The 123,910-nt window shown below is 47.0% G+C and overlaps 2 protein-coding genes across 11 annotated transcripts; one reads left to right on the top strand and one right to left on the bottom strand.

Annotated features, from left to right (window-relative positions):
• Positions 1-11,144: 11,144 nt before the first annotated feature.
• PPFIA4 (PTPRF interacting protein alpha 4) lies at positions 11,145-122,466 on the bottom strand. 10 transcript variants are annotated; one of them, XR_004229336.1, is made up of 31 exons: positions 122,306-122,465; positions 102,955-103,591; positions 99,685-99,786; positions 99,390-99,554; positions 99,001-99,075; positions 98,695-98,781; positions 97,910-98,101; positions 97,651-97,797; positions 96,590-96,724; positions 90,659-90,742; positions 89,940-90,071; positions 89,732-89,794; positions 88,475-88,566; positions 87,149-87,269; positions 86,030-86,238; positions 85,059-85,299; positions 84,313-84,348; positions 83,817-83,950; positions 83,440-83,603; positions 81,830-81,923; positions 81,329-81,410; positions 80,739-80,939; positions 79,191-79,253; positions 78,581-78,607; positions 77,375-77,550; positions 70,798-70,895; positions 70,343-70,518; positions 68,345-68,413; positions 63,403-63,577; positions 63,007-63,121; positions 60,204-62,563 (listed from the first exon to the last, which is right to left on the bottom strand). XR_004229336.1 is itself a non-coding variant. In XM_031937159.1 (30 exons), exons 2-30 carry the CDS (start codon positions 103,186-103,188, stop codon positions 62,514-62,516), a joined length of 3,624 nt encoding a protein of 1,207 aa, XP_031793019.1. In that variant the 5' UTR covers positions 103,189-103,591; positions 122,306-122,466; the 3' UTR covers positions 60,204-62,513. The 10 variants fall into 10 exon arrangements, 5 of the variants coding, with proteins under 5 accessions (XP_031793022.1, XP_031793019.1, XP_031793020.1 ...); XR_004229341.1 differs by having other exon boundaries at positions 85,242-85,299; XR_004229338.1 differs by lacking the exon at positions 122,306-122,465 and adding an exon at positions 121,060-121,507.
• Positions 50,221-53,183, top strand: MYOG (myogenin). Its single transcript, XM_003767599.3, has 3 exons — positions 50,221-51,546; positions 52,508-52,589; positions 53,062-53,183. The coding sequence occupies exons 1-3, from the start codon at positions 50,992-50,994 to the stop codon at positions 53,181-53,183; spliced, it is 759 nt and encodes a 252-aa protein (XP_003767647.2). The 5' UTR covers positions 50,221-50,991.
• Positions 122,467-123,910: the final 1,444 nt, after the last annotated feature.

Genomic DNA, 123,910 nt, shown 5'->3' with positions numbered 1-123,910 from the left:
TTAGCCATTATGCCCTTTCTGGATCTGGATAGAAACTCTTGAATAATTTCTCTATTACATTTCCCCTGCCCCACTCAAGCAAACAGAACCTTCACAGAAACAATAAGTTGTAGTTTCCTCTAGTAAGCAGATTCCCTTCTCCTCTCCACTCAAACCTACTGCCTGAAAAACCACTCATTTCAGTTTGTATGGTACATGCAGGTGATTTTCAAGTTGTCCACTTTTGATGAAAATAGACTAAAACTCCTGCCTGTCCCCTTCATCGCCATCACCAGCCACCCATTGTCAGAATGGACGAGCCCTGCTGAGAAAGAATTGGATAAATTCCATTTGGTGAACATTCCACAAGAAGGATTTTTCTGTACTCCTTTGAAACTGAGACACTTATCAGGCAAGAGAACATCCTAAAACCTGAGTTTCAACTGGGTAAGTGAAAAGCACAGCAGGAGAGTGGATAGGGGCAGGTGTAACAACTTTGTAGTTGTCCCAGTTTCCCATCTGAACTCAACTTCTTTCCCACCCTCTTCCTAAGGACTGAGTCACTCTCATCAGGGTTCCCTGCCTATGGAGCCCCCTCTCTGCTATGCATTTCTTTTCCACTATCCACTCTCCATCCTCCTTTTCCTCACTTGCCCTCTTCATTCTCCAATTCAATTCTTCCTTCTCTTTCCCCCACCCCTTTTCTCTCCCTTTCAATCTCCTGTTTAATTCCATAATGAAATGCTTTCAGAGTTTGGTCCTATTCTCCCTTTATTTTTTTTCTCCTAAAAGTCCCATTCTGGGTTTGTTTGTTCCCCCCACACACCTTCCATTAGATGCAGCAGACATCATAATTCAACCTGTCCAAAATCAGGTTCATTATCTTTTCCCCTAAACCCCACCATCTTCCTCTTTGTCTTATTACCATAGAGGACAATACTCACAGTTCTGGCAACCTAGAAGTCATCATGGACTCATCACTATTCCTCATCCTCCATAGCCACACTTGCCAAGGCCTGTTGAACCTTTGCAACATCTCTTCTGTCCTCTGACTCCAGTCTATCCCAGTCCCTCACCACCTCATACTGTCACTTGCCTCAAGTCTCTCTGCATTCCAATCCATTCTCTATTCAGCCACTAAAAAGTGATTTTGCTAAAAATAGAGGTCTGGCCATATCATCTTCCCCTACACACACATACACACACACACACACACACACACACACACACACCCCAAATTCCAATGGCTCCTTATTATCTCAAGAAACATACAAAATGTTCTGGTATTCAAAGCCCATCATAGCCTCCTACACCTTTTCGGTCTTCTTACACTTTCCTCTCTAAACATCCTTTTTGATTCAGTGATACTGGCCTCCTTGTTGCACTATAAACAAGACTTCCATCTCTTCTGCTCTGGGCATTTCCTGTGGTTGTCCTCCATGCCTGGGACAATCTCTCTCCTCATCTCTGCCTACTGCCTTCACTAACTTCCTTTAAATCTCAACTAAAACCCCTCTACAGGAAACTTATCAACCTCTCTTAATTCTAATGCCTTCCCTCTTATTTCTTTTTTTATCCTGAACATAGCATATTTATCTGCTTTGTTTTATCTCCCCCATTAGATTGTCTTTGAAGACAGGTATTGTCTTTTGCCTCCTTGAATTCTCAATGAAGCAAACAGTTGGCACTTAATAAATATTTATTATGAATTCAGTAATATTTCTGGACTTCACTGGACATGGTTAGTATGTAATGTTTGATTCTTTGTGACCCCATTTGGTGTTTTCTTGGCAAAATAATGGATAGGCTGCCATTTCCTTCTCCAGTTCATTTATATATGAGGAAAATGAGGCAAACAGGGTTAAGTGACTTGCTCGCACAGCTAGTAAGTGTCTGAAGCCAGATGTGAACTCACAAAGATGAATCTTGCCTTCCAAGCCAATGCTCTGTGCACTGTGGAGCTACCTAGCTGCCTGTTTTCTGTCCAGTGTGTCTGAAGCCTGGGATTACTGAAAGAGAGCTCCTCTGGATTCTCCATCCCCAGTAGGTCCTCAGAGTAGAACTGAGCTTCTTCACTTAGAGAAGAAAGGGAACAAATGACTTTTCTTCCCTCACTCCAGCCTGGTGACCAGCCTAAGGATTCTCAAGGAAACCATTCAGAGAAAGGAGGACAAAGGGAGGCAGAAAAGCCATTGACAGTCTTTGAAGCCAGCAACAGCTTTGCAAAGAGAGTGCCTTTGAGGTTTTTTTGATTTCTCATCTCTCTCATCGCTCAATTGGAGCTTATCTGAGGCCTTGGAACATTTTTAGCACGCTAGAGATGCACTATCTTCTATGTCTTCTCCTACCGTACTGAAAGCTCCAAGAGTTTAAACAGAAACGTCTTATCTAAATTTTGTGTCACTCTTGGTAAGTAGTACAATGTTATGCATACAGTAAAAAACAAAAAAAAAAATTGGAATACATTTTTTAATGAATGAGTAGGCATGCAGGTGAAGAAAGCTGACTATTCTCATAAATTCAGAAGACGTATTTGACAATCAAGCAAAATGGCTTAAGAAACCCCCTGCTGTGCCTCCTTTCCACACACCTTTGGCTGTATCAGTTTCTCCTTTGTCTCTTTCAAAATTTTCCCTGTGATCCTCAAGCTAATGAAGTCTTTGGGACTTAGATCTTATCAGCCCATTTTCCATTCCCTTTTCCTCCCATAGGAAAAAACTCTTTCCAGGAGTGGAAAGAATTTATTTTGTACTTTGGCTTAAATGTTTTTCTTTGCTATGAAAATTCATTTTCAAGGGAGAAAGTAGATATTTCCAGAAATGATTATGATGTAAAAATAAGGCACCAATAAAACTTTATTTAAAAAAAGAATAAAAAAAATTTCCATTAACCTTGGAGATCACCAGATAATGGGATTATAAATCTAGAGTTTGTTTGCTCATTCATATTCTACTCTTTGTGACCCCATTTAGGGTTTTCTTGGCAAAGATACTGGAGTGGTTTGCCATTTCCTCCTTCAGTTCATTTTACAGATGAGAAAACTGAGGTAAACAGGGTCACCTAATCCAGATTTGACCTCAGGAACAGGAGTCTTCCTTATTTCAGACATGGCACACTATACTGCACCAACTTAGAAGCCAACTAGTCTAATCTCCTTGTTGTGCAGCAGACAGGTCATACAAATAAGATAAATCAGAAGCAAAATTTAAACCCAGGTCCTTTACCTCCAGTCAATGTTCTTTTCTTATCTAGTCCAGTTTCCTTATCTTCTGTCAGAGACCCAGAAGAGTTAAATGACTTACCAGGGATCCAATCAGGTTCATTTATTCCATAACCCATATTCTTTGCCTTCCACCACCATTTTCCGAGCAATGGGATTGGCAGGGAGATTCTAGAGAAAGGAGCACTATGAGATAACGAGAGGCAGATCAGAATGGACTTAGTCTTTTCCCATTCTAGGATGCACTAAAGCTTACCAGGGTCCTGTAGCTGGTCCTTCTTTATTATTTAGCCTACTGTGTTTACCCTTATGATAGCCAGGAAGTCCTTCTTTGTGGCTAACCATAGTCTTTGACATGAACATTGACTGTCTGATGGATTTGTTCCCTATTCGGTTGAGGGTAGGGGTGGGTCAGGAAGTGGGGACAAGCTAGTTATGATTCTGATCTCAAGAAGGGGGCTGAGCTGAGCTGTATCCTGGACCTCTTCCCATCAGGCACTCAAGGAGACCACTCTACTCTGGGTATATTCTGGGTACTTTAGGAAATAAGGAAAGCTTATACAAACACACATGTATATTGCACATCTCATTTTTCTCCGTTTCTTCTGTCATAAATTGAAGAATTTGGATTCACTCATCTCCAACATCCTTTCCAGCTCTCACATATATTGTGGGACTTTAGGTGATTCTATAAATACTTGTGTATATCTGTGTTTTTAAATTACCTTTGTGATTTTCATTCTTTTAGAAGGCTCTCAGTAAGAAACACTCTTTTAATGAAGATCCAATCTTTCACTGCACCTTATTCAATAATATTAAAGCATTGCCTGGAGTACTTAAAAGTTAAGTGACTTGTCCAGGATCAACTAGCCAGTATGTATCAAGACTTTAACTCAGATCTTCTGGAGTACTAGACCTGTTTCACTGTGATAGCCACTGTGACAAACTGCCTATCAGCTTACTAATTACTGCTGAATATCAATGTTGGAAGATAATTATAATGTTGAATTAGGTTGGTCTGAGAAAGCTTCCTAAAGGAAGCAAGTCATCAGCAAACTTCGTTTACCCATTCACTCACTCTCTCTGCACACATTGCTGGAGTAGCTATGCTAGGAATGGGGGAAATGTGTTATTCATATGATCTTTGCCCACCAGCCTGGGACTAGATCTACCTCTGTACTTCCTTGTGCCCATTTGTCTGATTTTCCTCAATGTTCTGGATCTGAATGTTTTGGCCTACACTTTTGTTCTGGAAGGAAAGAAGGAAAAGAACAGAAAGGGGTAAGGATGATTGCTGATGAATAAGAAGAGAAAATATGAAGAAATATGGGTGGGGACAAATAGTACTCTTTGGAGAGAATTTTTTTTTAGATGAATGGTTTAAAAAACACATTTTTCCCCTTACTGGCTAAGGAACCCATAGGAACAAATATAGATCTAAAAGGCAAACAGTAGTAGCTTGATGGAGGAAAGAGGGGAAAGAGGAAGAGCATTATCTTGAGATGGGTAGGATGGAAGAATAGAATAGAATTACATAAACTTGGGAAGGCTCCCTGAAGAAGCTAACCTTGAACAGCATTCTTTGGGGAATGCCTACTTTTAGGAGGCAAAAAGAGGCATAAGGACTATCAAAGGAGATTGAGAAGGCATTGTCAGAGACATAGGAAAACCTCAAACCAAAACCAAGAAGTATAATGCAGTATCAACAGAAGGAAATTAAAGGAAGAGAATGTTTGAAGAAAAGATGATGGTGCGATCCTTTGTTACAGAGAGATCGAAAACAGAACTCAGAACTACAAAAGTATCACTGGGCTTGGGGAATAGGAAGTTCTTGGCGACCTTGGAAAGAGTACCTTCACTAGACTTGTAGGTAAAGAAGCTGGGTTGCAAGAAGCTAAGAGGGAGAGAGTAAATAGTAAAAAAAAAAACAGAGCTAGCAAGTATAGACAATTCTTTCTAGAAGGTTGGAAGTTAGGACAAGGAAAGGAAAAGCACAGCAGCTTGAGAGGGTACCACTGAAGATTTAAGGATTCCAGAGTTCAGAAAAGGGATATTTAAGCTCTCGTGTCTGAAAGTTCTTCAGAAGAAATAGGTCCAAGAGAGATGGGATACTCATAAAGAATAAAACATCCAGGGACGAAGAGGAGGGAAGATTGCTCAGGGGGTTCTTACCCTTTTTTGTCATGGACCCTGTGAGCAATCTGGTGAGGTCTAAGGATCTCTAATGTTTTTAAATGCATAAAACTACAAAGGAAATCAATCATACTGAAATGAAGTTACTAAAATATTTTTAAAAGAATTTTTTTAAAGAGCTCCTTGTCTTACGAGATTTATATGGAAACATAAGGAATTTATCAGTCAATTTAGATTTTTGAAGGATATATACATTATCTTCTCTCCTTTTAATATGCTGATATCTTTTGATCTGGTTATTTCTCAAGATTTCATGTCATGTACCAATTTGAAAATCATGCTATTCACACCTTCATCCAAGTCATTGATTCAAATTTTGAATAGCATAGGGGAAAAGATAGAGGTACTTCATTACCCATTAGGCTGATATTAATCCACGAAGTAACATTCTTTAGTCTCAATCATCTACCCAATTCTGAATTGACCTATTCTTACCTAGCCCATAGTTCTCCATATTTTCATTACTGTGTTTTGGAAGATCATCAAATGACTGACTAGAATTTAGATTTACTCTGTCTATGGTATTCCTTTAATCTATCTGAAAGTCAATGAGCTTATTATGGCATAACTTACTCATTTTTTCTTTCAATGCTTTATTTATTCCTTTTTTATACCAATGCTATTTCCCAATATACACTATCTGAACCCTCCTTTGTAATAAATAAAATAGTGGGGCAGTTAGGTGGCACGGTGGATAGAGCACCAGCCCTGAAGTCAGGAGGACCTGAATTCAAATGTGGCCTCAGATACTTAATACTTCCTGGCTGTGTGACTCTGGACAAGTCAGATAACCCCAACTGCCTCAGCAAAGAAAAAAACAAATAAATAAATGAAAATAGTTAAGCAAAATCCACCAACACAGAGATCATGTTTGATAGTATATATAATATTCGGTAACCATAGTCCCTCTATCTCTTTGCTTAGAAAATAGCAATAATCACCTTGATTTTGTTGAGTCCATGACAGTTCTTAGCAGTTTTAAATAACTATTTCAAAAATTTTGCCAGAAAATGAAGTCCATCTCATCAGCTCCAGTTACAGGATTTATCTACTTTCTTCTTTTGAAAATTGGGTCATTAGCCGTTCACAGTTTTTCATGGGTCAATGAAAGTGACTCATTAATTACTTCTGATAAATATTTCACTTTCCCAGAATATAGTTTATGCCCAGTGACTTGAAATCATTGAGGACAATGAGATCATCTCACCATTCTTTAAATTTAGTTTGAGTTTCAAGCCTTTAAAAATTTTTTGTTCTGTCCTTTCCAATATGAAAACTATTTTCCTTGACAGAAAACAAAGTAAAATTTGTCTTGTTTATTTAGTCTTAAATTTAAGAAGTATCGCTTCTTCTTTGTATTTCATTATCATTGTCCCATCCATCTGGAACAGTGGTTTGACCCCTTCTTTGAACTTCCTCTTAATACCAACATAGCTTTTATAAAAGATATTTTTCATGTTGAATTTATCATCTTATCAACTATACACTTTCTGAATATTAAGGTCCTGACATGTTTTTAATAAAACTGCTATTTTTCAGCAATATCACAACTAGGTCTGTATTCCAATGAGATCATAAAAAAGAAATAATGACCTATGTGTACAAAAATATTTATAACACCTTTTTGTGGTGGCAAAGAATTGGAAATTGTGAGGGTGTCCATCAATTGATAGCTGAACAAACTGTGATAAATTAATGTAATGGAATACTACTGTTCTATAAGAAATGATGAGCAGGCTGATTTCAGAAAAAGCTGAAAAGACTTATATGAAATGATAATGAATGAGGCAAACAGAACCAGGACAACATTGTATACAGCAACAGCAACATTGTGTGATGGTCAACAATGATAGACTTAAGAGTTTCTTGGCAAGGCAATGAAGACAATTCCAAGGGACTCATGATGGAAAATGCTGGCCACATCCAGAAAAAGAACTATGGAATCTGAAAGTACATTAAGCAGACTATTTTCACTTTTTTGTGGTTTTTTCTTCTTGTTTTTTCCCTTTCATTTTGAGTCTTCTTTCACCACACAACTATGTTTTTTTTAATAATTTTTTATTGACAGAACCCATGCCAGGGTAATTTTTTACAACATTATCCCTTGCACTCACTTCTGTTCTGATTTTTCCCCTCCCTCCCTCTACCTCCTCCCCCAGATGGCAAGCAGTCCTATACATGTTAAATATGTCACAGTATAGCCTAGATACAATATATGTGTGCAGAACCGAACAGTTCTCTTGTTACACAGGGAGAAGTGGATTCAGAAGGTAGAAATAACCCGGGAAGAAAAACAAAAATGCACAGTTTACATTCATTTCCCAGTGTTCTTTCTTTGGGTGTAGCTGCTTCTGTCCATCATTGATCAATTGAAACTGAGTTAGATCTTCTCTTTGTCAAAGAAATCCACTTCCATCAGAATACATCTTCATACAGTATCGTTGTTGAAGTATATAATGATCTCCTGGTTCTGCTCATTTCACTCAGCATCAGTTCATGTAAGTCTCGCCAATCCTCTCTGTATTTGTCCTGCTGGTCATTTCTTACAGAACAATAATATTCCATAACATTCATATACCACAATTTACCCAACCGTTCTCCGAAACTGATGGTCATCCATTCATTTTCCAGTTTCTGGCCACCACAAAGAGGGCTGCCACAAACATTTTGGCACATACAGGTCCCTTTCTCTTCTTTAGTATCTCTTTGGGGTATAAGCCCAGTAGAGACACTGCTGGATCAAAGGGTATGCACAGTTTGATAACTTTGGGGGCATAATTCCAGATTGCTCTCCAGAATGGTTGGATTCATGGAACTATGTTTAATAGGATTGATTGTACATGTTAAAAAAAAAAACTAAGCCAGATTGATCACTTAATTACTCCATCCCAAATAGCCTAATTTATAAGATGCTTCACCTAGAAGAGAACTAGTGGTAAAAATAATTAGCATGAGAACATGTCTTTATGGTCTATTTGAGCTCAACCTGTGATGAAGCCTTCTGAGCTCATAGTGGTCCGATGAGCCACAGTCAGACACACTATACATTGACCCTGACATAGTGATGTTACTTTCATCTTTTTCTAATACAAAGGACAACAACCTAGCACCATGAGAACATGAATGTAACACCACTCTCAGGAGGTTTACTGTGAGGTAAGAGACAATTGTGCTTCTTCCTTAGTCAATAAGAACTAAACAATAATTTGGGACCATTGGAAAAAATCCTAGTCACCCTGCCGCTCTGGAGAGGCAACAAAAGAAAGACAAGATTTGGAGCTTATGCTTATTAGAAGGGGTGCAACCTTAGGCTATGAAGGCATAGAGGACATTTGTGAAATTTTCAGAAATTTCAAAATTGAAATTGAAAATACATTAGAGAAAGAAACATTGATGTAAAAAAAATCACTGAAAATTTAAGAGTTTTGTAGACACCAAGTAATAGAATGATAGAATTAGGGAAAATTTTCTGGAAATGTGAGTTTTTATTTGGGTTAAACATAAGTAGCTATAAGGGATCAAACAAATCCTCCTTGCCTAAGGAACGTTCCCACACCTCCCCTTCATACCCAGGAATGTACAGCAAACTTTCTAAGAATGCATTATAGTCATAACATCACAGTGATTTTTTCTTACCACCAACCACTCCCTTCTAGGCTCCAGAACATAAGATTGGAAATATCCATTCTTCACTACACCACACAGAAGAATCCGAAATACGTACCATGCCCTACCCTGCTCCATTCCCTAGAAATAGAACCTTCACCCCAGCTTCAATCCTAGCCAGTCCTTCTCACCCCAGCACTAAATCCTGGCTTTAAGCCCAGTTTCCAACAGGATGGAAAACAAAGCAAAAGAAAATTATCCTTAATCTCAACCACAGCTCCAATTTTATTTAATAAATAATAATTAAGCACCTATCTTTTCCAGGGAGCATTGAATTAGGTGCTGAGGTAGGTACAAATTTTTAATAAAACAAGATTCTTTGCCTCATATGGTCTACTGTGTTATAAGCTCCAAATGGCATATGGCTTGTTCCATTCTTTCTCTTTCAGTTACCATTCTGCATCAAATTATAGTAGAAAGAACTCAGAACTTGGAGTCAAAGGCTTGGTTTTGAGGCACAGATTGGTCACTTGCTCTAGTAAAATCAAGTCAGGAAGTCAGGAAGACCTGAGTTCAAATTCAGTCTCAGTATGATCTTGGGCAAGAGTCAAGAAGAGATACAGTCACTATCCACAAGTGTTTGAAAGATAGTCATGTGGAAAATTAGACTTTTTTTCCCTTTGGTCCCCAAAACAAGAATTTACACTATTACCAGGATGAATTTCTACCTAAAAGGTAGGGCTTATTCAGTATTAGAAACACTATAAACATAATTGACCATATCAATAACAAAAACAAAGGACAGAATTAGGAGCTGTTGGGTAAGACTATGCAGAAGGATTGAGATTTTTTTTTAAATTCCTAACAAAATTATATAAAACAGAATACAGAATTTACACATTAGATGATCCTCAGGGACAATGTAGTATAATTCACATTTTAAGAAAAGAATCCCCCCTCTAAAACATATAGTGAGGGTATACCCTCTCCTCGTGACAGTCCATTCAACTTTTAGAGAGTTCTGCTTATTAAGATTGGGCAGCTAGGCGACACAGTGAAGGCCAGGCCTGGAGTCAAGAATACTTGAGCTCAAATGTGGCTTCAGACACTCACTAGCTTTAGACACTACCCTGGCCACATCATAATCAGTGGTGCCCAGAATTGAACATAACGTTCCCTCCAAGTCAGCAACGAACTGTTCATGCACAGAGAAGTGTTCTCTTCTGTTGACAGAGTATCCTGATCATTGTCTTGCCTTCGGGCCACCACTTTTGCTGAATACAAATGCTGAGCGTGAAAAAGATGTGTCTATGATGGATCCCCCACTCTGTGCCAAACACAGTTCTCACTCTCACATCCTGCCTGCTTCTTCTCCTTACAGAGATCTAATCTATTAAATGACAGGGCTGGCTGCAAGGTTACATCCTTGACGTTTTGTTGCACCTGGGTAATTGGAAGTGTTGATGATGAGAAGATCATGAGACACAAAGACTTCAGTAGTAAGTAATCTTTGCTGTTGTTGGGTACAACCCCATTCCTTCCAAGGACTTCTTCATGTCTGATAGTGTGTGCCTACTCTGGCCTTAAAGTCACCCATAATTACAAGCTTATCCTCTTTCTGCATATTGATGATGGGACTCTCCAGGTCTTCATAGAATTTTTAATTTTATCAGAGATTGTCATAGTGGGAGCATATGTATCGGTGATGGTAGGACACTTTCCTGCAAGTCCCAGTCATGTTGCCATGGGCATGTCATTCACTCCTTTTCAGAGACATATAATTTTATTGATCAGATTAGGTCTGATTGCAAAACCTATGTCGGCTTTGCAGTACTCCTTATCACAACAGCAGTCACCCTAGAAAAAATGTGTATCCAGCGCCAACCTCAGTAAGCCAGCCTTCATTTGCCAGCCTACAAGCCAAGACCAAAGTAGAAGGAGAGTTGAGACACAAATTTTTATTCACAGATAATTGTGCACTCAATGCAGCCTCTGGGGCTGAGTAAACAGACTGTGGATCAATTTTCTGCCACTTGTGCTAATTTTGGCCTGACAATCAATACCAAGAAAACAGAGATCCATCATCAGCCAGCACTGCACCATTCATAAGTGGAACCAATGGTCACAATAAATGGATAAATTGTAAATGCTATGGATAAATTCACTTACCTTGACATATACTTTTCAGGGATATCCATACAAATGATGAGGTTAATGAGCTCATTGCCAGAGCTAGGTCAGCAGTTGAGAGGCTCTGAAAGAAAGTGTGGGAGAGAAGAGGTATTAGGCTGCCTCCCAAACTGAAGGTCTACAGAGCTGTTTGCTGACCTTGTAAATGCATGCCCATAAAACCTGGACAGTACATCAGCAACATGCCAGGAAAGTGAAATCATTTCCATTTCGATTGTCTTAGGAGAATTCTGAATATTATCTGGCAAGATAAGGTGGTGAATATTAAGGTCCTCTCTTAAACTGAACTGCCAAGTTTTCAAACTCTACTTTAGAGTGAAACTCCAATGGACCGGCCATGTAGCCTGAATGCCAAAAGCATACTTACCTCGAAGATTATTTTATAGAGAATTTGAACAAGGCAAGCACTTACATAACAGTCAGAAGATGTACAAGGACACTTTCAGGCGCTGGATACACATTTTTCTAGAGTGAATGCTGTTGTGATAAGGAGTACTATAAAAATGACATAGGTTTTGCAATCAGACCTAATCTGGTCTCTGAAGAACTTTAGTATCACTTGTGAGACATAGGAGACATCCTATGGCACAAGACTGCCAGCATGGCCTGTCCACATCAAAGAAGGTCCTTTGCTCTATGAGCAAAGCAGAATCACAGTAGCATGAAAGAAATCTGAGTTGCACAAGTCCAATTACACCTCCATCTAACAGACTACATATGCCCAACCTCTGATACAGCCTTCCTAACTCGTATTGGACTGATCAGCCACAGTTGAACACACTGTATCCTAACCTCAACATTGTGATGTCATTGGTCCCTTCAAAAAGGAAGGACAAACATCTATTATCTATCCTAGTAGTTTACAAAGTGGGGGTCATGAGTCCCTACATGCTGAATCTGGTCATGGACTGACCCCATTGGTCATCAGAGGGTAGGAAGCTGGATCACATCCCAGCCTCCCTTGGATCAGTCAATCTTGGAATTTGTCTTGAACACAGTCTCACCTACCTTTATCCCCCAATAGTGTCTCAATCTTCTCCTTCCCTCCACTATGCAAATTCCCAGCTTCTTCCCTTTCTATACAAGGAGTTTGACCCCCAAGGCAGTTATAGCTAGGGCTATTATACTGGAGCCAACTCAAACTAGCTAACCTAGAAAGAGATTGTTCATTTTTCAGTTTGAGTATTTTATACCTCAAAAAGCTACAAATCCGAGCTTGATTTGTTGTCTTCTTTCTTGACCAACTAGTCTTAAAAAGGCAATAGAGAAAATGTCAATAACATAGATTAAACTTAAAAGTATTTTTTATTTTAAATGTTTTATTTTTCCAATTACATATAAAAACAATTTTTAACATTCATTCCTAAAAAATTTGAGTTCAAACTTTTCTCCCCTCACTGAAAAGGCAAGTGATTTGATATGGGTTATATGTTATTTTTCTTTTCAGGAAACTGATTGTTGAATATTTATCAACATATCCTATTTACAATATGATTGCTCAACCCAAGCAACTGAGCATGGGGCAATGTCTTACACACCATGTCCATTTCTTCAGATCATCTTATGGCTACAGCAGCTTCCACCTATTCTGTGAGGATCTCCCTTCCTTAAACTAGATCTTCAGGTTGAAGAAGAGTATCCATGGAGTACCTTGCTATTTATTTTGCCTTCATAACAGCTCTCGAATATGCTTTCTTCTCTCCAAATAGCCTGATCTATGTCCTTATCATCTTATGCCTGGACCATTTCAATAGCCTGCTGGTGGGTCTGCCTGCCTCAAGTCTTTCCCTACCCCTTCAGAAGTCCATGAAATTTTTCTAAATCTCAGGTATAACCATTTCACTCCTCTATTTAATAAATTCCAATGGCTTCCTATCACAGATCAAAAATAGAATTCTGGTCTTCAAAACCCTTCATAACTTCTCCAGCCCTATATCTTTCCATTTCTTTCATTTTAATGTGCGCACACACACACACACACACACACACACACCAATTTTTACATCTCGCAACACCAGGCAATTTCACTGCTTGTCTCTCATGCCTGCAATACTCTATCCTTCTCATCTCTGCTTCTAGGCTTCCTTCAAATCCCAGCTAAAATTCCATCTTCTACAGGAAACCTTTACTGATTACCCCTAATTTTAGTTCCTTCATTTTGTTGATCATTACCAGTTTATCCCGTTATTTGTCCCAATGTTATCCTATTATCCAAAATGTCCTATATTATTATGCCCAATTGTTTGTACCTAGTTGTCTGCATGTTGTCTCTCCCATTAGACTGTAAGCTCCTTGAAGGCAGCGACTGCCTTTCTTTGTATCCCTAGCACTTAGCATAATGCCTGGGACCTCACAGGTGTTTAATAAATGTTTATTGGCTGGTTGACTACCACTTGCTCTCTGTCTATCTACATGGTCTGCCAGACCATGGTGTGAGAGAGGGTTGATGATTCAGAAGACGTCTTTTCTTTTGCTGTTTTCTTTCTCTCCCTGCAATCCAGGTAGGATGGAAAGGAAGACAGGTAATTGACTCTTCAGTTTTCTCCCTCTAGCCCTAGCATCTCCATTGTATAATGCATGCACTACAGAGATCAAAAGCACATTCCCATCTTCTCCTTCCCCCTTTCTCCCAATTCCTCATTCCTCAAAAGCTGCGAACAGTGAACGTCTGCTCCAGATCTAAGAAAATGGTGCCCTCTGGCTTTTGGAAAGCACTGAGCTTCCTAAGCATCGATGGACTGCCCTGGTCAGGGACCTGAGTTCCTAGGGTTTGGGGTCCCCCTGGTGGCTTGATGGGAGAAACGGAACAGAGGAGTCCATTCCAAATCATAGCTACCCAATGGCTGATTTTCCCCACAGAGAGAGAAAGAGGGGCTCGAATTAGGACAAAGGAGTGAGGGAAAGGACATGGAAGGCAAGAAAAGAGGCTAGACCATTAGCTCCCTAAAAAAAATCTCTATCCAGAGCAAAGGAATGAAACCGAGAATAAAATTAAAGACCGAAATTGGTACCAAATTATTTCTTTGAAATTTCAATGAAATATTTTTCATAGCCCACAGACTTACTGAGGTTGTTTCAATCTCTCATCCGTCTCTAGACAAGAGGGCATTCAACCCAGCAAGGGTCTATAGTGATTATTTTTAGATAGAACTCTCTGCTTTTAGGAAACTGCAATTCAAAGCTCACCTCACTGTTTCTACCACAACTACATCACACAGCTTCTTAACTGTGGTTCATAACACCATATGGGGTCTTGTAACCAAATGTGGGGGTCACAAAAGCATGATTTATTATCAGTAAATGTTCGATTTGTATACCTATTTTATATACTTATATACCTAGGGTCACATAAAAATTTCTCAGGCAAAAATCAATCATGAGTGGAAAAAGTAAAAGAAGCCCTGACATAGAGAATATTTTAATACACAAATCAGGCTACTGATAATCCATTTGTTTTCAGTTTTCCCTTTGGTCTGCTTGTGTCCCTGCCTCTTCACTACAGAGGGAGCTAGGGAGAGAGATGGCAGCTGCTCTCTACCTCCACCCCTGCCAAGGGACTGGCACAGCTGTTGACATGGCCCAAATATCTTGGATTTAGGGAGAGGCAGGGGACAGGTGGATGAAGGAGAGAAGGGGCATAAAAGGGGTACCTTGGGCTAATCCTCTCATACTGTGCCAATTTATTGCCCTAGGCCAGACAGATCAAGCTTTGAATTGGAGGTTTGAGTTATATGGAGGTTGAGAATCTCAAGGGACCACAGCCCAAGTCCTTCCCTTTCCCTATCTCCCTGCCTTCTGCTCTCTTTCCTTCATGGCTAGCCCACTCCCCATCATTCCTGTGCCTTTCCCCCATACCACCCAGCTGTTGCTGCCCCCCAAGCTGGGCACTCTGCCCACAGGCTCATGAATTGAACACATTCACACCCTAGTCCAGAGTCTCCACCTGTTCCCCTCAATCTGAGCTCTCTCTCCAGGCATCAGGGCTGGGCCCGGTCCATCTGCTTTCCTTTATCTAGGGCCAGGTGCAAGGGAGGAAACTTCTCTGAACCCCTACCACCACCACCACCACCACCACCACCACCACTACACCACCTTCACCTGCCTCCAGGGCATTGCAGAGAGTTTAGGGTTGAATCTGTGGAGAAGCTCAAGAGTTAAGACTGGTCTTTTACAGACCTTCACCCTAGCTACCCTATAGAGTAAATGAGAGCAATTAGGAGTATAACGGGGGGTGAGGGTGGGGGGAGAGATGTTCAGGAGGGAGAAAGAAAACAGCAAAAGAAAAGTGTAGGGAATCAAAGAAAAAAGGGAGAAAGTCAAGAAAGAGAAAAATCATAGATCTGGAGCTGGAAAAAATATTTGAAATCCTCTTTTTATAGCTGAAAGAACTGAAGTTCACAGAATTAAAAGGACTTGCCCCAAATCATATTATGATTGTAAATGGCAAAGCCAGGATTTGAAGCTGAAAGCTCTGGTATAAAATGTTATGTCAGCCTAGATCAAAATTGGAAAGGATCTTAGAATATAAAATGTTACGTGTAACCTTCTACCTCCGAGGGTACTGATTGCCAGGGCCATACAAACCAACCTTCCCCGGATAGACATGAAGACGAGCCAATGTTAAAGTGCCAGTCTTTTTTTATTGGTAATCTCAGCAGAGGTTAGCAGGAAGCAAGAGAAAGTGTATATATATATATATATATATATATATATATATATATATATATATATCTGTATCTCTCTGTATTCCTGAATCTCTCTGCATCTCTGAATCTCTCTGCATCTCTAAATCTGCATCTCTGCGTCTCTCTGCATCTCTGTGTCTCTCTGCATCTCTGCATCTCTCTACTTCTCTCCACATCCTTCTTCTGCCTATGGACTCAAAGCTGGTTATTTATATTTACTCTCCTCTGGGATTACCCTGTACCTAGCCCACTCAACACTGCATAGGTGGATCCACAGAAAGGAGCACCCAGAGTTAGTGCTGCATCGTAGGAAAAGATCTAGCAAGAGGACACACCCCTCGCCATCTCAATGAAGCACCTGTAAGACACAACCTCCTGCTTCAGAGGCCAAGCCCCTTTTTACCTCCTGGGTCCACCCTACCAGCTGGCATACATGGCAGTTCTCAGAAGGAAAGTCCCTAACAATTATGTTTAACATATTTTTGATTACTTGCCATCTAAGAGAGGGAGTGGGGGAAGAGGGAAAATTAGAACACAAAGTTTTGCAAGGTTCAGTGGTGAAAAATTATACTTGCATGTTTTGAAAATAAAAAGCTTCAATAAAAAAGGGGGAAAAAGAATATAAAATATTAGAGGTGAGATTCTAGCAATGCTCTAGCCCAACTGAATTATATTTAATTCAACAATAATTTTGTACGATACTACATTCAATGTATGCTAGGATTTGTAGAGACATAGGCAAAAATGAAACAATCTCTGCCCTTTAGAACTTTACTTTCTACTTGAAGTCTACAATGCATCCATTGATAAGTATGAAATATATGAAAATCAATAGAAAGGAACTTGGGGGATCATATAGGAGAAAGCACCTGTACTGAGCCTTGAAGAAAGCTAAAGGATTCGAAAGACAATGGTAAGGCAGAAAAATTTCAGAAATGGAATACAGCTTTGGCAAAGACACAGAGGCAAGAAGATGAAATGATTAATTCTTTAGGAACTAACAAGTAGACTCATTTGTCTCAACTCCCTCTCTCATTGTACAGATGAGAAACTGAAGCAAAAAAAAGCAGGGAAGGAAACTTACTCAAAGTCAATTTGTTATAATATGGTATTTATTAAATTCCTGCTACAGTGTCATAAGGCACCTGTGCTAGGTGCTAGGAGCACAAAGTTAAAATAAAATGCATGTTCTACCCTAGGAGAGTTTATGGCAGGGGAAGTGGGCAGAGATGATACAAAAAGGTAACATTTACATAGTATTTTAAGATTTATAAAGTACTTGACAAATATTTTTTCTCGTTTGATACAAGCAGCAACCCTGGAAGATAAGTATTATTATTATTATTATTATTATTATTATTATTATTCACATTTTACAAATGAGGAATCTGACAGTAACTTTCCAGGGTCACAGAGCCAACAAATGAGTCAGATATTCCTGACTCCAAGCTGTGAGTTCTATCTACATTGACACCTACCTATTCCTAAATAAATATTCCTGTAAGGGTGGAAGTAGTTAGAGGGCCAGACTTGGTATAGGAAGACTTAATCTTCATGACTTCATATCTGGCTTCATACACTTATCAGTTATGTGACTGTGGGCAAATCCCTTAACCCTGTTTGCCTCAGTTTCTTCATCTGTAAAATGGGCTGAAGAAGGAAATGGCAAACCATTTCAGTATCTCTGCCAAGAAAATCCCCAATTGACCCCCAAAAGGGGGTCAATAAAAAGTCAATAAAATAACAACAATAAAAGGGGGGTGCTCCATTGATTTTCCCCACTTAGAAGTAATTAAATGAATGTTCTTCAGATCTTTTTGTTAGTATTTTTAATTGAATAAATCAACTAGAACTGAGTGTGAAAAGGACCTATAAATCTTCTTGAATCAAAGTCTTTTCAAGAGAATCTTGGTCATATCCGGAAAAGCTTGTATGAAAAGGAGAGCTTTCTCAGACCAGATAGAGATTTCAAGGGTCTGGAATCAGAGGGGAAGAAATGGCATGATATGGACCTGAACATGGAGGGTAGGGAAAACCATATATACTTGGAAGTCCAGGGTCAACCAGCAAAAGGAGAAAGATGGTAGGATTGAGCTACAGCAGAAAAGGGAGATTTCAAGGAAGGTTATCAATTCTATGGGTACTTCAAAACAGAAAGTAATAAGGCTACCAACTGTACCTACCTACTAAAGAGTTGAGGAACGTCAGAAGGAAAAGATCTGTTCTTTCCCACAAACTTCGCCTCCCAGTACCTATCTATCCACAGTCAAGTCAACAAGTCAAGAAAAATTGTAAAACTTACTAAGTGACCAGTCACTGGGCTAAATGCTGAAAGTGTACCAAAGTGGGTGGGGAGGGGAGGACAGAACAGTTCCTGCCCTCCAAAAGTTCACCTTCTAATGGGGAGGGGGATTGTAAACAACTATGGCTAGCCCTAATTAGGGTTATCTTTAAAAAAGAAGTAGATCTTTTATAGGAGAAATATAATTTCAGTTTAATATCATCTGATTGGATACAGTAACCTACTATACTGTAATTCATTTGCTAACATTTTTAGGATGCTAAATCTCTTTTAGGCTTAGCCCGCCAGTCAATGGCGTAATCCCCTTTTCCCTATCTTCTTTTTGGTGTTAGTTTGCTTTCAAAACATTACAATAGCCAATGCCTATTAAGACTCTAACTCCTTTTTAGGGTTAACCCACCAGTCAACAGTAGAATTCCCTATTTGCCACACCTTAATGGTATCTTCCTCCTTAATAGCATCTTCCCTCTAGTTAATTGTGAGTTCAGATATTTGAACCCTTATGGCTCACTCTTGAAGTGTAATAAAACTTTTACCACTTGATTTGGAAAGAGATCTAAGCTTACCAATTCTTTTGAGACGATCCAAGACATTGACCCATAACTCTAACATATTTCTTCAGGTTCCACTGTTATTTGTAGGGAGATTGAATCAACATGCCATTTTGGTGGTTCTGTGGGTGGGTTAGTGATGGAAGAGGATGGCGTAAGAGCCTAAGTAAAGGAAAATAAGAATCCAAAAGAGACAGGGTAGAAAGGATTATTTGAAGAAGATGATAGCTAGAGATAAGGCTGGAACTCAGGGACACTCTGCTCATTGTCTGTCTATTGGGGTTTCACAGAGCAGATGGTTTGGGAATTATTTATAACTCACAACAGGCAAAAATATGAGATTCATGAAATATAAGAAACCTAATGCCAAGAGCTGACAATGGTTGGGGGTGGAGTAGAGAATAGAATCCTAATGTGGACTCCTAGAATGCCCAAGCTGGGAGAGTTCTTAAAAAGGTTATCAGTCCAATCCCTTATCCAGACAAAGTACTTTTCTAATCTTATGTTGTTAGGGTCCAAAGAGGAACAACAAGGAAGTAAAAAGGCCTTAGTGCCTGAGGCACTCAGATGTGACTTTTGTAGCCAGCAGGAACTGCCACAGTGTGGAAACTCTGGCTGCATTGAGGACGCATCATTAACGGGACACGTCTCCTTCTCTTATTGGCTATGTGTGTGACCTCATAGACCCTATATAAACAGTGGGGACAAGGAAATAGAGTAGGGCAGGATGTGATCGTGCACAATAAAGACTTGTTCACAAGCTCCTGTGTCCAGGTGCTCTGTTGAATAATGAACTACTGCTCGACGAGGCAGTGCCCAGAGATGTCTGAAGACCTGGGATAAGGTAAGACTGGCGACCAGTGACCTGGGTGGTCATGATATGAACTGGCTTAACCTTCTCAATTGTTAATCTGTGTTACCCTTAACTCCAAATTATAGAATCTCAGAGTTACAAGGGACTTTAGAGATTATTTAGTCCATGAACAGAATTTCACTCTAAAAATCCTTGACAAATACTCATCGCCATTTCTCTTAAAAACAGATAGTGTTAGAGAATTCCACCTCTTGAGGAAGTCCATTCCATATTTGAACAGTACAGTAAGTATTTCCCTTTTAGACACCCTGAAAACTACCTTAGGTTCAATGTATGTTGGGTAAACTTCCCATCAAAACACAGCTTACACGTCTTTATTGATGTTTCTTTGTACCAGACCAATCAGAGGACACATTGTTTGAAAGCAAAAGTCATTTACTGAATAGTATAGCAACCAAACAAGGAAAACTTCCTATCACAGAGGCACATTCTCCCATAGATTCCCATATATCTGGTGGAAAAGGGAACATAATAGAAGGCATTCATGGCCACAAAATATATGTAAGATCATATGGAAAGGATACATATGTGGGTAAGATATATGCCCATGACAACATACATAGGAAAGAATCTGTATATGCATCCATGTGCGTATATGAACATGTATCAGAACCTGTGGCCAATGAACATAGTCAGGACAATTCATGCTCATAAGACTGCATTCCTACGCAATCCTTTCTTTTGCTCTAATGCTCACTGCTTGCTTCCCAGGAGAATTATTGATGGTGCTAACCATCAGGCTCCTAGCTATTGCTGCAGACTCTTAGTCTTTGTTGCAAACCTCCCAGTCCATAGTCACCAGATTTTAGTATTACTGCTAAGTCTTTCTCCCCTGGGTTCCCACTAGATCCACCTGCTAGTTCTCCACTGAACTGCAGTTATGTGTTCTACTTTCTCTAGAGAAGGTATTTTATCTCTTCCTGCTCATAGCTCCAAGGGCTATTTCTGCTCTTTGTGACCCATGACTCTAAAGACCAAAAAGTCCTTAGGATTAAGTCTACTTTTTAAAATTGCTTTTTTCTTGCCTAAGCTACCATGGTTTGGTTTCAGTCTATCCTTTGAGCTAAAATAAGAAATGTCCTTCAGGTCCCATCATGTCCCAAGTCCATAAAAATCACTCAGGATTTTCACCCCACAAGACTGAATGTAAAGGGGCGAGGCTAACAATTTGTTTAACTAACCTGTGAGCAATGAAGTCAAATTTGTCAGCAATGAAATCAAAATTTGCAACCACAACTGCCTTCTCCTATTAGTCAACCAGGAAACAGTACTTACTATGTACTGGACACTATACTATGAACCAGGGATCCAAAGAAAAACAAAAGCTAGTCTCTGGCCTTGAAGAGTTCCAAATCTTTTCCTCTTATTGCCTTCTAGGTCTGTCTAATCAGAATAAAACTAATCTCTTTCTCATGTGGCCAGCTCTTCAAATACCTGAAAATAGCCATCTTGTGTCCCCTTTAGTGTCTTCTTATCAGGTTAAACTTTCCTATTCAAGCCATCATTCCTTGTCATGGTTTACAGCCCTCTCACCATCCTTACTCTCCAATCTGACTTGCATTTCTATTAATGAATAATCCATCACTTCCTTGAATTAAAAAGATGCTTACATAGTCATCTCTTTATCATCTGAATCATAGAATGCTAAAGCTATTCAGATGTTTTCAGTTATTTTTGACTCTTCGTGGCCCCATTTGAGGTTTTCTTGACAAAGATACTGAAGTGGTTCCACCTTTTTCTCCAGCTCATTTTACAGATGAGGAAACTGAGGCAAACAGGGTTAAGTGACTCTCCCAGGGCCACACAGCTAGTCTGAGGTCAAATTTGAACTCAGGAAGATGAGTCTTCTTGACTCCAGGTCTGACATATGACCTGAAATATATCCTCTCCTTACTTCTACTAGTTAGAATCCCTAGGTTTTTTCTTCAAAGTTCATCTCAGGTGCCACTTCATATCAGAAGTCTTTTCTGAAATTCTAGCAGTTGGGACTTACTCTGTTCTTGATCAAATTATGTCATCTCTACTAGTCTGTGTAAGTTTTCATCCCTAGTAAAATGTCAACACCCTGAGAACAGGAACTGATTTTAATTTTACTTTCATATCTCCTGTATACACACATAGTTTAGCATGCAATGAGGTCCAGTTCATGTTCAGGGTGACTCAGATGACATTTCCACATGGAGGAAGTTAAAAAGAAGATGGTATCTTTACATGCAAAGGATGCCAAGGAGCTACTTCCAGGAAAAGTATGAGGACATGTAATCAAAGTACCTCGGAGAGACTGTGGGGCATTTACAGACATTCTGTAGCCAGTTCCATCTGGCTAAGCACATGTTAAATAGTAGAGACTTTGATGTGATTGTGGTACGTCATACCCAGTAACAACCATATTTTAACGATGGTTAACTGAAAGATTTAGCTACTCTAATCAATACAATGAATCAAGACAATTCCAAAGGACCCATGATGAAAAATGACATTCACCTCCAGAGAGAGAGAACTGATTAATACTGAATACAAATTGAAGCATAATTTTTCACTTTCTTTATTTCTTGCCTTCTTTGTAGCATGGCTAATATGGAACCATGTTTTACATGATTTCACATGTATAATTGAGATCATCTTGCTTGCCTTCTCAGTGGGTAGGGGGGATTTGAAGAAAGGGAATTTGGCACTCAAATTTTTTTTGAAATAAATGTTAAAATTAATTAATTAATTTTAGCAGGTTTTTTTAAGATAGTTATCATAGAGACATTCACAAAGACCTATCTCTTTAACCTAGTGTTCTTGGGGGGAGGGGGGAATCATAGTGTCCAAGCAAAAGAATGGAATCTAAAACCTTGTAATATAAAAAGGTAAAGAGGGTTCCTCAGCATCCTATTTACTGTTCTGGTCTGAGTTTGTGACTGTTGCAGCACTGATGACCTTCTTCTGCATCCCATAATTCCACAATCCATGTTTTGCCCCCATCTCAGCAAAGACTCCAATGGAATCCAAATGCTTCTGAAATGCTTCAGGACTCTATCCCCGAAGTACACAGTCTCATTCAGTTGTAATGCTACATCTGGACAAGAAGTTGATGGAAGGGACTATTAGCTATGTAGGAACTGAGCTGTTTCCAACCTACTCCTCAAGACTCAAAGATCACTTATGAACATTATCAGCATTCTGTTGTATTTTTATTTGTTTTGTAAATATTTCCCAATTACTGTAGATTTAATCCAATTATGGGGCAGCTAAGTAATATAATGGTTAGAGTTCTGATCTTGGAGTCAGGAGGACCTGAGTTAAAATCTTACTATCTATATGATTCTGTTTGCCTCAGTTTCCTCATCTGTAAAATGAGTTGGAGAAGGAAATGGTCAACCATTCCAGTATCTCTGTCAAAGGAGAGCATGCCCCAGAGACATTAGGAAAAATGCTTGTGTATTTGTTTTTGCTATACCTTTGAAGTAAATTGTTATTCAGTCACATTCAACCCTTCGTTGATCCTATGGACCTCAATACTCCATGGGATTTGTACTGGAATGGTTTGCCATTTCATTCTCCAGTGCATGAAGGCAAACAAAGGTTAAATGATTCAAGAGACCCGAGTCCCCAACCCAACTCTTCCCCTATTTTATCACTTCCTCTTAGAACTTCAGTTTCCTTTCCTTAGAACTTTGGTCAATGGACCCAATGACCTCTAGGTTTCTGGCAGGTCTGACAGCCTCTCACTCTACTCACTCTATCACCACCTGCTTAAAGTCTCTTAGAAAGTCTTGGGCCCTTCCCTTATACCCAGCTTCTTCCTCCTTCTCTCTACCACCACCCCCCATCTCCCTTTTGTTTACCAGTGTCTGGGCTTCCGGTGAAAGTCCCTCTCCAATGAGTTGGTGTGAGACATTAAACCAAATGTTTCATTATGGTCCAGGCAGTCGCATCTGCTGCGTTCCTGGCATAGCAAGCAGGCTGGGGGGGAAAGGAGGGAGGAACAGCATGTTCCAGCTTCTGTATCTTATTGCCTGTAATTCTCTTCCATCTCTGTTAGCCTGAATTCCCCTCCTAGAATACTGGATCCCAACATGTGCAGAGCTCAATAGCAGCTTGTGGCTTGTTCTGAAAACAGATAGCTTTGTGGAGAGGGGGCGGAGGGGAAAGAAGGACCTTCAGGATGCTTCCTAAACAGCCAGTCTTACCTGGGCCTATTCACCTGTCATGGGAGAGGGAGGTCATATCCCTCAATTCCTCTCCTAAGTCTCTCTAGCCTTTGGCCCAAGACTGACCACCTGAATCCCTTGACCTCTACCCAGTTTCATTGCTTATTAATTCAATCACCTTTCATCCTAGTCCCAGAACACAAGGGGGTTAAACTGCATGACATCTAAAGTGCCTTCTAGGGGCAGCTAGATGACACAATGAATAGAGCACCAGCCCTGGAGCCAGGGGGACCTGAGTTCAAATGTGACCTCAGATATTTAACATTTCTTAGCTATGTAACTCTGGAGAAGTCACTTAGCCCTAATTCTATTACACACACACACACACACACACACACACACACACACAAAGTATCTTCTAATTCTAAATCCCATAATTCAGGTGAAGTAGTCCAATGGTAAGTGATAATCAGCTCTGAAATCAAAGGAGCAGAGTTCTAGTCTTGTCTCTAATGTTTACCACATGGGTAACTAACAACCTCCTTGGGCTCTCATTTCATTATGGGTGAAATGAGGGGGTTGGACTAGACAGCTTCAAGATCTGTGTTTGTGTGATCTTGGGTGACTAATATTTATATATAGCATTTTAAGGTTTTCAAAGAACTTTATAAATATCTCCTTTAATCCTCATAACCACTCCGGGCAGAGGTGTTATTATTGTTTCTACTTTAGAAATAAGGAAACTGAGGCAGGCTGGAGATAAAGTGATTTGCCCAAGGTCACATAAACTAGTAAGTGTTTGAAGCGGGATTTAAACTCAGATCTTTCTGATCTACTTTGCCTTGTCTGGAAAATGAAAGGCATTATACTAGATCCATGGTGTCAAACTCAAACAAATAGGAATAAACAAAAATAAATCATACAAAAGATATAGGAACATTATCCACATTCTATTGTATTTTTTATTTGTTTTGTAAATATTTCCCAATTCCATTTCATTTAATCTGACTCTGGAACAGCTAACTTTTGTACAGTGGTTAGAGTTCTGGTCTTAGGTTAGGAAGATCTGAGTTCAAATCTTGTCTCAGACACTTGCTAGCTGTGTGAGCCTGAAAGTCATTTAACCTTATTTGCCTCTGTTCAAGAAAAACACTAAATAGGGGTATGAAGAGTCAGACATGACTGAACAACAACTTCTTTGTTATAAGGGAAGATTCCACCAGAGTAGGGGAATCAGAAAAAAAATGACAAAGGAATTTGTTTTAATGAAAAGAAAATCAATGTAAAATAAACTGGGATTCACTAAAAGAATAGAATATGATGCCATTAAGACAGACAAGTATGAGAAATAGAAAGAAACCTGGAAAGGCCTTTATAAAATAATGGAAAGAAGAAAAAGGAGGAGGAAGAGGAGGACCAAGTCATAGAATTCTAATAAGTAATGATAATATTAGAGAATAAATCAATGAGAATGAAAGGACAAAGAATCCTGATGCAAACTTTAAAGAAATGATTGAAAAAAAGAATTGCACTTTCATTGCAGCATTCAGGAGAGGAAGTGTCTTATGCCTCCATAGGCCCTGGCCCTGAGGGGCTGCCTTCTGCAGCTCTCACACCTCAGCTCTGATAGGAAACAATATGGCATTGAGACTAGAGCTCCTTGACTTGGAATCAGGGAGACTTGATTTCAAACCCTGCTTCTGATGATGGGTACCACCTATGTGACCATGGGCAAATCACTCATTCCCCCCTCTCTGAGACAAGTTTTCTCTTTATCTATAAAATGGGAGTGATGGTAGCTACAATACCTACTTCACAGAATGAGACACTGAAGAGACAATACACACAAAGCAATCTTCTTTTTTAATTTCTGAGACAATTGACAATTGGGATAAATAACTGTGTCTGAGGTTGTACTCAAATCCTCCTGGCTTCAAGGTTGGTACACTATCCACTGTGCCATGTAGCTAACCCAATAAAACAACTTTCATACTTAAAAAAAAAAAAAGAAAAGGAAAAAAAGCATTGATACTTTTATATGCTGAAATTAATTCATTTAAATGTAAGGAAAATTTTTAGTGGTGCTGTTTAGTTGTGTTTTAGTTTAGTTTTCAATATATGACCAAGCTTTAGGCATTCCACAGCACCTATCTCCCCATTCTGCCAGAGAAAGTTTTTATGTATATGGGGCAGACACCCGCTAACTTACTGTTGGATTTGAAGTCATTTAGTTACTTTCAACTTGGTCTGCAGAGATGGGTTTTGTTTTGTTTTTTTAACTAGGGTATTAAATACTGCACCTGACTACAGTACTTGGAACCATAGATGAGAATTGTTTGAAGGTGGACAAAGTAGATGAGCAGTCCTGAAAAGGGCTCAGCAGCCCTCAGAGAAGTTAGTTCTCCTTTAGCATCCCATACAGTTGAAGAAAATGGGAATGTTTAGTTTGGAGGAAAAAAAAAGCTTTAAGAGTCACAGGATAACAATCTTCAAGAATTCAGAGAATAGAAGTATAGAAGAGATTCCTATCCCCAGAAAGCAGTATTAGTGGCTGAAAAGAGATTTTAATAGTTAAGGAAGACTTATGAACAACTACCTTCATAAGAACAGAATGGACTGCATTGAGAGGTATGGGTTGCCCAGCACTCAGAACCTTCAAGCAAAAGTTGGGTCACTATTTCTCAAATATGTTTGTATTCTTGTTCAATTGCTGATGTAATGAGATGGCTCCTGAATTCCCAGCCTACAGAGAATCTGTGGTTCTGTAAGTCTCCCAACGAATCCCTTCCTATTTCTGAATCACAAATTAGTCTGTTCGGAAAATCAAAAGGTTCATATTGAAGAAACTAGGATAATAAAAGGAGGGGCTAGCCCCCTGTCAACCTTTGAACAGTTATTCCATTGGACAGTTATATCCCTCTTTATCAGGGTGTGTGATTGGCAACAAAGTGTACAGAGCTCTTTTTCTTCTCAGTCGGGGAGCATGGGGTAAGCTCCCACCACTCTGAGTTCCTGAATGCTCCATCATCTATATCCGCCGACTGGTGAGGGCCAACCTGGTGCCAGTGCCCACAATCCTGGCAACATTGTGTTTTCAAAGTCGTGACTGGCCTTCTCTATCCCCTTGCCACATGGCTGTTCCCCAGCCCAGACTAAGGACCAGATGGTACCTCCCATGTGTTGCTCTCTATGCTCTACTCTTGCCTGCTATCCTTGCTAGGTCCTGGGCCCATGAAATTGGAATTTGGGAGCTAAATTTCTGACCCTTGACCTCCCCATTAACCATGAGCCCTTTGTCATGGGGAAAATCATAGAAAGAGGCATAGAACATTTATCTGGAAAATAAGGCATTTTCCTTTGGAAGACTCAGGTATCTGTCTGCAATGAATTCAGTATATTTTTTCCTAGAGTTAAGTAGATAAAATAATTTACCTCTCAAGATTCATCACATGTAGGGACCCCAAAATTCAACTAACATTAGGACATCCTAATTAGAACTCCCTGTCCCCATTATCTTGAGCCCTTAGGGGAAAATTCCCCTGCACTCTTCAATTCAATAAATATATAAGAAGCAACTAATTCACAAGATACTAAACTAGGCATAGGGGATAAAAATAAAAATAAAAATAAATAACAATCCTTGCTCTTAAGGAGATTTCCCCCCCCCGCCCCTTCCAATCTTGAGCTCTTGGAAGGAAATTTCCCTCCATTCTCCAGTATAATTCATCAAATATTTATCAAACACCTAATGCACAAAACAGTAAGCTGGGGATCCAAGAACAAGTTTATATAGCCCTTGTTCTTAAGGAAATTACATTCTACCTTGCGGAAAGTGTGACATGTCCACAAATAAATTTCACAAAGTAAGGCAGGTGGGAATCAGGTCTTGCTCATAAGTAATAACAAAAGTACTGATATCATTTTAGCTGAGTTTGCCCATAGACAATAGATAAAAATAGGGAGATGATCAGTGGGTTAATGTTGGGCAGGCCTATGATCCTGTGATACCTGGTGAGGCTGCCTTCTGCCAGAATAACCCAGCTCTGGGAAGTCTGGCTATCCAAGGAACTTCCCCTGCACACTGATTTTCCTTATGTTGTATATGTGTGTCCCTAAGATGGGGGACATTTATTGAAAGGACTGGACTTCAATAGAAAATTAATACAATAAGGGCAGCTCAATAGTATGATAGAGTACAAAACAGAATCAAGAAGAACAAGGTTCAAAATGGGCCTCAGATACTTACAAGCTTTATTTCCATGGAAAAATCACTTAACCTCTATAAGGCAAGTCACTTAACCCAACTGTAAAATAAGGATAATAATAGCAAATATTTCCTAGGTGGTTGTGAAGATCAAACAAAACATTTGTGAAGCATTGAGCTTAGTGCCTGATACATTTAATCCTTATTTCCTCCCTCCTCTACATAGATTTGTGGTTAATCTGCATAGAAATGAAACCAAGGGGTCTGATGAGAAAGAGGGTATAGAGTGAGAAGACAGTCCAGAACACTGGGAGACTGCCCCATGGTTAGGGAGCAGGGGATGAAGGATGATCCAGCAAGAGAGATTGAGGAGAAGCAGTCTAGGAGAATCAAGAAAGAGCAGGGTCACAGATGCCAAGGGAGGCAAGAGTATCCAGGAGGAGGAAGGAAAAGACAGTATCTATGTCACAAGGTCAGTGACAGCTGTGTCCTTGACAATGCCTTCTGAGACCTTGCTAATTATCTCAAGCATGCTTACAGCACATCAGAAGTCCTGGGATCCTGGCCCTCACTGGTCCACCCTGAATAAGAGTCCACTTTCCTGCTTTCCCATGCATGTTCTCATGATACAGTCTGCTCCACCCTCATGCCCTGACCCTATACCCCTTAGATTTCTCTGCAGCCAAGAACCTTTAGGTGAAAGCAAAATAGACTGCCACCTGGAGCATTGCATTCTAGTGGCACACTTGACACTTTCTCATGTGATTTTTTTTTTATAGATACACATTTCTAATAGCAGAAGATTATATTCTTTGTAGCTTGTAGGAAAAAAAAAAGTAGAGGTGTCTAGTATTTCAAAGGAGACAATGTGATATTGTTGTGTTTACAGATAGTGTAAAACATGTTTTTTTCTGGAAAGGGAAAGAAAAAGAATGCACTGCAACAACAACAAAAAAAGGAGGCAATGTGAGTGACAGTGTAGTGTAGTGGATATAGCCCTGAAGTTGATTCAGAAGAACTGTGTCTTTGAATAATTTTGAATAATAAATAAAGATAATAATAATAGATTAATATTTTAAATTCAAATTAAGAATTTGAATAATAAAAAAGAATAATTAAAGGCAAAATTTGAACAAAGACTCTCTGAATCAAATCCAGTGTTCTACCCACTATACCACATTCCCTCCCATACTCCTATTCCTCATCTGTAATGAGCTGGAGAAAGAAATGGCAAACCACTTCAGTATCTTTGCCAAGAAAACTCAAATGAGGTCACAAAGAGTGACACACAGTTGGAACAACTCAACAACAACAATAATAAATTATTCCTTATAAGGCCCCAGGCAAGGCCTTTCATCTTCCTCACATGCAAAATGAAGGCACTGAACTACATTGCTTCTGGGGTATGCTCCAGCTCTACATCTATGAGCCCATAATCCAGGAACAGACCTTATGAACTCAGAAGTCTCTATATGAATTTTCAGAGTATGATTAATAAACAAAATGAACAAGTTATCCCTGGTACTTGGGTAAGATGACTCCTGGTAGTTAAATAGAGCAATGGACAGAATCACAAAGACCTGAATTCAAATTCTACTTCAAATTTTTAATAGATGCATGAGCCTGAACCAGTCACTTTGAACTCTACCTCAGTTTCCTCATCTGTGAAATCTACCTATCAAGGTTGTCATGAGAATAAACAAATAAAATATGTAAATTCTTTGCAAATCTAAAAGTGACAGACATTTTAGCCATTATTAGAATACTGAAATGGAAAGAGGTAATGTGTCAGGAGTAAGGCAAAAAAAAAAAAGGTAAGGCAAGTTGATAGGTGTTTATTAAGCACTTAGTATGTACCAGGCATTGTGCTAGGAATACAAATACAAGAAAAAGAAAGTTAGTTCCTGCCCTCATGGAGTTTACATTCTAAGCAAATAAGAAAACACACAAAAAGGAGGGAGGGAGGAGAAAGAGAAGGGGAAAAATGGAAAACACTAAGTTTGGAATCAAGGGTCTGAGTTCAAATCCTAACTGTAGACTCTGGGTTTTGAGAAAGTCACTTGTTTGGAGGAGAAGAGTGAGGGATTGTGGGTAGAGAATTTGAGATGATTGTTTGCCTTGCCCCTCCTTCCTTGTCATAGTGCATCTGGGAATCTGCCCAGGTATTTGGCTTGGTTCATTCAAAACTCAATACAATTGCTACTACATACAAGGAGATTTGAATTGGATTCAGGAAGATCTGTGTTCAAAGTCTGCTTTAGATATGTATTAATTGTGTGGCACTGGGCAAATCATTTGTGTGTGTGTGTGTGTGTGTGTGTGTGGTGGAGAGTTTTTAACTCAGTTTTTAAAAATGAATATTGAAAATGTTTTTTTACAAATAACTGAGAGGAAAAAATGCTAAATAAAAAACAAAAATTAAAATAAATTAAATATATGTGTAACTCATTTTCTCCAGCTGAAAAATGAAGAGGTTGCATTTGGTAGGCTCTAACGTCCCTTCTGGGGATCTCTCCCAGATGATCATTATCCCTATCCCAAACTACTTCATATTTATTTTTATGTGTCCACAGAATCAAAGTTTTGAACTGGAGGGGCCCTTATGTTAGAATCCTTACAATACTTTTCATGCTGTGTCCCCTGGGACAATGGAAATCCTTTTAGGGGACCAGGAACTATTATGGTTCTGTGTTTGTATCCCCAGCAACCTAGAATGAAGTCTGGCACATAAGCATTGAATAAATACTTTTTGATTGAATATTTGATTGTTTTGTTAGTCTGGTATTACCTCCCCACCCCTACCCCACCTCACCAATATAGAAGAGTGAGTACTTTTGGACTCATCCAACCAACTCAATTGTGCCTCCCATTTCTAGAGGTCAAAGCCTGGGGAGAGAACATGGTTTGGTCACTGCACAATATATCTTTTTTTTTAAAAAAATTTAGTTAGGATTACAGGAGCAATGTATACAGTGAAGACAGTCAGTTGTATGGAGAATACATGAACTTTTACCTTTCCTTGTCTCCCTGTGCTTATCGAGATCTGGGCACACAGTAAGTGCTAAATAAATGTTTATTAACCTGTCAAGGAAGGAGGCAAGGGGAAGCAGGCATAGTGGAGAACATTAGGGTGAGGATCAAAATAAAGAATACAGAAGGGGCATTGTAGCAGGACATACTTCAAACTGCCTGACCAAAAGGGAGAAATGGATGATGTTCACAGACAGAACTGGCACAGAATCAAGCTACAACTGTGATGAAGGCCTGCAACTATCCACACACCTGCTAGAGCTCCCACGCCTAAAAGCTGGGCAGCTGATAAAAATTTGCCCTGCCCTGCCCTGCCTTGCCTTGCCTCATCTCATTGAGAAGCTTCAACTTTTGGAAGACAGAAGAAAACTACTTTCCTGGAAATGAATCTGAGAAGGAAGTTGAAATGAGAACCATCTCAGGAATTTGTCATAGAGGAGAAACAGAACATTCCCATACTCTGAGGTGTGCCCTAGAGTTTGGGAGAACAAATATCAAAGAGTTCACAAAAAAGAAGAGGGTAGGTTCCCATTGCCTGAAATCTGAAATTTACTCCAGACTAAAAAAAACAAAAAAAAAAAACAAAACATAATTCCAATGAGTCAAACACTAATGATTCTCACAAGATGGGAAAGAGACCAGTATCTAAAAAGAGAGATGTGGCTGCACAGGGTGCTCCTCCACAAATCCAAATTTTGACATGCATTGGAGAAGGGAGTAAGTACAAGTTAGGATTTGGGTAGGAGGCAGATTTATGATTTCATTAGCATAAGGAATTCTAGTGCACACTGGCCTCTCAGTGGGTAAATACAAAAGAGTGACATTGAGTCTTCCTGCCTCTGAGGTCCTCCAGACACAATGTAACACACTGGCCTCTCAGTGGGTAAACACAAAAGAGTGACATTGAGTCTTCCTGTCTCTGAGATCCTCCAGACACAATGTAACACACCACCTCTCAATGGGAAATACAAAAGAGTGACATTGAGTCTTCCTGCCTCTGAGGTCCTCCAGACACAATGTAACACACTGGCCTCTCAATGGGAAATACAAAAGAGTGACATTGAGTCTTCCTGCCTCTGAGGTCCTCCAGACACAATGTAACACACTGGCCTCTCAGTGGGTAAACACAAAAGAGTGACATTGAGTCTTCCTGTCTCTGAGGTCCTCCAGACACAATGTAACACACTGGCCTCTCAATGGGAAATACAAAAGAGTGACATTGAGTCTTCCTGCCTCTGAGGTCCTCCAGACACAATGTAACACACTGCCTCTCAGTGGGAAACACAAAAGAGTGACATTGAGTCTTCCTGTCTCTGAGGTCCTCCAGACACAATGTAACACACGGCCTCTCAATGGGAAATACAAAAGAGTGACATTGAGTCTTCCTGCCTCTGAGGTCCTCCAGACACAATGTAACACACTGGCCTCTCAATGGGAAATACAAAAGAGTGACATTGAGTCTTCCTGCCTCTGAGGTCCTCCAGACACAATGTAACACACTGCCTCTCAATGGGAAATACAAAAGAGTGACATTGAGTCTTCCTGTCTCTGAGGTCCTCCAGACACAATGTAACACACTGGCCTCTCACTGGGAAATACAAAAGAGTGACATTGAGTCTTCCTGCCTCTGAGGTCCTCCAGACACAATGTAACACACTGGCCTCTCAGTGGGTAAACACAAAAGAGTGACATTGAGTCTTCCTGCCTCTGAGGTCCTCCAGACACAATGTAACACACCACCTCTCAATGGGAAATACAAAAGAGTGACATTGAATCTTCCTGTCTCTGAGGTCCTCCAGACACAATGTAACACACTGGCCTCTCAATGGGAAATACAAAAGAGTGACATTGAGTCTTCCTGCCTCTGAGGTCCTCCAGACACAATGTAACACACTGGCCTCTCAGTGGGTAAATACAAAAGAGTGACATTGAGTCTTCCTGTCTCTGAGATCCTCCAGACACAATGTAACACACTGCTCCTCAGGGGGTAAATACAAAAGAGTGACATTGTTCTATAAGGTCAGGTAAGTTTTAACCCAGACTGAGCTGATCTTTCAGGGAATACCAGCGAACCCAAAGGACCCTTTTGTATTAAGAAAGCTTTAGTAAAGGCAGGTACAGGATCACTACTGAAAATGAATGAGACAATGAAATTAGACTCAATTCAACAAATATTTGTTAATGAATCCCTGCCTCAAGGAGCCTACAATCTAGTGGAAAGATGATAGGAAGGGGGTTGGTGAATGAGACATGTACTTGAATAACTACAAAAAGGAATGTGATGTGTGCAAGAGACTTCAAGAAAAAGTCCTATGACAAATTTGATGGAGGGGAGTAGGAAAGCTTTGTGAAGAAGATAATATTTGAGTATCTGAGTTGAGCCAGAGAAGGGAGAGGTCCATTCCAGGATGGGGGAAAACTTTGAACAGAGGCATAGAAACAAGAGAGAATAGGAGATGGTAAGTGGTCCAGTATGACTATAATCTAGATCTAGGAAGGGTTTTAATGAGAAATAAGACTTTAAAAGTATGTAGAAGCCAGCTAGTGACTATTTTATTTGATTAACATTGGGGAACCACTGAAAATTTCTGTGTGCAAAAATATCTTCCTTAATCAATACTGTTTGGAAGATTGCATCTTCAAATGGCAGGAGAGGTAAGACTCTGGAGTCCAGAAACTAGAAGTTTCAGGTTATTCCAACTGTACAGGAAATAAGCAATGAGTTCTTTGATTAGGAATGTTGAAGCCAGAATGAATAAGAGAAAACAGATTGAGAAATTTTGCAGATACAGAATGGAAAGATATTTGCAAATAGATGTAGGAAAAGATAGAATGGAGAAGAGTTATAGTTGATGTTCAACTTTCCTACCTAGTTTAATGGGAGAATTATGGTAACATTAAAAGAAACAGAGACTTTAAAGAAAGAAGAAGCTTTAGGAAATAAGGTAATTCCACCTGTTTTGAATACCAGGGAGACAACACGGAGATGTAATCTCACAGAATAACAACAGTTAGAGTTTAAAAGGGACATCAGAAGATATTTAGGCCAGTCAGTACTTCTCCGCAACCTACCCAACATGTAGTCATCCATTCTCTTTTGGATGAGTTACTCGGACAATACAAAAGTTCCCCACCTATAGTACCAGAGACTGATGGTTCAACAAGGATTTCTTCATTATCCCAAAGATCAAGTCCATGGGGACTAATAACAACCACAACAACAAGAAAACAATAATAGCAACTATTATTTATATGTTTTAAGCTTTGCAAAGTGCTTTACAAATATTATCTCATTTTATACTTGTAACCCTGATAGGTAAGAGCTATTTTTCCTGTTTTACAGATGAGGAAACTGAGGCAGACACAGGTGAAGTGACTTGCCCAAGGTCATACAATTATTAAGGGTCGGAGGTCAAATTTGAATCTAGGTCTTCTTCACTCCAAGTTCAGTATTCCATAAAAAAATTCCTACCTTATCCCAAAGCTCAAATGCTTTGGTGCTGAGCAAAATCACATAGTATGACCAGACCATGAGATTACGATGCTTAATTAAACTCCATCAAACTTATGTCACACCTAAATCTTCCTCTTTGCAATTTATGCCCATGTGTCAAGTTGTACTATTGCAGCCAAGTAGAACAAGTGTAATCCCTCTTCTGTATAACAAATGCTTAAATACAGATAATTCTTGCCATATGTAAATGGCAAAAATTCTTTGTAAAGCAATTTATACATAATGTAAATATGCCACAATTCAAAGACACACGGAGGGCTAGGCACAGAGACAATATTCAAGCTCAGAGGGGCAAAAGACAAACACGCCAGGATAGACGTGAGTACAGCTGGACAAAGGTCTCATCTTCTGCCCTGGAAGTCTCAAACCAAGCTCCCAATATGGCTGCAGCGATGCCAATCTCTCTGGCCCTTGTTCTTCTGCTCTCACTTAGAAGGGTTTTTTAGTTTGGGGTTTGTTTTTTGGTTGGTTGATTGGTTTGTGGGAGATGGGAGGCCATGGAAAAAAAAGCCAAGGGGCAGGAGCAGGAAGAGCTCAGCACGATAATGTGCAGTAAAATTAACATAGTTGGGTTTGGGCTTTTTTGGAATATGAATTACAGAATTCTTTATATAAATTTGTGGACTATATATTGTATTATGATAAAAATGCAATAAAATTTATATAAATATATATAAATTATATAAAGTGAGAACTGTCTTTACTTGATCACTATTAGTACATCTCCCCTGAATCTACTTTTCTCCATAGTAAGTTTCCTAGTCTCTTTAAGAGAAACTAGGTATGACATTGATGATCTCTTACCATCCTGATTGTTCTCTAGATTCTCTCCAGATTATGAATGCTTTTCCTAAAAAGTGGTGTTAAGACAGAACACTGGATATGATCTGATCATGACAGAGTACATAAGAACTAAAATCTATATAGTTGTAACACTATAACTCCTAATGCAAGTCTAAAATTAAAGTCATTGATGCTGAGTGAAGTGAACAAAACCTGGAGAGCACTGTACACAGTAACAGAAAGACTGTGTAATGATTATTTTTGAAAAACTTAGCTCTTCTCAGCAATACAATGATCTAAAATAATTCCAAAAGATTCATGATGGAAGTTATCCAATACAGAGAAAGAAGTGTAGAATCTAAATGCAGATTGAAGCATACCATTCTCATATTTTTTTTCTTTATCAGCACTTTTTCCTTTTTTTCTGATTCTTCTTTCACAACATGATAAATGTAAATTGTGATTCTACATGTATAATCTATATCAGATTGCTTGCCATCTTCGGAAGGGGGAAGGGGAGGAAGGGGAAAAATCAAAATCAAAATTTTATAAAAATAAATGTTGAATATATTTTAACATATTTAACATGTATGAAACTACCTGCCATCCAGGGGAGGGGGTGGAAGGAAGGAAGGGAAAAGTTGGAACAGAAGTTTTCGCAGGGGTCAATATTGAAAAATTACCCATGCATATGTTTTGTCAATAAAAAGCTATAATAATAGCAAAAATAAAATAAAATAAAAATAAATGAATGTTGAAAACTATCTTTACATATAATTGGAAAATATAAAACATTTTGATATTTAGTGGGAGAGAAAGGTTAGAAAAGGAATAAGAAAAAATGGATTCATATATTAGCTTATTGGGTTGAATGACTCTTTTATTTCATGTTTATAATCTCCCCCAACTTTGTGTCATTTGTAAATCTGATAGCATGCCAACTATGACCTTATCCAAGTCATTAATAAAAATTTTAAATAGCAAAGTGCCAAGCACAGATCCCTGGGGCCTGTAACTAAACATTATCCAACATCAAATCATTAATAACTATGAATTATCCATTAACTCAATGTCAAATTCACCTAATTTTATTGTTGCTTAGCTCATGTATCTCTCTTTTTAAAAGCAACAAAAATTACATGGGAGATTATATAAATAAATATATATGTTAAAATCTAAGTTGAAGTTGAAGAAACTAGGTTTCAGAGTGGTTAGAATGGCAGGCTTGAAGTCAGAAAGACTAATCTTCCTGAGTTCAAATCCAGCTTCAGACACTTTCTAGCTGAATGACCCTGGGCAAGTCACTTAACCCTATTTGCCTCAGTTTCCTCATCTGTAAAATAGGCTGGAGAAAGAAATGGCAAACCACTCCAGTGTCTCTGCCAAGAAAACTTCAAATGGAGTCATGAAGAGTCAGTATGACAAACAATTAAACTACAATAAAAATCCCAGGTAAAGAAAACAATAGGATTTCCCTAATATACTAAGTAATTATCCCATTAAAAGAGGAAACATGAATCTATGTGAGCACCACTTCCTTTTCTAGATAATAAATAACTGACACTTGTATAGCATTTATATATAGTTTGCACATTTATAGTTTGCAAAGTATTTTGCATTCATTGTCCCATTTGACCCTCACTACATCCTTGTGAGGTAGGAACTGCAAGTATTATTTTCTTCATTTTGCAGATAAGTAAACGGAAACTCAGATGTGTGAAATGACTTTGCCCATGATTACTCAGCTAATGCTGATAAAAAGCATTCAAACACAGCCAGATTTAGTACTCTAACAGAATCTGAGAGGCAATGAGGTATAGTGAATAACCAACCTACTTTGTAGCATTTTGCTGGGAATTGTCAAACTCACTCACCAGATCTACGGATTCTATTTTCTCCTCTTCCTTAAATTGGGGAAATAGATACTATTCTATAGCCCTGGATTATCTCCTCCATTTTTTCAAAGATGATTGATTAGACCTCAATCATCACTTCTGTTAACTCTTTCTGTTCATATGACTCTGGTTCATTTGATTCATCAACTGCAGTTAGATGTTCTACAATATCCTCACTTTTGGGGGGCATCTTTTGTGCTGTTCTTTCCATTCTCTTTGTCAAGTAAAATAGAAACAAAATAATAATTGAGCAGCTCCACCTTTTCTTCTGTCCTCTGTCATCATTATCCTATCTGCCTTAAACAACAGACTTATCCACTATTGGATCTTCCTCTTTCTCCCAGATTTTCTTTGCTCTCCTCAGTCTACTTCACCACTTTCAGCTCATTCTGATCATTTGCCCTTCCAACAACATTTCACAGGACCATACAACCGTCTGTTATCTGATCCTGTTTCCTTATTGAGAATATGACTTTTAAAAATTCAAGCTGGCTGATCTTTGCAGATTCATATTGGTCTCTTTAGAGCAGTGGTTCTCAAAGTGTGGTCCGGAGTACCCTGGGAGATCTCTGAAATCCTTTCAGAGGGCCTACAAATTCAAAATTAGTTTTTATTATTCCTAATATGGTAAATATCTATAAATATAACCACATAAACAAAAATTCTTTGGACAGATCCTCAATAATTTTTAAATCATATACAGACACTGAGAACAAAAGTTTGAGAATCATTGCTTCAGATAACTCCTCTTTTTTTTTCTCATCAGAAGAATTTTATTCATTCATGAAATCTTCTCGTTCCTCCCTTGGCTGACTTCCTCTGTAGGATTTTCTTCAATGGGGTCCTACCTCTACATTACACAACCCTTGAAAACAGCTTTCCTAAAATGTACACTATTAGATTCATTCTGGCTATACTTTTCTCTATCTTAAATTCCAAGATGGAAAGTTCGCATTGAGACTGAGGGACAAGCAGATGGACATACTCAGGATGGCAGGCAGCCAGTACAAAAAATACATTTAGGCTAGCTTAAAGCTATCCAACAGAGAAACAGTCTGTCTCAAGAGAAGTGGTGAGATGCCCCTTAGTGGAGGAAAAGCTGGGTGAATTTTAAAGGAGATCCTTATTTAGAAGGACGTTGAGCTAGATGGTCCCAGAGTTCGCTTCCAACTCAGATTCTGTGACTCTGAGATAGGCCATGTCTGACAGATGACACGTGGTCCCTGCCCTCTCAGAGCACACCATTGTTCATGGAATGGAGTCTGAACTCCTTAGTCTGACATTCAAGACTCTTTATCATCAAATTCCAGTTTTTCCCCATATTGTCCCCTTCCCTAAGCTTATGCTCCAGACAAACCAGATAAATAATCAGTTTTCTGAGCATATCTCCTGCTATCTTGCTTTGCTTACTCCATTCCTTCTGCTGGGAATGTCTTCCTCCCCTCTCCCCAGATCTTCCAGTTGAAATTCTATCCTCCTTTAAGTCCCAGCTTAAATGCCAACTCCTCTGTAAAATTTCCTTCAATTCTCACCAACCCCCAATTCAGCAATGAATTTTCCTTCTTGTGATTACTAATACTATATATAGCATGTTCTTAATATTTCTCTTATGGAACCCATCACACTCTGCCTTGTATTATACTTATTTGTGAATAAGTATGATTTACTTCCCGTCCAGAATATAATCTTCTTGAGGGCAAAGAATATGATTTATTCATTTTTATATTTTCCACAACTTCAAGTATAGGGACACAACTAATAGATATTACAATGAATTGAATTGATGGAGGAAATGGGGTTGCTTAAGAGTTTTCCAGAATTCTTGCTCCTTCTGATTGGGGGACACTAAGATACAGATATAATGTAAGAAAAAATAGGAACCATGGCACTAAATTATGGTCTTAAAGACAACAAGGAGGGTAGAAAAGAAAGAGCCCTAACCTGGAGGAAATGGAATGAACAGAAGCAAATAGATTTCAGAGAACTTCCCAGAGAAGGGAGACTTTTCAAAGGTAAGAAAGTTAGGGCTGGGCAGAGAAGGAGTAAGTTATGTAAAGGGCAGGGAGACCCAGAAAGGTGAAGAGAGATTTGCTGGTTTAGTAGTGAGTGTGCCAGAAAGTCATGGGACACAAGTACAGTTTGGGGAAGGGGACAGTTGGGGGAGGAACTTGGAAGACCTGGATTAGGGAATCAAACTAGATATGAAAGGCAATAGAGGGTCACAAGAAGACAGCTGGCAGTGGGGTGGGAGGGAATGGAGCTAAATATGCTTGAGTAAAGACTTGGGGAAGAAAAAAATCACCTCTGGGATCATGGATATTAAGTTCTTAGTGTTGAAAAGAACCTTAGGGATCCTCTAGTCAAATATGCTCATTTTATAAATGCAATCAGTTTATAAATGCGCTCATTTTATAAATGAAGATCCTGAGACTCAGAAGTGATCTGTCCCTAATAATGATATCCCCAGAGACACCTGGCAACTAACTGTGACGGGGCTGGGGATAGTGAGTGGGGTGAGTAAAGTCTGCAGGGAGAGCACAGAACTTATTAGAAAGGAGGATTTAACTAGCTCCCCAGGGGCACAATCTTGACAGAAACCCTATCTGGTTTATGCCAAAGTGGGGTCTTACCTAATGTGACCTTCCTTACATATTTGAGAAAAGGGGCTCACACAGAAAGTGAAGGTTTGGGGTTTGATGGCTACTCCTTGCCACTCCACAGCCCAGATGCTCTTGGCCCCTCTAATAAGAATATCAGAATAATATTCTACTAAGAATAATGAATGAAATTTCATGTTTTATAGTTCACAAAACAAGCAGCTTCCCCCCCCCCTAGTATTTCACTGGACGCTTACAAGCACTCTGTAGGACAAGTGGAAGAAACACAATCATATAATTTACAGATAAGGAAACTGAGTCTCAAAGCTGTCAAGTGTATTGTCTCAAGTCCAGTTAGTGGCAAAAGAATTAGAAAACAAGTGGGTCCATGACTCTCTCTCCTATTCTGCACGCTGCCAGCCGTGTGGTGGTGACCCAGGAGACACAACTGGTCTCTGCCCTGGGTGAGGAAAGCTTGGGGAGGGGCCCAGGGCACATTCCAGGGAGGGGGGGTGGTTGTGGAGAGTGAGGAGGGGGAGGTCCAGGAGGACTTGGAGGGGGGAGGGAGGCGAAGGCATCTTCATCCAGGCAGCAGCTGCTCTTAAATATGTTACAACTTGTCAAAGAGGCAGAAATAGAAGCTGCGTCCAGGGAGGGAGGGTAGAAGGGGGATAGGGGGTTCCCCCCAAGGGAAAGCAGCAGAAGAGACTGCTCAGGGACCAGGAAGACAGCAGGGGAGAAATAGGCAAGGTCTGGAAGCTGGGGATGGGCAGGGAGATTGCATAGGCTTAAAAGTGGAAGGGAAGGAGTCTGTTCCCATTTCCTCAGTTACCAGGGCTGATTCTGAAGCCCTGAAAGGAAAAGTGACTTAAAGATGCTAAGAAGTAGGAAGGACAAAATTCAGAACCAGGCCTCCTGATTCCTGATCTGGATTTCTTTCCATGACACTGCACTACCTCTCATTTTGTCAGAGCTAGAAGGGGAGGGAAGCCATATGTGTTGGGAGGTGAGGAGACTGGAAGGCCAGAAACCTTCCGAGTGACAACTTGATGCTATTAAGATGCAAGGGGCAGAGGCCTGGAAAATGCTGTGAGGGGAGAGAGTCAAGGGATCTAGACTCGAGGATCTCTAAAATCCCTCTGGACTCTGGGAGGTCACAGCAACACATGGGCCAGTGAGGAACACAAACCATCATATTTTATTATTCTCTATAATCAGGGCTCCCACATTTAGAGCTGGGAGAGATCTCAGAGATCATAGCCTTTAACCCCTTTATTTTATAGATGGGGAAGCTCAGGCTGAGAGAGATTAAGAGGCTCGTACAATCGTGCAGAGAGCATCTGTAGGAGGGAGAATTTGAACTCGGATTTTTCTGACTGCTCATTCTGTCACACTGTTCATCCTACACATGAACCAGCCTGCTCACCTTGTCTACCCAGGGTGGCCTCTTCCAGGCCTTCTTGAGCTCTTCCTCTCACTGTTAGTACAGAACTCAGCTCTGGGGAGGGAGTTCCAGGTCCTGTTTTCAGTGAAACTATAAAGAATGGATTATATTGGGAGTTTACTCCTGTATGACTGGGGGGAATAGTTTATCGTCTTTGTGGCTCAGGTTCTTCATTTGTTAAAAATAATAATAATAATAGTAAGGGTTGGAATAGATGACTATGAGATTCTTTCCAACTCAAAGTGTGTGATTCTCCATCCTTACTCACAGTTTTAAGCTTCCAGTTCCTATAGTTGTGAGCCACATCCCCGCCCTCTGACCTAAGAAGTGAGGTTCCTATTGCCTCCTCCATAAATAGACTCAGACTCCCCCATGCTCCCCATCCCTCTCTAACCTCCCCCCAAGACCCCAGCTCCCTATCCTTCTCTTGCCACTCCCCCCAGCTCTGGGTTTGGGATTCCAGGCACAGTCGGGATTTCCCAATAGTCATCTGATTCCTCATCCCCAGTGGAAACAATGTGTGGCCTTTCTGATGATCTCTTGCGGGGAGGGGTGGGAGTGGGGGGAGATAGAAGTTCATTTTCACCCTCTCTCCCAAGTGCTCTCTGTCTCTGTCTCTGTGTGTGTGTCTTTGTCTCTGTTTCTCTGTCTCCCTGTCCTCCCTCCCTCTCTTTGTTTCTGTCAGTCGGTCTGTCTTTCTCTGTCTAGGTCTGTGTGTGTATGCGTGTGTGTGTGTGTGTGTGTGTGTGTGTCTTTGTTTCTCTCTTTGTCCCTTTCTTTCTGTCTTTCTCTCTGTGTCTCTGTCTGTCTGTTTCTGTCTGTCTATCCCTCTCTGTCTCTGTCTTTATGTGTTTGTACGTCTGTCCGTCTATCTCTAAGTCTCTCGATCTCAGTTTATCTCTCTCTGTCTCTGTCTCTGTCTCTCTCTCTCTGTCCGTCTCTCTCTCTGTCTGTCTCTATCTCTCTGTCTCTATCTCTCTGTCTCTCTGTCTCTCTGTTTCTCTCTGTCTCTCTCCCTCTCTCTGTCTCTCTCCCTCTCTCTTTGTCTCTCTCTCCCTCTCTCTCTCTGTCTCTCTCTGTGTGCCTCTGTCTGTCTCTGTCTCTCTCTCTGTCTTTCTCTCTCTTTCTCTCTCTCTGTCTCTATCTCTCTGTCTCTCTGTTTCTCTCTGTGTGTCTCTCTCCCTCTCTCTGTCTCTCTCCCTCTCTCTCTGTCTCTCTCTGTCTCTGTCTCTGTGTGTGTATCTCTCTCTGTCTCTCGCTCTCTTCCTCTCTGTCTCTCTGTGTCTCTGTCTTTTCTCTGTCTCTGTCTCTCTGTTTCTCTCTCTGTCTCTCTCCCTCTCTGTCTCTCTCCCTCTCTCTCTGTCTCTTTCTCTCCCTCTCTTTCTCTGTCTCTCTGTGTGTGTCTCTCTCTGTCTCTCTCTCTCTTCCTCTCTCTCTCTGTCTCTCTGTGTGTGTCTCTCTCTGTCTCTCTTTTCTGTCTCTGTCTCTCTCTCTCTTTGTCTCTGTGTGTGTCTCTCTCTTTTTCTCTCTCTCTGTGTCTTCCTCTCTTTTTTTCTGTTTCTGTTACTCTCTCCCTTCAACTTTCTCTTCTCTTCCCTCACTCACCTCTCTCGTCTGCTTCTCCAGATCCTCCCCCATACAGAAACCCCTAGGTCTTAGCGGTCTCCATCCAGAAACCACCTTTCTTCACCCCTTGCCTGCCCCACCCCTATCTGCCACCTAAAGGAAGCCCGTCCCAATTATCCCCCTCCCTGCCCCCCACACATGCATTCAGTGCATTTTACTCACTTCTCCCGGCAGAGAGAGAGGTCAGAATGCAATAGCATCTGTTTTCTCCCTCATCCACACTGAGGTCATCTGTGTTAGCTTTCATATTTTATCAAAACCCTGAAGACAGATTGACATCCCCAGAGAGAAACGCTCCTGAACGCCTGGTGTGCACCAAACTGCTCGCCCTGCCATAATCAGCAGCTCTGTATTTGTCATTTTCATACTCTACTTACTATTTAAATATACAGAAACGGCCACCCCAACACACACATCCACATCTTGACCTTTAACCCTCCAAACAGCTATTGGTTTAAGCTGAATGAACTGTTGAGTTCCACCAGCAGTTGCCATGTTTGCAACCATACCAAGCTCCCAATTAGAAAACAACAGAATCATCATCATAATAAGTGGCAACTGAGTGACATAGTGGATAGAACATTGGACTGGAATCAGGAAGATCTGAATCCTCAGACACTTACTACCTATTTGACCCTAAGCAAGTCAGTCACTTAGCCCCTATTTACCTCAGTTTCCTCATCTATAAAATGGAGACACACTGGTGAAGAAAATGGCAAACCATTTTAGTATCTTTGCCAAGAAAACTCTAAATGGGGGTTTAAAGAGTCAGACATGACTATATAGCCACAATAATAATTTGCACAAAGATGCTTTTGATGGACTGACAGAAGATGAGTTTCCATCCTAAAGCTTTTACTCAATTACTATTTTATTCAAAAGAGCCTGCAGAATGTTAAAAAAAATAAGATAATAATAAAAGTATAGTGACCTATCCCAGAACGGCGACCCTCTAAATGCCATAGAATATAAGATGAGCTTACACCCTAATACTTTTATTCTCGTTTTATATGTGTGTGTGTGTGTATAGACACATATATACATATGTATGCATATAAAATTTTATTTATGCTTTTATTTAAAAGTGCTTCGCACAGTACGTGACACACAGGAAGCACTATATAAATGTTAGCTATTATTAAATGACAAAAAGTATTAAACTACTATTATTTGACCACTAGTCTGTAGAATACAAAATATAAGAGAATAATAGCAGAAGAATGACTTGTTCCAAGATTGTTTTGGTCTGAATTTCACCACACAAGACAAGAACCAGAATAGGAATATGTTAGTAGGGAATACCCTATTTCCAAGCTTTGCAACTTTTATAACTGAAACTACTTCTGAACCTCCCAAAGCAGACTCCTGACAGCCCTTTGGGGCCAATACCTCCACTTAAGGCCCCCGCCACTCTCTCTCCAGAATCCAGCCTTAGAAGGAGAAGGAGGAAGAGAAGCAGGTGGAGGGGATTTCTGTGAATCGGGAAATCGAGTAGCTGCCATGCAAATGAGGTCTAACACGACATGCAAATAGCCCGGAGATGAAGCTAGGGAAGGGGGATCAACCGAACTGCTGCTGGGGGCCCGCGGAGGAGGGGTGAGAGGCTAGGGGTCAGGAGTGGGTGTTGGGGGGGGGGAGCAGCCACGGGCACCGGGGGCCCTTCCAGCCAGAGCAGCAGGAGTGGGGATTATGGCTGGACTCCCTGCTGTCAGGTTAGAGCTGATGGATCCTGGCTGGTGGTGGGAGGACAAAGACAGCACTGTACTTGGCATCAACGTGTTCCCATCCATCAGAGGGCAACTCGAGGGGTGGCGGGGGCAGGATAGGAACACGAGCTCTAGGGGAGAGGAAGCCCCAGCGACTGACACCAAATACTGGTTTTTTCCCCTGCATTCTGGGCTCTTTTAGCAGGGAGAAGGGACAACCTGGTCCCCAAAATGAGCAAAAGCTAATTTTCCTTAACCATCAAGGCAGTGTTGTGCACATAAGGACAAGGCCACATACAGAACCGCCAATTATAGGCTCACAAATGCATATAAATAAATACACAAACATACACACTTTCATTGGAATATATGGTCAAGAATAGGGATGGCTCTTTGTATGTGTAGAGAGCCTGGCATCCTAGTAGTAAGTAGTAAGTGTAAGTAAGTGCTTAATAAATCTTTATTGATCATTTGGGTGACAAATAAATACACTCATTATCTATTGGACCTTGCTTCCCTAAGCTAGGTCATCAATGGAGTACATAGGACCCCTAATCCTCCTATTAATAAAATGCTCAGTGGATGAGAGAAGATAAAGGGCTTTTCCTGCTTTCACTTTTGATATAATCCAGAAGAAGAAAAGAAGGTAGGATATTGGTGAACTCCACACCTTACAGGAGAGACACATTCTGGGGGTGTCAAAATAGGGGAAGATAAAATTCAAATTATTGAATATTTATGAAGTCCCTACTCTGTTCTGGACACTGCCCTGGCACTGGGGATCTGAAGGCAAAAGCTAAACTTCACCTTCCCTCTAAAAGTAGACATTTTATTGAAAAGATGAGACATAACCCCCTGCTCTTGGGATTGTGTTTCAAAGCTCCCCGTTTAGTTGAAGAATTTACCATTTAAATGATGGTAAATGTGCACAGATGGCCTGTGCTTTTCTCTGACAACAGTTCGTTAATTAAGCACCTGCTGTGTGCAGATCCCTAAATGAGGCGGTAGGTGAGAAGTTTAGATAAGAAATTATCCCTGTCCTCCCAGAACGTGCCGTACTGTAAGAAAAATGACACATATATAGAACACTAATATAGTCAAATGGCACAGAATTCAATATTCTGAGACCTCCAGAGGGAAAACTTTACAGACCTGTAACTAAGGTGAAGCAATAGATACTTTGTCTCACAGTGCCGACATCTGTGTGTATGGAGAGTGAAACTTTTCCTCTGCAGTCTTCTTGCTCCCATGATCCTCATAGGACCCCTGGATCTATAATGAGACCACCTCTATTCCCTCACTCAGAACCACCTGACAGTCCCAGGAGCCAAATGCCAGCACTGAAGATATGATTTATACATCCCAGGGTTAAGAGCATTAACCACTGCAACACTATCCAAATCTGTACCCTTTTCCCCCACCTGTATCTTCTAGGGAGCTGGGGAAACTAGGGTACAGGTCAGACTCTCTAGGGGAGAGGGCACCCAGTGGTGCAACAGCATCTAGTTAGAAATATAAACTCATGACCTTATTTCAGTGGATCCTAAGATGGGCTCCTGAGGCTTTCCTGTACCACATGTGGGCTCCTCCCTGACAGGAGGAACCCTCCTCCTGGAGACCTCCCCAGATGCACCACGCTATGGCCTCTATTTTTCCCCATTGGAGCCTCTCCCCAAACTCTCCCTTCTTCGTCAACTTGTCCCAGACACTGAAAGGATCTTAAGCTATTGTACTGACTGGTCAGGGATAGGGGAGAGATAACAGATTTGTTAGAGGAGGTGGTATTCAAGGTTTTATTTTTCAAAGGTTCATGGACATTTTAAGTCAATCACTTCCAAAATCCTCAAAAAATTCCTTCTTAACTATGATTCCATTCACCCACTGTCCCCTCTGGTTTCCCATTCTCTCCTGCTAGTCCTTGAATTTTCTCACTCCCCAGCTACACCCATTCCCAAATGAAGCCGTGTATCCTCTCCCCTTGTCCCTAGAATGGCTATTCTGATGCATCTCTGTGTCTCCATGGGGGGATGAAGAAGCTATCCGTGTGGGTGTGCCTTGAGAGACAGTGGGGTATAATGGAAGGAGTGCTGGGCTTGGGTGATAAAGTACTCCATGAGTCCAGAGGCAAGGAAGGAGCCCTGCTCCTGAGTTTGTGGAAACTCAATCCCTCTTTCAGAAGAAGTGATACATGAGCATTCTCAAGAACTCCGAAAAGCTTTGGGATCAATTGTGAGCTATGGGAGTCACTGTATAGGGCTGCCCAGCATCCATAACTGCAAAAAGCTCAAAAGGAATGTGAGATGAGCAAATTTAGAGACATCTCCTACCCAAGAGCTCACACGGACTATTTGTGCCCAAGCTGAGGAGAGCCTGGCTATCTCATAGTGGCCGGAGCAGCCTCAGTCAGACCTGCTGTACCTTCACACCCATAGAGGGAGATCATTTGAGCCTTCATTGATATGAAAAACATCAATCCACCAAGAGATGAGTGCAGGAAGAACAGGACAGAAAGTGAGGTTGAGAGAAATGTAGGGATAATGAGGCAAGTTGTGCAAACATTTCTAAATTGATCTCCTTAGTTATCATGCAGTTACTCCAGAAAGGATCTACAGAACAGAAGCATCATTATGAGCATCAATTTAGGAAACTTAGAGATTGTCTAGTCACAGAATTTCTGAGTGGAAGGAACCTCACTGGCCATCCAAGCTACTCATCAGAGAGAGAATCCCCTCCTCCAATAACCAGACAAGGAAAATTGGGTAACTCAGAACTTACCCCCAGGGCACCTTTCCGGGCAATCCACCCCACAGTAAGGCAATCCTAATTGTAATCCTGGCAGCTAATCTTGCCTTCTTTTTGACTTCCTCCCCTTGCTTCTCATTCCGCCCTCTGGGGCCAAGTGAAACACATCTATCTTACCCAGGAGAGCTTTTCAAGGACTTGGAGACAGTTCTCGCGTCCTCCTGACACTTTACCAGGGCAAACCTTCCCATTGCTCCCAGTGATCCTCAAACGGCACGGACTCAAGGCCCTTCATCAGTCTGGTTGCCCTTCTCTGGATGTTCTTGAGCCTAGTAAAACTCTTCCTTTAATGGGTCCAAAACTTAACCTAATACTCCAGTATTAGGTTAACTGTCCTCTCCTTCCATTATTGACAACGGAAGTGTTATTCCTACCTTCTTCCTAAGGGCTAGGCCAAGTTCATGTTAACATTTTTAGCTGCCATATGGTAGACTCCTGGTTGAGGAGTTTTATTTTATTACAAATGAAGAAGCGGAAGAAGTTGTGATTTAACTGAAGTCACACAGCAAGGAAGCACAGAGCTATGATTTAAATTCCATTGCTTACTAACAAACCCTCAGCTTGCCTTGACTGAAATTCATACTCTCCCAACCCTTTATCATCATGCAGAAGTTATGCAAAAACCTTCAGCTTTTTCACACCAAAAGCAAATGCCGTTGTATGACATCCCCATTTCATAAATGAGCATAAGAAGTCTAACAGAATTGACCCCTCAGCCTCTTCCCTTCAGACCCCTGGCTATCTTCCACTTATTCCACAAACCTTTGAGTATAGGACCTGACAGAAGGCTCACCTTCTCTTCGTGCTTCTAAATATCCTTGAGGCTAACTCCTACTTTGTGAAATAAGAATTTGTAGAACAGGGAGAGGGAAACATATCCAAAATGATCCTGGCTCTTAGTCTCCAAAGTGACTGGAGCTGCCTCATAGGATATTTCTATCAGTGATGTTTTTCAATTAATGTCCTTTTCCTTTTTTCTCCTTACAACATACACACCCCTCATTATACCATCTTTGTGCTTTGCCTTAGCCTTACTAACACTTCAAAGCAAAACATGGTATGGCAAAGGCCATATGTGATAAAGAATATGCTTTAGATGATGCTTTTTAAGATGAAAGGGGAATGTCCAAAATGGGTGGAAAATGCATGGTTACTCCAGCACAAAAGACAATGTAGAAGGGACCATGTGTTCTAATGGAAAGAGTGGAGAGGGAGAAAACATACCTATTATGAGCCAGGTACTATGGTAAGTGTTTTATAAATACTATTTCATTTGATCCTTACAACAACAATGGGATCTAGGCGCTATTATTATTACTCCATTTTACATTTGAGGAAACTGAGGTAGACATACATTAAGTGAGTTGTCCAAGGTCATACAGTGCTGGCAATCATCACAATAATAAAAAAGGAAGAAATCCTAAAGGACAAAAACTCAGGTCAATGTCCTGACCAATATTGACCCCATAGAACAGATAATGAAACCTAAGCTCACAGCAGGTGATTAATAAGTGCTCATTGATTGACTGATTGATAGTTTTAAGTAGAGAAGTGATAGGCCACAGGTACAGAATGAGACATGTACCATTGTATAATCTCAGTTTTGGTTGGTTCTGCTTAACTACACTTTTTTTCTTTAAAAAGTGGATTTTACCAGGAAAAGACACTGGAAAGTGATACTGATTATTCTTAGACATCAACAAATTAGATATCAGCCCCAAAAAAGTTTTAAATAATTTTTTAAAAAATATAAAGAGTTTTTGATGTAGCATCACAATACCTGGACTTGAATTCTACCTCCTATATATACTATTGGAAAGTCATTCAATTTAGCAAGTCTCAGTTTCCTCATCTATAAAATGAGGATAATAATGCTTGTTGTCCCATTCTCCCTGGGGTTTCTTGGAAAAGTGTCTTGTTTAAATCTTAAAATTCTATTTAAATAGGAGCATTATTTTGTTTTTGTTTTATCATGACACAATATATCAGGGGAGTTGTGAAGGCAGCTTGAGATGCGAAGCCATACTACATACATGCTTACTGAGTTACTGTGTTACTGAGCCAATGGAGGGCCAGGATAGAAAACAGATCATTCATTTATTCATTCATTCATTCAACAACCACTTATGTGCAAAGCAATGAGATTTAGACTGGGAAAAAATAGAAAAATACTTAAGGCAAGATCTCTGCCTTCATGAGGCTTACAATCCCTCAAGGGCACCAGAATAAGCCAATAAGCATTAATGAATAACTGCCAGGAACTGTGCTAGGTACAAGATTGTCTGTTCTTGGGAAACTTGCATTCTAGAGCTACAGAATGATAGACTCTTAGCCTTAGGAAATTGCTTTGAAGGCTGATCCAGCTCTCTACCGAACACAGGAATGCCCTCTGTGCCATCTCTGACAGAGAGTCGGGCACTTCTTCCTGGGTGTTGGACAGCTCTCATTGTTCTGTTAGAAAAGTTCTCCACCTATGGGGCCAAAAATCTGCCTTTGTGAAATTTTCACTGAATCATCCTGGTCAGCCCCTCTGGAGCTGTATCTAAAAGACTGATAGTTAGGTGCTTTTTGAGATCATTCCCGGTCTCAGTCCTGTGAAATTTATAGGCTATTCTAGGAGTTCAGAAGTGGGGAAAGACTTCTGTTAACCAGAAAAGTCAACGGGTGAGGAGAAGGTGAGATTTAAGGGATCCTCTGCTTTCTCCAAACTCCCAATCCTCATCCTTCCACTGCAGCCAGACCTGTTCCTGGTACCCCTTTGAAGGGAGGATCTCCCTGATCCAGAAGAAAAGCAAGGTAGCTTCAAATAGGCCAGGGAGTAGACCCGAGTCAGTGGGGACACTCAGATCCCCACGGCTCCGAATATTTATCCCTCTAGATTTAATGATTCTGTCCCCATAGGCATCAATGAGCTTCTCCCCTGTTCTGAGGCTCTAACAAGAAGCTACGGGGTTTACACTCTAATTAAAGGGCTTGGGTTAGACCTAAGGAAGAACTTTCTGGCAATGAAGCTGTATGACTCATATCATAAAGCTGACAGCTTCAGGGATGATCTTGTTGAGAAAGCTGAGACTTACACAGAGCGGTGACTTAGCAAGATCATGAGCTCCGAAGAACACAGCCTGCTCATGGAACCCCCTTCCCTAGGCTGGAGTCTTTGCTCCAGGACGGACTCTCATGAGGTTGGGATGTTTACGTGAGCTTCTATCGGAAAACAGGGCTGTGGGTGAGGTGACCTTTCACGGTCCCTTCCGAGCGAGCCCACCCCCCTCTCCGCCTGAATCGCCACTTCAGGGACCCAGGGGGGCCAGGCTGCCTGGTTAGGCGTAATTGAAAGGAGCAGATGAGGAAAGAATGCTGGGCAGCCTCCTCCCCTCCCCTGCCCCACGGGGGCTTCAGAGAAACGAAAACTAATCAAATTACACCCAACGGCCTCCCTCCCCGTGCACAGGAGCCACTGGCCCTGCTTGGGGCAGGCTGGCCTGGGCTAGGGGACAGGGGGGGCTGAAAGCAGGAGGGAGGAGGGAAGGGGGAATCACATCTAATCCACTGTAAATGTCTTGATGTGCAGCAACAGCTTAGAGGGAGGCTCAGGTTTCCAAGGGGTCGGCTATATTTATCTCTGATTCCATGCCAGCGGGAAGGGTTTAAATGGCACCCGGCAGTTGGCGTGAGGGGTTTGAGGGGTTGCAGGAGCCCGGGGGCTGGTGGCAAGAGCAAACATCTCCCGACCCCATGGAGCTCTATGAGACTTCTCCCTACTTCTACCCCGAGCCCCGCTTCTATGAGACTGAAAACTACCTGCCCGTTCGGCTGCCGGGCTTCGAGCCCCCCAGCTACGAGCGGGCTGACCTCGGCCTGGGCCCCGACTGCCGGGTACCCCTGGAGGAGAAAGGCTCTGGGACCACGGAACACTGCCCAGGCCAGTGCTTGCCCTGGGCCTGCAAGGTGTGCAAGCGGAAGACGGTGTCTGTGGACCGGAGACGGGCAGCAACCCTGAGGGAGAAGAGGAGGCTCAAGAAGGTCAATGAGGCCTTTGAGGCCCTGAAGAGGAGCACCCTGCTCAACCCCAACCAGCGGCTGCCCAAGGTGGAGATCCTGCGCAGTGCCATCCAGTACATCGAGCGTCTCCAGGCGCTACTCAGCTCCCTCAACCAGGAGGAGCGCGACCTGGCCTGCTACCGCAGTGCCGGGCCACAGCCGGGGGTAAGTGGCAGCTTCTGCCTTCCTCCCCGGGACCACATGAGCGTGGGCTTGAGTTCCAAAAGCAGTGTATTTTGCAACAGGAGGGAGGGAAGTCAAGGAGCAAAGACAGGGAAGATGATCGAGGGTGGCCACTGAAATTCTGGATGCATTCCCCCCTCCGCTCCCATCCTTAATCAGAGTGGGTGGGAGAGGGGGGCCTGAAATGATTCAAGAGGTCCCTATTGGGCAGATGTGGGGCTGGGGGGGAAGAATTGGGTGCAATGACCTGAAAAATAAATGTCAGCCCCAGACAAGAATTAAAGAGTTAAAGGCAGTAAGGCATTCTAGAGAGGTGAGGAAAACTGACAGAAAGAGCTTGAAAAGGTAGCTTGGGAGTGGGAACTGACATGATGGAGATGGAGCCAAGAATATTGGTTTGAGCATTTAATTGGGGGTTGTGATGTCAGCAACCTGTGACGACCTATTCTGTCCCAGTCCAGAGAGTGAGGAGGACCAGAAATTTATTGCTAAACAGAGAGAAAATGCCCCGTTTCCCAGGGGGAGTTCTGGTTTTGTAGGGAGGAAGAGGAAGGCTTCTCTCTCTTCACGGCAAATTCCCATCCTTTTGAAGAGCCAAAAATACAGGGATGTAAACTAAGATCACTACACTGATATCAGAGTGATGGGAACTATGGGAAGGTTGCTGACTAGAGGCAACGAGAAACAAGAAGTTGAGGTGGAGGGTACAAATTTGTCACTGGGACCCATAGAGTTCATTGGACTTGGAGAGCCTTGGAGTACTAGTAGTACTAGTGTTTCCTGGGCAATTCTCCCTACAGATGGGATTCTGTAGCTCAAGCCATGAACACTGGGGATTTTAGTTCTGGTTCTTCTGGGGTGGTAAAAAGGAAGAAACCTTGGAGAATTGGATGGTTTTCTGTCCTTTGAGTCCCCTCACCATGCCCCCCACCCTGTCTAACAGGTGCCCAGTGAATGCAGCTCCCACAGTGCCTCCTGTAGTCCTGAGTGGGGTACTACCCTGGAGTTCAGCAGCAACCCTGGGGGTAAGTTCTGAGTTACCCAATTTTCCTTATAGCCCCTATTCTCCCCTTCTAGAACTGCAGAATCCATCGCACTTGTTATCTCTCATCCCTTCTCCCTCTGTCCTTCTGAGCCCAGTCGCGCCTGCTCTCAGACTGATCGGGGGAAGAGATTTGTGTCTTTCATCCCCTCTCCTCCTCTTCCACTTCATTCTCATCCTACTAGCCTTTGAACCTTCCCAAAAGCAAAAAGTGCACTTGCCCAGAGGTGCCTGGGAATTGCTAAATCAAGCCTGACTGGATTGCGTGTTCACACACACCCACACACACTCACATTAACAGATTGCTCATTTGGGGCAGGGACTACTGTATTCTACTTATCTCAAAAATTCCATCATATCCTAGTACACTGATAGGGTGAGTCCCCACTTCTGGGCTCCAAGTCCACTTGCTCCCAACCTGCAGCTAATATTGTGCCTTCTCCTCCCCACCCCAGACCATCTGCTCCCAGATGATGCTTCAGATGCCCACAACCTGCACTCCCTCACATCCATTGTGGACAGCATCACAGTGGAAGACGTCTCTGCAGCCTTCTCAGATGAAGCCATAGCCAACTGAGGCCGTCTGGAGGTGGGGGAAGCTCTCCAAGGAGTCCAGAGCCACAGGTACCACTGCCTTCAAAGTGGGGACCTCACAGCTGTGGACGTTCCAGTGCCAGGAGGCCGTCCCCCAGAACTACAAGTTTCACAGACTTTCCCATATCTCTAAGAGGTTGGATCATGACCTTGAAAAGGAAGTGTCTTCCCCATTCAGCTGGTTTTTTCCAGCTCCCTTCTCTCCAGGGAGAGAAATCAGGGAATATTGGGTGTCCCCTCCTGCATGTCAACCTGGGCCAGCAGTTGCCCCTTTCCAAAATGCCCCTCTGTCTTATCCCCCCCAAAAACAAAGTATTGTGAATGATGGGGATAGGGTTCTGGGAAGTGTGGTTCATATGTTTTTCTCTCTCTCTCTCTCTCTCTCTCTCTCTCTCTCTCTCTCTCTCTCTCTCTCTCCCCAATTCCAGTGGCTGGGCTGGGCCCACCCTAAATAGGGGAAATGCTCTATCCAGGTATACCTGGGGGCCAAGTTATTATTGGGATCCTCCCAGTGTTGTTTTGTTTTGCTTTGTTTTGTTTTTATAAAGTGGACATTTGACCAATGTCTCCTTGCACCAAAATCAGGGGCTCCTGAAAATGGGGTTGGGGAGGCTGGGGGGAGGGGAAGATGCCGTGGGATTTTGAGGGATGTTGATTTCATTGTTTTGTTTTGTTTTTTTACTAAGCATTGTGTGGTTTTGCCATGTTTTGTAATTTTTTGCTAACTTATTTAGAGTTCCTTTTTTTAAAAAATAAAAATGAATAAAAATCGATTTATCTGAAGAACACAACCGTGGGGGAAGGAGGAATGGAGATAACTGGCCACGTTAGGCCCGTAGGTAGGGGTTTCCAGCAATAGGATAGGGAACGGAGGGTTAGGAAAGAGTTTGGAGGAAGGGGCAAAATTAGTGACATCAAAATTCATAAGGTCACTAGGAGATAAAGTCAGAGCAGGGGTACTATGGCCACTGCTGCCATTCCACCCTCCCTGGGAGGAAAGGGAAAGGCTTCAGACAAAACAATGAAGGGCATCAGGATGTAAGCTGACAAATATCCCATTGCACTGTATTCCATTCCATTCCATTCCAGGGCACGCCACTCCCAAACACTCCCTAATTCATTCCAACTCAACAAACATTTATTAAAAGTTTGCCATGTGCGAGGAACCATCTGAGGCACTAGAGGAATAAGGGTAAAAACAGCAAACAGTCCCTTAGCTCAAGGAACTTCCATTTCCCAGTAAGGACACAACATACACATGGATTTAAGGGACCATGAGGTAATTTAGAGGTGGAACACTTTTAAAACCCAGGAGGTGAAAAAGGGGATCTTGTAGGCTTTGTGAAGGAGGTGACACTCAAGCTGAACCTTGAAGAGTATCGAAGAGGTGAAATAAGAAGGGAATTCATTCCAGATATGGGGGAATTGCCTTCAAAAGCATGAAAACTGAGAATGTTGAAATTGATAAATAGCAAAATTCCAAAATGCTGGAATTGCACAGATAAAGGGGTGTGATATAAAATGTCTGGAAAGGACAGTAAAAACTTTATTTTGGAGCCAGATTGTAAAAGGCTTTATTGAAATGCCATTCAGAAAAGTTTGCAGTTTATCCTAAAGGCAGAATGTCAGGTTGGAGAGTTTATTATTTTATATTGGAGGTAATGTCAGGAGAATAGAATGGGGACAATGACATGGTCACTCCATTCCGTACATGTTCTTAGCTCTCATAGCTAGGGTGTGAGCTTGGACTCGAGGTGCCTTCTCCTCCACCGCACCCCTCCTTTGATTCTTCTCTTAGCTTCCCATAACCCCAAGAGAGAAGATCCAGGAGTCCTTTAGGGAGATGGAGAGTGATTATAACAAGTAAGGGTTAGAGATGATCACAAGTTCACTTGTCTTTCAGTACAGAAGCACATCTCTTCCCCTACCTCTCCCCTTACTCAAAGCTATGCGATGGACTGATCTTTACCATTAGCCCATCACTCATTATCAGAGTAATTATTAAAAGTTTCAAAGGTTTTCTTACTCTTGAGGTTGTCAATTTTTCAAAGATTAGATGGAAAAATTGATAACTCCAGCTCATCAACAGATCAGATAGTTTTGGAGTAATGTAATAATTAACTGAAAAGGTTTGACATTAGCTAGAATTTGAGTTTCCTTAGCTCTCCACCACACACACACACACACACACACACACATTGAAACTCAGACTCCTTTGAGACTAATATGAATTATAGGTGATTAAAAAGAAGTTTATTACTTTCCAGTAATATGTCACATTTGCAACTGGGCTAATGTCCCATAAACATCAGACACTAAGAAATGCATTAATCATAGCCATATTTATGCTGATGTTTTCAGGTATAATCATTCATCTTCTTATTTTATTCATATCACTTACTGCTTCTCAATTTAAAAAAATGTGTTATCTCAATAACCTAGATCACAATCATATGTGAACTACACACCCTGTATATCCTAACCTGAGGTCCAGCATGGTGGTAAATAAACCTGTGAATCAGATTTCCCTCTGAGCTTCAGAATGATTATCCAATCCAATTTGATAATTAAAAAAAAAAATTAAGTGCCTACTATGTGCAAAGTAGTGTACCAGGTGCCACAGATATAAGACAAGGAGTTTACAGTCTACTGGGGGATACAACAGAGATAGATAAACATATCCATGATAATCTGAAAAGAACAAAGTGCCAACAACTTAGAGGGTCAAGAAATGTTACTTCAGGCCTAGAAGATGGAGCATGTATTGAACTTGGAAGAAAGTAGGACTCTAAAAGGTAGAGGTGAGGAGAAAGGACTTCCTAGAGCTGGGGAAAGGGGGAAAGGGTACAGCCCCACACTGCCTTTGAAAAAAAGATTCAAAGGCAAGAAGGAAGATGGAGTTGGAATGTTGAATAACAAGTAGATCTATTAGGCTGGAATGATGACCATGTGAAAGGGAATAATATAAAATGTCTGGAAACAACAGTGGAAACTATATTTAGGGTCTCAGAATGCCAAGTTCAGGAAACATGCAGTAGCCTAGTTTAGCTGGAATGTAGCGAGCATGTAAAGGAATAATGTGCAACCAGCCTGGAAAGGTAGACAGGAGCCAGATTGTAAAAGGCTTTACTGAAATGCTGAATTTCCATTTTATCCTAGAGGCAATTTCCACTGCCTCTGAAGGAGGAAGAAAAGAATAAAATGGGCAGTCAGGTTTTCTAGGAAGAACATGTTGGCAGCTGTGTGGAAGGAAGATGGCTTGAGAAGGGACCATACTACACGGCAGCTGGGTGGTACATTGCAAGGGTCCTCAAACTTTTTAAATAGGGGGCCAGTTCACTGTCCCTCAGACTGTTGGAGGGCCGGACTATAGTAAAAGCAAAAACTTTGTTTTGTGGGCCTTTAAATAAAGAAACTTCATAACCCTGGGTGAGGGGGATAAACGTCCTCAGCTGCTGCATCTGGCCCGCGGGCAGTAGTTTAAGGACCCCTAGGATGAACCTAGAATCAGGAAGACTAAACCACAGCAGCAAACAATGACTTGCTCTTGCCTTCATGACAATTCCATTGTTCAAAAGGTAAAGAAAAACCAAGGGGAATCTTAGGTATTCTGGATCTGATTCTCATTCAGACAGGAACTGGGGAAGAGGGACACTCCCTCCTCGAGTTTGTAACAGAAATGGAGAGCATGGGCAAAGTATGATGTGCACCCAGATTTAAGGACTACGATTTTTAAGTGTTCAGGAAAAGGAGACCATGGATTAAAATTCCACATGAGATGAGGGAAGGAGGGAAAATCTCAACCACAAAATGATGAAGCTACAAAGGTAAATAATTGAGAAGGAAAAACGTGGATTGTCTGAAAAGATTGATATAAAATTTTACAGAATTCCCTACTCAGCCCAGCTTTTTTAAAAAATGTTTGAAGAAGTGTGACATGATATATAAAATAGTGTCAGGAGTGCCAAAGTTCAGAACGAACCAAGGCCAGTGAGCAAAACTATGGACAACAGAGAGGTGAATTAGCTGTATCATAGAAAACAGGAGAATCAGAGAAAGGCTAGACCACCGCTCAGGATGGGAGACACAAGAATAATGGGCGACTGAGACAGAGCAGAGAAGTTCCTTGTTTTGTCCCTGTTTTCTCTGACAAGGACAATGCCCTTGGGACAGGGAAATATAGAACAAATGTGATTAATGAGGAGTTGATGATCCCAGACCAGCAAGGAGATAACTGTAGTAGAAGAGTTCCAAGCTGTGCTTGATTAATTAAAGTTACCTAGGCCAGGTGAGCTGCATACTAGGTCACTGGAAGAACTGACAGATCTAATCACAGCTGCATTCTCAGTATTTGAAAGGCCAATGAAAGCAGGATATGGATAAAGGTTGCAATTTCAGGAAAGGAAAGAAGCTAAGAACTAGTTTGACCCAGATCCTTGGAAAGGATGAATCATTAAAAAGATAGGTTGTGAGAATCCAGAAGGGATTACAAAGACCCAGCCCACATAGCCAGAACAAGAACAAGTCATGGCAGACAGACAGATGTTATTTCCTTGTTCTGATGGGGTTACAAAATTGGGAAGATTGGGGAAATGCTGCATATTATCTTATTTGATTTTCATAACCACCCTGGGGAGAGGATGCTGAGGCACAGAGAGGTAAAAGTGACTTGCCAAGAGTAACATAGCTAGTCAGTATCAGAAGGGGATTTGAAATTGTATCTTCCTGATAATACATTTTAATGGACTCAGAATTAGTCAATAGATCAGACTCAAAGAGAGTGGGTCTTGGTTCAGAAACCTCCGCTGGGAAGATCTCTCATGGCGTGCAAAGGAGAAGCAGCTAATACCCTAGATGTCAGTCAGGATCCAAAAAGATCTTGACAGCCTCCATCACTGGATGGAGATGAGAATTTAATGAAATTAATGAGATGAGATTTAATCAAAATCAAGTCTTACAGTTAGGTTCAGAAAATCAAACTTACCAAGCCTGGGGAGATGGCGTTTGAAGAGGATTTAGAGACAGCACAAGAGATGTGACCTGGGAGCTTGGGGACTGCAAGAAGGCTGGGGAGCTGCCAGTCGCACTAGACTCTGCCCTTGTCTAGCTGTCTTGGGAACAGGAGACATTTCTGAGTGCCACAGTTGTTCCCAAACATTTTCATTGGATCAGGTGATTTGGGGCTGGGAGGGATTTTAAAAATTACAAAATCCAACTATTGTTTCAAGGATAAGGAAACTGAGGTGACTCAGAGAGGTTTGCCTGTGGTTAGTAAGCAAGTAAGTATTGGGGCTGGGATGGGAATCAGAGTGGTCCGTTCCAGACTGCCAGTCTCTTCTCCTCCTACTAGGCCAGAAGTTTTCAGACTGATCTGGGAAGTCCTGGAGATTCTGAAGACAATTTTGGGATTCAGTAGAATCAAAATTAATTTCATAATAATATAAAAATGTTTGATTTTCTAAAAACAGTCTTTATCAATAGATAAAGCCTTCTGAGGAGTCCTCAATACATTTTTAAAGTATAAAGGATCAAAAAGCTCGAGAACCTAAAGGGTCCCTTTCCCTCTTATTTATTCTCCTCTCCTTCGTAAAGCTTTCCCCTGCTGTTCCAGCTCCCTGAGGGATCTCTGCCACCTGTGGCGCCTGTCTGTTCCCCACATTTGGCACTAAGCATTTGTGACAAAATGACATTTTAAGTGGAAGAATTGTAGACCCATGGGAAGCTGGCAGGTATGACTTTTATTCCCAGGTATATGGGGAGTGGACCCCCTGCTGACTCATGGATGCAGAGTGCTTCTCCCTGACAGAAATGGCTGGGCCCAGTCCCAGACCAAGTGGAGAACAGAAATTTAGATTAAAAAGTGATGGATTATACAAGTGTCCTTGTATATGTTTGTGAATTTGACTCTACTTTGTGACTTAAATCCTTTGCTACCCTTAATTCTATCTGAGGTTCGGGGAGAGGTTGGGGAGAAGGGGGCAGCAATTGCCCAGAGATCCAGGGCATCCAGGGCAGCTGAGCGGACGCTCAGGTCGCAAGAATCAGCATGGTTTGTATGGATGGACCACCAGTCCCGGAGGGGAGGTCTCCTTAGTAATACAAAACCCCCAGCTTACAGAGGGGCTTCTGCAGGTTGCTCCATCGCCCAGCTCGACATCTCTCTTCCTCCCATCATATGTATCTGCCAGATGGAAACTTGTGGGGGGATGAGGGGGTGGATGAGAAGGAATAGAGAAGAATCAAATATGACAACTACCAGGGGAATGGAAATGACAATTGAACTGGTAGGTTATGCAAATTGCATGCAAATGACTGCAGATATACTCGGGGCCCTCACACTTTAAACACCTAGATGGAACCAGTCCTTAGTGAAAATCTTAATCGTGTTCTGGGTGGGGGGTAGGGAAGAGGAGAAGAATGGGGGGCTGCCTGTCCGGAAGATGAAGCTCCCGACTTCTTGTCTTTGTTCCTGCTGAATTCCCATTCCCTCCCCTTTCTGCTCCTCAATTTTTCCTCTTACAAGGAAGAAAACTCCAGGAGGGAAAGGTACAGACTCACTAGGTCAGTCAATTGTGCTAACGACCGTCCAGTTGGCCACCCTGCTCCTGTGCCTAAGCTTTCCTGACGAGAAGCAAGAGCCAGGCATTTCTCCACTTCTTAGAGAAAAGGAAGGTCCGCCTGCTTTCTGGGTAAGCTGGCATGGGGACTCTCAGTCCCACCCAGCAGGCCATTCTCCCTGAGACCCAGCTTCAGCCCCTCCCTTGCCCGGGGAACAGAAGCCAGTTACCTTCTGCCCCAGGATGCTTCCAGCCCTCCCTCCCTCCCTTTCTGTCACCCCCGTGTCCCAGACTTCTCTCCTGAGAGCTCCAAGTGGCAACCGCAGACGGGCGGGTTCTTGATTGAATAAAAAGGCTCATTTTTTACTGAATTTTGGCCCAGAACAGCCTCCAGGGAGCCCCAAACTCAGAACATCCACAGTCAAGAGGACCAGAGGCAGCGTGTATGTTGTTTTAAAACCGGGCTGTTTATTGTGACACACATACCCCTGCCACACACACACACGCACGCACACACGCACAGAGGGGCGTCGCACACCCTTTCCTGATGCAGTGATCCGATACAGTACTGAGGAAGGAAGACCTGACGAGACAGAGGAGGCTGGTAAGGGGGCCGGGGTCACTAGTGACTCTTCAAATAAAAAACATATTGAGTCTTAAGCAAGGTACACACCAAGACAAGACCCCCCTCCCCGCCGTGGTGTGCCGCAGACCCCCGCTTCCCGCAGCCCTTGGAAGGATGGAGACTCTCTCTCGCTTCTGCCCTGGATCAGGCCAGCCAGGGCAGCTCAGCGTTAAGGTCCTAGAGAGGTGGGGCTGGAGGTGCAGCTGTTGGCCCAGTCTCTCATTCGGCACAGCCCATTAGAGTGGGATGTTTACAAAAAGAGAAAAACTAAGTCCTTTAAAGTATTCAGATGGCACTGCAATCCCATAATCCTAGACACCCAATCCCAGGATCTTACTATTTAATACTCTATAACCCAGCAGGCTAGTCTTGTAACAGTTTCTTCTCTCAGCCTAGTCTCCTTCCAGCCCATTTCCTGATTAAAAGTTCCAGCTCCACATATCCCTCGGCCTGGTGGGAAGGAAACGGGGAGCACATGAGCACAGAAGTCCCAGAGGACAGAGGAGAGCCTTTCCGGGGAATCATCACCTAAACCTCTACAAGAACTGGCTCTTGAGCTCCCCAGGCTGGAGAAGCGCCCGTGCAAGCAGAGAGGTCTGGCACTCCTCTTCCTTCCGTCACAAAGCAGACAAGCCCAGGCCAAGAGCTAGCACCATTCTGGACCCCTCCTCCGGGGAGACAGGTAGCTCTGTGCCTCAGTTTACCTGGTTTCTAAGCCCAGCAGACAAACCAGCACACAGCTCCTCAAGTCCCAAAGGGAGGCCTACCTGAATAAAACTTGGGCCCTCTCCCAGAGAGAGACCCCGGAAGGACAGCAGCTTGCAGAGGTCCCAGGCAAGCAATCGGCATCTCTGGCTCCTTACTCTAAACCCGATCTGGACTCTCCACCTTCCTCCCTTCTCACTCACTGCTAACATAAACTCTAGGCACCTGCAATACTTCTGGGTGGGGAAAGGATATGAGGAGGGGGATTTCCTGGGATACTCCAGGACAGAGGGCAGGCTTGGGGCAGAGGGAGAGCAGATCTACAGGAGTCCGAGGGTTGGAGACTGGGGATCCATCAGATTCTGAGCCACAAAGGATACGAGGGCAGTCACTATCTTCAGAGAAATTCCTCTGCTCTCCCCTCTCTTCCTCCCGCCTCCCTCCTCCTCCCATGGCTTGAGGAGAGCTCGGGGAAGTGGAAGAGAACCCCCGCCTGCCGCTCTGCCCAGGGCTGGGAGCCAGTGTGAACCGATGACGTTCCCCTAGGACCCACCGCCCCCGCGGGATGCCAAAGCCTGGGCAGCGAGCGAGAGGGGAGAGGCCCCATGGCCGCGGGCAGCTTATTGCTAATGGAAGACAGGCTGCCCTCCCCCCTCCTGCCTGAATGTCCGATTGCTGGCAGACGCTTGCCTGCAGTTCGGTTCCATTTCTTCTCATCCCTTCTTCCACATCAGCCCCAGGCTGGCTCGTGCACCAGCCCCTTCCCACCAGGCTCTCTGGCCGGGACCCGGGGCTTGGATCCCAGAGAGACTGAGCCGGAACCCACTGTGATGGTGGAAACTCCCGCTCTTTCCCTCTACCCTGAGCCACGGAGAAGCCCTTTGCTCTGCTCTGCTGCCGGCCCCTTTAAACCCCCAGGAAGTCCTGAGAGCTGGGTCTGTGGCTATTGCTAATGTAGAAGTTGTCACAGGGAGTCAAAATCAGGTGTTAGGCAGAAACATTCTCCAGGCCTGCAAGACCCTCCCCAGAAGGAAGAAAACAGACCAGAGCCAGAACACAGGCTTCTCTTCCCCGGGAGCCACAGTTCACACTGCTCTACTGGTGCCATGGGGCCCGGCCCTGGCTCCGAGGCCAGGGGAGCACAAAGAGGAAGGGGGAGTTGCCTCTATCTCCCTGGGCGTTCTGCCTTCTCTGCCCTGCAGTCTGAGAATGCCCGAAACATGGGGCACAGAGAGGTCCCACCAAAGCCTCGGGAAACACATGGACACAGGGGACGGGGTTAGAGCTCGAGGATGAGTATATGCTGAGATCTGGGGCAAGTGGAAAGTCACAGACAAGACTGGGAGCTACTGGAAAGGGAACAAGCAGGAGGAGGATAGGGCCGGCCAGGCCGGGAGGCCGAGGAGGAGGCCGGCTGGGGCCGTGGCTAGTCCCGGAAGGCGGAGAGCATGTGTCCGTAGAGATAGTGGGAATGAACTAGGAAAGACAGACAGACAGACACACAGAGAGAAGATGGGGTTAGGAGGCGCCCCGGATGTCTCTGGGGAAGACCCCATCCATTCCCCTCAGAGTCAGCTCCCACCTCCCTTACTCCCAGAGCAAAGCAAGGCAGAAAAGGCAAGAGGGTGGCCAGGCAGGGCAATGGGCAGGGACGGTACTGGAGAGGAAGGGCCAGGCCCAAGGGGCCCAAAGCAGTTGTGGGAGGAAGCCAGGAGCCCAGAAGCGGCGGTGGCTGCTGGGCCCAGTGAGGAAAAGCTCTCCTGGTGGGTGTCTGGGGCGCGCCCCAGCTCCGTGGGCGTGGAGGGGCAAATGAGGAGAGCCAGTTGTCTGGGGCAGGGTCAGGGAGGGGCTCATGCGGCAGGAGTAGGGGTAGCCCCACGTGCCCGCTGCCAGCCTGGCAGAGGGCCTACCCCACTTACCCCGAGCCACGGGCACACCCCCCGTCAGACCCGGGGTAGGGAAGGTAGGGGGGAGTTCAGCAGGAGTAGGTCCGAACCGTAGAGGTCTCCAGTCTCTGTGACCCTGATGTCCCAGCTGGGAGGAGTCAGAAGCAGCAAGAACACACAGAGCAGGGGTTAGTGCGCCGGGTGGGGCCTGGGGACGCAGCTCTGGGCAGGGGGTGAGGGCCAGACCATTAGTGTAGCATCAGCCAGGGCGGCTGGGAAGCCGGGGAGTGGCAACCAGCCTTGGGGATGAGTGGCAGGACGGGGCTCGGGTCCCACGCTCATCTCTGGCAGCCCCCCCTGGCTGGGCTTCTGAACACCAGGAGGGGGGGTCGGGGGAGACCCTGCGCTCCAACCCGGTGGCCGGCTCACCTTCTGGCAGCATCTTCTTTGGCGGAGCCGGGGGGGGCTGCAAGGGCCCCAGAGTGGAGACTCGGAAACTGGTGGGAAGGGTCTCGGCCGAGGTGCTGAGCATCCCTCCGTGGGGGTCCCGGGGGCGGAAGCGTTTCCTCCAGGAGGGGGCACGGCGAAACACCTTGTCGTCACTCTGCAGGGTACAGACAGGCATGGGGGCCCACAGACACGCATGGGAGGCAAGGGATCACTGCCCATGGCTCCTTGGGAGCTCAAACCTGCCCTGGTCTGGGGGAGCCTTTCACAGCTGAGTCACTTCCCACCTTCCGATCCTCAGCTTCCTCATCCATGAAAGGGGTCAGTTGGATCCCTTGTGGCTCTAAGGTCTGGGACTTCCTCAGACCGATTCTCTATGGGGGTTGCCCTGCTCCAACCACTTCGGCCCAAGCTTAGCATCCCCATTTTTCCTACTCCCTCCTACCCAGCTTCGTGTCTTCCATTTCTTCCCCCCAAGAGAAAAGGGTAGAACGTCCCCATAGACACACGTCTCATAGAAAAGGTGCCATCCTTCCCAGGTCCAGCTACACAGAGACGTGTCGGGTATCTGGTTCCCTCTGCATCCCCCTTCAGCCTGGTTTCCAGCTACCAGCACCATGAGGTGGGCACACGTCCGTGTCGCATCTCCCAGGTAGTCAGCAGTGGGAACCAGCCCACGCCCTGCCACCCCCCTCTTCTAGAGGGTCTTTCAGCGGCTTCTCTCTCCCTTCCTTCTTTCTTTGTCTTAATGCCATTACTCAGCTAACCAACAATATCACAGTGCATGGAGCTCTGGTCCTAGAGTCAGGAGGACCTAAGTTCAATCTTTCTTCAGGTATTCACTAGCTATATGAGGGATCCTGGGCAAGTCTTTTTTTTTTTTTTTTTTTTTTTAAATTTCAAGAGGCCTCAATTTTCTCACCTGTAAAATGGGGATAATAATAGCACCTAGCATCCAGGGTTGTTGTGAGGATCAAATGAGATACTATTAGTAAAGGACTCATAAAACCTCAAAGCACCATGTAAATACTGGCTATTATGACCCTTATCTTTGTGTCCATTGCTGTTATTCTCCCCACTGCCTGCCCATCCCTCCCTTCAAAGAATTGTCACTGTTGGTAGCCAAAGACAAACGCGCACTCTTCTCATACTCATCTGGGACCTATCCCTTGGTGGTCCTTTTTAACTCACCCTCTGACTCTAGATGGGCCTACCCTTCACCTGCCCCAGACCAAGAGTCGGCTCCCCAACTCTTGAACACACCCGAGCTCATGCCCTCTCTCTGCCTTTGCCTCACAGTGCCAACATTCTCCATCTTCTGAAGGCCCTCCGTCCTTCAAGGCCCTTCTCAGTGCTACTTCCTTGGAACCTTTCCTGACTCCACATCGCCACAGCACCCCCACACACACAGAGCTGGGGTAAAATGATCTCTCCCCCAAGTTTCTCAGAAGCCCTTTACCTGGATCTTTCCTTATGGTGTCCATCTCCTCTTCCTCATTAGGTTCTAAGCCCCTTTAGGCCAGGGTGTGTTTCTACCTCTCTGTGTCAAAGCCTAGCGCAGGGCCTCGGTGTTTGTCAGGCACTTCAGAAAGCGTGTGTCATACTGAAACCTTGTTTCCCTCACAGCCCTCCAGCAGTCTGGTGGACTTGCCGCTAGCACCCCGCACCTATCACGGTGTAAGGCACCCGCTAAGCGTTTGGTGACGGGGGGACCGACTGCAATCCAAGCAGCGCTCCCCGCGGACAGTCGGAGGGGTAAATAAGCCTCAGAAACATTCCAGCGAGGAGGAACCCGGTCCTTCAGAAGAACCTGGGGCCACCCTAGATCACCCCTGGATCCCAAAGTCTCGGCCTTCTCCCCCACAAAGCCCTCTCTCCTCTGGAATCTCCGCAGTTGCCAGCACTGCCACGGCCCCTGCCACATGTCATCCCCAACATTTCCCCCCTCAGAAGTACTTGGAACCTAGAAAGTCAGCCCCTCGTTTCCCCTTGAGGTGATATATCAGGCGGAGACCAGGAACACTTAAGAGCCAAAGGAGAGCTCTCCTTTGGAGAGCAACATCACAGGAGCCATTACAACTAAAGCCATATTTTTGAAGATGAAAACAGAGGGAGTTATTTGATATCCACTTGACTGGAAAGGTCAACTTTCCTAAATCAGGCGGTCCCCCTGGGCACTGCTATGGAAAAAAAACAAAAAACAAAACCCAAGCGTCCCCTCCCTGGGGCTAGCTGTGGCCAAAGGGCTCAAACCCTGGCTTCCTGCTAGCACTGCACCCACCCCGCTCTGGGCAGGCCAACTAGTGACTGTGAGCCTCGGTCTCTCCTCCTGTGAAATGAAAGGCTCAGACCAGGCGCCTTCTAAAGTTCTCCCCACGAGATCCTGCGGTCACAGAGTGTGGGCCCGGGCCCTGCTCATCTGTCCTTCTTTGATCCCTTCCCACTCTCAAAGGCCGCAGGTGCGGAGTGCGGGCTGGAGCCTCAGACCAGGTAAGGGGCCTGAGGGCAGCCTGAGCCCAGTGACAGACAGGGCTCTTGTTATCGGATCATCAGGGTCACACTTTCTTTAGTCCCAGAGAGGCTGAGTTGTCCCTCCAGCGGACAAAGCCATGGCCCTTCTCTCTACCTACACAGCGATTGCCCTGTGGAGGCACCTTTACCTGAACTACTGCTGCAAACAGCCTCTCAAATTTCTCCCCACTCTAACCCATCACTCCAGGGGACTGCCCAAGGGCTTTTCCCCACATCAAGCCTCCCCTCAAACTCTGGTGGGCTCCAATTTCCTCTAGGATCAAACAGAAACCTTTCTGTTGGCCATCCTACCTCTCCAGCCTTGTCCCTCACACATAACGTACCATGTCCTGACCGTGAGCCTTGGTGATCCTTAGGCTTAAAATGCTCTCCTTTCCCAACTCTGACCCGGGGAAGTCCAGATTTCCTTTAAACTCCACCCAAGTCAGACCTTGTGCACAAGGCCTTTCTTTGGCCCCCAGGAGCTGGGGCCTTCCTCCTGCTACAGCTGTCCGAGAGAGCTAGCCGCCTTGTAGGTATTCTGCTACACATGTGTATGTATAGAGAGAGAGGGGTGGCTAGATGGCATGAATGGTAGGAATAGCTCTGTGATCTCCCTGCACCACGTTAGCTCCTCAAGGACCAGCAATGTCTCACTTGGCTCTTCTTTCCCAACATCTACAACAGTATTTAAGAAATGCTTGTTGACCCAGCACACAAAAGCCAAATGAAAAAAGGAATCAATTGGTATAAGATCTTCCCAAAAGTGTGTATAAGGTGTAGGGAATTGATAAGACCAGACAGATAAACAAAAAGCTTAGATTCTTGGCGTGACTGACAAAGGAAGCAAGTTTCAAAGAATCCTTTCTTTTTGCACATCTGTTGAGAGCATATATTCATCATGAAGCTTTTGAAATGATTGATATATTCTGTTGGTTGAAGATTATTAAGTTTGAATCCTGTGAGACTTAGCAAGTGTGTATTGTGAAATTAAATCTATTTGGCTTTTTTAACCCTTTCATTGTAATTTTTACGTAAAATAAAGTCATTCATTAACATTTCTTTAAAAATGCTTGTTGACTGATTTTGAAATATGAGGTTAAAGTAGACAAGAACCATTCAACAGGTAATCTGATAGATTCTATCACAGAAAAGATAAAAAGAGGGTTCTGAAAAGAAGAGAAAATAAAGCTGGTATGAAAAAAATAGGAATCAGAGAGCAGGGGGCTTTATCAGCAATGAAGAAGCTATCATGAGCAGAGGAAGAATAGCAATGTATTTACTGAATGGAAATAAGCATATTAATCAAATGACAAATCAAAGGAACTGCCAGGGGATGGGGTAGGATGTCAGGTGGAAGGTACAGGGAGAATGCAGAGCAAGCACTATGTCAAGTAAATAGAAAAATTCAGGGGGATTTTTGCCAGTTGGTACAGATTGCTTCTGGGTGTATGGGGTGGAGGGGCTGCCTGGCCAACACGAGGGAAAAGCCTGAAGAATAGAAATGGGAAGAACTTTGTTTCCTTAGAGATCAGGAATACTGAGAGTGACTTGGACTTGGGGAGGAGTAAGGCTGGAAGCTAAAAAATAGATTGGAGATAATTGATGAGTTAAACCATATCAGATTGAAATGACTAACAGTTTGGTTACCTGGACTTCCCTAAAATTTAGCAACCTACTTTCTAATATTAAAACTCCCACTTGGAGCATGTACGCTAATATCCTCACATATTGCAGCAATATATTTTTGGGCCCAAAGTGGCTCACTGTAAATACATGTCATATTGAAGTTACCAAAAAGAGAGGGAGAACCTCGGAGAGAACTACAAAAGAAAAACTGTGATCTCACTGGTATGATCTTTGGAGGCGGAAACTCTGATTCTTTATGTAGCAATGGTAAAATGATACCCTAGGACTGTCCCTACTACAACCTCTCCCAAAACCCACCTAACACAACTTAAGGAGACCCAAACACTGCCCACAAGCAAAACAGGATACCACAGGGGGTTTGATGCTTCTCCCAAAGAACTCCAAAATCTCAAGAACTGGAAGAGACCTCAGTGACCACTTGACCTAACCTATAACTAAGCAAGAATTCCTTCTATAGGATATCCATCACACAATCATGGAGCCTTTGCTTAAGAGACCTTCACTGAGGGAGAAACTACTTCCCTAAGGAGATCGCCCATTCCCCTTTGGGACAGTTCCAACTATAATCACTTCTGTGCTGGCAGAGAGCCTAAGCTTATCTCTTTACAGCTTTTACCCAGTGTCCCTAGATCTGCCCTCTCAGTCCAATCAAAACAAGCCTCTTCTCACTGCACCTCCTGTAAATCAGAAAAGCTTACAAAGGTCAAATCTCAATGATGATCAGAACTCCCCAAAGGAATTCCAATTATGGTTGGATACTCACATCATCCAGCTTCCGATCTGTGCCCAAGGCCAAGAGGTTGTTAAATTCCCTTTCCATCACTTGGCGAGCCTGGGAATAACAGAAGGAAGAGAAAAGAACAAGAGCTATATAACCTTGAGCCCAGCTCAACTCTCCCCAGACTCCCTCAGACAAAAGGAGAAGCAGCATGTATTAAATGAGAAGAAATAAGCCTTAATTTCTTCATCTATAAAAGGAAGATATCACACTTTTACCACCAATGTCACAGGGTTATTGTGATAAAAGTATTTTGTAAAACTTTTAGGATTATATAAATGTACTTTGTAAAATACACATATATGTTCTATATAAAGTTATATCAAAGTACTTCATAAAACTTTTAGGATTATATAAATGTGATTTGTAAAGTATTATCTGTGTATATACACATATATGTTCTATGTGAAGTTATATAAAAGTACTTTGTAAAACTTTAGGGTTATAATAGGATTATATAATAGTAGAGTTGTTTTGTCGAGTACTTTCCTGGGAAGTGTTGCCAGCCAGTATCAAGACCGACTTAACCAGAGATCCTCTCAACTACAGACTTTGGATTGCTCACACATGGTACAGGTTGGCAGAATTTATTTTAAAAAAAAAGGTAAGATCATTGAACACATTAAGGGAAAGGCAACATGATTTTTATAAGTAAAAAAATGCATCTTTAAACTACTGAGGTTCTTTGAGAGGAAAAGTATGTAATGATGGGAAACCAGTGGACATAATCAAAATATTAAATTATAAAAGGAGAGACACTAAGACAATCGTTAGGAAAGAAGGTTCTTGTGGGAAGAGCTGCCAATCTCTAATCTGTTGCCCAAAGACTCCCGTCCACTGTGCTTTTATGACCAAAATGGCCACTACATTTCCGGGTACCATCAGCAAATACCACCCTAAATTTGTAAAAGCCAAAGCAAGTTCACTGTTGGAATTCTGTGGATGGTTCTGGTTGCTATCTGATAGATACAAACAAGGCATTTGGAAAAAGTCCAAAGCAGGATGACTAAAGCCATCAGGGGGTGAAGATTCTTTGTCCCAAAATGACAGACAAGTGCTAGGGTGGGGGGAGGAAATATGATCAGAGTTTGTAAAATGGTGAAGGGCAGGGGCGAAGCTAAAAATGGGCTTGCTCACCAGACCCTGACCATTCGTACTGCAGGCTTTTCTCCTCCACCCACCTTAATGCTTAAAATAGTTTAAATTTGTGACAAATAAAAGCAAGTGCTACTTCCCACATAGAATTCACTGCCATGTTTTCTTGGGAAAGTCTCTTAACCTCGCAAGGCCTGGGGCTTCTCATTTGTAAAATGAGATTGCTATACAAGATAATCTCTATGATTCCTTCCAGCTCTAAAAAGAAGACTGCAAAAGGAAAAATGATCCTCTGAAAGTTATGCAGACCCCAAATATAAATAGATGCAAAGAAAATTCATATAATTCTTGAGTGATAAGTTTCTAATGAGTTATGAAAGAAAAATCAGGAAGATGTCCTAATTAGCAGACCAATCATGTCCTGGCCAAACTTGTTCCTTGGTAGCTGTCAGGGAGAGAGGTCACAAGGAAGCAGGTTGAAACTCTGATGGGCTTATACCTTGGCCCACCCTGCACTGCCACTGTGGTCCTACTCAGTTTTCTGAGGACCCAAGGGTGGTCAAGGATAGAACAGCCTCTGTAAAGCCAATGGCCGCTTCATTCAAGAGCTAAGGCAGAAGCTGGGACCATTCAGAGACACCACATGATGGCAATAAAGGCTTTGCCAGACATGAGCTGGCCTGAGGAGTCTGTTGAAGAGGCTCTATTAGTGGGGTTCAAAATGTGACTCAATCCACTGTAATCCAATGTGACAAACCAATTTTCCCAAGCCCTGGAAAAATCCAGTCTGTCTAAGTGGGGGTGTGTGTAATTTTATTTCCCCTACCAACCAGGTCCTAAATGTTGGCGTGACCTGCTGTAGAGAGGAAGATGAGGAGGGCTTCCCACCTGGGTGTTCTGCGTGGGAATCTGTAAGACCAGAGCCAGGGTATTGTGGTCAAAGTTCTCATCCAGGGCGAGGAGGGCCCCGTGCACGCCGCTCTCGTGAAGGTTGCCGGCATAGTCCCGCAGCCCAATGGACTGGATCCAGTGTATCACCTGGTCGTTGGTCCAGACCAGCACATCTGGAGGGAAAGGAGCAAGGGAGAGGGCAGCGGCCCTATCATCAGCCTGGGCCCCTCGAAGAAGCAAGGTGACACAGTAGAGAAAGAAGGCTCGACATGGGATGCATGGGACTCCTATCTGCAATGAGCCCAGGTAAGGCAGGTCCCTTCCCTGGGTTTTGCTTTCTCCCTCAGTAAAATGTGGCCGAGTTCCCCTCCGGCTCTAGATCGAGGACCCTAGGGTCCAAAGAGGGCTGTCAGAGCTGGGTTGTGCCCTCCCCTGACCCTCCGTCGGCTCACCCTTGATCTCATGCTGGCTCTCCTCCCGTCTCTTCTCCAGCTCCTTTCGGTCATAGTTAAGCCTCTTCAGGCACATGATGCCATACTGCAGGCTGCTCCTGTTGGGCACAAACCATGGTGCTGAGTCCAGGGTGGTGGCGGGAAGGGAGCTGGGGCTGTGCACTAGCGGGTAATTTAGAGAGTGCCAACTGTACCTTTCCTCTCTGGTTCCACCAAGGCTTCCTCCTCTCCCTCTCCTGGCCCCATGCTTAGCCCACAGCGGTCTCAGAACTTCTTCCCCTCAGCAGCCAAAGAAAGCTGCCCTTCCTCCCATGACCCCCCCACCATTCTCTCCATCTGAGCTTCAGCCCCCAGGCAGGAGAAGGGGATTCTGGGTGTGTATTCTCCCACAAAACAAGGGGCAGGGGGGAATCCCAAGGATAATCAGCCCAAAGGGTCACAGGACTGAAAGTCACTAGAAATGTACAAGGGACCAGAGCCAGCCCCCAGCCTGACCCTCATTTAGAGAGGAGGGAGTTGAGGCCCCAAGAGGAGAAGGGCCTGGTTCAGATTCACACTGGCTTCTGAGCAGAAGCCAGAATGGGAACTACACCTCCCGAGTCCTGTCCCATTCATTATCTGGGTTTCTCTTTGTACACAGTCACCAAACAGCCGGGGCCTCAAGAGCAGACCCCTGTACTGCCCAAGTCAACTGCACTGTCAGCAACATGCCCTGCTCATTTAGGCTCCAGAACCCATGGCCCAGCCTGACTGACTGCCCAGGAAGCCATCGTATCCTGGGCCAGGATATGATGAAAGAACTGGCCCCAGAACCCACTTCACTAGGTGGTGAGGAGAAAAGTGCTGGAAAAAGTAATTATGATCATAATGAGCCATGTACATTAAGATGGGTGTGAGATGGAGTAACTTCGAAGTGAGACGGCCTGTTAAGAGAAGGGAAGCCCGCTGCATAAGAATTCCTATTATTGTTGTTACTGTTAAGCAGCTGTTGAGTATTAACTATTAATGTTATTAAGGAAAGGAAAGCCAACTGGAAAATAGTACCACTAAACTCTTATTAATCATTATTTAAAAGCTAATTAAGTCACCTATTATTTTGTTAGCTATATATTATGTAAAGGAAAGCCAGCTGGGCAAGAATCAGGCTATTAATTTCCCTAGGCTTTTCTTGTCCTTGACAGGTTATTTCTTTTTTTTTTTTTTTTTTTCTTTTTTTGAATAACTTTTTATTGACGGAATCCATCCTGGGTAATTTTTTTTACATTATCCCTTGCACTCACTTCTGACAAGTCATTTCTTAGCACAAAGACTATATTTGAAAGGAGGAAGAGAAGAAAGGGAGAGAGGAAGGGAGGGGAGAAATAAAGAGAGATGGAAGGAAAGAAGAGAGGGAGGGAAGATAAGAAAAGGAGGTGGAGAGGGAAAGAGGTCATTGAGGTATCTTTGCTAAATGGAGAGAAAAGAACAAAGGCCAAAAAGTCAGAAGGTAGGACAGCTTTCAAAGCTACAGGTGGCTCTTATTATATATTTGTAAAGTTAGAAAGTTGTACATTATAAAGTTCTGCATTTTCTGTATAAAGTTCTTTTTTCTGTTCTAATCTGTATATGCAAATTCCTATTCTTTTTGGTGTTTTGAGTTCGTGATGAAATTTTTTTTTTAAAGAGCAAGGATGGGAAGAAGAAAGGAATGAGGGAGGGCAGTGCAGTTAGGTGGTGCAGTGGATAAAGTACCAGCCCTGAAGTCAGGAGGACTGGAGTTCAAATCTAGCCTCAGATACTTAACACTTCCTGTGTGACCCTGGACAAATCATTTAACCCCAATTGCCTCAGGGGAAAAAAAGAGTTAGGAAAGGCTTTTCTATGGTACATACTGTATAATTCTCTCATCTAACAAAGATAACATATCTTGATTGCATTATCTTTATGATTCTTTTATGGACGCAAGTATTTTTTTTCCTTTGAATCATGAGATAGATTTTCCTCTAATTTTGTAATAGCATTTCTCCTCCCCCCCCCCTTTTTCTTCCCAGCCTTTCTATTTGATCATCCCAAATATCTGGAACCACTCCCCTACACAAAAAACCAAACTTTTAAACCTCTTTTTAAAAACAGCTCAAGTCCACCTCATCTGTTGGGCCTCCATAACTCACTCACCCATTTTACAACCCACCAACATAAACCTGCTCCCATCATCCCTCAAAAACTCTTCCATTTTTAAAGATCCCACCTTGCAATAATATCATCCTTCCCAACAAATCAAAAGGTCAGAATCTCCGACCTTCTCCTGCTTGCTTGTGTCTCTGCTGGCAATCCCCTGCCAGCCATCTCTAACTTCACTCGAGGAACAAGTCCTAGAATGGGGCAGACTGAGCTCCATACGTGGGGCCACCCAATTTCACCTTGGTCATGGTTCCCTTCAGGAATCCTTGATTACTGACTCCCTACTACGTGCCCCAGCCCAACACAAGCTTCTCTGCTCTCCTCTGCCCCCTCACCCTCCCTCTCCTGACTTTGAGAGAGCATTAAGACCACCTTTCCTGGGATTCCTCTGGGGTCACAGAGGCCAGATCCCACACTGGACCCTCAGCGCTTCCCCCTCAGGTGGCCTGTGAGACTCCTTTGGCTCCAGATCTACCCTTCTGCTGCCTTCAGTGCTCCCTGCCGGCCTCAGCCCCATGCCATCCTCGGCCTCTTCCTCCTCCCCTAGTATGTGTCTCTGATGCTCTAACAGCCAGCCCCCCGGGCAGCCCTCGTGGCCCAGCTGTGATCCTGGCTGCCTTCTGGCCCTCTCCCTGGCCCACCCCCACCCCACCCCCAGGAGGGCTTTCCTCTGCTGGTGACCTCCCGACTGCCGTCCTGGTGGCGGCCGTCTTGCCTCAGTGGCCCTTCATGCAGGGACCGCCCCATCTCTGCAGGCGCTCTCTGCTTGGCTCCTCCCCGCACTGCTCCCCCTGGTTCTTCCAGAGGCGTTCCCCACTCACCTGGGTACTTGCCTCTCCCTTATTTTATGTAGATACTGTGCATATGTATTTACTTTATGTACATATATGTGTATTTATGTATCATGTTCACCACCTCATCATGGCCCTACCTGGATTTTCTTGGCAGAGATACTGAACTGGTTGGCCATTTCCTTCTCTAGCTCATTTGCAGATGAGGAAACTGAGGCAGACCAGGGGAAGTGACTTGCCAGGAAATATCTGAGGCCATGTATGAAGTCAGGCCTTCTCATCCCTTTGTGGCACAAGCTGGCTCCAGACCATGGTCTAGCCCCCTTCCACCAACCCGCCATCTGTAGTCAAGGGGTGAGTCCTGGGCACCCGGCCGCCCCAACAGAACTCAGCACTGGCAGCCCTTTTCCCCTCCCACCTGCTGTGAGCGCGGGCCCTCGTCTCCAACTGGGATTCCTGGCATCTTCCCGACCTCCAACCGCTCCTTCCCAATCCATTCCCTCATCACGGCCAAAGTCACCACATTGTGGTCAAACCTCCAGGGACCTACTGCCTGTGGGACTAAACCTGTGTCAGGCTGACATTCAGTGCCCTCCACGGCGGGACCCCAACTCACCTTCCCAACTCACTGCCTCCTCCTCTCTTTCAGGTATTCTACATTGAAGCGGGGCTGGTCCTTGACCTCACCCGCCCTCCCCTTACTACATCCCTACATATGTGTACTCACACTCTCACACACACTCTCACACTCTCACTTGCCCGTCTCTGCCTGCTGAGGGAGGCCTCCTGCTTCAGGCCCCAGCTCAGAGGCCGCCTGCTCTGGGCCATCGGGCTCTGAGTTAGGCCGCCTTCCGCTGGGCTTATTCCCACCCCAGCGCTGCACCGAATGCTCCTGTGGGCTAAGGAAGGTTTCTCTCTGTATATGGCCAGCACCGGGAGAGGAGAGCTGCCGATGCTGGGCGCTTCCGAGCCCTGCTTCTGAGGGGCGGAGGGCGGGTCTGGATCTGAAGGCACCAAGACTAGACGCAAATCCAGCCTCACCTACTTACGATCTGTATGACCCTGAATATGTTACTTAATCTTAGACTGCCTCCATTTCCTCATCTGTGAAATGGGGATGATAACAGCTCCTACCTCCCAGAGTTTCTGTGAGGATTAAAAGTGAGATATTTATAAAGCAATTTGCAAGGCATAATGGCTATATATAAATGCTAACTTATTATGGTTACTATTAAAATTTATAAAATACAGACTCATCACATTTAATTCTCTCACTAGGTAAATATTATTTTAGTGATTATTTTCCACTTTTACAGAGGGATGGGACTTGAACTCAGTCTTTAGAAACCAGATCAAGCGGCCTCTCAAATATACATAATAGGCACTTAATAAGTGAGTATAATAGGGAAAGAAAATAAGAAAAATGAGTATGATAGGAAGAACATTGGCTTTGGATCTTACTCAGATCCCAGCTCTGCCCTCTCCCCTTCTCTCTCTCTCTCTCGTCTCTCTCTCTCTCTCTCTGTGTCTCTCTCTGTCTCTCTCTGTCTCTCTCTGTCTCTCTCTCTCTCTCACTCACTCACTCACTCACTCTGGGGCCCAGTGTATTTTCAGGTTGTGTCTGCCTGTTCTCTCCCCATCAGCTCACCAACTCTTCATGGGGAAGGGTTATGGCTGGGCAGCCTGGGAGATGGGGGAGGAGCCTGGGCCAGGGACTAGCCAGGACACCTGGGTTCTAGCCCCCATGTGCTGGGGGAAGGGGGGGACAAACCCTCACACTCTTCGGGCCTCTCTTTCTGAGTCCCCATCAGCCCCATCTCTGTGTAGTGTGGTGAGAAATAAGTGATGGAGATGAACACACTCTGGAAAACCCAAAGTGCTGTGGGAGGGGGACGTCTTATTGAGTTACTGCTCTAAGAATCTTTCCCCTGGGAAGCTCTTGTGGCTGGACTTGAGACTCCATGCCCTCTACCTCCAGTTGTGTGGGCAGAAGCGAATGTGTCCAGTCAGCAGAACAGGAAAGGCGACCGTCCGGCTCCCTCCTCCCCTATCAATTACCAAGCTGGGGAGTGAAGGGAACAGGTGCCCCGGCCTGGCCGGCTCCCTCCGGGAGGCGGAAGGAAGCCTCGGCTTCTGAGACGGCCTCGTCTCCCGGTGCCCCAGGATACAGGGCCGGGGGACCAGTGCTGGTGCCACTAGCTTGCAGTGTGACCTGTTTGACAGACTTCACCTGTGGGCCTCAATCTAGCTCTAACCCAAAATGATCTAGGAATCACGAAAACCTTTTGAGACCAACCCACAAGGCCAAGAGAGTGATGAGCAGTAGAGAAACTTGCGCATTTCCTCTATCTGCTCTGGACAAGACAGGACCTGGTCCTGGTTCAGAAAGAGCCCATAGGCTCCTAAAGCACACTATTTCTCCAATGTGCCATAAACTCAAGTTAAAAAAAAAATTCTGGAATAAAAGTATTGAAGGATCCAATTACATAGGCTTCTCTGAGGAGGCCCTGTGCTTAGAGGAAGATCTGGGGGAGTCTCCCTTTGAGGGACATAATAAGAGTGATGGCTAATCAATAGCATCCTTCCTTTACTCAGGCATGATTTTGTCACAGAATTCAGTTTGTGAATCCTCAGTGCAAGCAAAGGTACAGAGCCAGGAGAAAAGTACAGAACCAGCCCTGAAAAGCTTTTAAAAATGCTGGAGAAGGGATTGGTAAAGTGAAGTCATTCTTAATTTCTTAAACATTTAGGGTCAAAGGAAACTGGACTTAAAACCAGAAAATCCCAAAGTTGGGAGGGAAATCCAGCATGTCGTTCCTCTCATGCCTCTGGGATCAAAGGCCATATCCTCTGTTAGGCTTTGGACAACCCTTCACAACCTGGTCCTTCCTACAATTCCATTCTTCCCGGACTTTCCTCTCCTCCGAGGACTTGGTGATGCAGATGCCCCGGCCTCCTGGTTGCTCCTCTCATTATCTCCCTCTCCTTCCTCCACAGTCCCACACTGGCTCTGCTCCTGCCCTGGAATCTTCTCCCTCCTCACCTCTGAGTCTCCCTTCCTCTGGCTCCCTTTAGGAATCCACTTGAATCCCACCCTCCGCAGAAGGCCCTTCCCAGCCCCAGCCCCACTACTAGTTCCTTCCCATTCCACTTAAATGGCCTAAGTGTATTTATTCATTTGAAGTTGTCTCCCCCCTTGGAATGGGAGGTCTGTGAGGACAGGGACTGACTTCTGCCTTTCTCTGCATCCCAGCACCCAGCCCAACGGCCGGCACATTTAATAAATGCTCACTGATTAATTCACTGAACTCAGAGGTCACTTAACTTTTCAGACAAAAGATGATTTCCCTCTATGGCATCTCTGTGTAATGGTTATCCTGCTTCTTCCCCAGAAGGACAGTCATGACTCTCACCTTAAAACTACAATGAGAGAAACCAAGGCTGGACTTAAAAGGAGGACTTCCTATGAGTGAAGGCTTGGAGACTCTGCATGGGAACAGAATACCGGCACTGCCATCACGCTTCCTACAGCCAGGCAGCCCACGGCCAGATCGGGGGGATGTGCCATCCACCCCAGCAGACAGGGGGCCGGCCCAAATGTCCCTGGATTCCGGGTCCCAGCTTACCGATGGAAGCTGTCCACCATCTTTAGATGGACCCGAAGGTCCTTCTTAGTGAGATGATCCAGCATGCGGGCATCCACCAAGCATTCCATAAAGTAGCTGCGGTACTGGGGGAGCCCGAGGCTGGGGAGCCACTCATTCCCAATCCACTCGTGATTCATGTCTCCATAAGCCAGCGTCTGCCACAGCAAAAAGGTCAGGGATGGAAGGTTAGCAGCCTTTACATCTGGTCAAAATTGTTAATCCAACTTTTACCCAGGAAGGAGTAAAGAGGTTTCAACACTGACTTCCCTCTATTGTTTTTTATGGTTGGAATGGTGGTGAGGGGATGAGAAGGACAACTGGAAATTGGATCTGTTTCCAATAATCTAAGCTGATGGGCATTTGTCATTAACCTCCCTTGCTTCTCTTCGGCTTAGCCTGATGATGGCTAACTGATGCGCTACCAGAAAATGCAATATGGCCCTCCGGGAGCCCTCAAAGTGAATCACTAAGAGCTGATAGCGCATGATCCCAAATGGAGCCGGCTCGCCATGCCTCAGGACTGGCCATTTAGCCAGTGGCACATGTGGCAGGCGGGTTACCACTCGGGCCTTTGCTCTCTAGGTACATAGGTACAGGCCATTTCTTGGTTGATCAGTACTTCCCAGGCAGGGCAAGGCCCACAAAAGACTGACAGCAGCCAACCTATCTGCCATTTCTCCCCTCCAAGGAAGGAGCCACAAGTGCAGGGCTAATGTGCAGGGAACTCCAAAGAAGACCAGGAACCAGTTGGCTCCCCCATCGCTTTGCCAGGTATCCTGGAGGTTCTAAAGGAACCATTCCCCAAGTTTCTGGATTGCTTCTCTAGGAGGCAAGGCTAAGAGTAGTAGGAGAGTCAGCTATCTGGAACAGACCATGTAACAGGGAACCCTGAGAGGCCCTAATGCCACTTTTAAAAAAATACATATTTTTCAGGGGCAGAAACTCCTGCTCCTCATGGCTTTAGAGCATTTATTTTGTGATAATTATGTATCAGGTGATGGTTCGACATTTCTGACCCATAGTAAAAACCAGTGGACAGTTGCTACACCTTGCTTTGGACACATAAATATCTAGCTAAGGCTCTTCTGCAGAGTGAGACCAGAAAGAAAAACTTAAGTCAACTAGAAGAGTTGGAGAGAGACTCCTGGAACCTCCAGAGGGAGTCACTCATGCAGGGGATCTTACCTGGGCCCAACTGCCCTCCTCACTGTCCTAGCAGGAGCAAGAGCAGCATGTCAGGAGAAAGAGACTGAGTCACTTCTTGCACAACCTTTACCTGCACATACCCACCTTGAAGAGGCAGAGGGAGGAGGTCGCAAACTGGGGGCAAGTGGGGTGGGGCTTGGGGAAGGAAAGCGGGTGGGGGTGTATGATGTATTCATCTGGAAAAGTGTGCCTCTCACACCCCCTGTGCTGGGTCCTTGGATTTGTCCTGAAAAGTGACAGTCAGAATGCCCGGATGCTCCCAGCCCCTCCTTGAGGTCCAAGGGGAGGCGCTGTGCCCAGGACAGGGGGCCCCCTGCCATCAGAGCCCAGGACAGCCCTCTCCACTATCGCCACCGCAGGCCTGGGCTGGCCCGGGTCTCTTTCAGAGCCCCCGCAGCCCAAGAGGGAGACTGTGAGTTCTCCCCATAAGAGCTCTAATAGAGACAGAGTCCCAGCCCTCATCCTGCTCCTCCCCACTTCAAAGGCAGAAGGTCCCTCCAGCTTTTCAGGGCCCCCTGGGCACCTAGATCCCTGTAACAACCAGCCCTGTCTCTGATTCCCAACCCATAGTGGGGTGGGGTTGACTCACTGTTTTTGTGGATGTTGCCAGTGTCTCCATCTCCTCGTGGGTGACCCAGACATTCCCAGAGGACTGCAAATAGTGGGAGGAGAGAAGTTGGGAAGGCAGAGGGAACTATGGTCAGAGCCCTCTCTCTGCCCCTGTGCTTCCCTGCTCAAACCACTAATTTCCTGGCCTCTTGGATACTGGACACTGAAGGAGAAAAACACGTGGATTTTCAGAATGCTCAGGATAAATTCTTAATTGCTGCAAAGCATCAGAGGAAAGAGAGAGAAAGAGAGAGAGACAGAGAGAGAGGAGAGAGAGAGAGAGAGAGAGAGAGAGAGAGAGAGAGAGAGAGAAGAGAGAGAGAGAAAAAAGAGAGAGAGAGAGAGAGGAGAGAGAGAAGAGAGAGAGAGAGAGAGAGCGAGAGAGAGAGAGAGAGAGAGAGAGAGAGAGAGCAAGAGCGCTCAATGCTTAGCCAATGACATTTCCTCATCATTAGCCTTGAGCTTCCCCTCAAGGGAGACCAGTGTGACCCTAAAGGATTCCCAGATGATGGCCAGGAATCCTTACAGATTTGTCCTGTATGAGCATCAAAGAAGGTGGGGAAGTGGGGTGGGAGCAGGGAACACCACCAAACAGCTGAGCACTAGGAAAGTTTTGTTTCTTCCTTTTTTTTTTTTTTTTTTTTAAAGAGAACAGATTAGAGAAAGACCTGATGTTGATTGAATATAGACTGAAGCATGCGACTTTTCACTTTTTTTTCCTTTTATTGGATTCTTCTTACACAAAATGACTAATATGAAAATGTTTACATAATTGCACACATAGAATCTGTATTTGCTGGCTTCCCACCTTAGGAATGAGGGACAGTAAGGAGGGATAAAATTTGGAACTTAAAACTTTAAATAAAAATGTTGAGAGAGGTAGACAGAGAGGGAGTGAAAAAGAGAGACAGAGACAGAGAAAGACAGAAAGAGAGACACAGAGAAAAGAGACACCGTGACAGAGAGAGAAACAGAACAGGTTGACCCCCAGTCACGCATTTTCCTTCCTTTCCTCAAAAGTCACCAAAGGGCAGTCCTCGGCTTTCCTAGTAAAGGTCCCAAAGGCAGACTTTTCCTAGAGCACGGGATGACATGAATCCTTTCCTCTATTACTTCCTCCCCCTTCAAACTCCCCTACTCTCACCCATTTTAGGATGGCCTAAACCAGGGATGGGCAACATCTGGTCCGTGGGCTGAAGGCCCGGGATCATTCGTGTGGCCAAAGCTAGGGACAACAGCCTTCCACTGCCCGGGCTCTGTGAGGGGATCATGTAGCAAGGCTAGGAACAAAGTTATAAAGATCCAAATGGCCCTGGACAGAAAAAAGGCACCGTCCCAGAGCCACACTATCTGCCGGGAAGGAAGGAAACCCTCAGCTCAGAGACTCTCTAGCCCAGGAATTTCATTCTCACAGAGGAGCCTCAGAGTGGCTGTCACCTGCTCAGAGCCCCAGGCCCAGAGGGGCCCCCGGCCCGCCAGAATGGCCCCCCGCCCACCGGGGTCTCCCTGGGGGGGAGCGCCTGCTCACCGTCCTGGAGGTGGGCGGGGCCGAAGGGCTGGTCAGAGACACCATCTCCTGGATGGCCAGCCGCAGCTTGAGCCGGTGCAGGGCGTTGCTGATGCCGATCTCCCGCTGGATCTCCGTGTCCGAGAGGGCCGACATGATGGCCCCGCTCTTGACATTGGCTCGGCAGGCAGCCACGTACCAGGCCGGCATGCCCACCCACAGCTGCCGAGAGAAAAGACGGGGGTCGGCTCCCAGGCCCTCCACTCTCCCTCTCCCCAAAACCAAGATTCTCCCCGGGATGAGAGACTGAGGCAAGCTGGTGGTGGGGAATCTGGGAACAAGAGGACCCTTAGGAACAGGGTTCCAGGGAGACTCGGTCATCTGGCTGGGCTGTCTGCCTGGTCAGCGCTTGTAGGAAGGGCCATACTGCTGGGCACAGGCATTTCCAGGACAATGGGCTTGGACCATTGGAGAAACCTTCCTAGACTCATCCCGAACAGCCGGCCAGATTACCGACTGGGCACTTCACACTAACTGCCAGGGGTCCCAGGGACTCTGCAGCCCTAATCGGGGGTCTCGGCCCCTTTGCTCCTCCCCACTGCCCCGCTCACCTCCAGCCATGAGACCACAGTGGGGCCATCCCAGTGGGCAAAAGGCATTCCCTTCCGGCGTGCGTCCTCAAGAAGCTGGTGTCTGGTGGGAAGAAAGCAAAGCAGACTCAGAGGGTCCTCCCGGCCCTCTTCTGTGCCCACTGACACAGGAGCCAGGAGCTCTCCCCAGACCCACGCCTGGAAACATCTCCCCCGCCTCTGGAAGGCTGGCCCTGCCCTGTCCCGAGGAACTGGGGAAGCAGGGCACGGGGCCCAATGCCCAGAAGTTCTAACTGCTGTCTTGTCAGATACTCAGATACTCTAGAACTGCCACACAACCATGTCATAGGAACACAATGACCTCTCTCTGACCGTCCTTCTGGAGGCTCCCTTAAATCTCTCTCCCCAGCCAGTCCCTGATGATCACTGGGAACTGCCCTGGGAAGATGAATCACTGGGCTCGAGCCCACTGGGTTGGGGGTTGCCCGGGGGAGGAGGACTGACCTGAGCCCCAAGCCTTACTTCTTTCTCAGGCGCCGGTCTTTCTCAGCCTGGGTTCCCAGCTTGGCAGGCACCAGAGGCTCCTGCAGATTGAGCTCCGACTCAGACAGGAGGACTAGAAATGAAGAAATGGGGATGTCAGCGTCCAGCCTCCCGAGAACCCAGGCAGATGCACCCCCAGTTTCTCTTACCAAAGCCAGCCACACTGGAGAAAATGGGGGCAGGCGGTGTCAGAAGCAGATGTACTCAAACCCGACTGAGACCCAAAGGGAGGCCATCCAAGGGGACCTCTGTCCAGAGGCTCAAGGCTTCTCTCCCACCCCCGATGAGTACGGGGGCTTCAGGGAGCCGCCTCTGCCCGGCCTCCCAACTCTGTTCTGTCCCATCCCCACCTCAACCCATAGCCAGAGAAACACCCTGGTCCTTCTGTCACCACAAGTTGGCCCGTGCCCCGAAGCCCCCAGCAAAGGAATGACCACAGGCGAGGAGCCTGTCTGTGGCCACAGCCCCGTGCTTGTCCTGGTCCCCAGGTCACTACTGTGCCTGCACCCCAGAGCCGCCTTCAGGAACCATGGCTGCTTTCTGAGCCTCCTGGGCAGGGGATGCCCCCCTGGCAGCGGGCAGCAGTTTGTCCTTCATCAATCAATCCGATATTTACTAATTGCCCACTATTATAGAGCCCTGAGGGTGTTTAACCCAGCTCTTCTCCCGAGAGAGAGAGCTGTGAGTGAATAAAATCCGACATCGGCTCCTGGTAGGGAGAGGTGTAACTGTTTGGCCCTGCCAGAAGGCTCACACGCATAAAGTGAAGGACTTCCTGGGTTTTTCTCAGTCACTGAATAACATGTTTTCTCCATTTCTGAGCTGGTCCCAGGGCCCTGTGGCCAATCCATTGAAAGAGGCAACATCTCATAAAGAGAGGAATCCATAACCCACACCAATGGAGGCAGTGAAATGGAGACTCCAAATTGGGAGTGATGCAATCAGATCCTACTCCTTTTGTTTTGGGAACAGTTGTATTTAGAGATAAATACAGGTATGGGCAGCATTGTGAAAATCCCTGTCACTAAACACAACATTGCAGCTCCGGGGGAGATATTGCTCTGGGGCAAAGCTGAAAAATCTTCAGCCTCCAGAGACCCTCCCCCTGATCCACAGTTTCCTGTTTTCTCCTTGCCCGCACCTGAGACCCCTGCAAAGCACCGGCCAGAGCGCAGCTGCAGCCCAGCCCCCATCCCTTCCCTTCTCTGACCGAGCTCTCCTCCCGCCCCGGACTTTCCTGAGGGGGGGACAGCAATCAGGAGTTTTAGCCTAAAAGTTCTTCCCTTTTAAGCCCTACAGGCTGCAGGCTGAGCTCGGGAGTAAGGACAGAGAGAGCTGGCAACAAGGACACAGCCAGCCACCGGAAACGCCATAGGACCGAATAAGTCCTCGCTGAACCGAGTACCCAAAAGGCATCAAAGCTACAGCACCAGGAGCTGGAGCCCAGTGGGAATAACCCTGATGCCTCCCCACCCGCCCTTCCCCCTTTCCTCTCCAATGTCTGCAAAGACGCAGGCTGAGCCCACCAGCCATTCTTGCTGCCCCCCCCTCCCCACTGGCCACCCCAAACTTCCAAGGGGGTCAGAGACCATGGCCTGTGGCTCCCTCCCGGCTCAGCTGGATCAGCCTGCCCTTCTCCTTCTTCCCAAAGAGCCGCCCGATGGAGGACTTGATGCCCTTGCGCTTGGTGCCCTTGTGCAGGGAGTCCTGGCTGCTGTTGCTGCTGCTGGGGTTGCTGCCTTGGTCATCGGCACTGCAGGACAGGAGCCAAGGGGGCAAGAGGAGGGAGGGGGTGGCCATTAGAGCAGGGAGAGGGGCCAGGCAGGGGCGGGGGGCCGCCTCGGGCAGAGGCTCAGAGCTGGTTCCGTGTGCCCGGGAGAGCCGGGGGTACGGCCCGTCTGGCAGGGGCGCGGCTGAGACCCTGCCAGGTGTAACCTCTATGGGGGCAGGGCCCGCCCCCCCTCACCTTTTGCCTTCATCCTGGCTCAGGGCCGGATGGCCAAGCTTCTCTAACCGCAAAGTCCTGGGTGAGGAAGGAGGAGAAGTCTCACATTTTATGGTGGTTTTATCTTCTCGGTTCTCTTCCCGAGCCACTGGTGACTGAACAGACAGTGAAGCCGTGAGGGGCACAGGGCAGAGATGCAGGGGCCTGCCGCCACCGGCTCTGACTGACCCGCACCCATGGACCCACACGGGCAGCTCCTCCCAGAAGCCAGAGTCTAGAGGCCCCTCTTAGGGGTGAGGGGAGACTCCCCGGGGCCTCAGGGGCTGGGGCAGGCCGGGACAGGCAAAGGAAGGGAAGACCCACTTCCTGAGGGGCACCTGGGCTACTTTCATGAAGTCAGGACAAGACCCAGGGCAGACTTTCACAGCCTCCACCGGCCACCCAGGAGTGGGGAATGAGGAGGAGTGGGGGTCCCAGGCTTCTGAGGGGTAACCCCCGGGTCCTCAGGAGCACTCACCAGCAGCTTCCTCCTGTGCTTCCTCAGGTCACTGGGCTGCAAGAGAAAGAGAAAAAGTGGAACATACAGATCCCCCCGGGTGCCCCCGAAGCTGGCAGTCAGGCCCATGCAGGGTGAGGCAGCAGGGTCTGGGGGTGGCGGAGGAGCTGGGCCTGAAGCCTAACTCTTCCAGGACCTGGGAGGACAAGGCCTCCGGCCTCTCAGCAGCTCCCCCACAAAGCAGAGGTGGGATCTTTCCCCATGCTGAGAGTCTGCGATCCCCACAGATCCATCTCCCTCAGGATCTCAGGCGCCTGGGAAGAGCCTGGCACTGAAGGGCACGGCCAGAAGGGGCAGAGTGTTGTTCTGAAGGTGGGGAGACCGACTGGGATAGAACCTGCTGCTGGCTCCCAGCTGGGAGAACTCTCCTGACAAGGGCAGGACACGCTAGGCCCAGATGTGGCGACCAGCCTCGGGGTAATGCCCTCTTCCAAATCGAGGAAGAGGGAGAGCAGCCAGTTCTTTCTGCCCCCAGCAGCGGGTGCCCCAGGAGCTCGCCGGTCCCCAGAGACGCGGGAACAGCCTGACCTAGGAGCGGGCACCCTGGGCAGAAAGCATCCTGCTCCCAGGAAAGACAGACGAGACTCTCCCACCAAAGGTGGCCCGGCCCTAAGAACCCCGAGGCTCCCTCCATCAGTTCCCAGCGGAGACTCATGGCATCCTGGGTTCCTGGGGAGATCGGAGGAGACCCAGGACGCAGGTCTCACCAAGGTCATGACACCCATTCGGTCCAGGTCCTGGGCGGCACTGCGGGAGGTGAGTTTGGGTGTGGAGCGCCCACTGAGGGGTGGAGAAGCACTGGCCAGAGACAGGGCAGTCAGCGAGGTGGGGATGGAGCTGCGCTTGCGCAGCTGGGTGAGGTTCAGCGCTTCCATGCTGCCGCTGGTTACCCGTGTCTCAATCTCTTCCGCTCGGAGCTCAGTCGATTCCTTCTCCTCCTGGATCATCCTGCGGGAAAGAAAGCCCACCTCAGCCACGAGGCCGTCTGGGCCGGGGGGGGGGAGCGCAGGAGAGCTGCCACGCCAGTCCCTCCCCTCCCCAACCATCCCAAGAAGTGACCCAACTCTGCGCCCCGCCGGGCCGCCCTCAGCCGCGACTCGGAGGCCCCATCCTCCTCCCGAGCTTCCCGGAAGCAGCCAGAAAGGCCCATGGCCCCGCAGAGGAGTGGGGCCAGCTCAGAGGCTCCCCAGGCGGCCTCGCCCAAGCTGCCTCCCCCAGACTGCACTGGCTGGCCCTGAGCTTCCTCCCCACGCTCCTACGTCCCTGTGCACCGCCGGCCACCAGGCCCTCCTGACCTGACAAACCTCCCGGGGAATGGCTGCCTCCTGCGGCCCACTGAGGATTCTGGGAGCCAGCTGAGGAAAGCCAGCCGGGCCTCCTCCCTGGGCCCCAGAGCCCTCTCCTCCTCCCCCATCCTCCCCTCCTTTCCCCTTCAGGACCAGGGCACGCTGGGACCCCAGAGGAAGGCGCCCGGAGCTCCCTGCCAAGATGAATCCCAGCCTTGCCCTGAGACAGGGACCCCTGTATCACTGAGCGCTGTTCCTGGGCCAGCCCAGGCCTTTATCCCCAAATAACATGCAGTGACATAGTGGCAGCACATAATTCACATTATTCCCAATTCTCAAATCCAGAAGAACCAGCCCCTCCCCATTCAGCGTCGGGCAGCCTCGCCTCCCACCTGATCTCCTCATTGATGGCGTCCAGCTGTTCCTGAAGCATCATGGCCAAGGTCTGCGCATCGGAGTGGCCACTGGGAGAGATGCCGCCCACGGAGCCCACCATGCCCTCGGGCTCCTCCTCATCCACGTCTGAGATCTCGGGGTCACTGTCAAAGGCGGGGGCGGCCGTGGGAGCCAGCACCCCGGAGAGCGGCGAGGGCTCCCAGTCCTTAGCAAGGTTTGGGGGTGGAGAAAGCAGGGGGGAGCAGTCAGACGCCCACTGAGGTGACAGGACACCCCCCAGCTCCTCCCCTGCCCCACCCAGGGGCGCACACACACACACACACCCATGGCTCAGGCCCTAGCCAAACCGGCCACACGTGGGCCTTGGAAGGGCCTGGTAGAACGCTAGGGCAGGGCTGCCAGCGAGCAGCACCAGGGTCTCCCCCCAGCTCTCCCCCAGCCTCCCTGGGTTGGGGTCCCCAGAGGCCTCTGCCGCCTCCTTCTCAGACATCCAAACTGGAGCAGAGACAGATAACGGGGAGGAAGGGGAAGGGGACCAGGGGAGGCCTCGCAGCCCAAGCCCCTGTGCGGCTCTGGCAGCCTTTCCTCAGTCCCACCACTGTGGAAATGGGGTTCGGGGGAGCCGAGCAAGGAGAGGAGCCCTTGGGGGGGCCTCAGAGAGAGAAGGGAGCACGACAGGGATGGGCCCTTCTGGGCCAGAGGGAAGGCGCTGGCTCAGCTGCTTCCCAGAAAACACCATTCCAGGCCCACTGGGTTCCTCATGCATCTCTTCCCCTCTCTACATGGCAGCCACTTCTCTGACTCCCTGTGCATTGTGCAGCCACACACACACACACACACACACACCCTGACTGGCCACCTGCCAGCCCCAGCCCCCTCTTCCCCACCTCAGGGAGGAGGGGGCTCAGGGGGTCCGGGGCCCCACAGCTGTTACCACTGACAGACGGCCTTGAGCCCCCGCGGCTGCAGCTGTCAGGGGTTGAGGGGAGGGCTGAGGGGCGAGGATTTGCACCACACGCCAGCCGCCGGCGTAACTGGAGCCAGGCACGCGGCGGGTTGGACCCTAAAGGCCCCAGGGGAACTCTCCCCCTTCCCTCCCCTCCTCCCCTCCTCACCTTGGTGGGCTCCTCTCGAAGGGCAGAAAACCTGCGGTGAAGGCTGGGGGCAGGGCCGGGGGGAGCGTGGGCCCCGGCACTCATAGAGAACCGAAGGTCTGCGGCACTGCCCATGTGGGACCTGAGGGGAAGGGGAGAACGTGCCTTGAGCACAGGGACCCCCGATGCCGTGCCTTCCGGACTAGGCAGGACTGTCAGAGAAGGGTCCTTTGGACACCCCCACCCTGGGGGCGGGCAGTCTACCCAGAGCTGGATTAGCACCCGGGCCTGTGGCAAACCCTGGGGAGGCTTCAAGCCTGAAGGCCACAAGCCTGGGCTCAGGAAACTTCTCGGGCCCGGAGCCACCTTCTAGGGTCCCCGCCAACAGGTCAGCTCTCCCTGCCCCTCACTGTGCTCAAGGACCCGAGGCGGGTGGACTAGGAGGGTCCCTTCCGAGTACTTCTAGAGGGTGGGAGCAGTGGAGGCCCCAGCTTATCTTTTCCCACAGCATGAGCCCTCCGGGCCCAGAGGTTTAGGGGCGCAGGCCAGAGGATGCCAAAGACAGAACAGGAAGAAGCCCCGGGTCACGCCCCACTAGTGCTTTTCTACCGGCAGCCCCTCAGAGGGAAATGAGGCCACAGGAGATGGCAGAGCGGGGCTGGGGGTGGCAGAGAAAGCGTGGCGAGGGCGCTGGAGGGCCTGGCGGCCAAAGACTGACCAACTGTCTCCTTCTCTGAGCCATCTACTTGTCAACCCCCCTCCAGAGAACCTTGGGGCCACAGTCACTTCCCCTCTCGGGGCTCCCTGTAAAACGAGGGGGTTGGCTGAAGTCTCCCCTCCCTCGGAGTCGCTAGGACTGACGCCGCTCCCTCCAAGCCCAAGGCCCTAGCGTTCCCCAAGCAGAGCACAGACGGGGCTCCCTGGAAGGCAGGACGAGCCAACCGACTGGGCCGAGGAGCCGGGCCGGGCCCCACCTCTGTGGGGGAGGAGGGCCGGGAGTCGGAGGCCCGGGGCTCGAGCCCCAGCGCGGACCCTGCTCTAGCTGTGTGACCCTGGGCACGTCACTTGCCTAACATCCCGTGCCTCGGCTGGGAGGGCCTGCCTCAGGGGCAGGCGGCATTCTCCGGACCATCAAGGGCCACGTAAAGGCCCCTTTTTCTCTCTTGACCTCTGGGAGCCATGGCTACCTCATCTGGAGTAAGATGAGGCTCTTGTTTTTAGGACAGAGGCTGCTGAATGGGATCCTCCCAGGGGCCATGAGATGGTCAGCATCCAAAGAAGTCTTTCCTTCTCTCAGGATGCTCCAGGGACCCCTCCGAGCGTACCCGGACTCCTCAACTCTAGTACCTGGAATGGACGCCATCTGCAAATGGCCCCCCTCGACCCTTCAGCTGGTCCACCTCCAGGCGTAGCTTCTCAATCTCTTCGGAAAGGCGGCCCTGTGCCAGGCCAACCCAGGGAGGGTGGGGGTCACAGAGGGGACGGTGGGGGTTGGGTTGGGGCAAAGAGAGGGCAGCAGAGAGGGGAAAGTGGAGGTCAGGGAAGGGTGAAGAAGAATTCCGCACAGGCCGCACCCCAGAAGCCCCGCTCGAGGCCCGCTCCTGACACCTAGGCTTACAGATCGCCCGGCGCCGTCCTGGCCCAGGCCGGCCCAAGAGTGTCAAGGCTCAGGGGGGAGCTGGTTAAGGAGGGAGGCTCCAGCTCCCAGAGAAGCACCCAGCACGCTCGCTGTCTGTCACACAGAGAGGAAGCGGGGCTGGCCCGGGGGGGGGGGGGGGGGGATGGGATGGGAATTCTGCCTAAGAGATTGCCCGGAGCCCCACTGCCCCTGATTCCACTTGCCCCCTCCACGGGCACAAAACATTGTCCAGGGGCAAGGGAGCACAGGCCCTCCGGGGGCTGGCAGTCTGGCAGACGGGGGGGCACCCTGCGGACTACCGGCTCACCACGCTGCCCAGAGACAGAGCCACGTCCCCTCTGGGACCACAAGGGGAAGCCCCTTGTAGAAGCAGTGCGGGATCTGCCAGGCAGTAGAGGCAGATCCCAAAAGAACCCCCGAAGACCCCTCTGTGGGGCAAGCAGAGGAATGGATCACAGCGACCAGGCCCAGCACGCCCCCCTCTTGCCAGGATCGGAGTCCCCACCGCGCTCCCTCTTGTCCTGGGCAGCAGAGGAAACAGGCTGGGCTCAGGGGGCTCCAAAATCTCCCCCTGCCCGTAGGCACACCTGGCACTCACAGAGGCAAATGTGAGGACCATCCCAGGAACACTGGCTGGGGCCCAAGCCCAAGAACTTCTCACTTGGGCCTCAAAAGCTCTGGGCTCACGCCTGGGCCCCAGGAGCTATTCGGGTGACCCTGAGCTGCCTTTTTCTCCCCTCCTTGGGCTTTGCCATCCTCATCCATAAAAGGAGAGGGCAGAGCGTGCTGGTTTCAGTGCCCTAAGTAAGAGGCCCTGGAGAGCGTCTCCAGAATGGGGGCAAGGCGGCTGCCCAGCCCTCCTGAGCAGTCTGAGCACTACCTCCCAGAACGGCCTGGCGGCCCCCGCCTCGCCACCCCCGGCGGCTCGGGCGGGCCTGCAGAAGGCAGTGGCAGCCAGCAGGTACCTTGTGATGGTGCTGCTCCTCAATCTGCCTCTGGGAGCTCTCCAGCTCCTGGATGAGCGTGTTCTAGGGAAGAAGGAGAGCCCCCGCGATGCCAAGGATCAGACTCAGGAGAGCTGGGGGCTCTCCCCCACACGCCCCCGTCCCAGAGAAGGAGGCGCACCGACCAGCGGGACCCCCTGCCCGCCACAGCCCAAGGCCTCAGCCGCACCTTCTCCTCGAGGGCAGCCATCCGCTCCTTCAGGTGCAGCTGCAGCCGCTCATTGGATTCACTCAGCAGCCGATCCACGGTGTCCGAGAGACGCTTGTTGTGGTCTTCGTTCATCTTTTCCCGCTGGCGTACCTGCCATGAGACATGCCACGTAGCACCCAGAAGCCCCTGGCACTGGGGCGCTCCTCGAGGAGCCAGGACTTAACTTCGCCCTCCCTTTGTCTGCTTCCTTCTGCTGGGAGGCATGCCTCCTGGGAACCTGCTCTGGGGCCCTCCCTCTCCACTCTAATGCTGCCTTATCCCAGCCTCCCGTCACCTTTCCTCAGTTCCCCCCCTTTCCCTTGTCCAATCCTCCCCGCCTCCTCTCCCTTGCCAGCTCCCTTTTACGGGATTTCTTATCCCACTGTAACCTTTTTCGAGGGCAGAGACTCCACTGATATCCCAAGTGTTTATAAAGCACAATGCCTGCCACCCACTATGTGCTCCCTAAATGCTCTCTCTCATCCCTTACCCTTCCTCGGCACCCGGCCATGCCCTCTGAACTCCTGCCCCAACAATGGGCTCTATTCCCACCACTCCATAACTCTGCTCCCTCTCTGTTCCATGCTCCCTGAACGCCCTTCGGAGAACCCCCTGAGAACCTGACTGGGGGCCCCTTCTCCTCCCTCCTGGGTGCCCAGCCATGCCACAGAGCCCCTCAGGGGCTTTGGTGCTCTCACCCTGGCCAGCTCCTGGTTCTTCTCTTCCAGCTGAGCCTCCAGTTGCCGAAGATGCTCCTCAATGTTGCCATGCCGCTCCTCAGCCTGGGGATGCCGACACTGTACCTAAGCCTCCCCTTCCTCACCCTTTCCCCACCTCCCTTCCCCATCCCAACTCCTATTCCGGCAGGGCTGGCCCCCAGAGCGAGGAACAGCCCAAGCCCTTCCATGGTCTGGCCCTCGCCTCTCTGATCCTGATAGAACTGGGACTCAGAGAGCTACAAACACATTCTTCCATCTTCATTCAAACAAGAACAGCCTTTGTCTTTCTTAAAGAAATATCCCAGAGGAGACTAGAAACCTTTGGCCCGACATTGTGGTTCACAGTCCTCACTCTGGCCTGTGACCAGCTGCCCCGGCCTCCCAGAACGCCCTCAAGACTCCCACAAGGTCTTTCCAAGCAGCCAGCCCCCCTCTCTTCCAGGACAAACCACCTAAGGCACCTCGGAAGCCCACCTTTCAAACCTCTTGCCAGTTAAACTGTTCCTTGATTTCTTCCTACGTGGAGTGGAAAGAAACTTACAGATGGAAGAAGCCCTGGGCTCTGGTCCCAGCTCTGCCACTTACACCCTTGTAGAATTACTATCATCTGCAAAATGACAGTCCCCTTCAAAATCTGACGCTGCCAGTTCTGGGCCCACACTCAAGGCAAGGCGCCTAATCAAGGCCTCCCCAGGCCAGACGGAGCCCTTACAGGTCCAGACCACATTCCAGTGCCACCCTGAGCTCCCTGGGCCAGAACCTGAGGCCAGCAGAAGCAGCCCAAAATGCACAGACAAGTTCTGGAAACTCTTCCACAGAAGGATCCCCAAGGAGAAGACACTGAACTCAAAGGTCAACATTCCCAGGTTCTAATCCAAAAATAACATGATGAACCTTGCTCCTTGGAGAGGAGATGGCATAGGAAGGAAGGCAAGCTGACTTCCCTTTAATTCATGTATTTGTCATCCATGAATTTACCCAAACTTACTTGAAACTATTTGCCATATTGGTCGGAAAATAAACTGTTCTTCTTCCTCACAAATCTGATTTGCATAAAACTTGCCTGCAGAGTCATCATTGTCACTACTACCACATACAGGTACTACTTTTCCTCCTTTCAAAGTGATTTTATCTTAGAGCTGTAATTCCTAAGTCAGAGTTCTATATTTCCACCTTGTACCACCACCTCTTGAGGGGAATGAGCTCCATGAAGTTCACTGTCCACTTAGATGTTTAAAAAGATCACGCCTCTCCCTGGTGTGTGCTCTCTCCTCCAGGGCAGATCACAGCCCTTCCCCATTTAGTTGTCCTGGGTTATTCTCACCCACATCCACCCATGGATGGTCCATCCAAGGCAGAGGTTCATTGATGTTTGAGGGGAGGGAGACAGGATGTCATTGCAGCCCCTGGACCACTCACAGGTTGTTTCATACTCTCACTACGTGGCCAGTCCACCTCCTTTTCTGGTTGAATAAGCCCTAAACAATTTCTTCTATGTGCTTTCTTGTGCAGGTGTCACCACTGGGATTGGGACGCAGTCTAAGACTGCCCACCGTGCATCTTGGTACTGCCCTTGGACCAGTCATGATTTCTGTTTTTCTGAGCTTGTGGTGTTCCAAGTTACAGTAGCATGGCAAAAGAGATGGGATTTTGTGGCTGCAAGCACCTTGGGATCATTCAAAGTTTCACACAATTTCCCAAAGATGCCCCATCTTTTCCTCCAGTACAATTCTGGTTCCAGCTTTGCACTGTCTATTCAAAACATGTGCATGGTGTCCCAAAAATCTAGGTGCAATTTCAAATTCTAGTAAATTATTTTAAACTTTAGTATTTTTAAACTGAATTGAGACTTGGGACTGACAGAAAGACAAATGTGCTAACTCAGTAAGTCATTCTTATTTGCACTTTTCCCTCAAAATGGAATTGAGTTGGGTCTTTTTCATTTGGGTGGTTTTTTTTTTTTGGTTTGGTTGGTTGGTTGTTTTTTTGGTATGGACAATTAGACTAATTTCTTCTCCATGACTCTGGATTTAACTGAGGATGTTTTTTAATGCTCTAGAACTCGATGCAATTACTGTGATGCCATGTGTGTACAAGGAGTGTTCAGAGAACTTCAACCCTTACAGAAAATCTTTCTTTTGTTTGGACTCTGCAACACAGTACTGCATCGCATGATCCTGGCAAATGTTTTAGGTGAGCATATGTCTCCAAATGTCATGTCCCATTTGATGCCAATAATTCAACAGATCACTGAACCAAGTTCTCTCCTTACCTGCCTCTATTACAAAAATCATGTTATTACAAAAATCACCGTTTGATGAGGCCTTTAAAGGATCAGTTTTGTTCTGATGAATTAAATGCTTTTTTAAATAACCACAGAAAACAGGCAAATGGGATCTGAGATTCTCGACATCAGTGAACTCACTGTATAATTGTCAAGATTGCAGACAGAAAAAAATACATGCAAAAGCCTGGCTATTCCCTTCACGTGTTTTCAAGGACACTCTTGATATATACACAGACCACACCCATAAAGATTTTAGAGAAATGAGAAAGAAGGCAAATAAGGTTGGCCACTGCTGATCTCTTTTCAGTTCCCCTTTTTAATTTTCATTCAAGGATATTTTCCGTTCTTTTGTGATAATAACAACTAATATTTATATATCACTTTAGGGTTTGAAAAATACTTTACATACATCACCTCATTTTATCTTCAAAACACTGTGCAAAGGATGTTATTTTTAATCATCCCCATCTTACAGACAAGGAAACTTGAGGCTGAGAGAAGTTGTGACTTGAGGGTCACACAGTTAGTGTCTAAAGCAAGATTTGAACTCAGATCCTCCTGATTCCAAGACCAGCAACCTATCCATAAATGTCTTGACACTGACCCCTGAACATCATTAAAATGCTGCTGTTTCCTGGACAGATTTCTTCCATGTTGGCTCAAGAGTTAGCATGGTTAGTGGACAGAGAGCCAAGTGCTGTCTATGACTCATTCTGGCTGTGTTTCCCTGGAGGACAAGCCTGGACTTTTCAGTGCTCTAAAACTAGAAAGGAAAGGGATCGTTTCCTTCTTTGTACTTGCATCCTCAGCATGTATTACCGAGAAGGATCTTAATCAATACTTACTGACTGATAAGTTGCAGAGAAGGTGCTGACCTGCACTAGAAAAAGGCATTTTCTCACCTGGAAGTTCACTAGACCAGTGGAATCACGGTCCCCACACATGAACAGCTGCAACTATACTCCTAACTCCTAACTCCTAACTCATAAAGGGCCATTGCTTCTCTTTCCCATACTATATTGGGTCTTGAGGCGGCAGAGTTCCATGATGTGGCTCATTCTACAGATAGCACTGATGAGCAAAGATAACCAAAAACTGCCACAGAGCCTTCCTGTTTCAAATCTGTTTGCTATCTGCTGTCTTCCTTCTAATTCAGCCTATGAATTAAAACTCTTGAGATGACCTGGTTTGGAGGATCTCACCCCAAGCTCACTTCAGGGCTGTTTTCTCCTTTAACTCTTTTTACACTTTGATGAGGCAATGCAACTTGGGATCTTCCTCCAGGACTTTATTTGGTGTTGATATGCTAAGCAGGTGCTTCTCTTGTGTCACCACTGGGTGAAAACGTGTTTGAAACAATTTAACTCCTCTAAAATTGGTGAGAAAATTGATTTCTCTCCTTTTGTCCATTTACCCTTCACTTGCACTGTCATAGGTCACACCAGAGGCACTGTCCCCTCTGAAGCTGCCTTCTCATCTTGAGTCTTTCCTCTAATGTGTTGTTAACTTTGACTTTTGCTCCATCCTTATGGTTGTATCAACATTTGCATTTACAATGATTGCAACGGTCAGGATTCAGCCATTTCCTATCATTCCTATGATGTCACTCACCTTTCTCAATTCGCTCACTCACCAAAGCATAAATGACATGCTTTGTGAGCCTGCACAAGACTGGGAGACTACAGCCTCTTCCATTTCTTGGCATTTTTATTATCGTCCCCTCTGGCCACCCCGGCATGGAGGTCCCTGACTACAGAGGTGAGCATCAGCGGAGACCATCTGCAGGATTCTCTATCCTTCATCTTCTGCAGCAGATGTTGGCCGTGAGCCACGGTTATCTTTGTGGCTTCTTGTGTGCTGACACTTATGGGCCCGATGGTGAGCTGGGTGATCTAGCATCCTGGGAAATGGTTCTCCTGCTCCCCTACGACTCCAGCATGAATCTAACTTTGCCAGGTCCTTTACTCCTCTCTCTGGGGAGGATCACAGAGCTGACTTTCCGCTTAGCTTGTGGCTTCTCCAGTTTCATGTATCAGTGGTTCTCAAACGTGGCCCAGAACACCTAAAACCTTTCAGGGATCTGAGGCCACAACTGCTTTCAGAACAGTGCATGATGTTTCAGTTTCAAATACAGCATATATTGATAAGCAAAGGCCCCCATAAACAAAGGCTCTCTAGGTCCTTGGTAAGTAGGGTTAGTAAGGGCATAAAGTGACCCTGAGGCCACACAAGTCTGAGGGCCACAGAACTGTCCGACACCAAGGTCAGTGTGGGCGTGGTTTGGCTCCTAGAATAGTGCCGAGTGACCTTGTTGGTGTGGACAGAAGACGCTTATGGATGGCCTAAGAACTGTATGCTTTTTGTTCTTTTTTTTTCCTGAGACAACTGGGGTTACATGACTTGCCCAGGGTCACACAGACAGGAAGGGTTAAGTGTCTGAGATCGGATTAGAATTCAGGTGCTCCTGAGGTCAGGGCTGGTGCTCCATCCACTGCACCCCCTAGCTGCCCAGAACTGTATGCTTTTTAGCACCCTCTAGTCCAGGGGTCCTCAAACTTTTTAAATAGGGGGACAGTTCACTGTCCCTTAGACTGTTGGAGGGCCGGACTATAGTAAAAACAAAAGCTTTGTTTTGTGGGCCTTTAAATAAAGACACTTCATAGCCCTGGGTGAGGGGGATAATCATCCTCAGCTGCTGCATCTGGCCCGTGGGCCGTAGTTTGAGGACCCCTGGTTCTCTAATACAGTCACTGCAGAAACAGGAATTGGCCACCAGGACTGAGCAGCCTCTGCTTTTGCCAGCTTCACAGATCCCCACAGACCAAAAACCCCAACAGCTGACAACTCACCGGGGACAAGCTTCTCCACGTTTGTCACTTTCCTCGCCCTAACACTCTCTCCGAGTTCCCAGGCTGGCCTCCCACCTCGGGCCTCCTTCTCCTGGAACTGGGGAACAAGCTGCTCGCTCACTGTCTTGCAATACAGCAGGCGCTCAACAAGTATCAGCGGAAATAAAACTGAATCAACTGGTCGTGTGCTCCCTCTCCCATCCCCTCTCTCCAGACCTTTCTAGATCCCGGACCTTAACCTGTGGCCACGGAGAAGTTTCAGGGAATCTGAGAATCACTGGGCTCACTGTATTGTTCCCTATGTGGTCCTTTGTGACGCACTTTATTTCATGCACTTAAACACAGTGTTCTGAGAAGGGGCGCCCTGGCTTCACTGTGTTGCCAAAAGCATCTGAGACACGCACACAGATGCTACAGCCCCCGGACCGGATGGAAAAGGCCTCTTCTCTCCGACCTGGCCTGGGAGAGCGGGCGCTGCCACTCAGGGGCCCCAGCTCCTTGCAGCGGCAGTGCTAACGGATCTGGAAGCCCCCCCCGCATGTGCCGGCTCGCTGTTCTCCCCAGAACTCCAGGAAGTGCCCAGCTGAGGAACAAGCCTCTCCAACCCACAGATGGCTGGCAGGACCAGCCGAGAAGCCGTTTGCCAGGGCTCCCGCCTCCTGGGTGGGGCCCTCTCCACACACCCCGCTTTCTGCCATCTGCCCGGCTCCACAGGAGAGGGGGAGGCAGCAGCAGGAAGGGGCACAGGCCAGGCCCGGCCCTGGGGGCACTTGCCTTGGTGAGGGCGGCAATCCTCTGGGCCAGTTCAGCCTCCACCTCAGGCAGCGTCTCGGCCTTGCGCATGGTCTGCTGCAGCTTCTGCTCCGCCAGCTCCAGGAGCTCCTGCAGGTGCCGGGCCTTCTCCTCACACTGCAGAGAGGCCGAGTGCAACAAGGGCTGTGGCAGCCGGACCATGCTCTCCCTGGGCTTGTGGGGGGCCGGGGGCGCCAGGGCCATGCTGTGGAGCGCAGCAGCTCCCAGACCCCCCTCACACTCGCACCCGCCCCCCACTTTGGGGCCAAGCGGCACAGCTCTGGCCGAGTCTGGGTGCAGGGCTGAGTAACTACTAACAGGTGGGCGCAGCCCCCGCCCTCTGCCCCAGCCCTCGCTAACCCATGGTGGGGCAGCTGGGGGAGTTGCCATCTAACTCCCTGTGACCCCATTTGGAGCTTTCCCAGCAGAGACACAGGCGGGGTTGGCCACCCCCTTTTCCAGTTCTTTTTACAGATGCAGAGACTGAGGCAGACAGGGGCAGTGTTCCTTCAAACCCCCCCCCAGGAAGTGTCTGAGGTGGGGTCAGAGGCCCTGGCACCACCTCACAGCCCTTCCCAGAGCATAGGGACCATCACCAGCTGTTCCCAGATTCGCTTTGGAAGGAGCCTGGGAGACAGACAAAGGCAGGGCCCTTCTCCCAGCAAAGGAGACAGAGCCCTCAGGCGGAGCTGGGGGGAGCAGGGAGGCCCAGACTTCTACCCTGGGTGTGTTTCCTGCATACAAACAAACCCCCCACAGCTGTGGCCCAGGCCTAGAATGGCGGAAGGGAGTGAACGGAGGGCAGGGCGGGCCTTAAGGGACATGGACCCTCTGAGCTTCGTAAGGATGAAGCACAGCAGGACGTCTGGTCACAGGGTTTTAAGGAGGCAGAAGCAGGTGGAAGGAGAGGCCGAGCAAGGCGACCCAAGCCCGGGGAGTCCGGCAGTAGCCGAGTCCTGCTAGCACCACACAGACCCAGCTCAGGACAGGAGGCCCCACATCCCACAGGCCCCACGTCCCACAGCCGCCACCCCGGCACACACCTGGCGATGCAGGGACTCCTTGTTGGCCAGTTCATTCTCCAGCTTGTCATTGAGGTCATGGATGGACGTAGCTTCCCGCTGGGCTGCCAGGTAGCGCTTCTCCAGCGTGGTGATTCTCTCCTCCATGTCATCCTTCTGCGCCAAAGCCTGGCCACAGACAGAGGCATGCCGAGGCCTCCCTCGGACCAGGTGGCCCACCCCCTTCCCCAGGCCCTGGTCCCCCCGAGGCCCCCCAGGGCAAGCGCGACCCAGCTCTCACCTCTCGGAGGTCCCGCTGGTGTCTGCTGCTCAGCTCCTCCGACTTGATGAGGTCCCTGCGGGCAGTGCTCAGATCCTCCTCGAGCTCGGCCACCGTGCCAGCCAGGGCGACCAGGCGCTCCCGGGCCTGATTCAGCTCAAAGGTCTGCTTGTCCAGGCGCTCCTGCAGCTCTCCCGTCCGGCCTGCTTCATCCTCCAGGAGCATGGGTCCTTGGTCAGTCTCTGGGGGTCCCTCCCTCGAGGCACCCCCTCTCCCTGCCCCAAGGAACCCCGCCTCCCGCCTCCCTGGATCCTTCCAGCGAAGCCCCTCCTTCAGGAGCCCACTCTGGGTGACGGCGCCCGGCCCTTGGGGAGCTGGCCTCCCGGGAGGCAGCTGCTTCCAGAGCAGAGCCCAAGTCTCAGCAAGGGGCCAGCCATGGGGGAAAGCGGGCCCTCGGAAGAGGCAACAAAGACCCAGAAGTGAAGGCCCTGCCATCGCAAGGAAATAAGAGGGCAAGGACCCAACTCAACACGCAATTAATTCAATTCACCAGGTCTCTATTAGGTCCATGTTCTGTGCCCAGCTTTGTGCCAGGCAAAGTAATCAGGACAAAGGAAGCGGGAAGGGGGAAAAGACACGGAGAGATGTCCACAGTAAAGGGGAGTGCCTCAAATGCAGTCAGGCTGACCCCATCTCCCACTGTGGGAACTGGGGATGAATTAAACGGTGGCATGAAGGGCCGTTCGGCCCCTGTGAGGGAGAGGAGGGAAGAAGCCCCTCCCCCTGCCAGTCTCCCAAAGACCCACCTTCCACAACAGTCTTGGTCCCAACTCCAGGGCCCCATCTTCTGAAGCCCCATCCCGGGGCCCTGCTCCCTGCTGTAGAACAGACACCTGTGGGGAAAGGCTCACCAGTGAAGGGGACATACATAAAAGGGGCTGCTTTGGTGATGAGAACGTCCACTTTCCCACAGAGGAGACATCCCACCCAAAGACCACTGGTGCCTAAATAAGCAATGGGGAACACTGGAGGAACGAGGCAGCCCCCACACTCCAGGCTCATGGGAGGACACTGCCAATCAAAGGGGGAAAGAGAAGATGGGGACAGCTTACCTGCTGGTGAGCCCCTGCCAGCTGCTCCTCCAAGGTGCTCACACGCTCCAGCGCTGCCCGGAGCCTCTCCCGAACCTGGCCGGGTCAGAGTGGGGAGGAAAAGTCAGCTTGCTGCCCTCCTCACTCTGCAGGGAGGGGTCTGACTAGTCTGAGGCCGGGGAGAGGGGAAAGGGAGGAGGTCACGCCAACGGTCTGACACTGGGCAGAGCCGGCACGGGAGGGTGCCGGCCTAGGAGAACAACAGGCAGATTTCCACTCTGAACCCAAAGGCAGCACAGAGGGCGCTCGGACGAGGTTCACTGAGTCAAGGGAAGCACCGGGGGGGACCACCGAGCCCCACACGGCGCCCCACTGGGTGAGAAACCTGGCACCGGCCCAGCTCCATTCACCTTCTCATCCAGCGCCTTGTGATGCTCGAACAGAGACTTCAGGGCCTTGAGCACTTCCACCTCACTGGAGACGCCAGAGGGGGACTGAGCCTGACGCTTCACTACTGTCATCCGAAGGGATCGCTCATGACGGGACACAAGGCACTCCAGATGTTCCAGCAGCAGCTGGAAAGCAAAGAGGGGGAGGAAGGGTCCTTAGTCTGCTGGTAGGGGCTGTCCAGGACTGGCATGGGGCCCACCTCCACTCCCGATATGGCCAAGGGCTTGGGTCCTTCATCCAGTCCTTCCCACTTACCCTAGTGTTATTCCGCTCAGCTTTCAGCTCTGAGATCTCCTCCTCCCGCTCCAGAAGCTGCTCCCGACACACGCTCAACTCCCGGGTTAATGTGGCAAACTCCTAAAACCCCCAAGACATCCATAAGCCTAGGAACCCGGCCCCCAAGGGGGGTCTGCACCCTCCATGGCAGGGGACAGGCTGTCTGACCCTTCCAGAATGGCCACCACTGTCCACCCCTGCCCCCAAGCACCCACTCTCCATCGGCCATTCCCCAGCCAGAGAGTGAGCTGCTCCCAGAAGGCACAGAGCCCAAGTCTTCCCAGAGGACAACAGGAGGGTCCTCACAGAGTATCACACAAGCTACAAATAAGGAAACAGGCTCGGGGAGCTCCAATGACTCACTCAGGAGGCAGTCTCACCCTCCTCATGAGAGTCTGGCCCGGGGGATCATGTGGATAAAAGCCATTGAGTCCTCTCCCTCCAATCTCGTACAATACTGCGTGGCCAAACCTCAGTTTCCCCAACTGTACAATGGAGACTTGCTCCCATTCCAAACAGCAGGAGCCACAGAAAAGAGAAGAAAGCTAAGAGAGCACAGAACCAACTGGTGCAGGTCCCAGAGGTGTCTGGGGCTGGAGCATCGGCTTCCTACTGAGTTCCACATGAGGTGTGAGCTCCTGCACGACTCCCCACAACCTGAACTGCTCTGGCTTCACGGAGCCTGGACAATGACCACTGAGGCTGACATCTCAGGGCCAAGCCTCCCTCCCCCCAAAGCCCGGCAGGTCATCAGATCACAGACTCAGAGCTGGGAAGAACTTGGAGGCCGTCTAATCCAACTGCCTCCTTTACCGGAGACGCAAACTCAGAATTTAAGTGACTTGTCCAGACTTCACCAACAGTGACCACTGAGCTGGGATTTGAACCCACGCTCCATGACTCTGTGGAGGACTCCGTGAGATCTCCCCTATATCATGTTGCCTCTAGTCTAGGTCTCTGTTCCTTTGCCTCCCCCGCCCCATAAAAACAATGCCCTTTTGTATCGCCCTCACCTCTCTGCAGAAGGAGAGAACAGAACACTACATATATCACCAGGCTTCTTCTATCTGTTGATTAGTTTTTGTTTAACAGGAGTTTTTCCTACCTTTTTTATTCTTCATTTTATACAACTGATCTCTAGGAGGAGGGAGAAAGGGATATTTTGGGAAATTCAGGTGATATAAAAAGATAGTAATAATATTTTGTTAAGAAAAAGAAAAGAAAAGGAAAGAAAGGAAGGAAGGAAGGAAGGAAGGAAGGAAGGAAGGAAGGAAGGAAGGAAGGAAGGAAGGAAGGAAGGAAGGAAGGAAGAAAGGAAGGAAGAAAGGAAGAAAGGAAGAAAGGAAGGAAGAAAGGAAGAAAGGAAGAAAGGAAGAAAGGAAGAAAGGAAGAAAGGAAGAAAGGAAGAAAGGAAGAAAGGAAGAAAGGAAGAAAGGAAGAAAGGAAGAAAGGAAGAAAGGAAGAAAGGAAGAAAGGAAGAAAGGAAGAAAGAAAAGAAAGAAAGAAAGAAAGAAAGAAAGAAAGAAAGAAAGAAAAAAGAAAGAAAGAAAGAAAGAAAGAAAGAAAGAAAGAAAGAAAGAAAGAAAGAAAGAAAGAAAGAAAGAAAGAAAGAAAAGAAAGAAAGAAAGAAAGAAAAGAAAGAAAAGAAAAGAAAGAAAGAAAAGAAAGAGAGAGAAATAAAACACTCTCCTGGAGGGCAGCAAGGGTAATGCTGGTCTCATAACTGACAGGGCGAGAGCTCCAGCCAAAGGCGCTCTGCCTGACCACGGGTCGGGCTCCATGTTCTCTTCCCCTCTGCAATCGAGCTCTCCGGTCTGAGGCAGAGAACGCATCCTGAAAGTCTTAAAGCGCCACATAAATTCCAGCGGTTGGTACTGTTCTGTTAAATTCCTCTACTACCTTTAAAGGCCAGTTCAACTGTCATCAGAACTTCTCCTGCCAGTGACGGCCTTTTCTCCCTCAGACCTCACAAAACTCTCGAGTACTTCTTGGATTCACTCATCATGGACTGTTCTATAGCAGAGACAGACGGGGGTACTGTGGCCCAGTCACATAGGCTTGGAGTCCTGAAGACCCAAGTTCAAATCCTGCATTAAATGACTATGAGCTGTGTGAGCCTGGGCAAACCATGTAACCTCTCTGTGCCTCAGTTTCCTCACCTATAAAATGGGGGTAACCGCAGCGTCCCCCTCTCAGGGTTGTCACAGAGAAAAAATGAGATATTTGTAAAGCGCTTTGCAAACCTTCAAAAGCTCCACAAATACCAGCTCTGATTTAGCGGAGAATGGGGAAGGTCACCCTTTATTAATTATCTGCCTGCTAGGCCCTTAGTCCCATGAGCACAGAGGTCTGAGTCGTCTCCGAACTCCCGAATAGTGCTAACTGAACGAAACGAAGCCAGGGTGAGCCGGGCCAACAGTGTCCCCTACCAGGCACTCCTGTGCCCCAAAGGGAGGGGGCGGCACCGGCCTGGCTTCGAGTTTCCCATCCCGTGCATGGAGTACCCACCCAGGGCAACACTTCCCGCTCCTGACTGCCAGCAGGGCCACAGCCCATGGGGGGGGGGGTTAGCAGCCCCCACACCCCACACGCCCTGGCTGAGAGACTAGGCTGGGACCCATGGGAGACTCACGTTGGATGTTCTGGGGGAATTCCCCACCACCTTTTAAAATGTCAGATGTCACCTTTTCTATCATAAAAAAAGGCCCCAGAACTTTCCCTCCCCAAATGCATTAGCTTTCTTCCCAGCCGGGGGTTTCTTTGTGAGCCGGAAAGCTTGGGGAGGGGGGAGTGTGGGGAGGGGAGGGAAGGGCCCCAGAGGGCCCCCAGCACACCAGAGGGGCACACAGGATGGGGTGGTTTGGGTCACAAGTGCCCCCCTTTCCCCACACCACCCCCATGAGGATCCACGGACAACAAGGGTCCCCCCACCCAACCAGTGTGGCGAGTCACGGGCCACTGGGCAAACTGGCCAATTTCTTCCCATCCTGGGGTGCCACCTGCTGGCGGGCTCGGCTCCCTGCGGCCAGGGTCCCGCGCCAGGACCCTCCCCGAGGGTGAGACGGGCTGGGGAGGCCGCAGCTCCCAGTGTCCCGGGCCCCGACGGGCCAGACTGGCTCACGAGGCTTGGAAGGGAAGCGGAAAAGGGCCCAAGGGGGGCAGGGGGTACGTCTGCCTGAGTGGGCAGGGGGAGAAGGGGCGCCTCCTCCCATTGGCCTCAGCACCGCCTGGGGGGGAGGCCAGGCCTACCTGGGGGAGGGCGGAGTTCAGGTGGCGCTGAAGCTGGTCCCGCTCGTGCAGCGCGTCCTGAAGCCGGCTCTGGGTGGCCACCAGGGTCTCCTGGCTCTCTCGCAGGGATTCCAGCAACTTCTCCCGCTCGTCCAACATGTTCACCATCAGCTGCTCAAAGTTGGCATCGGCCTCGGCACCGTGGGGGGGCCCCAGGGGGTCCCCCTCATTGATGGTGGGCATTACTTCACACATGGTGGGGGGGTCAGGGATCCCTAGGAGGGGGAACGGTTCATGGGGTCGGCACCTCCAGGTCGACCGAGTTCACAGGCCTTAGAGTGGGCAGTGCCAGGCGGGTGGGTATGTGGGCACGGGGCTCTCCCATACTGAGGCCATCAGCGGCTCTCGCCCAGTGTGGAGCACAGTGCCCAGGAGGCCTCTGAAGGGCGCTGCCAAACTGCCTGGGAGGACTTCGCAGGGCAGAAGCTGGGCCCTCTGGTTGCCCAGGCCAGTGGGCAGCAGCTGAACAGGGCCATGGTGCTGCCAGGGCTGGAAAGGAGGCTTCCTCTCACACCAGGCGCTGGGGGCTGGCCGAAGTCCAGCCGGGCCTGGGGACGCCCATCATCTCCAAAGCAGAGTGCACCAGATTGGACCAGGTCTGTGGGAGAAGGAGGAGATGTAAGGATGCGCTGCCAGGAGGAACATCTGGGAGCCACCAAGGCGGGGAGACAAAGGGAGGCAGAGATTCAGAGCTGCAGAAAGGGAGGCAGGGAAGGCAGGAAGAGGTCAGGGCCTGCCCCTGCCCCTGAGCGCTCGCATCCAGCCATGCTGAAGCCGGAGGCTCTCTTGCAGCCCGCTTCCCCCACCCCCAGCCCCTCCCCCCAGCTGTCAGGAGGGCAGCCGCAGTGGTTCCCCACCCACGTGGCCCACTGGCCAAATATAGAAATGATTCAGCCAGCGGCAGAAGAGCGGCAGCCGGCCCGGTGCCCAGAGCCCTCCTTGGAGTCGAGGGGAGCCCGGAGGAGGGAGGGGGAGAGAAGGTGAACTCCTCCCCCACCCCTCCATGCCCACCTCCATCCCAGTGCTGGCACTGCAGGGGAAGGGCTCTCACACGCAAGTGGGGACACAAGGGGTCACAGACACAGCGCTCAAAAGGAGCTTCAGGTAGAAGAGGTGTGCCCGAGGGGCACAGGATGGGCACTGGGGCAGGCACAAAGCCCTGGCCTGCCAGGATGCCCTTCAGCCGCTGAGCTGGCTCTGGCCCAAATCAACTCACACTGTGGAACCTGCCAAGATCTGTGCCACCCCAGCCGCCGCAGATCCCAGCTCCCCCTTACCCCCTCTGAGCTGGGGGGGATGAAGATAGGGGGCAGGCAGGAGGAGGCGGAGATCCCGCCCCCCCCGGGGGAGAGCTCTCTCTGGGGGCAGCATGGGGCTTAGTAAGTGGGGGGAACCATTCCGCTTTGCTTGGTAATGAGAAAGCCCTTTGCATCACCCGGCTGGCAGGGGGCCCAGAGCCAGGGAGGACCCCTGGTCTCCAGCACACTCACAACCCGAGCAGACCTCACAACAGTGGAAGGCAGGAGCTTTGCCTGCCCCGTGAGGGAAACACCCCCGACCCAGACCCACTGAGCAGCACCAGGACCCACGGGTGCCCCCTCACCGAGCAGCACCGGGAGTCGCCCTGGGGTCGGGGGCTACACGAGAGGGGTCAGGGCCTTGGCCGCTGTGCTAGGACAGGGGCTGCCAGGGACCTGAGCGATCCCAAAGAAGCGACTTGTGCCCAGGGGACAAGGGCATCGAGGAAAAGGCGGGCTTCTTCCTCCAAACCCACCCCCTGAGGCCTCCTCTCCCAGCTCTGGGTGCGCGGGCGAGTGTGCTGTCCCTGGGGCGGAGCGTGTGTCCCCAGCCTTCAGCAGGACCCCCCTCCCAGCCCGAACGTCACGGAGGCTTTGCTGGTTCCTCCTTCCTTTCCTACAGCGCTGCGGGTCCGTGCCGAGGCGTTCCTGTGCAGTGGGTGCACGCCCTTAGAACAGGCACCTTGCCCTCACCTTGTTCTATGAGGACTCCATGAGGCGCCCGGCTGTGTGCTTGGGCCACACTGTTATTTATGTATTTCCCCCTGAGGCAGTTGGGGTAAGTGATTTGTCCCGGGTCACACAGTCAGGGCGCTTTAAGTGTTTGAGGCCAGTGAGACCCCAGGCCCTCCCCCCCCACCCCCACCTCAGGGCTGGGGCCCTGCCCACTGCACCCCCAGCTGCCCCCAGGGTGGCATTTCCTGGAAGGGTCAGGAGGACAGAGGCAAGGCAGCCAGGCCTGCTCGGAGCAGGAGACCCAAGGTGCTGCACGGAAAGGGGTGACAGGCCGAGAACATGAGGAAAAAAGGCAAAGAGGAGACACACACACCCACCTACACGCACAGGTTAGGCTAGGTCCGGAGCCTGCAGAGGGGGAGGCCTGTGAGACCCCCGGCCTAGCCCCTTCGTTAGCAGGTGAGTGCCGCCCAAGGCTGCTCTGCACAGAGGGGGAGGGGGGCTGCCATCCTGCAATCCCAGACAGGAGCAGCCTCCATAACAAGCACACTCCCGGGGCCCTGCGTGCTGACATTCGCCATCCCCCCGAAACTGTCCGAGGAGGAGCCGGAGCCCTGACAAGCAGCCCAGCCTCCCGGGCAAAGCAATGGCCTCAAGCTAGAGCTCGGAACTTGCCCCTAAAGGGACCAAAGACAAGGAGGAGGGCCCCAGAGATACCAAAATATTAGTCCCCGGACTCTTCCTCGGAGCAAAGGGGTAGAAACAAGGTGCCCCCCGCCCCGGCTCCCTGAGGAATGGCCAAAGACCCTGGGGAGGCGGGGTACCGGATGCTGTATGAGTGCTGTGATGGATAAAGTTATGGGAAAAGGAAGAGCCTGCCATGCCTGCGGCCCCAGGCAACTGAGGCCGGGCGCCTGTGACTGGGGAGCCTGACCATGGCCCTGAGAAGGGCTGAGGGATTGCATTGCTGGCAGAGCGGGGAACTACGGGCCTGGGATGGAGGGTGCTCCGTCACGGTGCTTCTGCCTTACTGTTTCTCTCTCATACACGGCAGGGCAGGGGCCGGAGAGGCTGAGAGGGGAGAAAGTACACTGAAAAATTATGGGGACATGAAACCAAGGCATTAATGAAGCTTTTTTTTAAGAGAAGAAGGGATGGGAGACTAGCAATACTAACAGGCAGCAGTTTGCCCGGCTGCGGTCCCCGTCAGCCTCGGGCCCTCTGGTGGCTAGGGACAGTGAAGGCCGCTGGCTCTGGCCCTCGCTCCGGTCGCCACCAGCCCCCCGGATACGCCAGCCGCACCTCTGGGAAAGGAAGGCTGCAATCAGCCCTCCCTCTCCCACAGAGGGGCCGTGAGGACCAGAGGGGAGGGGCATGAGAACTGTGAATCATGTGCAACTATAGCGGACCAGCCCGGCCCTAACGAAAAATCGTGGCGTAGAAGAAAATGAATGCAGGAACCCAGTTTGGGGTCAATCCAAGACCCCAGCCACCAGGGTCAAGGACTCACTACTTGACAAAAACAACTGCAAAGAAGTTTGGCAGAAACCAGGTTTAGACCAACATCTCACACCGCACGCTACTGCGAGCTCACAACGAGAACATGACTTAGACATGGAGGGCAACGTCACAAGCAAAGTGGGAAAGCACGAAAAAACCAACCCGTCGGATCTACGGACGGTGAAGAACTCCTGACCAAACAAGAGATATGAATGAGACATGCACAGAAAGTAAAATGAACAACTTTAATTACATAAAAAATGAAAAGGTTCTGTCCAAACAAAACCATGCAGCTAAAATGAGAGGGAAGAAGAGCAGAGAAATCATTCTAGCAAGTTTCGCTGATAAAGTTCTCATTTCAAAAACCTCAATCAAATGTGAAAAAATTAGTCACCCTACCTCAACTGATACAAATGGTCAAGAGGTATGGACAGGCGGTTTTCAGAGTATAAAAAGAGACAAGTGTATTTTCCTCCCTTTTTTCTAAAAGTGGGGAACTCTGAGAGTGGAATATTGTATATAATGTCGTATTTAATTGCTTTGTTGATAAAAGTTGTAAACTGCTTTCCCCTTCTTATTAATGGGATGGTTATCTGGGTAGAATAAGGAATATACATAGGGAAACAAAAATGAAGTTAAAAACAAAATATAATAATTTTTAAAAGAAAATCAGGAGCTATAGAAATGTAAAGTAAGCACTAATTTTTCTAAGGGATTCTCTGCACCAATCCTCTTCTCATGCACCAACAAGCCAGAGAGGGATTTCCAGCTATGTCAACAAGGTCCCCTGGAAAAGGTACCAAGATTGGCCCGGAGGAGCCCTGTCTATGGTCCAAAAACCAGCCTAAGTGCAGATAAGATCAAAGGTCATTACTAGGAACTTGGGGTGGAGGTGATATTTTGGGGGGGGCCACAGCAAGTCATGTCACTGTCCACCGAGGCATGGAGAATTTGCCATGAGAAAGAAAAATGCACAAAGATGAACTCCCAGATTCATGTTCTCAGAGACAGTGACTGTCCATGGGCCCAGCATCCCCGGAAGGAACATCATACACGGAGGCATTACCCTCACAGGAAGCCTTCCTGGCCGTGGACAACCAGCTAGCTGGCCCTGTTCTGCGGTCCCCTCGCTACCCTGACCTCCCCCCCGGGCCCAGGGGGCACTGTCCGGACGACAGGAATGCCCAGACCCACAGAGCCAGGAGGGAGCCACCCAGCACCTCCTCAGGAGCCCTGCGTCCATCCAGCACGGGGCTTGAGCTGAAGGAGGCCTCAGGGTGGCCCCCTCATTAACAACAACGTTTACAGGGCATTCCTGCCCCCGTGGGGGGGTAAGTGAGGCGGGCAGCCCGGAGGCACATAACCAGAAGGGTCTGCCTCCCCTGAGCCGGGCCAGCCCACTTCTGGGCTTCTCCTGGCCAGGTGTGCCCCGCAGGAGGAGGGCAGCGCAGTCCCACGCACCAGGCAGACAAGAACCATCCCCCTTCACCCCTCTCCCGTTGGGGGGCAGAGGCCCCCCCCAGGGCCACGTCAGGCTGCCGGCTCCAGGCTGGCTTTAAATAACACAATTATCATCTCAACCTCGCAGAAGCCTCCCCAACTCCAGTGTGTTCTAAGTAACACTTACAGGTCCCCAATTCAGGGGCAAAAGCTGCCAGCTCCTTAAAGCAGGCAATTTGCAATGGGCTTTGCCTGTGAGGAGTGTGGGCAGACTGTGAAACCAAGGAAGGGAAATGGTGAGAGGGCAGCATGGGGGGCAGGGGAGGGCTCGGAACAAGAGGCCATGGGTGAGGCAGGTCCCACCAAGCCAGCGGGAGGGGGGGGAGGGGCAGCGCCAACCTCAGGCACAATGGCTCCTGGCCTGGCTGCTAGGGGTCCCACCCTCATAGATGGAGCCTCCCGAGTGGCCACAGGCAGAGGGCAATGCCAGTTTTAAATCCTCTGCCCTCCTCCACCACCCCAGCTCCAAAAAGTCACTCACAGTCTTCTCCTTGGCTTTCCACAAAAGTGGCAGGAGGAGCCTCCTGGAACTCATCTCCAGCTTGGGGGAAAGCCACCAAGGAGCAGCCAAGATGAAGAGCCCTTCCTGGAAAAAGATCTCTTCTTCCCTCTTCCCCTTGAGCTTCCCTAAAAGCCCTCCCTCCCTCCCTCCAATCCAGAACTGGTACAAGATGAGAAGGGGGAAGAGAATAAGCATTTATAGAGCGCCAACTATGTTCCAGGCACTGTGCTAAGCTCATCTGACTAGGAATGGGTCCCAAGATAGATGCTGGTGTGAGGGAATGATGCTAACTTGTACCATTATCCCGAGTCCTCCCATTATCCCAGAGACACATACTCTGAGGTCAGAACTCATCCATATGCAGACCAGTGGTGGGACCCAGGACCAACGCATCCCTTACACGTGAGGGAAACTGAAACAGAGAGAGGTCGACTAAGTGTCTGAAGCCAAATCTGAACTCAGCACTTCGGTGTCCAGGCCCAGCCCTCTCCCCTGAGCTACCAGCTGCCCCCTCTCTGCCTCAGCCTTTCCATCAACAAGATGCAGAGAGTAATGGGCCTGATTCAAAAGCTCACTGTGAGCGCCAAAAGAAACCAGACATTAAAAAGGTTTGAAATACAAGAAGTCCTGGACATGTTAACAAACAGACATTATTCTGCACATACTATGTACCAGTACCATCCTAAGTATGGGAGAAAACAAAAAAAGAGTAAAAGATGCTCCCAAGGAGCTCCCAGTCTAATGGAGAGACAACCTACAAACAATTATGTACAAATAAGACATATGAAGGAAAATCTGGGAACCATTATTAGAGGAAAGGCACTAGCATGGAAGGGAAAGGTTTCCTATAGAAAGAAAATTTTGGCTGGAACTTAAAGAAAACCAAGGAAGCCAGAAAGCGGTGATGAGAAGGCAAAAGCATCTTTTAGTAGTGGCCAAGAATTGGGAATTGAGGGGATGCCCATCATTTGGGGAATGACTGAACAAATGTGTATGGTGTATGAATGGGATACTAATGTGCAATTGTGCTCTAAGATGGATTTCAAAAAAGCCTAGAAAGATTCACATGAACTGATGCTAAGTGAAGTGAGCAGAAGCAGGAGAACATTGGACACAGTAAAGTAACAGCAACATTGTGCGATGACCAACTTTGATAGACTTAGCTTTTCTCCACAATACAATGATCCAAAACAATTCCAGAGGATCCTTGATTGAAAATCCTATTCATATCCAAAGAACTATGAAGTCTGAATATAAATATAAGCATAGTTTTTTCACTTTTTTTTGTTTTTTCTCTCACAATTTTTCCCTTTGGTTCTGATTCTTCCTTCACAACATAAATAATGTGGAAATATGTTTAATATGATTGTACATGTTTACTCTATATCAGATTGCTTGACATCTTGGGATGGGGGCAAATGGGAGGAAAGAAAGGAGAAAAAAATTCAGAATTAAAAATCTTACAAAAATGAATGTGGAAAACTATCTTCACGTGTAATTAGGGAAAAAAAAAAAAAAAACACTATTAAAGGGGAGGAGAAGAAGGGAAGAACATTCCAGGGAATAAAATGACTAGGCAGGACCTTTAAAGACAACTCTAGGAAGATCATCATCAATCAACCATTCCCCTGGTGAACTGTCCTGCTCTCTGGCTCCCCACCTTCCATACATTCCAAAGGGCACTACCTCAATCACTCCACCATATCCAGTCCACTTTACTAAGGATGCCTGCTCCTATGCCCCTGAATTTCCTTGATCTTATTCTACCTTTCCCTTTGATGTTCTGACCCTGCTGGCCCTTCATTGACATGCTCCCAATTTCCCTTCCCCCTACAATGACCCATCAACCACAAGTGCCCACTCTCATTAAAGTCTCTCTTTTGGGTTCAGTCATTAAGTATTTTAAAGATTACAATATGCTTTTTTTCCCACAGCAATCTGGGAAGAAAGGCAGTCTAAGTGTTATTATTCCCATTTTATGGATAAAATAAGATGAAGTGACTTTCTCAAGGCCACACAATAAGAGTCTTTCTTAGAGACAAGATAAGATTCTAATTCTAGTTTTAACTTTCTTTATCCCAGCTACCTATAGGAATTGGGAGGTAAGCTTGAGGAAGTGCAAAATAAGAAAAATAGAACTCAGTACCTGTCATAGATTGATCATTTTCCTATTAGGATGAATGAAGGTAGAGAAAGCCTTGCTTAAGTTCTTCTGAGCACCCCAAAGCAACATCTGCACTACCAAGGAACCTAGGGAATTGAGGCAATTAACATAGATTGGGTCCCAACCCAGGTTTTGATTTCAATTTGAATTCAACTGGAAACTAGCTAAGTAGCTAACAAATGCTCCCATTGACTAGAGCTTCATCCAGCACAATTCAACAAGCATTTTTTGAGTACCTAAACAGGAATGGACATTAAAAACATGAATCAAGAATAAGAAATAAAAGAAGTCAAAGACTTGTGCACCAAATAACATTATTAAAACTGACATTTTATTATATTTAAACGGACAGGAAAAGATTTATTACTGATATGGAAGTCATTCCTGAATCAGTGGACAATCAGACAAATAACTTGTTCGAGGAAAGATCAAAAAGGGCACAAAACTCGAAGAAGTAAAATGAAAAAATGATGTCACATGCAATTGAAGCAAGTCAGTCTGACCTATTCAAACAAATTTCTGATAATGAAAAATGGGCAATGGACAGTAAAAAAGACATTGACAATAATTAATATAGTTTTCATAGGTTAACCAATGTAAAATAATTTATATAACAAATCCCATGAACCTAAAACACAAAGTAACCAGCTAATACTTGAAAATCTGAGCGACAGAGAAGCCAATGGAAACACCAGTATAGAAAATACTTACTTGTAAAATTTTGAAGAGCCAACACAGCATAGTGAAGAACCAGTCTCAGAACCCGGTAGATTTGGGATCAACTCTCGTTCTGACACGTATTAGCCACATAATCTTGGACAAAGCACTTAACTTAGCCATATCACAGGCAACTTACTAAGATGAAAAGGTGCTGGTCCAAATTTACAGTCTGCTTTTCCTAAATCAATTATATCCAAGATCCCCATTGTAAAATCTTATGGAGAAGCATAGTCTATCAATCACATTTTTCAAACATAAAGACAAAACAGTCCCTACCCTTGAGGAGTTTACCTTCTACCAAAGCAGACAAGATTGCAAATATTTACATATAAATAAGATATCTGTGAAGCAGTTTGGAAGGAGGCAGACACTAGCAACTGAGAGAACTAGGAAAGGCCTCATGATGAGGAAACTCAGAGGGCAGCAGTGGAAATTTAAAAACCACTTTCAAAGATGCTCAGTGACAGACCCAACTAAGCAAATCTATCCCACGGGGATTCAAATATAACACAAGAGTAGTCAATGAGGGCCCACTGCAAAGAGTCCATGGCCCTGCCCCTCCTCATAGGTTATATGGAACAGTTGCAGTCTCTTCTCCCTGGCTTCCATCCAGCACATGGAGGCTTGGGGAGCCTACTACTGGCTGTGAGTGACTAGCAGTACCCTGGCACTCTGACTGGCCGACAGAAGGCTCAGGCGGAAGATCTCTCACTTTCTTCCTTGGCAGCTTCCCGGTGACAAGAATTTCTGAGAGCTGCCACACGTGGGGGAAGGGCAGCGTACCCCCCCCACCCCCAGACACCATGTGTTCCGAATACATCTCAGATCAATGAGTACCAAAAAAGGAAGGGCCTGGGTTGTGAGTTCTGAAATGCTAGAAGAACCGTGAGTTCCACCGGCAATCAGAGGTGGTAGGAGAGACCACCGGAGCCAAATGCAGCAGGGAAGGATTAGGTCAGCCATGAGCACAGTCGGGGAGCAGAGACACCCACCTCCTGGAAACAATGGCCCAAAGCAAAGATGGTGGGGATCCCCAAAAGGGAGGGAAGGATTCCCAGGGCCTACTCAGCCCCTAGGGACCCTCCCTGGGTTTCTCAGTAACTTTTGTGCTCCAAATTTGAGGTCATTTCCCCATGACCCACGTGCTGTGTGTGTGTGTGAAAAAGAGACAAAGACACAGAGAGAAAAGTGGATGCCAGTGTGCTTGTATTCTTGATATATCTCATCAGTAAATATCCCTTTGTAAAAGCTAATTGATATCAACTAGCTGATCAGTATTGGGGAGCAGTTGGCGGGGGCTCTTGAATAAAAGAAACTCTGGTCCCATGGGGTTATTCAAAGAACCCTGAGAGGAGAAGTGGTCAGTCATTCTGTGAGGACCTAGCCTGCTAGTCAAGTTTGGGGAGTCAGTCCAGAAGAGATGCTTCATAAGGATAAAAAATGGAAATAAATCAACAGAAGAAAAATGGAAAAGATAAATAAATGTCTTTTTATTTTTATGATAAACTGTCTTCTCCAACAAGAACAATGGATCTATCACACTTGGATTCTAACACAATAATCCCAGATGTGCTTATAGAGGAAATATAAATAGCACTAAAGAGAACAAAGCGAAAAAAAGCAGCAAATATACATAGAGGCAATTCATGCTGGAGGAGACTCAATTGTGAGGAACTGAGGAATTGCTTCACAATATATCTGAAGAAGATGCTAAATGCATGGGAAAAAAATCTCAGATCTCCTTAATACTGGGGAAAAAAAAAAAAAAAAGGAGAGAGAAATCTGTTTCCCATCTACATTAAATCTTTATGAGAATCTACAAAGACATCCTTAATGAGAATATTAGGGGGGAAAGACAGGCTTTTGTAAGTGATATTTCACAGTGAACTACAGCTATAACAATCAGAGAGGGTAGCAGAGACCACCAGGACCAAAGGCATATAATTCAAAAGATATAAGATCCCATTATGCTTACTGTTTGTTGATATTCTAAAAAAACATTTTATTTGATAGAGGAAAATGCTCCTTTACAGACTCTTTCAACAAGGTACCTCATAACAAGGCCAGAAAGCCTGAGGGTCTTCCCTCAAATTGACTTTTTTTAATTAGGTAAAAGAAGCCATTCTCTGCCTCATCTCTTACCTAGCCTTAATCCTAATTGGGTATTGATTCAATCAGACTGAGATCTCTTAAAAAGGCCAAGGTCTCCCACTGATCCAGGCCCACCTCTAGTTGTCCTGATCTACATCTTCCACTGGACTCACATGGCTCTGGAGGGGAGAATGAGGCAGGTGACCTTGCACCTTCCTCCCATAAATCCAGTTCACAGCATCACCTCCTTGATCTCATGTCCTCTTCAATAACAAAGGTCAAACAACCACCCCCTCCCATCCATACATAACAATTATGCATGATTCTTTATAAGATATGGCCCCGAGATAATCTTTTTCAGCAGCCTTCTGATCAGAAGCATTAGATATGGAATAAAGGCACTTTCCCAAGGTGTTTGCCACTGTGATGGAAGATATTCAGTAAGGACTTTAAGTTGAAGAAGGATTCTTTAAGGGTGATGGGCCTCCAGATTTTCTATGGGAAAACAACATCATGTTGATTATGTCAAACCCCCTAATACTACAGAGCCTACTGGAAAGGATCCGTGGTTTCTCAAAAGAGTTTGGCCTGACTATCCACACAAGAAAAACCAAGTGGTTAAAGAATGTCTGTTACCCAGAGGATGTCATGCAGGTGCACAACCAATGGCCCTTGACCACACCTGTATCAGTGATGCATGTATTATAATACGAACATACATATGTGCACACACAAACACAGTGAACTGAGGCTAGAGTTAAACAGGAAGAGGAATGGGCTGGAATGCCTTCACAAAATTACACAAACTCTTTTAATGACTCAACTTCTGCCAAAATAAAGACCCAGTTTTTAAGGCCAATATAGGCTTTGTCTATTTTTTGTGAAAAACATGAGATACAATGGTCTCCAAAGAATTAAAAATGAGTATCACAGAGGACAATAAAGAGGTGGGAGCAAGTGGTCAGCAAACTATAAGAAATAAGCAACTCCAGAAGAGAACCAGAGCAAAGATGTCATCAAAGAAATGCATAACCAAATGAGATGAACTGTTCCCGGACAAGCTCAAACAAGTAGTAATAGCTTGGCAATCTCTATGGTTTCCTTATGTCAGGAAAAGATGATGGAGTGAGTCTTCAGCATGTCAGCTGGAGCCCCTGTGGCAAACTTGGAGGAAGATGCAGACAGGAGGACAGACATGGATGAATTATAAACTGCATCACTGGAGAGAATAGCCAATGCAATAAGGTCTGATTAAGTGTCTGGATATGTGTCAGGCCCTGTGCTATGTTCAAGAGGTGCAAAAATCAAAAAAAAAAGGAAACATTTCCTGTCAACAAGGGGGCACACCTTCTAATTGGAAGGAATAATACTTATACAGATAGACGAAAGCTAAATAAAAAGTACTTGTAGGACTAGAACGAAGCACAATCTTCTGGAAGGCTCAGAAAGGGCCTCCTGTCAGAGATGACTCTGGAGTTAAGCTATGAATGGGGCTATGATGCTATGGAGGATGGCCTGTGCTAAGGTACAGAGGAGGGAAATGTAATATCATGTATAAGGACTACAAATGAAGTCAGTTTGGCTAGGACACAGAGTTTGAGGGAAAGTGTAGAAAGATGGGTTGGAGCCATATTATAATGAGCTTTAAATGCCAAACAAAGATGTTTCTATTTCATTCTAGAGGCAATAGGGAATCACTAAAGCTTCTTGAGTAAAAAAGTTAACTGTCTCACATCTATGTTCCAGGAATATCAGTTTATCAGCTAAAGATGGGAACAGATGGGAACAGATGGGAAAAAAGGAGAAATGAGAATCAGGGAGACCAAGTAGATTACTATTGTTGGCAGTATTATGAATCTATTACCCCAAGCCCACCTTTCCGGGCCTCAGGTGCCCTCTCTAGCTGAGAGGATTGTTGCAGAGGATCAGTTGAAGAAATTGGACGTGTATAGCCTAGAGAAGGAAGGGGGCAGGGCATAAGAAAAACTATTTTCACCTAAATGAAGGGGCTGTTGTATGGAAGCAAAAGTCTTCTGACTCTTCTCCCTCTTTCATTTCCACATCTAAGCAGTTGCCCAGTCCTGCTGATCGCAATCTAATCTAGTAAGCATTTAAGAGCCCATTTTGACACTTTTTAGACTCTCCATCTCTAGGAGCAGTGAAGGAGCCAAGTGGCCTGGAGTCAGGAAGACTCATCCAATCTGGCCTCAGACACTACCTAACCCTGCCGGCCTCCGTTTCCTCCTCTGTAAAATGAGCCAAACCCGCCACTGTCCCTGCCAAGAAAACCCCAAATGTGGTCACAAAGAGTCAGACGCACCTGAAAAACGACTGAACAACAAAATCTTGCCTGGGAGATCCTAATGATGTTCAGGCCTTCTCTCTCCAGCCCATTCCCAAGTAATCTTCCTTAAAGCCTGACCCCTGCTGCAAAATCTTCAGTCACTCCCCAGTGACTGCAGGAGAAAATAAAACACCTCACATCTGAATCAGCTTTCAAGTGCGGCCCCAAAAGGAGAGATCTGACAAAAAAGAAAATCACACCTACTGCTTGGGAGGACTACAGATGGGGAACAGGGCCTATATTTGCAGGTTTTTTTCAATGTATTTGTTCAGTTTAGTTCTTTCCCCCTCCCCTTTCCTCTTTTTCACTAAAAACATTCTTTGTTATTTGGGGTGTCCCTCTGAGAGCAGATGTGAAAGGGATTCTGGGAGAAAATCTGGTGACGAAAAAAAAACAAACCCAAAAAACAATAATAAAATTTTATTATTTATTTTAAAACGTGTTTTTAAATTCTTTGGGCAGGCTTCTTCCTCCTCCTTAAGCCGATTTACCTTGCATCTTGCTCATTAGTGTACCTGGCTCATTCCCATTACTAAACAGCAAGCTCCTTCAAGGCAGACATTATCTATTTTCTTCTTAGTAAATCTCCAATACCCATCTCCAATACAATGACTAGCTTTTTTTCTTTTCAAACTGAACCTTTGATTTGATTGGTATAGGTAAGATCTAGTGAGGAAATTTCCCTGACCAATGCTGGCAGGCATTTATAATACATAATCTTAGTGCAATAGGTTCTTAAGCTTTTGTGTAACATGAACCTCCCAGGTGAAGACTATGGGACCCTTCTTGGAATAAAGATTTTTAATGCATAAAATAAGATATTTGGGATAATAAAACCAATTATATTTAAATACAGAATGCCCTGCCTTAGAGTTGTCTGGGGTAGTAATAGGTTAAGTGACTTGCCCCAATGTGTCAGAGGGTAAATAAGTTCAGGTTTTCCTGATTCTCTATCCACTTAAGTACTGCTTCTCACAGGAAGTGCCTTACACATAACAGATGCTTAATGAATGTTAAAACTGAAAAAGAATAAAGTGAATCTGTGTTGCTTCCTCCCCCAAACCACACCTGGACTAGTGGGTAGAAGTAATAGGGAGGCCGATTTTGGCTCAAAATAAGTAAGTATGTCCTAATAACTAGAACTGTTCCAAAATGGAACAGATTATTTCATAAGGCGGTGAGCTCTATATCCCTAGATGTCTTCAAAGTGATCCTTAACAACTTAGAGGTAATATGGTAGATAAGATGACCCCCAAGGGTCCTTCCAGTGCTGCAATGCCATGATTCCAGGAAGTATTTGGGAAAGTGGACAGCACTTACACATAAAGGGCACTACTTTTATTACTTGTGCTACAAGAACAGACTTTAGAAGCTTCTCATTGTGCCCACCACAGCCTCAGTTTCCAAAAGTCAGCACATTCAACCGGGATAGCATAAGTTAATTCTTAAGAGACCATTTCTTCCAAATCTCCCCATTTTCTCCAGGGAGTGAAGAGACTGACCGAAGCCATTTGCCAGTGAGTAGTATGGTAGAGTGGAAGAAGCATGAGTTCTGGAATCAGAAGACCTGAGTTCAACTTCTGCTGATACCATCCCGGTAAACAAAAGCAAGGTTTTTAACATCCTTGAGCCTCAATTGCATCTGTAAAATGAAAAGGTGGGGAGGGGAGTAAACTAGATGGCTCACTCTGAGGGCCCTTCAAGCTCTAAATCCACAATCATGTTTTATTTTTCTCTACTGACACCCATTGCCCTCCTATAGCTCTACTCCATGGAGACTTGAGATCAGGGGGCTATCTGAGAGGTGCTATGAAAGATCCCATCTTTCCAAACCAGCCCCTACCTGACTTGTCAGAAAATCTAAAATTAATGAAACAAGAGGTATATGTAAATAAATATAGTATTAGATAAAATTCAATAAGGGCAAAAACAATTTTTTCCCTCCCCCCAAAAAAGCCTTTATTATTCATGAAAGGCCTAGGCCTTTACATAGCTTAATTGCAAAGCTGATGAGAACAGTGAATAAACTGTCGATTAAATGATGGAAAAAAGACCAAAAAGACCAAAACCACAAGGTGTGATCAGGATCAAGTTCCAATTTAATGGAATCTAATCCAATGAACATTTAAGCACCTCTAAGTGTCAGGACCTATGAAGACAAAAATAAACAATCCCTATCCTCGAGTACTTCATATTTTACAAAAAAACAAAAAACAAAACAAAAGCAGGCAGAAAGGGACAGCTTTGGATCCAGGTGGGAAATGCAAGGACTAATAAGAACAAGGGGCCCATGGCACACCAGAGTCAGAAGGCGATCTTGATCTCCAGGCACTCTTTACTTGTAACAGCCCTTCAGAATTGGAGAATACTCTATCCTTTTCTGCTCTCTCCTCCATTTATTCTTAACAGACTATAATTTTTTTTTTTTTTAGAGGACTATGGAGACTAAATGCAGATCACAACATAGTATTTTTACTTTTATTGTTGTTTGCTTGGTTTTTTTTTTTTCTCTCACTTTTTTCTCTTATTTTTCGTGTACAGCCTGATAAATGTGGAAATATGTTTAGAAGACTTGCACATGTTTAACCTATCCTGGATTATTTGCTGTCTAGGGGAGAGGGAATGTGGAAAGGGAAGAAAAAAATTTGGAACACAAGACTTTGCAAGGGTGAATATTGAAAACTATATTTGCATATATTTTGAAAAATAAAAAGCTATTTTTTTTAATTCTTCTCCTATAGGGTAAAGATGGTACCTTGGTCATCAAGGGCCTGCCTAGTCCAGAGCCAAGCACAAAGAAGTCACTCAGTCAAAGCTTGTTGAATAAAACTGAAAAAATATCTACCCTTGGTCCTCCTGGGCTGGGGAAGCATCTGAAATAACATAAAAAGTAATAGTGTCATGGCTAGACATATTTCTCTCCCTTGGAGCTATGTGTCTCAGAAGAGAAGAAATGGACTATTTGTGCAGAACAAATTTTCAGACAAAGCTGATGTGTCTATTTCTGCTTAGCTGTATTTCTTTATTATAAGAAAAAAAAAGTTTTCTGTGGAGATTAGATGACAGTGATAGGAAAAAAAAATATATATATATATATTAACAAAAAAAATTTTTAAATGTTGGAAGCCAGCAGGCTTTCTATGGCTAGGAGAAGGGAGTAGTTATCTTCAATAAGCTATGGGAGATCATAAGAAATAAATGCTCTTTCATTTCTAAAAATGATTCTGGAAATGCAGATTCTTGGGACCAGGCAAAAGAAGGGGCCCATGCTGGTACTTGACCTTTGTGTCTCTCCCTGTGTAATAAGCCGCACATCTCTCAGATGATGTGGATCCCAGTTCTAGCTCTTTTTTTTTTTTCTTTTAAGCCAGATGGTGTCTTAAAAAAAGACACCCAGATTTATACTCTGGAATGCCCAGAGTTCTGGCACACAGAACCAGATGTGTCTTGGACACCCAGGTAGGGTCCCCTACGTCCAGAAGACCCTACTCCCAAAATATATGCTCTTCAGCATTTCATAATTCTGGGAATCCAGATGCTAGCATACAGCCAGAACACGTCTTAACCAGAACCAGATAGTACCCCAAAAGGTACTCAGACAGACTTACTCTCCTTTGGCTGAAATGGGGGTGTCTACCACCAGGCTATTGTAGGCTCATTCCTCTCCCTGCAAGACCTTGGGCAAGCCACTTAACAACTTCCCTATGCTTCAGTTTCCTCATCTATCAAATGAAGAGATTAGACAAGATGATATTGAAGATCTCTTCCAATCCTTTTGTTGCTGCTTCCTTGAACCCCTCCCTCAATCACAACCCCCTAGCTTTTCCCTATATTTCCTTCCTTTACAGGGCAGCAAACCCTGCCACCTTTCCTAACCCTTATAGTAGAGAGCCTCTCTTCCAAGCTCTTTTCTAGTTTTCTTTTCATCACATGCTCACTATATCCCATTACATCTTTTTTTTTTTCTTCTATAGGGACTCATATCACTCCTAACCCACCCTCTTCTTTTAAAGTTCTCTATCTCAGTACCACTATCCTTTCAATTACTTTAATGCCTGGAATACATTTCTTCCTCATGGCAGTGTGCCAGGATCTTAACCTTTCTTGAAAGTTCATCAATCAGCTCCTACCTCTCCAGCCTCTCCAGATCTACCTCAATGCTAGTGCTCATCCTTCCTTCTCAGAATAGGACAGTATGCAGCATGGAGGTTATGGGTCAGCCCCACAGACATGCCACCTTCTCCATTAGAATGTAAGTTCCCTGAAGACTTCCTTCATTGCCTTCTCATCTATATAGAGAATGTCTGCAATGAGGCTTGTACACAGTAGGTGTTCAATAACTGTCAGAGTGACTAATGAAAGTGGTCAAGTGGAGCCAGGCAATCTGGGTTCCAATTCTGGCTTTGCTACTTACTGCTGCCTGTGTGACCTGGGGCCAGTTAATTCTGCTTTTTCGGGGCCTCCATTCCTTATTCACTAAAAGCCTCAAGGAACTTGGACCGCGTTATCTTTAGGGTCCCTTCCAGTTCTAAGTCCTGCGAGAGCCCCAATGTTTCATGCGATCCTAGAAGTCAAGCCAGGCCTCCCCTCAGAATTCGATGCTTTCTGGCTACCCACAGCACCACAGTCTGTCCAAAACCAGCGCCACCCATGTCCTCTGTGGCTAATTATAGGTCAGCGAGCTCTCGGGGCAGCAGGGGGGACAGATGGTGACTTCCTGTGGCCCTGACACACACAAACACTCCTTTCTGCCCATCCCTCCCATTCTCCCGCTGGAGGCGGGATCTTTCCAAAAGCTTTCCCTGCCCTCCCCTGATATGCCCACCCTGCCGCCCTCATCAGACCCCCCCTCACTGTCACTGCTCAAGCTTTCTGCCAGCTCCATAGGAGGGGGCCAAGCCCAAGGGACAGAGTTCGGCTAGCGCGAGCTCCAACTCCAAGCCCAGGGGGAAAGCACTTCTCCCGGGTCCCCGTCCTGTCTAGGGGTCCTCATTACCGCAATGGTTTCTCGGGCCGTTGCGTGCCCCCGTCTCCGCCGCCCTCCCAGTCCTGGGAGACGGCGCTGCGAGCGGCCCCGCTGCAGACTCGGCCACAGCCACGGGACCTGAGCCGCGCTTGGGAGCCCGGCGCGCCCCCCGCCCCGGCCCAGATCCGACGCCCCCCCCCCGGGGATGACATCATGATACTGTCTCCCAGCAGCGTCCCCGACTTCTGCCGCCCCTTCCCCTCTCCTCCTTCCATCGGCGCCCCGGAATTCTTGGCCCTTAGAAACCTTTGCACCATCCGTCTCCCGGTCCCTTCCAGATGCCGGGCAGCTGCAGGACAAAGCCCGGAAAACCTCGCGGGGGGAAACACCGCAGGCCGTCCTTCCGGCCGGGGCAGCCTCCCCGGGAACGCCGGCCGGCTACCGTGGGAGCCCCCGCAGCCCGCTCAGAGGCGGGGGCCCCTCTCTGCGCTCTCAATCCGAATGAGGGACGGCAGGTTGGATGAAAGCCCATCTCGCGGGTCAAACACACAGAAAGAGGCTCAGGCTGCAGCCCGGGCGTCCCCGGGGGTGGCCGCCCCGAGGGGCCGCCTCCAAGCCTAAGCCAGGAGCCCACCTGCGACCCCTCTCTCCTCAGCAGGGAGGGAGGGGGGAGGGGGAGAGACGGCCCGTCGCTAGGCGTCCGGCACAAGTCTTTCCCCGGAGTGACATCACCTTCTGTGGCGCTTCCTTCTCGTCCCCCGTGACCCCCACTTTTCTCCTGCCCCCCCCAGACAACCACAAATCACACTCACAATCTTCACCCCCTCGTTCCTTCCTCCCCTCCCTGCCCCCTTTGGTAAGGGAGCGCAGCCCGGAGAGGAAGCGTCCCCAACGCGCGCCCCCCAGACCCCTGCCGAGCCTCACTTCTCCGCCCGCTCAGGGCCCCCCGCGCTCCGGGACCCCGACGGGGGCTGCCCAGCGGCCCCTCCCCCCAAGCACAGCGCTGCGGAGGGAGGGCATCACTCCCCGGAAACCGCGGGGGGAGGCGGTGTGGGGGAGCAGCCTCGGGGCCCCCCGCCTCCGGACCCCCGGGGCCCTGCCCGACCGGAGAGCGGGGCTGAAGGAGCGGCTAGGGGCGCTCCCGGAAAGGAAGGGGGGCGAGGTCCACGCGGCCCCCACTCTCCGGTTCTGGCCACCGCGGGCCCTCCCGAGGGCCGCCACAGCTGGGGCCGGGCTGGGAGGGGGTCGGTCAGGGGTGGGCTAGGGAGGGGCCGCGGGGCCCCCCACCCCCTGGCAGAGGATGCATCCGCCCCCCACACACACACACACAAGGGCAAAGGCCGCGGGGCCCCGGGGGCGGTGGGAGGGGCCCAAGCCGCACCTGCCGCCCGAAGGTGAGCACGGGCTAAAAGGGAGGGGCTTCGGCCGTCGCCGGCAGCGGCGAGAGCCCGGCCAGGGGTAGGCCCGGCCGGGGGGGGGGGGGGGGGGGGGGGCGGTGGCAGTGCGGGGGAGGGGAGTGGAGGAACCCTGCCCCCCCGCGCCCGGCCCTCACCTGCCGTGGCCGCCAGCGCCGCTCGCAGACACCAGGGAGCCGCCCCCGACCGCGGGAGCCCCGCACGTCCCAAGGAGCCCAGCCCGAGCCGAATTGGCTGCAGCTTCAGCCGGTGCCCGGCCCGAGCCCCGCCCCCGCGCGTCCCCGCCTCCGAGGAGGAGCCTCTCCGCCCCGCCGCAGACCCCGCCTCGCCGCGGAGCGGCCGGCGGCCCCTGCACGTGACGAGGGTCGCGGCTCTGCTGGCGCCATCTTGACAGGACCCCCGGCCAGGGGTGGGTGTGCTCGTGGGTTTGGGGGCCGAGGACCGAGCGGCCGTTCCCGCCCTCGGCCTTGTGGTCTGGGTTTGTCTACCGCTTCCCACTCCCGCTCGGTCCCTGCCGGCCCCAACGGCGGGCGGGGGGGCTAGATCCGTTTTTGGGGAGTGGGGGCACCGGATAGGAGATGGGGCAGAAGGGGGCGCCATAGCTACTCGTCGCGGAGGCCAGCGGTGCCCCGAGGGGCACCCTTATGCCCCCTGCTACTACCCCTCCCTCCCCACCATTTGTCCCCGCCCAAGCGTGTAGCTGGGGGCGCCTGCCGAGCCCATTAACAACACCCAATGAGCACTGCTCTAAGTGTGAAGGATTTTTATATACGTGCAGCGCTGTGTACATGTCTTTATAAATATATACATAACATGTTCTATTTCAGTAGCAAATACTCGTTTATGCAGCGGGAGCACAAAAATATTTCCCAAGTCATTCCATTTTCCTGTTTTAGGAAGTGGAGGGGCTGGAGTATGACTCGAAACCCAATGAGTCATTAGACATGGCCATCTCTCTTGGGAAAACGGGGGCCCCTTACCAGGCTCTGAGAAAAGGCTGCCCGAGCCGCCCTCCCTCCAACACTGGGCAGTGGGCAGGGGAAGCTCTGTCCAAGCTTTGGGACATACGGGCCCTTTGACGGAAATGGGAAAAGTCTAAAGAGTAGTTGGGCCAATGGCACCCCAGGGGACCAGGAGCCAGCACCCAACTTCCAGAGTACTTCAGAGCTTTCCTATTCTGCAGATGAGGAACCTGGGGCTTGGAGGAGTGACTTACTCGACATCACCTAGCACTAAAGTAGCAGGGAGGACTTCAACCGATATCTTCTGATTAATCATCCCTAATTCAATGTGGTCTTATGCCAAGTGGACAGCAGAGCCAGTATCTACTATTGGCACTGTTTTTGTACAATGAGCTTCAAGTTTGGTTTTGCAAAGAGAAAAGTGAGAATAAGAAAGAAGTCAAATCAAAACACCGACAAAACAAATAATTTCAGTCTTCTTTCAGTCATCCTATTTCTGGTACTTTCATTCCAGGGAGACTATTAGACACTGTCTTCCAGTATTTAAAAAAAAAGGGGGGGGGGGGGTAGCAGCTAGATGGTACAGTGGATAGAACCTGGTCCTGGACTCAAAAGTTCAAAACAGACTCAGACACTTAACACTTCCAAACTATGTGACCCTAGGCAAGTCAATTGCCTCTCAAAAATAAAAAAGGGAGAGGGAAGAGTTTGTAACTAGGGCAGGTTATTCAGTAAGTTCCCTTTCTATTAACGCAATACACACAAAGTATGGAATAAGGC

This window comes from Sarcophilus harrisii, chromosome 4 (genome assembly GCF_902635505.1).
Source record: "Sarcophilus harrisii chromosome 4, mSarHar1.11, whole genome shotgun sequence".
In the NCBI taxonomy this organism is placed as follows: Eukaryota; Metazoa; Chordata; class Mammalia; order Dasyuromorphia; family Dasyuridae; genus Sarcophilus; species Sarcophilus harrisii.
This window is presented reverse-complemented; position numbering and strand designations above follow the sequence as displayed.

Bases quoted from the DNA above. Each gene is read 5' to 3' on its own strand.
- MYOG (XM_003767599.3), top strand. From the start codon at position 50,992: ATGGCACCCGGCAGTTGGCGTGAGGGGTTTGAGGGGTTGCAGGAGCCC. The intron at 51,547-52,507 runs GTAAGTGGCAGC...CCTGTCTAACAG, and splicing joins GTGCCGGGCCACAGCCGGGG to GTGCCCAGTGAATGCAGCTC. The intron at 52,590-53,061 runs GTAAGTTCTGAG...TCCCCACCCCAG, and splicing joins GTTCAGCAGCAACCCTGGGG to ACCATCTGCTCCCAGATGAT.
- PPFIA4 (XM_031937159.1), bottom strand. From the start codon at position 103,188: ATGTGTGAAGTAATGCCCACCATCAATGAGGGGGACCCCCTGGGGCCC. The intron at 85,300-86,029 runs GTGGGAGGCGAG...TCTTTCCCGCAG, and splicing joins GCCATCAATGAGGAGATCAG to GATGATCCAGGAGGAGAAGG. The intron at 81,411-81,829 runs GTAAGGCTTGGG...TCTTCCCACCAG, and splicing joins GACCGGCGCCTGAGAAAGAA to ACACCAGCTTCTTGAGGACG.